Source organism: Ceratotherium simum, chromosome 32, assembly GCF_057802395.1.
Source record: "Ceratotherium simum simum isolate JZ-2026a chromosome 32, ASM5780239v1, whole genome shotgun sequence".
Classification (NCBI taxonomy): domain Eukaryota; kingdom Metazoa; phylum Chordata; class Mammalia; order Perissodactyla; family Rhinocerotidae; genus Ceratotherium; species Ceratotherium simum.
This window is the reverse complement of record NC_141931.1, coordinates 28,643,397-28,787,575: the sequence shown is the minus strand read 5'-3', so window position 1 is coordinate 28,787,575 and position 144,179 is coordinate 28,643,397. Positions and strand designations below refer to the sequence as shown.

At 37.6% G+C, this 144,179-nt stretch overlaps 2 protein-coding genes and 1 pseudogene across 3 annotated transcripts; all 3 read right to left on the bottom strand.

Annotated features, from left to right (window-relative positions):
- Positions 1–11,716: 11,716 nt before the first annotated feature.
- Positions 11,717–28,598, bottom strand: LOC101407234 (aldo-keto reductase family 1 member C15-like). Of its 2 annotated transcripts, none has more exons than XM_004425406.3 (9): positions 28,515–28,598; positions 22,374–22,541; positions 21,383–21,499; positions 20,356–20,433; positions 19,423–19,545; positions 17,759–17,868; positions 15,530–15,695; positions 13,610–13,692; positions 11,717–11,759 (listed from the first exon to the last, which is right to left on the bottom strand). In XM_004425406.3, exons 1-9 carry the CDS (start codon positions 28,596–28,598, stop codon positions 11,717–11,719), a joined length of 972 nt encoding a protein of 323 aa, XP_004425463.1. The 2 variants fall into 2 exon arrangements, with proteins under 2 accessions (XP_004425463.1, XP_087277034.1); XM_087420908.1 differs by having other exon boundaries at positions 11,717–11,768; positions 13,619–13,692.
- A 34,465-nt stretch (positions 28,599–63,063) lies between these two features.
- Positions 63,064–114,373, bottom strand: LOC101405326 (aldo-keto reductase family 1 member C15-like; annotated as a pseudogene).
- Positions 114,374–117,678: 3,305 nt separating this feature from the next.
- Positions 117,679–132,151, bottom strand: LOC147912993 (aldo-keto reductase family 1 member C23-like). The gene is made up of 9 exons (XM_087420907.1): positions 132,068–132,151; positions 129,915–130,082; positions 128,945–129,061; positions 127,573–127,650; positions 126,698–126,820; positions 123,760–123,869; positions 122,101–122,266; positions 119,406–119,488; positions 117,679–117,721 (listed from the first exon to the last, which is right to left on the bottom strand). Exons 1-9 carry the CDS (start codon positions 132,149–132,151, stop codon positions 117,679–117,681), a joined length of 972 nt encoding a protein of 323 aa, XP_087277033.1.
- Positions 132,152–144,179: the final 12,028 nt, after the last annotated feature.

Genomic DNA, 144,179 nt, shown 5'->3' with positions numbered 1-144,179 from the left:
AAACAACCAAGTCCACTGTCCAACTGTTAGCAAATGGATTTCAAGAGGAGCAAGGTTAAAGCAGTAACCCATGGAGTGAGAAGAGATTGGAAATAGTTAACTTTGTTTTTTATCAAAGAGTTATCTTAGTTAATTATTATATAGTGATAAAGAAATCATTCATTTTTTACTCAGTACAAGTAAAATTGTCACTTAGGATGCATATACATTAGCAAATTAGTACAAGAGATTTGCTGAAAAATTATTGAACATATGTTAGAATAAGACCTCCAGATACCAATCTCTGTTTTTGATTTTGCCGGGAAGAAGCCCCTTCTTGATCATACATCATTTGAAACAATTAACTATCTTACAGAACACACATACACACACACAGACACACACACACACAATTTAGAGGAATGATTAATGACAATTTTTCAAAAAGTTGACCATCAAGAAAGAAATAAAACTTCAATTGAAAGAGTGTTTGCCTTTTTACCTCTACCATCAGCAAAATTATTTTTGTTTTTCTTTTATTTGCTTTATAAGAAGAGTATCCAGTCCTAAAAATGGTGCAATCCTGAAAAAGGTGTCAAAAAAGACAACCTGGCAGGGTGATTATCAGCATATTATTTGTTAAATTTTTGAATATTATATGCTCTATGCGAAAAGAATCTTAGAATGTTTATTATATCTTTCACCTAGTTACATAACATGTAGAAAACTATCACAATGAAACTAATGAGTATTTTACATAATTTATTATCTTACTCAACAGTATTCATGAAAGACTTAATTGGAAACAACTGAAATTACAATAAACTTGGGAATAGTTAGGGAAATTGTGATGCATTAACATAATGGAATTCCGTGAAGCCTTTTAAAATTAAACACATAGAGTGACGTTGGCAAAATGGTGGGCAAGGAAACTCTGAGCTATCCCATGGAAACCTAAGGAAACAATCAGAAACTAGCTGAAATAACCTTATAGGAGCTCTGGAAAACAGTCAAACAAAGATCTACAGCAACAAAGTGAACACCGAGTTTGGAAAAATCCAGATTCAAAGTGATAGGAAATTTCATCATGTTTTTACTCACACTCATGCCTCCCCCTGCCTAGCACAGTGCAGGCTTATTAGAGGCATCAGCTCAGTTCCCATTTAACTCTTTCAAACCAGAGTGATCACAAATCTTTTTGCAACAATCTAACCTATTTGGGGGCTGCCTGAAAGATTGCTGTTGGTTCTGCTTAACTCAAGACATGAACTGAAAAGTAGGCAGAATGGCTCCTTACAGCTGCAGGGGGACTATAGATGCACAGACGCAAGGGGAAGAGATCAAGGGTGGAGATATGCGTTAGACCATAAAAATCCCTGAGGAGAAGCTGGGGTGTGAATTTTGGGGATATCAAGGCGTTCAAAAGCAGCCATGTTTTTCAGGAGAGTTAAAACAGTCACACATAGACTGGGCAAGATGCGTGCTCAGAAAAGAACTGAATAGACCTTCAACTTTCATGTTGGGTTGATCTCAAGATTATGAGCACGCCAAGCTAATAAGTGAAGGACTGTCAGGGCATGAAAAGATCTGCAAAGAGTGGGAGAGATGGCTGTTTTTTCAAATGCCCAATCAAACACACAAACAAACATACACACACACAAACACACACAAAAAAGGAAAAGATGACCCATTCAAGAGAAGAAAATAAATTGGCAGAAACTGTTCCTGAACAACCACTGTCATTGGACTCAGGAGACAAAGAGTTTTACAACAATTGTCTTATATATGCTGATATAGCTAATGCAAAATTTGACAAAGAACTAAAGGAAATCAGGTAAATCACATACGAGTAAAATGATAATATCAAAAAAGATATAGAAATTATAGAGCCTAAGGTACAAAAAGAAAATAATAAAGAAATGTGAACAGTCACTAAAGGACTTATAGGACACCCTCAAGTGGACTAATATACACCTTATTGGAGTCTCAGAAAGAGAAAAGAAAGAGAATGACACAGATAGATTATCTGAAGAAATAATGAACAAAAACTCCCCAAACTGGGTGTAAGAAATGAATAACCAATAAATCCAAGAACCTCAAAGAATTACTGGTAAGGTAAACTCAAAGATATCCACAACCACATACATTATATTCAAGCTTTTGAAAAAGTTTGAGACTTTTCAACCTCAAACACTCAGTCTCAAAGACAAGAGACTATCTTGAAGCAGCAAGGGAAACATGACTCATTGGGAACTAGGGATCCTGGATAAGATTATCAACATATTTCTCATCAGAAACCTTGGAGGACATAAGACAGTGTAATGGTATATTTAAAGTGCCAAAAGAAAAAACAAACCTGTCAACCAAGAATTCTATATCAGATAAAAATGTCCTTCAAAATGAGGGAGTAATTAAGACAATCTCAGATAAACAAAAGATTTTTGAGTTTATTACTATTTGATCTGCCCTACAAGAAATGTAAACAGATTCATTCAGGTTCAATGAAAGGATACTAGACAGTAAATCAAAGCCAGATGAAGATACAAAGACCTCCAGTAAAGGTAAATATATGCACAAATATAAAATCATGTACTTTCAAATCTTTAGTTTCTATTTCTACTTGTTCATTCCAAAAAGATTTAAAAGATGAATGCATAAAATTAATTATGAATTTATGTTAATATATACACAATGTATAAAAATGAAAAGAATGACATCAATAACATAAATTGCAAGAGGGGAACAGAGCAGTAAAAATGTACAGTTTTTTATAGCATTACAGTTAAATTAATATCAATTGAAAATAGATTATTATAACTTTGCAGTGTTATCTGTAATCCCCAAGGTAACCACAAAGAAAATAACAATAAAATATATACAACTGATAATGAGACAAGAGTCAAAACATGTCACTACCAAAATTCATTAAACACTAAGGAAGGCAGTAACAGAGGAAATAAGGGAAATAAGTCAAATAGAAAAAAACAAAAAATGTAAGTCTTTATCAGTAGTTACTTTACACGTAAATAAACATCCTCATACAAAATGTATAGTTTTACAAAGTGGAAAAAAAACAGGATCAAGTATCTCCTCTATAAGAGACTCACTTTGAATAAAAGGACACAAATAGTTCGAACGGGAAAGATGGTAAAAGATTTTCCATGTATAGACAACCAAAAGAGAACTGGCATGGCTATATCAGTAACAGACAAAAAAAAATATTTAAGAGAAAAATTGTGACAAGAGACAAACGTTCTATTATATATTAATGAAAGAGTCGATCCACCAAGAATATAGAACAATTATAAACATATGTGTGCCAAACATCGGAGTTCCACAATATATGAAAACCACGTTGACAGGATTGAAGGGAGAAATAGACACCACTAGAAAACTAGTTGGAAACTTCAATACTTCACTTTCCATAATGGATACAACCTCCAGACAGAAGATCAATAAGGAAATAGAAGAGAATACTATGAACAACTGTATGCCAATAAATTGAGAAATCCTCACGATATGGAAAATTCCTAGAAACACACAAACTACAAAGGCTGATACATGAAGGAATATAAAACCTGAGTAGACATATAACTATTAAGGAGGTGGATTCAGTAATTAAAAATATCCCAACAAAGAAAAGCCTAGGACCAGAATGCTTCATCAGTGAATTCCACCAAGTGTTTAAAGTAGTGTTAACAATCATTCTTAAGTCTTGCAAATAACTGAAACGGAGGGGAACTTTCTAACACGTTCATTGAGGCCAGCATTACCCTGATACAAAGCCAGACAAATACATTAAGAGAAAACAAACTCTAGATACGTATTCCATCTGATTTGAGAATTAAAAATTCTCAAAAACATATTAGAAAACTGAATTCAGCAGCATACGCAAAATTTTATACCATAACCAAGTGGCATTCATTCCTGGAATGCAAGGATTGTTCAACACACAAAAATTTGTAAGTGCAATACACCGCATCAATAGGATGAAGGAAAAACCACATGATCCTCTAAGTTGATGTGGTAAAAGCATTTGGTGAACTCAACCCTCTTTCATGATAAAAGACATTCAGCAAACTAGAAAGAGAAAGAATCTTCCTCAACGTAATGAGGCCCATGTATGAAAAACCTACAACTAATATCATACTCGATGGTGAAAGAATGAAAGCATTTCTCCTTAAGATCAATGATACGAAAAATTTGCCTGCTTTTGCTTCTCATAGTCAGCATTGTTTTGTAACTTACAGTTACAGTTAAGAGAAGATAAAGAAATACCACCCATCCAAAATGGGAATGATGAAGTAAAATTACCTCTGTTCCAATATGATATAATCTTATACGAAGTAAGCTCTAAAGATCAAACAACAGACTGTAGGAACTAGTATACAAATTCGGCAAATGTGCAGGATACGTAATCAACACTGAAAAGTCAATTACATTTCTATACACTAACAAAAACAATCTGAGAAGGAAATTACAAAATGATTCCATTTAAAATAGCATGAAAACGAAAAATTACTTAAGAAAAACTTAAATAAGGAGGAAAGAGACCTGTACAACTAAAATTACAAAAGTTGCTTAAAGAAATTGAAGAAGACACAAATATATGGAAACAAAATCATGTTCCTAAATGAAAGACTTAATATTAGGATGGCAATACTTACCAAAGTAATTTACATTTTCAATGGATTCCTCATGTATATCCCAGCAGCCAGGTACAGCTCCTCCCTTCTCACAGTGGGCCTCTTGCTGCCACATGTAATGACCCTATTAAGAGCCACCAGGCTAAAACTTCCAAGAATCATTCCTTATCAGTAAGGAGGATGTGCAGAATTGGGTGGCCCCAGGGATTACCTCACATATCGCGTGATCAGGATTTCCCCAGTAAAAACTCAAATTGGAGATATTCAGGATTTGCCTCATAATCTCAATTATAGAGACCAAAAATTGATGACACTGAGATCAAGAATATACTAGTTGGAATTCCACAGCACAACCTTCCTTGTGCCCTCTCTATTTGTAGATGCTATTTGAATTTACCCTGCTGAATTATCTTCCTTATTCAGCCCTCTGATTATTCACTTCCCCTGTTATCTGTCCCACTGAAGTCACTCATTCAAATGGCAAGTGTCCTGTCAGAATGTTGCTAAATTTTAATATCCAGACACATTCAATGGGAATTATAGTGTTGCTAGTAGAAGTTTGGAGTTAACTGATTCTCCTTTTTAAGGAATTCAACATCCCCAATGCAATCGGCCATTGTCTAAATATAACCCTCTTCTAACCTTTGTTCTGATCACAGGCATTCTGAGTATTAGCTTTGGAATAAACATGGTAAGGAAGCACTGGTTGGGATGAGGTCCTAATATGATGAACACTATACTGGTTATAGTGTTGAAATATATATATTGAATGTGTCTGGTATATATTAAAATTATTTATATGTTTCTTTACACCTTCACAGACCAGAGTCATGGTCAGTTATTCATGCCTTGGAAAAGGATGGTAGTTATTCTTTTAATTAATTTGTGAAATTAAAGAAAGATCAAAGTTTCTATTCTCTTCATTTTCTGGGGTATTAGTGTGGGTAGAGCAGAATCGTTTCTAGATATTGATAAGTGGGTTTCCAACATGAAACACAGACAAGAGGATATTTAAAGATTGCCCTGTAAATAATGAATATCATTAACTATGTGCAAAAGTTAGAAAAGAGTAGTACTAGGTATAATTTCTAATAGAACAAAATAGGCAGATTTTCTGAGTACAGCTTTGATGAAGATGAAGAAGTAAGTTAAGTTTCCAAAATTACAAACTTTGAAAGAGAACAGATGTGGCTTTGGGAGAACTAGTGAGAAACTGCCCTGCCTTTCTCATTCTCGGTACCAAGGTTGGAGACACAGCCTGCACCAACTAAGCAAAGCAGCCCCACCCATCCCCTACACCTCAGTGCTAGGGAACCATGTTCTGAATTGGTAAGATTTGACCTCATCTCAACCAGTGCTTCCTTCCTATGTTTATTCAGAACCTAATACTCGGAATGCAGTGTGACTGGAGCAAAGATTAGGATAGGAAATGGTCAGACAACATCCCATTGCATCAGCGATGTTAAATTCCTTAGAAAGAAGAAGCAGAGAATGCCTTACAAAACAATCCCTACAGGCATTATTGTATGCTTCCAAACAAAAACCATAAACTACTGAAAGTCTTTTAAAAGGACTTCCCAAATACTAGTTTACAAAGTAGCCACATTCAACTCACCTCTGAAGCTTCCTTAAAAGTTCAGATTCCCAGGCCCACTGGAGGATTCAGGAGGAACAACCAGGGAGTTCACCCTGGCTACCCTTAGGTAACAAGACTCATATGTGAGGATTTACCTCCAGTGTGGACTTGGACTGGAAGAGATCTGGGTTCACACAGATACCAGGAGAACCAAGTTCACCACCACTCAACACTCTTTGAGCAAGCCAGGACCTTAGTCAGGACTACAACCTCTCATTTGCCTCCAATCTGGAAGATTTCCTCACAAACTGGAGAGCCATGGGTATCAGGCACTGAAGTCACCCCCTCCATAACAGGCTAGTGACACTTGTGCAGACAAAGAACAAGCAAGGACTGCTAGGACTTTGTAATGTTTTATGGGTTTTGGGAAGGAAAGGTATCTAGTGGAGACGGGAAACAGGAGGGAAGCTCAGGGAACTTAGCAACTTCTGCCTTCACTAGACCCGCATACTTGGAGGGAAGGTCGAAAGGGGCCTGAGCCCTGGGTTGCTGCTCCTTTTTGGAATCTAGGTGCCTCTGACTTGTAGGATAGTCTATTTATTACAGAGGGCCCAGGCTGGACATTCCCCTATTAATCCAATGACCAGTTAGAATCGTCCAGACTCCCAAGGTTCACTAGAGGAACTGGCTGGTCCACTGGGGCTTGTGCTTGACCTGTCTGGGTTAGTGGAGTGGTGGGGATTCACACTTTCCCAGTTTATACAATCAGATTGAACAAGAAAACTGTACATCAAGAGACCTCAGGTTTTCCCAGTCCTATACGAGAGGGACAAGAAGAGAACATCCTGGAATTATAAATAAGTAATGCTCAGGTGCCACCAGTAAATAATTGCTTTATTTTCTCCTCACTCACTCCCTATAAGAGAATGTTCAGTGTACAGAGAACAGCAAATATTTGCTCAGCAAAGGACATATGGACATGGTTTATAAAATAAATAAAATTTTGTTGCCAGAAGTACTTGTCCCTAGGAAGCAGTCTGCTTAGTTTAATGGATTCTCTGTGGGAGAGTGTGGTCATGGGGTGTTATGTGGAAACAAAAATAAAGTACACTTGAACTTGACACAGGCTTATGGGTGTGGTGTGTGGAGCTGAGGGGCTGTGCAGGCCAAAGTTCAGACGGCATTGCTTTAGAAAAGGCAGGAGATGGTGGAGGCTGTATGGGAGGAGGGATGGAAGGGAGGGAGGGTGGAGAGAGGATGTGAGGCACTGACGGGGCCCTGGGAGGAATTTTGAAAAGAAACCAGAGATGTTTAAAGAGATATTAATTAAGTTTGAAATATGGTGTTTGATGAAATTCATAACCCATGGAATTTGAAGTACAATCCACTACACACACTACTGTGTAATGGAGTGCGTTCTGTCTGAAAAGCAAAATGTGTCCTGAATCTGCCCTCAAGAAGAATGAAAGAAACGCTGAGGCTCTTTTGGAAATCACTCCTTCTACTGCATCATTTTTTACTTTAAAATCACCCAATACTGTTGTGAAGCCCTTAGAATCCACGGTGGCTCCTGCTCTAAGAGGATGACTCAGGAATTTCCATAGATTGTGAAACTCATGGCTGGTGCATAGTGCAGGGAGTTGTAAAGAGAAAATTAACATCAATGGCTGCTTTGTTAGGATACAGCCAGGTCAAGAAAACCTATTTCAAATTGGTTTAAACACCACAGAAATGTGTTACCTCCATAACAAGAAGTCCAGACGAAGGGCCATGTCTGTCCGGGTCAGCCACAGGAGGTCCAGATCTTCTCTAATATTCTCCTGGCTCTTCCTTATTCTATGTATTGGCATCATCCTTGGGCTGGTTGAGGACACTGCAGCAATTTCAGACATCACATCTCAACAAGATATATCCAGTCAAAACAGAGGGGCCACCAGTTTTAAGGAGTGAGGGACCCTGTCTTAGAAGCCCTTAGCACCGTTCCTCTCGTGTGTCATTGGCCAGGATTGGGTCACATTCCTTTTCCCAAGGTGATTACATGTCAAGGGCCATGGAGCGAGCATGAGTGATCTAAACAAACCATTTGGAATAGAATGGGTGTTGGGAAGGCAAACACCTTGACCACTGAACTCATAGTGAGAACCTGATGGTCTTTAGATTAGACATTTCAGACCTTGGCCACAATTAGAACTGCTTGGTGAGTTTTTAAAATAAAGGGATGCATAAATTTACCACAGTCAAACAAATAAGAATCTCCAGTGGATGTGGGTCTCAGCTTCAGATGAAAGGATCCATATTAATAAAAGCAGAGCAATTTTCTTGTTTTTAGGTGTATTTATCCTCTGTGATTGGTACAAGCACAGACTAAGAGGTGAAAAAGCCAGGAGGCCTCACCCAGAAGCAAATCTGTTAAAAGATGAAATGTAGAGAGAATGAGTGGAGTCTGATTTCACTTCAATTCAATTTATTATTTAACCTAATTTGAATGGGTAAACTTCTATGGGACTTGAAAAGATGAAAAAGGAGAAAGAGACTCAGTGACTGTATTTAATGGTGAATCAAGAACCTAATGGATTGAGCTGGAGAATATACCACAGTGTAAGAGAATTGATTGGGTGGAATGTGTCAAAGTTAAAATTTCAGAGATTAAACACTTCTAAGAAGCAAATATGGGAGCAGTTACCTCGTGTAGTGTAGCTACAAGTAGAAACTCTCAGGAGTGAGGATGTCAAAACACTGAGAAACTTGAGTTGTGTCCGTGAACAAAGACGATGTCAACATATCCTGGGAAGGAATTATAAACTAAGACCACGAACGGAGTGTACTGAGAAGTGGGTAAGATAATAGGGCTGAGATGATGTCAGTCTTAAAAGAAAAGTTACCTGCTTCTCTCTTTCTAAGGAATTTCACATCCCTGATGCAATGGGCTATTATCTAACAGATCCCTTTTTAACCTTTGCTACAATCACACTGCACTTTGATTATTAGATTCCGATCCAATGGCCAATTTTTAATCCTCATTTTACTTGTCCTATTAGTAGCATTTGACTCTTCTCCTTGAAACAGTTCCTTCATCTGCTTTCCAAGACACAAAAATCACCTGCTATCCCTTGTACCTCAGTAGCCCCTCCTTCTCCAAGTCCTCTGCTGGTTCCTCCACTTTTGTAACAACTTCTTAATGATGGGATCTTTCATTGCTCTTCTCTTCTCTGTCCACACTCACTCATCTAATCTAATCTCTGATCATCTGCCCTTGTGGCTTTAAAATGGCCACTATATTCTGACGAATCCCAAATATGTATCTTTAGTCCAGACCTCTCCTCTACTTCTAGACTTGTACGCCTTGCTGTCTACACAGCATCTTCACCTAGTTACCTAATAGGCATCTCAAACATACATGGCTAAAATTAAAGTCATCATCTTCCTGTGAAAATTTGCTCCTCCACATGGTCTCCATCTCAGCAAATGGCAAATCCTCCCTTCCAGTTCCTTATCTCCAAATGTCTTGAGTCAACTTTGACTCCTTTTTTTTCCTTTTACCATATATCCTATATGTAAGACAGCTTTGTTGTCTCTACTCTTAAAATACATCCGTATTCTAACAACTTCTGACCACATTGACTGCTCATACCATGGTCATAGCCAACATCATCTCTGAGCTGAACTTTTGTAGGACACCCTAAAGAGAGTTTATCTCCCTTTTTTCCTCTCAACATAACATCTAGACTGATCCTTTTAAAGCATGTCAGCTTATGCAGCTACTCCACAATCATTCTCAATTTCTCTCAGAAATAAAGTTCAAGTCCTTTTGAAAGCCTACATGACATAGCCCTTCCCAACAGGGCAGATCGGGACTTTATCTTCTACTAGTATCTCCCTCGCTCACTAAAGGTCACCAGCATTAGCATACTTACTGTCACTTAAATATTATAGGAACACTTTCTTCTTGGCCTTAGCATTTTCTGTTCCGTGTCCAGGAATACTCTCCCACACATCCACACAGCTCACTCTCTTGTCTCATTTCATTTTTTAGTTAAGAGCCACCTTCTCAGTGAAGTCTTCTCTGACCATGACATTTAAAATAGCCCCTAACATTCCCACTGCCCACCACTACTTCCTTTCTACTGGCATAACTTTTCTCCATATCTCTGTCAAGCGTAACAAAGGATCAAAGATTTTAAACTGACCTGTAAGCTAAAAATTAACTTCCCACATTTTCATGTAACCTGGTAGAAGTCATGATACTTGTGGGTCAGAGAAGAAGGACTATTTATTACTCACAACAATAGCTGTAGCCAAGGTAACAGCATATTTTCCAGATTTATTGAAATATAGTGGGCATATAACACTATGTATGTTTAAGGTTTACAATATGATGATTTGATACATGAATAGATTGTGAAAATGTTTCCCACAATAAGGTTTGCAGTGCTAGGTCCTTGAGCCCCCAATTCTACAGGGTGAAGTGAAGGCGCCCACATGACACCTGAACCTGCAGATTGACTTACAAGAGGGAAACCTGGGTCTCAGGAACTCAGATGGATTATAGCAGGCACTGAGCATCCCTGTCATTTCTGTGGAGGGAGATATTTTCTTCATATAACTGGACAGTAATCTTGCCTTCCATTTCTTTGGAGGGAGCCACTATCTCTACATTCCAAGGCTATTTGCTAGACAAACTTCATGAAAAAATAGTGTGGAATGCAGGGTAGTCAGTGCCTCTGATAATCAGGCATATGAAAATGTGAGACCATATGGAATTGTCTCCCAACAGGCACGTATGCATTTCTAACAGTCAGTACTCCTTATGTCCTTCATGATCTTCTTCCTCCACTAGCCTGTAAACTCAAGACACTGTTCATTTTAATTTAATCCTTGCCCATTTACTTGTTGTTAAAACAATGTCTGGCACATAAAGGATGTTCAGTAAAGTTTTTGCTGAATGAATAAATGAAACCATGGGAAAATACACAAGAACTAATCAAAACGCCAAAACATAGACAGATGATTAAGAAATTAAATGAATTAATAAGATGCACTTCTTGACAACAAGCAAAATATAATACTGGAACTTTTAATAATATTTCATAGATAGGGAAAATATTTTCATTAAGTTAAAAAATAGGATACAGTTGGTTTATTGAAGATTATTTCAATTTTGTAAATAAACACAGACCCCACATTTCTATAGGAAAATTATTATGGAAAATGCACCAAAATTCAAGAAATTTTAAATGAGATAATTAAAAGTTATTTTTATTATCTTTCATTTCCTTTTTATTTTCTAGTTATCTATAATTTGTATATATTATTTTAATAATCACAAAATGCAAACATCCTTATTTTGAAGTTTATTATTTCACAAAATGAAAAAAAAATGAAAATGAAAAAAAGAGAGGACAGCATCCTGAAACTAGAGATGCTGCTTTGAATCACCTCTGCAAAGTACAGAAATCCTCTCCACACCCTTAGAAGCAGTAAGCTTCTGGTGGAGCTAATGGTGGATAGCTCATGGTCAATATTCTTCAGAATATGGATAATGAGGGTGATCAACAGCACTGAAAGAGAAGGAGGGATATTAATTCATTAACTCTGTCTTCACACCATCAAGGAGGTGTTTTGACTGAGGATGCAGTTAGGATGGGATGAAAACTAAATTCACAACCATGTCCCTCCTACTACCCTGACACACATACGTGCAGGCTCCCTGTCCATGTGCAAACTCCACCTGCATGCCCAATTCCCACATCCACACATAAATAAATGCCAAAGTGGCAGAGCGTTTGATTTAAATGACAATTTATATTTTTATAAGTAAGAACTATGGCTAAAATGCTGTGGTCTTTTAAGCACCAGGTGTAACTGTTGTCCCTAGCCAATGAGAATGATCATGGTAAGGATTTTGCTGCTCTTTTTCACACATTCATTCAACTAATATGTACTGAGCACCCTCAACAATCCAGAGTCCCTCCATTAAGAAACTTCTAGTCTATTGAGGAGACAACATGTACACCTACATAACCACACCAACAAAATGTCATTACTATTTTCTGCATTGATAATTCATGAGAATACTTGTTATTCAATAATTAGTATTACTGTTGTTTTCCATTTTTTTCCATGTTCATGTTTTCCTTTTTAAATTTTTCCCTTTAAATTCAATTTCACCAAATAGTGCATTCTGAGAAATCCTAAGGGCCAAGAATTGTGCTGTTGACATAGGACCACAAAGATGAGTGAGACTAGCATACACAGCCTAATGAAGGAGATCATAGACTTACACTTAAAAGCCTTTGTAAAGAGAAAAGTTACTTTCTCAGAATCATGATATAATTTTACAAACAAGAAGGAGAATTTTGTGATCTTTCTTTTCGAACTAGATCTTTATTCTATAACTATAGTTTTATTCCTCTCATTTCTAAACTCCCTTCCAAACTTCTCAGTTCGATGAGTCTTCTTTTTCTTTATCCTGAGATGCTCCTGCAGTAACTGAACACCTGGAATACTACATTTGTGAACAAGTCAAAGTCAAAGGAGGTGGAGGCTCCCAGGGGATGGTCTCCTGATGGACAAAGACCACCATGGAGTAAGACTTGCCACAAGAAACAGAGAATCCAGATGAAGTCGTTTTGGGGTGTGCCACTGGGCACACATCAGTCACTAATGTTAGGGTCAGTTAATTCCATGATCCATTTAAAATTTACTCTAGTGAGATGACATGGCTGAGGAAATGGGAGTTGTGATGGGAAAAGAGGCCAATGAAGAGATAAATTTGGAAGAAATGGATGCTGTCTTGGAACAGGAATGCCCATTAAGAGAAATGTCACTGGACACTTTGGAGAGTTAGTGGAAGCAGGGCCGCGGTAGGACTTGCACAGAACCTATGCACATTTGCCTTCCTGGGCCCCTTCCTCCAAAAAATATTAATGTTACGTTTCACTGTTGTGTAAGGATAAAAATGAATAGAACCCAGCCTGGATTCATTCTTATGTTTGCATTATTAATATAATCATTTTTTCTCCTGATTTTAAAAGGAATTAAAGATGATACATTTTGTAGGCTCCTAAAAGTATAGTGGGCTGTAGGCATTGTGCCTTCCCTGTTGAATGGGTAAGTGGCCCTGTGTGGAAGCTCACCAGACACAGAGATTCGGGGAATAAAATTAGTGAATTCCCCGTGATGCAAACTTTGGCAATATTACCTGTGGTCTGACTTGGACCCAATCACATTTCTGTTGAGTCAGAGACTGAGCCCTGGAATCAGCTCTGGTCTGAGTCTACAGGAAGCTCCTGTTTCACTCTTACACCAAAAATAAGACCTGTCATCCTGATTTAGAGAAGTCTAGTTCCTCTGCTAACCTGCATGCTACAGAAAACAACCTGTGAAAAACAATCTACAGGTCACTTACAAGAGTATTTTAGCATATCTGAAATTTCTGTTGAGGCCGTCAATTGTTTTCATGTCTTCTGCAGTCAATTCAAAGTCAAAAACCTGAAATGAGGGAGAGTATCACATTAAACTCTCCCCCAAGGCAGCTGGCTTCTCCCTGGGAACTTGAGGACTTTCCAGCTGGATGGAGGCAAGGAGAGCGTCCAGGGAAGCCCTCCCTGTCATCAGCTTCCAGATGTAGTGGCCTGAGAAGTCTTCTGCCTGTGGTCTCCACCTCTCCTTCCCCACTCCCTCTCCTTCTCTCTCCACTTCACAAAAGAAAGGCTCACAATTCATCAATCATAAATCTTTCCAAGTGAATTGACTGTGACAGAAAAGAAAAAAACAAAGGGACAATAGGACAGTCTGGACAGAATACTTGCTGACATGATCCAACTTTAGTCAGATTTTTCCTTCCCCACCAGCTCCTAGAATTTGACAGCCTTGAACTCAGGCAAGTATTGGGAGGAAGAGCAACTCCCCATTAGGTCGTCTCCAAGTATCTGTCGCCCTTCAGAAAAAGAATTCCCTTATCAACTATCTGACTATATCCCCCGCTCATGCCAACTCCAAACACCATTCTCTCTCTTGTGGTGTTTACTCTTCTCTGTAAAAGAAAACTCTTTCTGATTGATATCTGTGACACGTCTTACATTCAGAGAGTTCTCCCTTTCAATAAAGTTTCTTTTCTTTAAGTATTGATTTTTTTTATTTTGCAATGCATAGCCCCTAATGGACATTCCATTAATAGCAAAGCAGACTGATCTTTGGTGAGAAATATGAAAGTGGGAAGCTCATTATTTAATAGCAGGGGTTACTTATGGAAAACTCAGTGCCTTACGTTTCTATCTGTCTGTCTATCTAACTATCTATCTGTCTGTCAGCTACCTGTCCACCTGTTCAGTCATCTTAAAAATATACTCCAAAAGTGATTTGGTTATCATAAGTGTATGTATTAACATGTTGAACTGAACTGAAAAATAAAATGGGAAATTTTTCTGATTTGTTTAACTATGAGATTTATATTTATGTATTTGATATTTTTATAGATTGAACTAAATCTACAGCTTCAAGGTTTTAGAGCAAATACATAATAAATAATATGCTCTGAATGTCTTCTTTTGCAAATATTAAACTTGTGATAGAATTTTTAGCTGTTACCTTAAAACGGGATAGAATTTAAGTAGTTTTTCACAATTCTCATGAGATTCACAACAAAATAAGTTGAAGACAACTGATTGATCTAAGGCACCAGGAGATGTATGAGGGAGAATTTACAGAAAAACTATACTTGTTCATTTTTCATCCATCTATAAACTTGTATATCTAGATCCTACCTCCAAAGAGCTCTTCTGGGGAAAAGGTGCGAAAAGGTGATCCAGAAGAATCACTATATTTAGAGTCTCATGGTCTAGAGAGAACAGAGACATATAAGCTAACAATTTTAGTTTAATAAAGAAAAACTATCTAACAGAGCCATGTCAAGTACCATGGTGGTCAACAACGGTGCTGGGGTGTTGTGATGGTTTAAGAAAGCAGCTAATGCTATTTGGTTTGATATTGACATACAAATAGGGGCTCTTCTGGTAGAGTTGGAGAAGGAGAGGAACCTGGGTTTTAAAGCTTCCCCTGCAATGAAGCACTCCTACAACAGATGGAAAAACAGAGAGGAAATGTGCTCTGTGTCATACAAGCAGGGGGCGGTAAAATCGGGCCTAGAAGCCATAATACTTAGGACTCTAAGGCCAGTGCTCTCCCTTCCCACCCTTCCAAGCTGCCCTCATAGAACACAGAGAGATATACATAGGATTGAATGAACATGTGTGGGGGTTGAAAGGCAAGAGAGATGGTCCCACAGCAGCACTGGTTCCTCCCTCTGGAGAGACTCTTCAGCCTGTACCTGAAAGTTCTCTTTGATTCTCTTCTCATTGAAACTCTTGGCCAGGACCACCACCCCCCGCTGCAGCTGGTAGCGCAGGGCAACCTGGCCTGGGCTTCGGTTGTGTTTCTTGGCAATGGCATTCAAGATTGGATCCTCCAAGAGATATGGACTATCCCTTTCCACCCTGAAAACAAAAATCAAAACATACATATTTGAAGGGTACTGGACTGAAAATCCAGATTAATCTTTTCTCCAAGTTCCTCAGGTAATTCAGAGAAGTAGGCGCAATGCGATATGATTAAAAAAGAGTTTCGTGAATATTGGTAGAGATTCATACATAATAGTACCAAACTGGAAACCACCAATATTTCCATTGACGGGTGAATGGAGAAGCAATTTGTGATATTTATGTCCATGCAATGGAATACTACTCAGCAATAAAGGAGATTGAAGAAGATACCTGCAACAACGTGGATAAATCTTACAGATGTTATGCTCAGCCAAAGAAGCTGGACAGAAAACAATAAATATTCTATGACTCCTTATATAAGTGAAGTACTAGCACATACCAAATAATCTAAGTTGAAAAAGAAATCAGACTGATGGTTGCCTTGGGATGGGAAGAATGGTCTGAAAAGGAACACAAAAGAACTTTGCTGGGAGAGAGAAAGTTTCTGTTTCATGACAGGGGTCGGGTTATAGAGTACATACATTTTTCAAAATTAGACAACTAAAATTTATGAATGACAAGCTGTGTAAACTTTACTTTAAAAAATGATTTATTTCACTTTGCATAATACCCTCTATGGCCATCCATGTTGTCACAAATGGCTGGATATCATCGTTTCTTATGGCTGAGTCATATTCCATTGTGTATATATACCACATCTTCTTTATCCATTCGTCCCTTGATGGGCACTTAGGTTGCTTCCAAGTCTTGGTTATTGTGAATAACGCTGCAGTGAACATTACCAGAGGGGAAGGGGGGAGGGAGGAGGGCAAAAAGGATAATTTGGCACATTTGTGTGGTGTTGGGTTGTAATTAGTATTTGGGTGGTGAACATGATGTAATAGATGCAGAAATAGAAGTATAATGATGTACACCTGAAATTTATACAATGTTATAAACGAATGTTAACTCAATAAACAAAAAATTATAAAAAAAAGTGATTTACATTGGGCCGGCCAGGTGGTGTAGCGATTAAGTGCATGCGCACGGCTGTGGCGGCCCGGGGACCGCAGGTTCAGATCCCGGGCGCGCAACAACACACCACTTTTCAAGCCATGCTGTGGCAGCGTCCCGTATAAAGTGGAGGAAGATGGGCACGGATGTTAGCCCAGCCCATCTTCCTCAGCAAAAAGGAGGAGGATTGGCATCAGATGTTGGCGCAGGGCTGATCTTCCCCATAGAAAAAAAAATGATTTACATTAAATCACTTTAAACAATAATATTTAGAGTGGGGTTGCAGTAGATGTATGTAGAGAGGAAACAGAATGAAAGAATGTTGGTGATGGTTGAAGCCTAGGGATGGTACCTGGGAACTCACTACGCTATTATTTTTTTATTTAGGTAACATTGCTTTATAACATTACATGAATTTCACGTGTACATCATTATACTTCGATTTCTGTGTAGATTACATCTTGTTCACAACCCGAAGACTAATTACCATCCATCAATACACGTGTCCTGTCACCATTTTCACCCTCCTCCCTTCCCGCTCACCCTAAGGTAACCACCTCTCTAATCTCTGTATCTGTTTGTTTGTTGTTGTTTTCATCTTTGACTTATGAGTGAGATCATATGGTATTTCTCTGTCTGAGTTATTTCACTTAGAACAGTACCCTCAAGGCCCATCCATGTTATAAAAATGTTAAGATTTCATCTTTTTTGTGGCTGAATAGTAGTTCATTATGTATAAATACCACTTCTTTTTTATCCATTCATCCATTGATCACTACAGTGTTGTGATCACAATTTATATTTGAAATTTTCCACAATAAAATGCTAAAAATTAACTTAAGAAAAGTGTTTCTTGGGGGCGTGCCCCATGGCGTAGCAGTTCAGTGCACACGCTCCGTTGCTGGTGGCCTTGTTTCGGATCCCAGGTGCACACTGATGCACCGGTTGTCAGTCCATGCTGTGGTGGCATTAGCTCAGGTCTGATCTTCCTCACAAAAAAAAAAAAAATGTGTTTCTTCATCAACAGAGTTGGTGACATAGGTTAACTCTAATATTCTCATTACCATTTTGGGTCTCTATGGGACCCCAGGGCACTGTAGGCAACTACAACAATATCCTTGGACTTGCAGAACTCCAGTAGTTTGCTCTGGTTGAGGTAAGGGTGACATTCCACCTGTAAGTTGCCAAGACGAAAAGCTATCAGAATACAGGAGCTAATAACATGTAAATGTGAAAAGATTTTGAAAGGCGATCTAACACTATATTAATATATGTACTATATTTTTCAAATTGGTGTTTTTTCCCATGCACCTTCTGAAAATAGCTTCAAATGCAGTTGGTTTCGTTTTCAGAAATGATCAAACAATGCTCATTTTATATTTTTCTTAGTGTTTAAAATGATTAAAGACTCGTACAACCAGGTTGTGGCCTCTAAATGTCATTTCCTACTGAAAGAAACTAAGATTTCTTAGAAAAAATGGCTGATTGCAGGTCTGGGAAAAAAGCTACAAATTGAGCCTAGAACAATTACACTCTAGAAAGTGAATAAGCCAGGAAAGACAATGAAGTATGTGAAAGGACTCAGAAAATCAATTGAAGAGGCAATAAAATGTTGTAATATGATGTTCAGTAAGAAAAGTAACTACGTTGGATAGGAAAACATCACATTTGTTAAAATTCATGAATTCACAATGACATATGTATGTGATCAAGTCTTTCTATGTATCCTCCAATATACAAGGGTACAAAATACAGTATTGTATCAAACTGTATCACAGGGATCAATCAGTTACATCAATTGTGTGGGAAGACTTAAAGGAAAAAAGGCTTAGTTTATTTCACAAATTAATTGGAGATAAAGTGATGAAAAAGAAAAAGAACCAGGAGGAGGAGGAAGCGGGGAAGGGAGGGACACATTTTAAGATATTTTGAATTATTTTCTAGAACTAGATTGGTAGAAATGAAATAACTAAGACAAAATGTATAAATATTTGAATGGTGTCTTGAGTAATTTTCAATCTGTTTTACAGAAAAGCTGTACAGCTTTACAATGCCACAGTGTTTAAAAATTGGCAGCCTTGGGTGTTATTCTTAGGAATTATTTCCTTTAATTATAATTTCCCATTTCCTCACTTTCGACTCCTTTGCTTTTCTCTCTGGCATTTTCTCTCACCTCTGTGTACCTGTTCCTGAGAGGTGTCACCGACTCCATGTCATTAACCCAATAGCTGTTTCCATCCCTATTTGGATTGGCTGCTCCTCAGCAGGGTCCACCCTATGGCTCACACAAACCTTTTCATGCCTCTTCTTTGGCTTTCCTGACACCGCACTCTCCTCATTTTCTCTCTCCCTGTCTGGCAATCTCCTCTTCAATCTCCTAACCAGCACCCCTTTGCCTAATCCTTAAATATTGACTTAATTACGATCCATGAAGCAATACTCAAAAATATAGCCCTGACTGCCTTCCTGAGCTCCAGACCACTATTGCCATCTGCCAACTCAGTGTTTCCACTTGGACGTCTCATAGGAACCTCAAATCCACCTCTGAAGAATTGAACCAATACTCTTCCCATGCCATTCAACCTGTTCCTTCTTTGGCATTTCCTATGGCAGTAAAAGGAGCTATCATTACACAGGTGACATCGAGACAGAAATTTGAGGACTGTTAATTAAGCAACAATGACTGAAGGGCAGAAAGCAATGAAGACCCAGCGGGCTCCAGGCTCACCTGGTTGCAGACGGGCTTGTGCTTGAGCCCTGGCTTGTTCAAGATCATCTCCAGCTGTTTGTGATTGAAATTGGACACCCCAATGGACTTGGTTAATCCTGCATCTTTACATTTCTCCAGAGCCTGGGGAGGAGGGAAATGTGTGGTAAACTTTTCGTGTACTTTGGCCCTTTCATTTGACATTTAATGTTTTAAACACAGGAAATCTGTTATCACATATGTCACGATTTGACTGAACCCATTTTATCACTTCAATACCTTGTTTCCTAATGTCCTTTATTGCTATACACACATATTTTGTCTCCTTGCTTCTATTACATGGACATCCAGGATGATAACCAGACTTGTAGATGCTTTCAATTTCCCTCCCCATCCCCCTCCATGTGCCAATTTCCACTTGGCATCTAATAGCAACTGGATTAGCTATTGCGCAATGGTGTCCCAGTCAAGGGCGAAGAAGAACTCTCCGGATTTCCTAGTAGAGGGTTTGGATGCTTATTCTTTCCTCGAAGGGTGAAACGTGTGGTGGGAAGGGCTACATAAGTGCATGCTTCACTCTCCTATAGTCCAATCTGCTGCTAAGTCAGACACAGCATTCCCTCCTTCCATGGGCTTGTTTGTCCATCTTGAGATGGAGCACTAACTCCTCTTAAGTTTGACTGAACATCACTTATAGGGCTCCTAGGCTCAGGCTGATCATTGGGCAAAGAAATCCATACTTAAAACCACAGAAGTTTAGATGAAGAATAGCCCTTAGAGGTCATCCCATTAAGCTCCCTTCCTTTACAGATGAGAACACCATGCTACAGAGAAGTGCAGCAATGTGGCCGATGACAGACAACTTATGGGGCCAGAACCCATTCTTTATGACTCTGATCCAGTGATCTCCACCTCGTCACTCAGAGTCTCTTGTACATCAGTGGAGGTACTTACCTCCCATGTGTCACAGAAGTCCACTGTATCTAAAATTATTTTCCCACTTCCGTCTTTTGGCACAAGCTCCTCCCCAGGCTGGAATATGGAGAGGAGAGAGAGGATAAAGAAGAGTTTTTTTTTTTGTTTGTTTGTTTTTTTTAAGAATTACTTTCCTGTGCCTAAGGAGCTTGGTCACAAGACCTACAAGAGGCTAATCGGAGTGTTTGTGTGTATTTTTCTGTGTGTGTGTATGTGCGTCTCTGTGTTATAAGAGAAGACATGAGAGGAAGAAAGATCAGCAGCACCTGAGAGACTGTAGCAAAGTGCCTCTCCCCCAATTACCTCTACCCTTCTCTTCACACAAACCCCTGAACTTCACTAAGAATGAATTCTCCCCCAAGGTTGGAATTGATTTCATTTCCCAGGGACACACTGGTTTGGATAACAGGACTTACCTTTACTATTGAGGAATGTGTTTTATCTCCAGCTTATGATAATGCAACTCAGAGATAGTGAGCATACCAGGTGTGCTCAGTGAACATCCACTGTCACTGATCCTTTGGATCAGCAAAGCCCAAAGGACCCCAGTGGTGTAAAATGCACCATCCCAGGGTGTCTCACTCTTGATTGTGACTGAGAGGACCATATGGGGGGGACTCTCCCCCTAAAGTGGTGGGGATTTCCCATTGTATCTCTGCAATCTGTTGTAACTCAACATTCTTGAGGAACCTAATCACTAAGAGACTACAGACAGCAGCATGTCAATCAGACATGTAAGGTGGTGTCCTCAACTCTTTGAGGTGGAGACACTGAGATCATTGAATTTCAGTGCTTCTGAAGGCTTTGGGATGAGGAAAAATAATTTTTGACAGTAAAGTGACATAACTGTCAAGGAGACTTGTAAATCATTTAGCAATTCTATCCACCACACTCAAACCTACCTCTCTGAGTAAGAACCCAGAATACCCAGCTGGAATGAGAGAAGGGAGGTGCAATAGCAGTGAGGAAATACAGTTGAGCATAACAAAGGGAAGAAGAAGCTGACCTTCATAGCAATTGGCCCATGAATGATGAAGAGATCGACATAGTCCAGTCCAAGTTTCTTCAGTGATCTTTCCAGGGCTGGTCTAACCAATTCTGGTCGAAGGCAAGTAAGCCAAAGCTGCAGTGATAAAAAGAAATAAAAAAATGGCTTATGATTTCCCACATTTGTGGACCCAAATTAAACCTCATAGTTAAAAGATTGAGAAGTGAGTAACAAACTACTGTGGTGGTCTAAAAATAAGAGCTGCTGGGGCTAAATTTATATGACTTCATATAAATGACCTCCTTATGGTGAACTGAGATCTATTTGAGTGACTCTAAGCAAAATGTAAAAATAGTTAGATTGACGAGGAAAAGCAACTTCAGTGTTTAAAGGGTTAGAAAAGTCAACTCTGGAAGGAAAGTCAAGCAATGTGAGGTAAGGGGAAATGGAACCTACTGTCCCATATAATAAATGCCTGAAAAGAGCCCTGCTGAGAGGCCCACATTCTTAGAACACGTTATCACTGATGTTGAAATACATAGGATAATTCTGTAGAGACCTCAGCTCTCTTGACATTGGAAGTAGTGTTTTCCACCTCAAAAAATTTTACGCATTTCAGTAAACTCAATGTTGACATGAGAAACGTATTTCCTAGTCTGGGTCCCTTTTCTTAATAATATGTTATTCTCACTAGGATATGTCCTGAGAGAATCTGCTGAAGGATAAAAGCAGTGGATTCACTCCACAGTGGCTCAGTCCATCCATACGACAGATGAAGAAGAAAGTATCATTATTTGTTCTTCACATATGAACACTGACAGATGATCAGAGAGGTTGAGCAACGGGGCCCCACTCTTAACTCATTTCAGGGCATAGAAAGCTTTTTCTGTTTTTCTATCATGCAATATTAGGAGATAAACAAATTAGTAAAACCAATACGGACTTTTATTTTTTTGCAAAATATTGTTTCTGTGATGACAGCAACCTCTCATCACTCCCCTCACAGCACCTTGGTGGTGTAGAATATGTCCTCTCTCTTCACAGTACCATCCGCCATCTTCTCTCTGATGGCCCTGCCGATCTCCTCCTCATTTTGATAGAGGTGTGCCGAGTCGATGTGACGGAAACCTACATCAATAGCCACTTTGGTGGCCTCTCCAGCCTTGCTTTTAGGAACCTATAAAATATTAATAAGAAGGGTTGGAAATACACCTGACTCAGAGAGAGGCAATTTATTTCCTTCATAGCAGTTTCACCAGTTGTCTCTCCGTATCTCCCATTCCCCTGCTTGATGGTGCAAGCCTTGGTAAGAAACCTTTAGTCTGTCCTGGGGGGGCACAGACTAAAACCAAACATGACGTCTAATCTGAAATGACTTAGTGAAATGGGCTTCACCATAGAACACAGAAAATCAAGTCTCTCTCAATAAAAAATTTGTTGTAAAGATGTAACTAACAGGAAAACTTCTGGCACATGGAAAAAACATCTAAACATATAGATGGGGAGAGATGTTGATCTATATGTAGATGTAGATAGAGATATAGAGATACTTATAAGTATAGATGATATAGATATATACACAAATGTAGATTCCAGTACCTATTTTGAGGCTAGAATTGGAAATGAGTCCATAATATCCATTCTCCATCCAGTTTCCACTCAACTGGGCTCTTACAGTCATTAATGTGTTTTTTTTTGTTGTTGTTATCTTTCATATCCCAGGTTCTCTCATTCAATATTTATGCAAGAAATATTTATTAAGTGCCTCCTGTGTGCCTGACATTGTGCTAGACCCTAGAGCCCTGGAAATTTAACCATTAACAAAAAAGACCTTCATAAAACTCCTAAAAGTAAACATAGTGGTAAGCTCCTTGACATTGGTCTTGACAATCATGTTTTGGATTAGACACCAAAAGCAAAGGCAATAAATGAAAAAATAAAAGGATGGGACTACATCAAAATAAAAAGCTTCTGCACAGCAAAGGAAACCACCAACAAAATTAAATGGCAATCTGTGGAATGGGAGAAAATATTTTCAAATCACATATCTGATAAGGTGTTAATACTCTAAATATACAAAGAAGACATACAGTTGAATAGCAAAACAATAAATAACCCAATTTAAAAATGGGCAAAGGATCTGAATAGACATTTTTCCGAGGAAGACATACAAATAGTCAATGGGTACCTTCGAAGGTGCTCAACATCACAAATCATCAGGGAAATGCAATACAAAACCATAATGAGATATCACCTCACACCTGTCAGGATGGCTATTATCAAAAAGATAAGAGATAACAAATGCTAGAGAAAAGGGAACCATTGTGCTCTGTTCGTGGGAATGTAAATTGGTACAACCACTGAGGAAAACAATGTGGTGGTATGTCAAGAAATTAAAGATAGAATTGCCATCTGCTCCTGCAATTCCACTTCCGCATATTTGTCTAGAGGAAACAAACTCATTATCTCAAAGGGATATCTGTACTCTCTTGTTCATTTCAGCATTATTCCTAATAGCTAAAGTATGTAAACAACCTATGTGTCCACTGATGGATGAATGGATAAAGAATATATGGTATATGTATACAATGGAATATTATTCAGCTTTGGACAAGAGGAAAGCTTGTCATTTGTAACAACATAGATGAAGCTGGAGGATATTATACTAAGTGAAATAAGGCAGACAGATAAAGACAAATACTGTAAGGTGGAATCCGAAAAAAATTCAAATTCATAGAAAGAGTAGAAAAGTGCTTGCCAGGGGCTCGATGTTGGAGGAAAATGGGAGAGGTTGGTAAAATGGTACAAACTTTCAGCAATAAGAAAAATAAGGTCAGAGGATCTAATGTGTAACATGGTAACTATATTTGATAATACTATATTGTATAACTGAAGTTTGCTAAGAGAATATAATTTAAATGTCCTCAACAAGAAAAAAAAAGGTAAATATAGGAAGTGATCCTTGCGTTAAGCTTCACGAGTAGAAACTTTTCACAAAGTGTACATGTACCACGTCATCATGTCACACATTTTACTCATCTTAGAATTCTGTCAATTTTACCTGAAAAAAAGTTGAAATAAAATTGAAAAATTAAAGCATACTGATTGGTTTAAAGGGAAAATAATAGTTAATTTTTAGAAAGGTTGTAAAGAGGATTAAATGAGACGTGTACTATATGGAGTCCATGATTGTGACAGACACAGTTGTCACTCTACCTATATCTGCTAGACACTCAACGTATCCTTGAAGACTGACCCAGACTTCTAACTGTGAGCACCTATGGCTCTGCATGGGGGATTTCTATGACCACCAGAGTCTCCAGGAGGGGCTCTCAATAATTAGGTAAAGAGGATATCTTGTCCCCTGGATACTACTTAGCCTCTATACATGACTACTCTAGTGCCTACACAATGGGCTCATGAATGGAATAGCCATAGTGGAAGAGATTAAGACTACACATGGGCCAATCACATGGCCAACACCAAAGTTGTTTGAGCTACCGCCATTTTGATATGGGTGACTGTCAGCAGCAGCAGAGACTAACACTGAGTCTTGATAAGGCATCCGTCCTCTAGGAGAAAGGCCAACCCCTCACTGGCGAGTTGACTACAGTAAATTCTCCATCTGACTGGGGATGGAAGCCACAATTCATCTTTACTGAGACTGAAAACATTTATGTATGAGTTGCCATCTCTTTCCCCAGTTCCTCAGACAGCTTACTATGTAAGGGCTACAGAGAGTTGGATTTATCCTTATAGCATCCCATGTAGCATTGCCTAGTTGTTCTATTCTCTATGGTCCTTTTCCCTATTTAACAACAGTAATAAAAAAAATTGGATATAATCTAAGTAAGACATACACTGTGCTTAAGCTATAATGGTATATGCATTGGATAATTATGTCATTGCAAACAAACTGGACCTGTCTGACAGCTATTAGCTATTGATATTTCATGTCATAGCTCCAAGACAGAGCATATTGGTTTCTGTAACTTATAGGTGCAATCCCTCCAAAACAACCAAGAAGATGCCCCTACCTCACTTTGACCAGTGTTTGACACTTTTTAAGTGTGTTGCAGTCAACCACGTGGATGTGTGAATTATACATTTGATGAGAAGCGGAATTCTGTCTCCGTTGTTACTTTATGCTGCCTATGTCTTCCTTTCTAATACCTAATACTTGGAATGAGTGGCTTTTGATACAACAAAGGTTTCAATGTTGGAAACCTCTGGCAAATTGATTGTCAAATACTTCCAGCACCAAGAAACCTACAGCAAAGCTGCTACGAACTGGTCATGTTACTTGTATATTTCTCCTGTGCCCAGTGTGCATCAGGGATTTCTAACAAAGAGAAGAGAGACTCAGAATGAGGCAGCAGACGAGTTCACGGAGAGTAGCCTGAGCTTAGATTTTTACATGTGTAAGAAATAAGAATAATAGTTTACCTAGGAGAGGTGTTGAAAAATTAAAGATAATACATGGAAAGTACTTAAAATACATAGTAAGTGTTCAATATATGTTAAGTAACCTAAATAATAATGATAACCCACCCTCAAAAGACCCAGCCCCTGAAACCCCAGAGTGAACTGCTTGTCATGCCACTTAGTGAAAGCCAGAGATGGTGAAAATGGTGCTCTCTCTTATTGACAGAGGTGAGAATTGAGATTCAAGATGGTAAGACATTCTAGTTAGTCACCAAGATTATAGGAAGCCTATAATATGATCACAGTTCTGTCTGATTCAGTAGTCAATGCTAAATCACACTGTTATGGTCTGAGGCTCAGAAAAGTAAAATGATTTTACTTTAAAATCATAAAATTTGAACAAAACGATGAAAAAACCATCATCTTTTTTGACACTAGATTTAATATATGAACATGTGTGAAAAATATTGTACCAATAAGCACAATTCACCAAACAACTACTGATCCTATCATATAATTGTCATCTCCACACAATCACGGTCACAAACGTGCACATACATGCACCACATACACAGCACATTTGAAAGGTAGAATATGTCTTCTCTCTTCACAGCGCCATCTTCAATGTTGTTTCATGGACTGTGCAACTGCCTTTTCATGATTTTACAAATGAGTGGAATCACTATGACAGAAGCCAGCATCTATAGCTAATTGGGTGACCTCCACAGCTTTGCCCTTAGGAACCCAGATGAGCAACTAAAGGTAGTAGTTGGATATACACATGACTGAGAGAGAGCTAAGGCACAAAGGTTGACCTTCCCAAGCACCAGCTTTTCCTCACGTCTTAGGTTAGCTCTGCATGTGTGGTGATGAACCCATGGAAGTTTGCCTGGGAATTTCCTGGTGAGTAATAAAAGTTCAGCATCACATGAACGGTTTCAATCCTGGGCCAACACTGGTTGATCACTGATGGTCCCCAACCCCACCCGTGGGGTCAGTGATCTGCTGAAATAATTCACAAGATTCAACATATTGATTTAGTAATGGATACGACTTATATTGTGAGAACTCACTAAGCAAAATCCATAAAATCAAAAGGTACATGGAACGAAGTCCCAAGAAACAAGGTGAAAACTTCTAAGAATGCTCTAGCAGTGTAGTCACACAGAACACATTAAATAAAAATTGTATACAAATAAAAAATTAAATATTTAATGTGCACAACATAATGTTTTTATATAAGTACACATTATGAAACGATTACCACTATTAAGCTAATTAATATATCCATCACATAAGAAAGTTAACTTTTGTGTGTGTGTGGTGAGAACACTTAAGATCTCCTCTCTTAGCAAATCTGAAGAATATAATACTTTATTATTAATGATAGTCACCATGCTGTACAACTGTACTCCAGAACTTATTCATCTTATAACTTAAAGTTTATACCCTTTGAACTATATCTCCCCATATTGCCCACAGCCTCCTCCCCCACTCCCTGGTCCCCATTCCTCTCTGCTTCTATGAGTTTGACTTTTTTAAATTTCATATATAAGTGGTATCATGCAATGTTTGTCTTTCTGTGTCTGGCTTATTTCACTTGCATAATGTGCTGCAGGTTCATCCATCTACTTGAAAATGGCAGGATTTCCTTCTGTTTTAAGGCTGAATAATATTCCATTTCTTTCTAAGTGTTTCAGAAGCTTTCTGTTTCTATGATGCTGTGAGGAACTAGTTACTTGGTAACTGCCATCAGCTGGGTATGCTCTTTCCTTAGGAGGAGGAGCATTCAAAGGTTTACCAAAGATGAGGCTTCAGTGGTGTCCTTGACTCTGCCCTCCTGTTCATACCACTTTGCACTACAAAGTAAACAAATTCTGTCATCTGTCTACACAATATTTCTCTGAACATTTACTCCTGTTTATAAATGAGAAAAGGAGACTCAAAGTTTAGGTACTAATCCCTTGTCATATAACTAAATAATCTCAAGACAAAATTGGAAGACAAACTTCTAAGATTCCAGTCTAGTGACTTGTCCTCCTTGCTCCCTTTTGTGTCCAAGCTCCAATTCTATTTGCTTCAATTGAAAGTACTTTTAAAAGGAAAATAATTGAAACCTTGCCCTGGAAGACTGTAGCTTATTCCCTCAAACGATATTATATTTTCCATTCGGGGTAAATTCCCAAGCAGTAGGAGAGGTATGAGCCAAACAACAGGTGGAGTATTTATGGCATGACACTCAGTACGCTACCCCACAGCAGAATAGCAACACTTTCTCATCATTTGTCACTCACCTCATTTCCAGAATCTTTTAGCACAAATATTTCTCTGGATCACGTCTTCTTGGTAGGAGGAAAAATGTCTTGAATTGCAGAAGTAGACAGAGAAACCACTCCCATGCAATAACCCTCTAAGCAAGAGAGCTGATTATCAGTGTTCTTGACTGCTATGTTTCGTGGTTTTTTGTCAACCTGGGAAATAGGTGGTAACTGGAGGAAAACCCGGAATAATCTGTTGATGACTGCATGATCAGACCCCAATGCAGACTGAACATTGGCTACTTTGTCTCTTTGTATGAGGAATAGTTCTAGCCTGGTTACAGGAATCAAGTGAGTCTCCCAGACTCACACAGGAACTCAATGATTTGACCACCTAGGTCAACTTCCACCACTCATGCTAGGTCTATTTTCTTTCTCATTCTCAAACCCAAGACCACCATTGTTACCTCATCAGGTGCATAGGTGCCAAATCCCAGAACAGGAATGTAGTGGCCATCATTCAGTTCCACACGCCAACATTTGGGATCCATTGTCTGTTAGGCCTCTGTCAAGCCGACTCTGTTTTATTCTTCTGCCTTCACAGGTTATGTTAATAACAGGAAAGTAACACGCAATCCACAGGACAGCTGTCAGCATATGGATTGTAGGAGGAGCAAGGTTAAAGCAGGAAGCCATGGAGTGAGAAGAGAATTGAAACTAGTTAATTTGTTTGTTTGTTCTCAAAGAGTAATCTCAGAGTATAATTATCTGGTGATAAAGAAATCATTAATTTTTTGCAATGAGTAAAATTTTTTCCTCAGGATTTGCATATATGAGTAAATTATTACAAGAGATTTGCTCCACAATTATTGACCACATGTTAGACTTGAAATTTCCAAATACTAATCTATTTTTCTTCTTGCCATGATGAAGATTCTTCTTGATCATACATCATTTGAAACAATTAACTATCTTACAGAACACACACACAGACACACACGCACAATTTAAAGGAATGATTAACGAGTAATTTTTGAAAAAGTTGACCCTCAAGAATGAATTAAAATGTCAAATTGAAAGAAAATTTACCTTTTTGTCTTTCCCACCAGCAAAATTACTTTGTTTCCTTTTTCTTTGTTTATTAAAAGAATATCCAGTCCTAACAAGGGTGCAATCCTGAAAACGGTGCCAGAAAAAGACATTCTGGCAAGGTGATTATCAGAGTATTAATTATTAACAGTTTGGGGATATTATTTTCAGTATGGAAACAGAATATTTGAGTGTTTATATGTCTCACCCTGTCATATAACTTTTAGAAAATGATCATGATGTAACTACCAAAAATACCTGATGAATATTTTATATAATTTATTATCTTCCTGAAGAGATTAATGAAAAAAAAAAAGGAAACAATTTAAGTCACAATGATCTTGAGAAGATTTAGACAAATTTCAATGCATTGGTACAAGGGAAAGTTATGAAGCTGTTTAAAAATTGAACACATAGAGTAATATTAGCAAAATGATGAACTAGGAAGCTCTAAGTTCTCCCATGGAGACATAAGGAAACAAGCAGAAATTAGCTGAAATAACCTTACAGGAGCTCTGGAGAACAGCCAAACTAAGATCTACAGCAACAAAGTCAACACCCAGTTAGGAAAAAGCTAGATTCAAAGTGGTAAGAAATTTCATCATGTTCTTACTCCCCCTTGCCCCTCCTCCTGCCTGACACAGTGAAGGCTTGGTCTGTAAGAGGCATCAGCCGAGTTCACAGTTACCTCTCTCAGACCAGAGTGATCACAGACCTTATTTGCAATGTTCCAACGTATTTGTGGGCTTCCTGAATGACTGCTGTCTGTTTCACCTAACTCTAAGCTTGAGCTGAAAAGCAGCTGGAATGACTCATTACAGCTGCAGGGGGAATATAGATGCACAGATACCAGTGGCAAGAGACAAAGTGTGGAGACATAAAATAGACCACATAAAGTCCAGAGGAGATGCTGGGATGTGAATTTGGGGAATATTAAGACACTCGGAAACATCCATGTATTGAGGGGAATTAAAAAAGCCACACACAGGCCAAACAAGATGATCCTCAGAAAAGGATAGAATAGACCTTCAGCTTTCAATGACGAGCTGATCTCAAGACTAGGAGCATATCAAGCTAGTAGTGAAGGATTGTCAAGATAGAAAAAATCTGCAAAGAGTGGGAGACATGGCTATTTTTTCAAATGCCAAATGAAACACACACAAAACATACAAAAAAAAAAAAAAACACAAAATATGACCGATTAAGGAGAGGAAAATAAATTGGCAGAAACTGTTCCTGAACAAGCACAGGCATTGGACTTAATAGAAAAAAAGTTGTAAAACATCCATCTTATACATGCTGAAATTGCTAAAGGAAAATTTTGAGAGAGAAGTAAGGGAAACCAGGTAAATCATATGTGAATAAAATGACAATATCAAAAATGGTATAGAAATTTGGAGCCCAAGGAACAGAAAGAACAGAATGAAGAAATGTCAACAGACTGTACGGACATATGTGACACCATCATGTGGACTAATATATACATTATTGGAGTCCCTGAAGGAGAAGAGGAAGAGAATGGGACAGAGAGATTATTTGAAGAAATAATGAACAAAAACACCTCAAACTTGATATAAGACCTGAATAATCAATGAATCCAAGAGACTCAAAGAATTTCATGCAGGATAAACTCAAAGATGTCTACACCCACATATGTCATAATCAAAATGTTAAAAAACAAAGACAAGAGACCATCTTGAAGCAGCAAAGGAAACATAACTCATCAGGCACAAAGGATCCTCGGCAGAACTATCAACAGTTTTCATATCAGAAACTTTGGAAGACATAAAGCAGTAGGATGACATATTTAAAGTACTGAAAGAAAAAGAAAACCTGTAAACCAAGAAATCTATATCAGGTAAAAATGTCTTTCAAAAATGAGGGAGAAATTAAGATAATCTCAGATAAACAATACCTGAAAGAATTCATTACTATTATTACAGCCTGACAAGAAATGTAAAGGGAGTCATTCAAGTTGAATGAAGGGACACCAGACAGTAAATTTAAGCCATCTGAATATAGAAAGAGTTCTGGTAAAGGTAAATATATGGGCAAATATAAAATAAGGTACTTTTATAAATTTATTTTGTAACTCTACTTTATCATTTCTCCAACATTTAAAAGATGAATGTTTAAAAATAATTATGCATATATGTTAATATGTAAACAATGTATAAAGATGAAATTTGTGACATCAATAACATTGATTTGTATAAGACTAGAGCTTTTATATGATATTTCAGCTAAATTGGCATCAATTCAATATAGATTGTTATAACATTATAATGTTATCTGTAATCCCATGGTAACCACAAAGAATATAAACATAGAATATACACAACTGAAAATAAGAAGAGCATCAAAACAAGTTGTTTAAGAAAAAATCATCTAAACACAAAGAAAGGTATCAATGGAGAAAAGAAGGGACATAAGTCATATAGAAAAAAATAAAAATATAACTCTTTCCATATCAGTAATTAGTTTTAATGTAAATAAAATCCTCAATCAAAAGATACAGATTGATAGAATGGATTAGAAAAACAGGATCAAGACTATATTCTCTATAATTGACTTACTTTGGATCTAAGGACAAAAATAATTTGAAAGGGAAAAATGGTAAAAGATATTCCATGTACAACTGAGAGAGAGTTAGCATGTCTATACAAGTAACAAATGAACAAAATTTGAAGACAAAAATTGTGACAGGAGACAAAAACAATATTGTATATTGATAAAAGTGTCAATCCACCATAATTAGAAGAATTGTAAACATATGTGTACGAAACATCAAAGATCCAAGATATATGAAACACACATTGAAAAAACTGAAGGGAGAAATGAATACCACTACAAAACTAGTTGGAAACATAAATAACTCACTTTCGCTAATGGATAAAACTAGCAGACAGAAGATCAATAAAGAAATGGAAAAGAGAATACTATGAACAATTTTACGCCAACAAATTTAGAAATCCTGATGAAATGGAAAATTTCCAGAAAAACATGACCTAAACGACACAATTATGAATGAATATGAAACCTGAGTAGACGTACAACTATTAAGGAAATTGGATCAGTAATTAAAAATCTCCCAACAAAGAAAAGCCCAAGACCTCATTGCTTCACTAGTGAATTCCACCAAGGCTTTAAAGCAGAATTAACAACAATTGTTCTTAACTCTTGCAAAAATTTGAAGAGGACTGTACACTGTCTAACTCATTCTATGAGGCCAGCATTACCCTTATAAAAAGCCAGACGAGGATACTATGAGAAAATAAATTAAGTCAAATATTTCATATGGTTTGAGAATTAAAAGTTCTCAAAAAAATAAGACAAAACTGAAGTCAGCAGCATACTAAAAATTTTACCCATGCCCAAGGGGGATTCATTACTTCCATGCAAGGATGTTCAACATACAAAAATAAGTAAATGCAATACACCACTTTAACAGGATGCAGTAAAAACTACATGATCCTCTCAGTTGATATGAAAAAAACACTTGAAGAAACTCAACATCTTTCCATGAGAAAAAACACTCAACAAACTAGAAAGAGAAAGAATCTTCCTCAGCACAATGAAGTCCATACATGAAAACCCCACAACTGACATTGTGCTCCATGCTGAAAGACTGAAAGCTTTTCCCCTGAAGATCAATAATAGGAAATATTTGCCTGTTTTTGCCACTCATAGTCAACATGGAATTGGAAGTTCCATATACAAATAAGACAAAGAAAAGAAATAATAGTCATCCAAAATGGGAAGGAAGAATCAAAATGGTCTCTGTTCCAAGATGACATCATCTTACATGTAGACAACCTTAAAGATCAAACAGCGAGCCGTTGGAACTAATAGACAGTCACAGTAAAGGCACCAGATACAAAATCAACACAGAAAAATCAATTACATTTCTTTACACTAACTATGAACAATCTTAGAAAGAAATTGAAAAAAAAAAACAATTCCATTTACTGGAGCATGAAAACGAATAAAATAATTAGCAATAACTCAACCAAGGAGGCAAAAGACTTGTATAATTAAAATTACAAAGTTACTTAAAGAAATTAAAGAAGGTGCACATATATGGAAAGACAATCATGTTCATAGCTAAAAGAGTTAATATTAGGATAGCAATAATATCCAAAGTGATTTACATATTCAATGGAGTTTTTTACAAATCCCAACAGCCAGGTGCAGAGCTTCTCTTTTCTCAGTGGATCCTGCACTCACACGTAATGACTCTAGTAGAGCCACCAGCTTAGAAGTTCCAAGGATCATTTACGATCATTGCAGAGGTTGTCCAGAATAGGGTGGCCCCATTGACTACTTTGTTTTGGGGATGTTTGAGATTTGATCCATGACCTCAATTATAGAGAACACAAATTGATGGCACTGGGATCAAGAATATACTAGTTGCTATTCCACTGCCTGACCCTCCTTTGTTCCCTCTCTGATTATGGATATTATTTGAATTTCACCTGCTGAATTTTCTTCCTTATTCAGCCCTCTGATTATTCAACTCCCACTGCCATCTGTCCCACTGAGGTCACACATTCAATAGCAGGTGATCTGTCATAATGTTATTAAATTTTAATATCCAGGTGCACTCAAGGGGAATTATAGTGTTTTTCGTAGTTGGTTGGAGTTACCTTTTCTCTTTTTTAAGGAATTCAACATCCCCAAATGAAATGGGTTGTTGTCTAATCATAACTCTGTTCTAACCTTTGCTTTGGTCACATTACATTCTGAGTATTAGCTTCTGAAGAAACAAAGGAAGGATGCAATGATCTGACAAGCACTGTATTTATTGCAGTGTTGATTTAAATATATAGGTATGTATATATAATGTATCTAGATTAGTACTGAAATTCTTCCTATTTTACTCCACTCCTTCACAGACCTGAGTCATGGTGAGTTTTCCATGCTTTGGGAAGGGATGGTGGTTGTTCTCTTAATTAATTTCTGAAAAGTATGAAAAATCAAAGTTTCAATTCTCTTTATTTTCTGTGGAAATATAGTGTGGGTTGAGCAAATTTGCTCCAAGTTAGGAATATTGATAAATGGGTTTCCAACATTAAATATGGACGCTAGGATATGGTAGGACTGCCTTATACATAATGAATTTTAGTTAGCTATTTGCAAGGGTTAGAACACAATAGCATTAAGTATAATTTCTAACAAAATGGAATGGATATAATTTCTGATTACAGCTTTTATGAAGGGGAAGATCAGTTCAGTTTTCTGAACTGCAAATCTGAAGGAGAATAAATGTGGCTTTGAGGGAATTAGTCGAAGCTGCTCTGCCATTCTTGTCATCAGTGCCAAGGTTGGAGACACACAGCCTGCATCAACTAAGCAAAACACGCCCAATCACCACCTACACCTCAGTGCCTTGGAACCATGCTCCTAATTGGCAATATTAATACTTCAACCCAATCACTGGTTCCTTCCTATATTTATTCAGAATCCAATAGTCAGAATGCAATGTGTCTGGAGCAAATGTTAGAATAAGGAATGATCAGACAATAGCCCATTGCATTGGGGATGTTAAATTCCTTAGATAGAAGAACCAGACTGTTCTTTCAATGCTGACATCATCTTGACCCCTACTCTCCTACCTGCTTCTCTCTACACTCCCTTCATTGTCTTTATAATGTTTATATGTTTATAAAGTTTATAACTCCTTCCTAGGGTATTTTGACCCACCATCCTTGCTCATGCAGACAACTCCCGATTCTCAGTGTGTTGATGTTCTGAACTCCTGAGAGTTTCTACATGTACCAATGCTTAATGAGGTAACTAATCCCATGTTTAATTCTTAGAACTGCATCATTTATAAAATCTTAACTTTAACACATTTCACCTGATCAGTTCTTTTCTCTGTGGTTTCTACTACACCTCAATCCATTAAGTTATCAAATCATCAAAAATTGTCATCACTGTATCTTTTTTCTCCTTTTCATCCATTCAGTTACCAAAAAAGAATACATATTCAAATAAGGTTCAGTGATAAATTAAATTGAAGTTAAAAATGTCTTCACTCATTCCCTCTACATTTCTCCTTTAAAAAGATTTGCTTCTGGATGAGGTCTCCTGGCTCTTTCATTTCTTGGTCTGTCCTTATACCGACCATACAGGGTGAGAGCTGAGACATGGGTAACCCTAACGGGAGGAGAAAATCCACCAACACCTGCAAAATGTGGACTGCTCAAAGCTGGTTTCCCATGTAATAAAAAATTATCCTTTGTCCATTTTCCAGGCCATGTCATAGGACCGTTAGCAGCCGCCCATGAATAAGTAAAAACATGGCCCTCATGTAGGTCTCTGGTCAGGTAATCTTAAGGGGGCCAAACAGACAGCTTTTAACCCAGCCAGTCGAGAAGAGTCCTGTGTCCCATCACAGTCAGGGAATTGTTTGAGGCAGGAGGAATGCTTCCAATGGCCAGTGAGCTCCATTCTGTGTAATGGTGTGACCAAAGAGAAACCAAGATTTGTTTAGCCATCACATAAGAGGGCCAATAACTCGAATGCCAGGGTGGTGGCAAGAAAAGAGGTTTATTTTCTAAAGGCAGCCAGATGAGGAGATGGTAGTTAAAACTCAAAACCACCTCCCGCAAAGGGAAAGAGGCAGAGGTTTTTATCTGAGGTTTTAGGTAAGGGAGCCGGATCATGTGCTGTGTTGTAGGTAGGTGAGGGGAGAATGGGTTGGGGTTTTAGGTAAGAGAGGGGGAGCATGTCGCCTTGCTGGTTAGTGCATTCCTACCAGCCTGCACTGGGCCATGAAAACTGTATTTCTTTCCCTTCAGTGTCTGGACTTTCTGGTTCGTTTTGTTTTGTTTTGTTTTTTGTGTTTTTTATGTGAGGAAGAATAACCCTGAGCTAACATCTGTTTCCAATCCTCCTCTTTTTGCTGAGGAAGCTTGGCCCTGAGCAAACATCCATGCCCATCTTCCTGTATTTTATGTGGGACACCACCACAGCATGGCTTGATAAGTGATGTGTCTGTCTGCACTCAGGATCCAATTCCATGCACCCGGTCCACTGAATCAGAGTGAGCGAACTTAACCTCTATGCCACCAGCCCAGCCCTTCTATTTAGTTTTCATCTTCAGCCTGTAATTGGCCTCGCGAGGCTTAACCTTGACATCTGGACCTTGACTTCCTGAGCAAAAGACCTCACTCATATATTAAGGAGAGACAGAAATAATCAGTTTTAAACAACAGTTTATTAGGCTGAGCATGCATGGCTACAGTTGGTAAAGGTTATCTCAAAGTTTTTGCTCTAGGGAAGATTTTATCTCCGTCATTCTCAGTTTCAATGACCACAGTCATATGATCATTCCTCAATCTTAGGGAATTGGGGTGAAGACCTACCAACCTGCTGCTATAAGAGGGTAAAGGTCAGAGTCAGAGGTATGAAACTGTTTTACCTTGTTTCAAAAAAATATTTGGGGTACCAAGTGGGGAGAGTGAGATATTCTTTGCATGACTATTATTTTTGAACTCTGATCAATGGCATTGGAAGAACACTTAAGTACACATTTTATAATTACATAGGCAACCACACAGATTGTAAAATATACTGCCCAAATTTTAGTATCCCCTTCATAATAGACCTCTGTCCTTGGGGAATCCAAGAGAAGAGTCTTGTAAACCAATCAAGGTTGGTGCCGAGAACCTCAGGTGAAATCTCTTGTAGCCAAGTAGCCTGCTGTCTAATAGTCCAACAAGTCAAGTAAGAACCTGGGAGTCATTCATTACTGATCATTAGGAGACCATCTTCTGAATGCAACTTGTGGTCTCTTGGGGCTTTATTCGTCCATTCAGAGTTCCCTCTGGGTCTTTTGGATTATCTTAGAACATACAAAGGGTCTCCCAAATTTAGGCTTATCCTGTGTCAGCAAGCAACCAGGAATTTAATAAGAAGCATTTATAGCAACAGGCATGAAGATTGTCCAAATATGGGCTATTGTGGTGCTCTCTCTGAGGTTTACACCAAGCTGTCCAGCTTCAGTTTGCAGGGCTTCAGGAATAAGAAAGGTCTCAGTTTACAATGAATGCAAATTAAAAGGAGGGAAAATTTGAAAATGTTAGTTTCGACCAGTTATTTGAGGAAACGAGAAGAATTCAGGGTCCAATCCAGTGGATAGAGATTTAACTAACACCTCAAAGAGAATTAAGAGAACCAGCATCCAACATCTACAAATGTGTAGTACAGTTTCGATGCAAACATATTTTTTCTATCTAAAATCATCCTATTTTTGCCAATGATAGCCAAATTAAGATTCATGGATTTGCAAAATCAGTTTAGTTTCAAGAACCTTGGCCCAATTATTTACATAAGTACAGCAAGAATAGCAATTCATCATATGCTCTTTTAAATCTGCTTGCTGAGACTTTTTATAAGGAATTTAATTAAACTTTAAATTCCTCTCGAGGCTAGAGAAACCAAGCCAAGAACTTGTCCTCAGACTCTGCCTGCAACACTCAATAGATTTGGATGAATTCCTCTCCTCTCAAGTACCCCCAAATACTTGAGGTTCTTGCACCTGCCAGGGAAGTGACCTTCTTTATTCACCTGGTAACATTGCTGGGAACCCTACAAGCAAGGGACCAGGCCAATATTTCCAAGTGGCATAAATTGTTACATAAAGTCAATCCATGTTCCTTAAACCTGTGTGGTCATATCTGAGTCTATGCATGTTTCTCTCATATGACATTCTAGTCAAAGCCTTGGTAATATAACCAATTTTTCCAATTGTGTCTTGCTATAAGTTGAAAAGACTCTTATTGAACTTATGCAAATAACTATACGGCTATGAAAATAAGAATACTCACTCATCAAGGATTTTCAAATTCAGGAGGAATCAGGTAGGGAGAAAAAGATAAATGTTTCAATTCTGCTTAAAAATTGCTGTAAGTCATGGATAGATTAAGAAAAAAGATAAAAAGATTTCCTTAAATCTGAAAAAACAAAACATCCAAATAATCAGGATATTTTAAACAAAAAGTCGTGAAACTTATAATCATCCTCATCAACTTATTTAATCCCATCTAATCAATATTTGATCTTTTGTTAACAGTTTTAGAGGCCATCAATTTCTCATTTAGAGTTCTGTAATTTCTCACCCAGCTCAGATTCATAATTTGAAAGTTTATCACAAACCTCTATTTTAGAGTGTGTGTCAGAATCTTTTCCATGAATCTCTCCGAAGAAGAATCATGTTTGCAAAAACATCAGAGTAAAACAACTATCTGCAAATAACAAAACATACAAAAATGCCAATTGACGATGACAGCTGTCTATTTCCGTGACATACACTTTGAGATAATAACTAGAATTATGACTGACAATCAGGACAGATAAGAATTTTTGGAAGGTCATATAAATGTTTAATAAAAAAATTTATATTAGTAGCATTTACCCACACAATAAAACCTAAGAGGGTTTATCATCGTGTATTTGACAATGCGTCTCATGTAATTTAACATACTGAATAAGCCTAATTACTTCAATATTTTTCTCTTTAAAGAATGAGAGAACAAACTCTTTGAGAAGTTCCATGGCCGATTGGAAATTCTCAAAGATCCTTTTTAAGTCTAAGGAAAGATTTTAAGTTGAGGGAAAGTTTATCAAAAACATCAAGAGATTTTAAAACACTTGGCCAAATAGGAAACAATGCTTAGTTATCTATTCTATCAAAGTGACAACAGAAATAATAATAATAATGAAAAAACCCAAAGAGAAATCTCAACTTTTTGAACATATGAATTTTTCTTAGCTAAATAACTTTTCTCTCTTTTAGGTAGACTAACACAAAGATAAAGAAAAACTTTTTATATCTTCTTTATCAAGAGCAGACCAAAAGTTCAGTAAAATTATCTTGTTAAGAAAGAGAAAGCCAAATGCTAATTTTGCACCAGTTTACTTTTGATATTGAAACTTATTTACTTGATTAAATTCATTTCATTCATTGTAGCCAACTTGACCATGCATAAAACTTCTCAGGTTTTTACTTCCACAACCCATCTGTACCTTACTTTTAACATTCAAAATTTGCGCCATGCTTTCTTTCCTAGTACTTGAGGAAAATTTATCTTTATTAACAAAACAAACAAAATTATCTCTAATTTTTATCCCTTCTTTACTGAAAACATACTTTATACTTTCCTTGTATATAGACTTTCTGGAAATATATGTTCTATCATGGAAAATTTCTCAGCATGCACAAAACACGTTTATCAATAAACCCAAGCATTTTTCAGTCTCTCTAAAATGAGAAGCCAAAGACAGACAAATCTATGTTTAGTAATCAATTATCAATATTTTATCTAATTTGGAAAGTGATCCAGATAGTCAAAGAAATTTCAACGTTTAATTTAACAAAACTATAAAGTTTTAAGTTGCCAAAAAGATTATGGAAGCTATTTTTTAAGCATACATGCCATAAAACATTATTATTGCATCCAAATGCTCTTACACATTTTTATCTGTTTAAATTATTTGTTCCCAACAATTATGTTTAGATAATTCACAAAACTTCACATGTCGTTAAAGCATTTAGCCATTATCTTGTTTTAAGTACATATACTATAACACATAATTAATGTTAAAAATTTCCCCAAAAGGTCTTTATCCTTTTCTCATCTATTTAACTTATTTGTTCCCAACAATTATATTTACATTGCCTACAAAAGCCTTATGAGACATCAAATAAAATATGCTGTTAGTTTATTTTTTTTACTGATAAGTTTTATAGAAGAGCTAACATGTCTGTATCATATCCAATGTTGATAACTCTAAAAACATGTTTATTTTAATCAAACAAACATAAATAAGGTTTCATTTACCAAAGATCATTTTATATCATGTTAGCTTGAAAGACATTTGTGTTTGTTTTTATTACATTTAAAAATAAATTGTATAAGCATTTACTTCAAGCCAATTAAATAGAGTTCCTTTAGAAATAATGACATTCAGAGGAAGACAAATACATATAAAGACAGATAGACACAAACAGATATCTTCAAAATTTTAAACAGTTCTCTGGTACAAAACTCAAAAGAATAATTTGGTCCAAACTGTTCTTCTACGAGATAGACCTGTTTGGATGGCCAAATATTTTTATGAAAGAATCTTTTCTTTTTGCTGTAAGGCTCCTTTTTAGAGCTGTTTTGGAAATCATTTTGTCTTTTAGAAGCTTCTGCATATTAATCAAATACTGCATTCCATTGTCTCTGAGTGGTTTGAATCCTCTCTTTTAAGGGCGATACATAAGTGGACTCATCTGAAAAAGAAGTTCCCCAGATTGTCCATTATAATTTCAAATTATCTCAAAATTTTACTTATTTTCATTTGCTTAATTTTAGGTCAGCAATTTCAGGGGAGTTGAAGTGAGGGAGCTCAGCCAGAGAGGAGAGAGGAGCAGCAGGTTTCATACTGTTTCAGTAGCAAGTCCTTGGTACAACTGACACCCTCCAATCTGGCATGTTTTTTATTTCATGATTGATGTCTATAAGTTCTTAGACTGCCCAGGAGGGAAAGATTCCTCAGTGAGACACAATGTTTACCCCTACAACACACTCAATAATACAATCAGGCAAAAGAGACGCCATGATTTCACATAAAGTCTGTTTAAGTATACTAAATTTTTCTTGCAAAATTTTATCTCAATTTTATCAACACTAATGCCTCTAATCATAGTTTCTATTTGGATTCCATCAACAAGTCTCAGTTTTATAATACTGTGTAGCGGAAGCATTCCCAGCCGGACATATCATCCATTCCCAAAAACCTTTCAGGGAAAGTTGACATGACCTCTTCATAAAGTATTATCTCAAACATCTTGATCTTTTTTTTTTTTTTAAAGAAGGTTGCTTTCTTTTTTAATTATTTTATTTATTTATTTATTTTTCTGAGGAAGATCAGCCCTGAGCTGAGATCCATGCTAATCCTCCTCTTTTTGCTGAGAAATATTGGCTCTGAGCTAACATCTATTGCCAATCCTCCTCCTTTTATCTCCCCAAAACCCCAGTACATAGTTGTATGTCATAATTGCACATCCTTCTAGTTGCTGTATGTGGGACACAGCCTCAGCATGGCCGGCGAAGCGGTGTGTCGGTGCATGCCCGGGATCTGAACTCGGGCCACCAGGAGCAGAGCATGCGCACTTAACCACTAAGCGATGTGGCCGGCCCTCAAACATCTTAATCTTTATAATCTTATCAACCTTAAAAGCCTAACTGTTGCCCTAAGCAATTGTTGGTCAGCTTTCTCATTGTGATTTTTGCCTTCAGGCTTTTTAAAAAAAATTTTTCCAAAGTGGGGTGAATAGATGGGCTTGTTTGAATTTCTTTAATATTGGGGAACAAGTAGGGGGTCCCTTTCCTCTGCCACCTAATTTCCCTCTCTGATTCCTCTTTGTTTTTCCCCTTCAGTATATATTTTCTTTACCCTACTGTCTTTAAACCCCTTTAAAATTTTTCACCTGGTTGAAGAGTCATTTTATTTTTTTCTCAGCTTCTTTTTATTTTTTTTAATCAATATTTTCATAAGGATTTCTAAGACCATGAGAGGAAACTAAGATCTCAAATTTGATTGTTTCTTATTTTTCTTTTTCATAAGTTTTTACCTGAAAACATTCCAATTTTGCAATATATAACACAGAGGGCCGACGCTGGAAATTGAATCTGTGTTTTCCATCATGACATCACTCACAGACATCCAATATACACATTCAGCTACACACACACAAGTATCAAAACAAATGGCATCAAGAGTTCCTTTATGAGAAAAAACTCTGGCAACCTGAAACAAAACCCCTGAAACAGAGGCAAACAAATGAAACCAAAAGAAACGAGGACTGCAGTTTTCTCTCTGAGCAAGATCCCTAGTCCTTTCAACTAAATCAGAGCCACCCCAGACGATATTCCCACAACCTGGAGCAAAACCCCTGAAGCAGAGAGAAACAAACAAAAGGAAAAATAACACTCAGTCAGATTTAATGAAGCAACTCACCAAAAGTATGTCTGTTCCAGACCAGAAGCAAAAACAACCAAACAAAAAATCTAAAGCCTGTTTCCTCGGCAGACGAAAAATGTTCCTATGGCCAGTGGTACACAGTCACATGTAAAGTATCTGGCAGAATCTATAAGGCAAATTGCCTAGGCAGCTGCTAGACTGCTTCCCAGAAAATGACAGTCAGCCCAGGGCCACAGAGCCAGGGGAAAAGAGCCTCCTGGATGGCTCCCCAAATTGTTACTGAACACAAATGCTGGTTTGTTTACCCACCACACAGGAGGGCCAACAACTGGAATGCCAGGCTTGTCACAAGGAAAGAGGTTTATTATGGAATGGCAGCCAAATGAGGAGAAGGAACTTAAAACTCAAAACTGGCGCCTTGAAGGGAAAAAAGGTAAAAGTATTTATCTGGGGTTTTATGTAGGGGTGAAGGAGCCTGTGTTGGTATTTTAGGTAGGAGAGAGAGAGCATCTTCCAGGGATTTAGGTAGGGGAAGGGGAGAATGTGGCTTTGTTGGTTGGCACCTTCCCACTAGCCTGTGTTTGGCCTTAAAGACTTAATTTCTTTTCCTTGGACTGTCTGGGCTTTTCTGGTTCGTTTTCATCATCAGCCTGTGTTTGGCTTTATGAGGCTGAATCTTGATGTCTGAACCTTGAGTTCCTGGGAAAGACAGCTCACTCTTATACTAAAGAGAAACAGAAAGCCCTGATTAGTTTTAAGCAACAATTGATTATGCTGAGTATGCAAATCTGGAGTTAGAAAAGCTTATCTCAAAGTTTTTGCTCTAGGGAATATTTTAACTACTTTTTTCTCAGTTTCAAAGTGTCACTGTGATCCCCAAGGGGCTCCTCACTTTGCTATAGTATTAGGCAGAGTGGGCACCTGCACCTCCCCCATGGTTGCTGTTGAGGGGCTGAGCATAGCGGAAGTCATATTCCTGGAGTTTGGCCGTGTTCTGAAGGAGCTATTGTCATGTAACCAAGGACACTTTGTGTCTGGCCCAAACTGCCACATGAAAGGTCTCCTAGGCATGGAGAGAAGAATATGAGTCCTTAGGCAACTGATTGACGTCCAGGACCTCGGGATCTAAGACAACCCAGTAGGCTCAAGTATCTGTTTTTCTAAGGTGTCTCCAGCAAAGTGTCTTGTGACTCACTTGACCTCAAACCCATGGGTGGCATTAAGGCCATGCTTGGGTCATAAACTCAAAGAGGCATAGTGTGTGGTAGCCAGGGCCTTACCAGAAATTCAGAACCAGAGACCAGGGACAATTCTCACTGGAAAGCTTGTGCGCTAATCCCAAGACCCTATGTTGTAGTCATCCCACCAGAAGGAAGCAGTTTTTCTAGTAATTTGAGAAATTTGTGTGGTAAAATTGACAAGAAAGATATGTGTTATCTCGGAAGGTGTACAAAGCCAGGAGGTGTTATGCCTGTTTTCAGGTTCAAGGGGGCCTAAAAAACAAAACTTGCTTTGTGGTCTCAGGAATCATTTGTCAGTCAGAGGACCACATGAAATAAACCAGGAATCTGACCAATATGGTAGACCCTTGAATCTTATGGGAGGCAATGACCCAGCCTCTATGTTATAAACCACTTGTGAGAGACTTAAAATTTTGGGTCACCTATTCTAAAGCAAGCCCCACAGAAAGATATTATCCACATAATGCCAAAATGTGATGTATTTAGCTGTTTCGTTCCTAGTAGTAGAGGTCGTGTGACATGGCCAGCCTACTGAGGTAACAAGGGAGGCTGGGAGAACATCGGTTGAGTGCCCACATACATGAAGGCAAACCAGATATAGGTATCGAGTAAAACATGGTAGCCCAATCAGTGCCAGCAAGGTAATCACCGGGAGTCATTTGTATGTCCTGGATGACTTCAATAATGTTTGACAGGACAATCACATTTAAGTTACAATAGTCAACCATTGAGTCTTCACTCAATTTTGTCTGCCTTTAAAACTGGCCATAGGGGGCTATTAAATGGAGAATTATTGTTTGAATTATAACATTTCCAGAAAAGATATCTTTAATAGAGGAACATTATTCCTCCATATCTTGTCTCAAATGACACTGGAGAGTATTAACAATCTTTCTGGTGGACGCCATTCCACGGGCTCCCATTTTGTGAGTCCCAACGAGAATGCCAGTGATTTGAGCTTATTCTAGGTGAGAACATGACATATGAAAGATTCCATGGGTTCTGAGGGGAACACAAAAGTGACTTGTGGAAAAAAAAACAGAGCCTGTGGACTGTCATTATCTTACGGTTAGAATAAGAGATCCAGAAATACAGGGAGTGAGAGAACATGTAGTAGTCTTCACATATATTTCTGTGAATGGGATAGTTTCTGTGAAAAAGTTTAAGCCTGAAGGGATGGAATCATTGAATTTTCTGGTTAAATCTGAATTGGACTGATTCAGCTTTCCACTATGCAGCAGAAGTGGAGGCTCATGAAGGAGGGTCAGAAAGAAGAAGGGGCCAAGAGCAATAGCTATGCATACAAGGAGTTGGATTGAAACTTGAAAGCAGTTATATAAAGAGTGAAGCCTAAGTAAAATGTGGCTTAACAATTGAGTGCAAATACCAAAAAGTTTTAGAGGCAAAATAATTTTTACTGGGAAAATAACACTGATTAATCTCTTTCACATTGAAGTCGTCAGAATGTACTCTTGTCATTGGCTTTGGTAAATAAAGAGAAAACAAGTAGGTTGTAAAAGCAATCAGTAATTTCAATAAAATTCAAAGCTATTGTGTCTAACCTCCTGTTTATTGCATATATTTAGGTTTTCCTCTTTTTATTCACATAATGTATTTTTCATAAACTAATATTTTCCAATTAGCTCTTTCTCCCACCTGTCCTACATGGTTTCCTTGTCCTTTCATAAATGTTTGTCCCTTCTTACAACTTTTGAGAATGCTAAACCAAATTATTTTCCTGTCATGCTAAATGACTCCATCATTTTTGTTCCTTCTTGCGTGAAGTTTCTTGCTATTTGTTGGGTCTGCTAGGTTTTTTTCATGGTGGTAGCATTCCTTAGATGTTTCAATATTGTTGATTTGAGAAACATTGTATTGTTCTTGCGTGCCACAGGGTTGTGTGGCAATTCTCAAATTTCCAGGCCTTATGTCAGAAGTCAGGGTGATTGCACTCTTCCTTCTGAACATCTAGTTCCCTGACATTGATGCCAAATAGACTAATATCGGTAAAATTATTTGGCCTTTTACTTGGACTATCTTAGCTGAATCTCTTTAAGGAATTCCATGATTACTCAACCGTTTTGTGTTTGGGACTGCAATTTCCATGAGGATGACGTTTGACAGCTTTAATTCCACAGAATACAATGAAGAAATTGTTCATACGCTGAGGAATTTGCCCAATTAGCACAGTTCTACAAGCACAAGGCTTTTCTTAGACATAGGTGCCATTCCCAGACCACACTGTATCAGGTTTCATTCCTGAACCTAACTATCATCCCAGGGAAGATCGGCTCTCTAACTTCGTGCTACTGAAAGCAACTGTGGAATGAAGTGCTTAAATTGCAGGGCAAGTTATGAAAGAATTCTGATATCTCTAAATGTTCTGTGGGCAGAAAATGCCTAGCCTAAGAGAGCTGCCACAAACCTGCAGACATAAGCAAGTCAACTCATAGAGGGGTGTGGTCCCTTGTGGTCTGATTCCACTTTTCTTGTGAAGGAAATACCCCCTTGGAAACCAATTCCCCCAAAGCGATTCCACATGATCTCATGTGATTAAGCTTGGAAATCTGCTAACCTAGTTCACCAAGATGTAGGTGATTACCAGAGAATGATCTCATCTGCTGTTCCAATGTACCTTCACAGCTCTCATAATTATCAGAAAGACGGACATCTTGACTACGTGAGTATCAGAGCCTTTAAAAGTTATGTCATGAGACAGTCACAAAATCTGACTCTTAGCAGTTGCTCAAAAACTTTTTATAATTAATGGGAATAAACTGTTAGAAAGACTAAAAACTGAACCATATATTTTTTTATTTTTATTAATAGACTTTATTTTTAGAGTACTTTTGGATTTACATGAAAATTGCACATAATGTACAGAGAGTTCCCTTACCGTCCATTACCACACACCCCGCACCCCTTGTTTTCCCTATTATTAGCATCTTGTGTTACTCTGGGATATGTCCGAGCCAATATAGATACTTTATTTTTAACTAAGGTCCATGGTTAACATGTACTCTGTTGTAAAGCTCTTTGAATACTGAAAAATATTTATGGATATGTATCCACCATTACTGTCTGCATACAGAACAACTTCATCATCCTGAAAATCCTCTGTGCACCTCTCATCCATTCTTCTCTGTCTCTCTTCCTTTTAACTCCTGGCAACCTTGACCTTTTAACTGTCTCTATAGTTTTTTATTTCCCAAGAATGTGCTACAGTTGGAAGCATACAGTATGTAACCTTTTGCAACTGTCTTTTTTCACTTAGTAATATGCATTGAAGGTTCCTCCACGTCTTTTCATGGCTTGATAGTTCATTTCTTCTTATCACTGAAAAAGATTATCCTGTATGGATACAGTTATGTATCCATATCCAATGAACCTCTATATAATTTGGCAATTATTAAAAGTCATTATAAACATCTATGTGAAGATTTCTGTGTGGACACAAGATTTCAACTCCCTTGGGTAAATACCAGGGTGCACAACTGCTGGACCATGTAGGAAAAGTACATTTAGTTTTGTAAGAAACTGCCAACCTATCTTCCAAATTGGTGTACCATTTTGCATTCCCACTAGCAATGAAAGTGAGTTCCTGTTGCTCGACATCCTTGCCAGAATTTGGTGCTGTCACTGTACTGGATTTTGGCCATTTTAATAGATGTGTAGTGGTGTCTCATTTTTTTTATTTGCAATTCCATAATGAGAAATGATGTTAAACAACTTTTCATATGTTCATTTGCCATCTGTATATCTTCTTTGGTGAAGGGTCTGTTCAGATATTTTTCTCATTTTTTTTTTTTTTGGGAGGAAGATCAGCTCTGAGCTAACATCTGCCAATACTCCTCCTTTTGCTGAAGAAGACTGGCCCTGGGCTAAATCCATGCCCAACTTCCTCCACTTTATATGGGACGCCGCCACAGCATGGCTCAACAAGCCGTGCGTCTGTGTTTGCCCTGGGTCCGAACCTGCGAACCCCAGGCCACTGTAGCAGAGCACATGCACTTAACAGCTTATGCCACCAGACTAGCCCCTATTTTGTTCATTTTTAAAATGGATTGACCATTTTCTTAGTATGAAGTTTTAAGTGTTCTTTGTATATTTTGGATACTAATCCTTCATTAAACAAAACTATGGAAACATTCTCTCATAGACTGTAGCTTGTTTCTTCATTATCTTTACAGTGTCTTTCACAGAGCAGAAGTTTTTTATTTTAATGAAGTCTAACAATTCTTTTCTTACATGGATTGGGCATTAGGTGTTGTGTCTAAATAATCATCACTGTGCCCAAGGTCATCCACATTTTCACCTCCATGATCTTGTAGAGTTTTATACTTTTGCATTTTACATTTAGTTCTATAAGTGATCTTGAGTTAACTTTTGTGAAAGGTATAAGGTCTGAGTCTAGATTCATTTTTTGTATGTGGATGTCTTGTTGTTCTAGCACCATTTGTTGAAAAGACTTTCCTTCTCCATGGGGTTGCCTTTGGTATTCTGTCAAAGATCAGGTAACTCTATTTGTGTATGTCAATTTCTGTGCTCAGTATTCTGTTCCATTGGTTGGTTTTTCTGTACTTTCACCAGTACCACACTGTCTTGATTGCTGTAGCTTTATGACAAGTCTTGAGACTGAATAATGCCAGTCCAACCCATTTGTTATTCTTCTGCTCCCATAAAGTCAGGATTCTCTCCATCCATCTGTCTTTCCGATTTGGGGGTCTGTAATTTGCTTAGTGACTTCAATTTTCTGATGGATCTAAGGAGAGCTGTAGATTTTTAGTTTGTTTGTCTTTTTTCCTGTTATGAAGGTGGAATTGTTGACATTAGAGATATGTACCTATTAAACTGGAAACCAGAAGTTTAGCTTTTTCAATATTATTAAAATTTGGCCCTCTTTTGCGATCCGTTCTGAATTAAGCAAGATATTTTCTTGAGCCTTTCCCACTTTTCCTTATCATTTTCCTGCTTGAAGCACACCTAGGAAGTTTACCATTGTCATATACACTGATCTTCCTAGGGGAGCAAAATACATATTTCAATATATTGACTAAAAAATGTCCAAGGAGATACTATAAAAAATAAAAGGGATACCACTGCAGCCTATCTGAAGGATTCAATCCCAATAATTATACACGAGGTCTTAACAACATTAAGGTTCTGCAGTGATACAAATGTGAACTAAATTCTGAGAATATATATGGTTAAATAGTATAAGTTGTGTTGGATTAATACTTCAATCAGCTTTGTTTTCCTTGTTTCACTGAATAATCAGACATTTTTCTACTGGTTGGAAACTGACAGCCACAGAAGAAAAATATGTTTTTATTTCTTGGGTTCCATTTTGAACTGACTTACCCATAGAAACTTTATTATTTGTTTGAATTTATCATTGGTACATCTACTAACAGTGGAAGGAAATGACTCAAGACATAAAAAGTGTTATCAAACAATAACTATGCCCGTTATCAAAATTCTGTTTGATGAAGTTTACAAAGCAGTTAACAAACTAAGTCTAATTCTATCAAATGGTCAATCTTATAGGGAATAATTAGTATCCCTTTTGTTTAGGTAACTGTAGTGAAAAAGAGATTTGAACATATTAATATTGCTGGACACAATTCAAGACACTCAAGCTATATCTTGTTTAATACACAAAATGCCTCTTTTATTGCTCTCTCTTACTTATGGTGATAAGAATCAAGATTCATAATGTTAAAAAATTGGATTAAGTCATCCAGACGATAAGGTAAACTATAATCTGATCACAGTTCTGTCTGATTCCATAGTCCATGCTAAATCACACTAATATTGTTTGAGGCTTAGAAAAGTAAAGTGACTTTATTCTAAAGTCATCAATTTGAACAAAGCAAGGATGAGAAAGCCATCATCCTGTTGACACTATTGTTAATACATGAATATGTGTCAAAAAAGTTGTACCAATAAGCAAAATTCACCAAACAAGTACTGGTCCTATCATATAATCGTCATCTCCACACAATCACGTTCACTCATATGCACACACACCACATACACAGAACCTTTGCAGTGTAGAACATGTCTTCTCTCTTCACAGTGCCATCTTCAATTCTGCTTTGGATGACCCATCCAATCTACTTTTCATTAGTATTCAAAAAAGCAGAATCAAAATGGCAGAACCCAGTATCTATAGCTACTTTGATGACCTCCACAGCTTTGCTCTTAGGAACCTAGACGAAGAACCAAAGGTATTTGTTAGACATCCACATGATCGAGAGAGAGCTAAGGCACAATCCTTGACTTTCCCAAGAATCTTCTTTTCCTCATGTCTTAGATTAGTTCTGCATGTATAGTGATGGACCCATGGCAGTTTGCCTGAATCTTTCCTATTAAGTAATAAAAGTTGGGCAGCCCAGGAACTTATTCAACCTTGGGCAAACACTGGTTGATCACAAGCATTGATGGCCCGCATGGCCACTCTGGGTTCAATGATTTGCTGAAAGAATTCACAGGATTCAGCATAGAATTGTAGTCATGGGTAACATTTGTATTGTGAGAGGTTACTAAGCAGAATCACCAAAGGGAAAAGGCACATTGAACGAAGTCTCAAGAAACATGGTGACAGCTTCTCATAGTCCTCTACCAATGTAGTCACACAAAACACATTAAATAAAATTGTATATAAATGTTAAAAGTACATGTTTAAGGTGTAAATTGTGATGTTTTCATATATGTATGCATTGTGAAATTATTACCACAATTAAACAAATTAACATATCCATCACCTCACATAGTTAATTTTTTTGTATGTGGGGTGAGATCACTTAAGATCTGCTCTGTTGGACAATCTCAAGAAAATAACACATTATTATTAGCTATACTCATCACGCAGTACATTAGTTTTCCAGAACTTATTCATTTTATAGCTGATAGTTTGTACACTTTGAACAACATCTTCCCATTTTTAAGGCCAAATAATAGTCCATTGCTTACCAAGTATTTCAGAAGTTTTCTTTTTCCAATGATATTGCAAGGAACTAGATACTTGGTCTAACTGCCCTCAGCTGATCATGTTGTTTCCTTATTTTTAGGGGCTTTCAAAAGATTACCGAAACTGAAGATTCAGTGGTGTCCTTGACTATTCCCTGATGCATTCCACTTTGCACTACAAAGTAAAGAATTTCTGTCATCTGTCTCAAAAATATGTCTTTGACTGTTTCCTTCGGTCTATAGATGAGAAAGTGAGACTCATAGTTTAAGTACTAGTTCCTTGTCACACAACTAAATAGTCTAAAGACAAAATTGAAAGACAAACTTCTGCCTTCCATTCTAATGACTTGTCCACTTTGCTCCCTCTTATGTCCAAGGTCCAACCTTATGCATTTGCTTCAATCAAGAGTACACTAACAAGGAGCAAGAAACCTTGCCCTGGAAGACAGTAGCTTATTCCCAGAAATGATGTTGTATTTTTCATTCCGAATGAAGGAGAAGTTAAAGGGTAACTACAGGTGAAATATTTATGGCCTCACACTCAGCAGGCTACCCCACAGCAGAACAGCAACTTTCTCCCATAATTTCTCATTCACCTCATCTCCAGGGCCTTTTACCACAAATATTTCTCTGGATTATGTCTTCGTGGTAGGAGTAAAGACTTCTTGAATTCCAGAAGTAGTCAGAGAAACTACTCCCATGCAATCACCCTCAAAGCAAAACAGCTGATAACATTCTTGTCAACTGAGTTCATGTTTTTTTGTCAAACTGGGAAATAGATTGAAACTGAAGGAAAACACAAAATAATCCATAGGTGACTACACGGTCAGACCCCAATGCGGAGTGAACATTGCCTACTTTGCCTCTTTCTATATGGAATGGTTCCAGCCTGGTTACAAGTACCAGATGAGCCTCCCAGAGTAACAAAGGACCTCAATGACCTGACAATTCAGGTTGGCGTCCCCTCATACTAGGTCTATTTTCTTTTGAATCCTCAACCCAATGACCACTATCGTTACCACTTTAGGTTCATAGGTAGCAAATCCCAGGACAAGAATGAAGTGACCATCATTTAATTCCACATGCCAACATTTCGGATCCATTGCCTGTTGCTCTTCTGTCTAAGCAGGTTATATGAATAACAAGGAGAAAACACCCAAGTCCACTGTCCTACTTTTAGCAAATGGATTTCAGAAGGAGCATGTTTAAAGCAGTAACCCATGGAGTGAGAAGAGATTGGAAATAGTTAACTAGCTTATTTTTTACCAAAGCGTTATCTTAGTGAATTATTATATAGTGATAAAGAAATCATTCATTTTTTACTCAGTACAAGTAAATTTGTCACTTAGGATGCATATACATTAGCAAATTAGTACAAGAGATTTGCTGAAAAATTATTGAACATATGTTAGACTAGAGACCTCCAGATACCAATCTCTATTTTTGATTTTGCCAGGAAGAAACCCCTTCTTGATCATACATCATTTGAAACAACTAACTATCTTACAGAACACACATACACACACACAGACGCTCACACACAATTTAGAAGAATGATTAATGACCATTTTTCAAAAAGTTGACCATCAAGAAGGAAATAAAACTTCAATTGAAAGATAATTTGCCTTTTTACATTTACCATCTGCAAAACTATTTTTGTTTTTCTTTTATTTGCTTTATAAGAAGAGTATCCAGTCCTAAAAACGATGCAATCCTGAAACGGGTGTCAAAAAAGACACTCTGGCAAGGTGATTATCAGAGTATTAATTGTTAAATTTTTGAATATTATGTGCTCTATGCAAAAGGAATCTTAGAATGTTTACTATAGCTTTCACCCAGTTACATAACATGTAGAAAACTATCACAATGCAACTACCAAAAAAACTGATGAATATTTTACATAATTTATTATCTTACTCAACAGTATTCATGAAAGACTTAGTTGCAAACAACTGAAATTACATTAAACTTAGGAATAGTTAGGGAAATTATAATGCATTGATATAATGGAATATCATGAAGCATTTCAAAATTGAACACATAGAGTGAGGTTTGCAAAATGGTGGGCAATGAAATTCTGAGCTCTCCCATGGAAACATAAGGAAACAACCAGAAACTAGCTGAAATAACCTTATAGGAGCTCTGGAAAACAGTCAAACAAAGATCTACAGCAACAAAGTGAACACCCAGTTAGGAAAAAGCCAGAGTCAAAGTGGTGGGAAGTTTCATCACGTTTTTACTCACACTCATCCCTCCTCCTGCTTGGAATAGTGCAGGCTTATTAGAGGCATCAGCTCAGTTCCCACTTAACTCTTTCAAACCAGAGTGATCACAGATCTTTTCTGCAATATTCTAATCTATTTGAGGGCTGCCTGAAAGATGGTTTCTCTTTTGCCTAACTCAAAACATGAACTGAAAAGTAGGTGGAATGGCTCCTCACAGCTGCAGGGGGAATATAGATGCACAGTTGTGAGGGGAAGATATCAAGGATGGAGATATGAGATAGACCATATAAAGCCATGAGGAGAAGCTGGGGTGTGAATTTTAGAGATAACAAGGCATTCAAAAAGCAGCCATTTTTTTCAGGAGAGTTAAAACAGTCACACATAGGCCGGGAAAGATGCATGCTCAGAAAAGAACTGAATAGACCTTGAACTTTCATGTTGGGCTGATCCGAAGACTATCAGCATGCCAAGCTACTGAGTGAAGTACTGTCAGGGCACAGAAAAGATCTGCAAAGAGTGGGAGAGATGGCTGTTTTTTCAAATGCCCAATCAAACACACACACAAACATACATACACACACGAACACACACAAAAAGGAAAACATGACCCATTCAAGAGAAGAAACTAAATTGGCAGAAAGTGTTCCTGAACAAGCACAGGCATTGGACTTCAGAGACAGAGTTTTACAACAATTGTCTTATATATGCTGATATAGCCAAAGCAAAAATTTGACAAAGAACTAAAGGGAATCAGGTAAATCATATACGAATAAAATGATAATATCAAAAAAGATATAGAAATTTTAGAGCTTAAGGAACAAAAAGAAAGTAACAAAGAAATGTGAACAGACACTAAAGGACTTTTAGGACACCATCATGTGAACTAATATACACCTTATTGGAGTCTCAGAAAGAGAAAAGAAAGAGAATGACACAGATAGATTATCTGAAGAAATAATGAACAAAAACTCCCCAAACTGGATATAAGATGTGAATAATCAACAAATCCAAGAACCTCAAAGAATTACTGGTAAGGTAAACTCAAAGATATCCACAACCACATACATTATATGCAAACCGTTGAAAAAGTTTTAGACTTTTCAGCCTCAAAAACTCAGTCTCAAAGACAAGAGACTATCTTGAAGCAGCAAGGGAAACATGACTCATTGGGTTCTAGAGATCCTGGATAAGACTATCAACATATTTCTCGTCAGAAACCTTGGAGGACATAAGACAGTGTAATGGTACATTTAAAGTGCTAAAAGAAAAAACAAACCTGTCAACCAAGTATTCTATGTCAGATAAAAATGTCCTTCAAAATGAGGGAGTAATTAAGACAATATGAGATAAACAAAAGATTTTTAGTTTATTACTATTTGATCTGTCCTACAAGAAATGTAAACAGAATCATTCAGGTTCAATGAAAGGATACTGGACAGTAAACCAAAGCCAGATGAAGATATAAAGACCTCCACTAAAGGTAAATAGATGCATAGATATAAAATCATGTACCTTCAAAACTTTAGTTTCTATCTCCACTTGTTCATTTATAAAATATTTAAAAGATTAATGCATAAAATTAATTATGAATTTATGTTAATACATACACAATGTATAAAAATTAAAAGAATGACATCAATAACATAAATTGCAAGAGGGGAACAGAGCTGTAAAAAAGTACAGTTTTTATATAGCGTTACAGTTAAGTTAATATCAATTGAAAAAAGATTGTTATAACTCTTCAGTGTATCTGAAATCCCCATGGTAACCACAAAGGAAATAACAATAGAATATATACAACTGATAATGAGACAAAAATCAAAACATGTCACTACCAAAATTCATCTAAACACTAAGGAAGGCAGTAACAGAGGAAATAAGGGAAATAAGTCAAATAGAAAAAAACAAAAATGTAAGTCTTTATCAGTAGTTACTTTACATGTAAAGAAGCTCCCTCATATAAAATGTATAGTTTTGAATAGTGGAAAAAAAAGCAGGATCAAGTATCTCTTCTCTATAAGAGTCTCACTTTGAATCAAAGGACACAAATAGTTTGAAAGGGAAAGATGGTAAAAGATATTCCATGTATATAGTAACCAAAAGAGAACTGGCATGGCTATATCAGTAACAGACAAAAAAGAATTTTTAAGAGAAAAATTGCAGCAAGAGACAAAAAAGTTCTATTATATATTAATAAAAGGGTCAATGCACCAAGAATATAGAACAATCGCAAACATATATGTGCCAAACATCGGAGTTCCACAATATATGAAAACCACGTTGACAGAATTCAAGGGAGAAATAGACACCACTAGAAAACTAGTTGGAAACTTCAATACTTCACTTTCCGTAATGGATAAAACCTCCAGATAGAAGATCAATTAGGAAATAGAAGAGACTACTACGAACAACTGTACGCCAATAAATTGAGAAATCCTCACGATATGGAAAATTCCTAGAAACACATGACCTACAAAGGCTGAATCATGAAGGAATATAGAACCTGAGTAGACCTATAAATATTAAGCAGATTGAATCAGTAATTAAAAATCTCCCAACAAAGAAAAGCCTAAGAACAGAATGCTTCACCAGTAAATTCCACCAAGTGTTTAAAATAGCTTTAACAACTATCATTCTTAACTCTTGCAAATAATTGAAGAGGGGGGGAACTTTCTAACTCATTCATTGAGGCCAGCATTACCCTGATACAAAGCCAGACAAATACATTAAGAGAAAACAAACTCTAGATACGTATTCCATCTGATTTGAGAATTAAAAATTCTCAAAAACATATTAGAAAACTGAATTCAGCAGCATACGCAAAATTTTATACCATAACCAAGTAGCATTCATTCCTGGAATGTAAGGATTGTTCAACATACAAAAATTGGTAAATGTAATACACCACCTTAACAGGATGAAGGAAAAACCACATGATCCTCTAAGTTGATGTGGTAAAAGCATCTGGTGAACTCAACCCTCTTTCATGATAAAAGACATTCAGCAAACTAGAAAGAGAAAGAATCTTCCTCAACGTAATGAGGCTCATGTATGAAAAACCTACAACTAATATCATACTCAATGGTGAAAGAATGAAAGCATTTCTCCTTAAGATCAATGATACGAAAAATTTGCCTGCTTTTGCTTCTCATAGTCAGCATTGTTTTGTAACTTCCAGTTACAGTTAAGAGAAGAAAAAGAAATACCACCCATCCAAAATGGGAATGATGAAGTAAAATTACCTCTGTTCCAAGATGATATAATCTTACACGAAGTAAGCTCTAAAGATCAAACAACAGACTGTAGGAACTAGTGTACAAATTCGGCAAATGTTCAGGATACGTAATCAACACTGAAAAGTCAATTACATTTCTATACACTAACAAAAACAATCTGAGAAGGAAATTACAAAATGATTCCATTTAAAATAGCATGAAAAAGCAAAATTATTTAAGAAAAACTTAAATAAGGAGGAAAGAGACCTGTACAACTAAAATTACAAAAGTTGCTTAAAGAAATTGAAGACGACACAAATATATGGAAATAAAATCATGTTCCTAAATGAAAGACTTAATATTAGGATGGCAATACTAACCAAAGTGATTTACATTTTCAATGGATTCCTCATGTATATCCCACCAGCCAGGTATAGCTCCTCCCTTCTCACAGTGGGCCCCTTGCTGCCACATGTAGTGAACCTATTAAGAGCCACCAGGCTAAAAGTTCCAAGAGTCATTCATTATTAGTGAGGAGGTTGTCCAGAATTGGGGGGCCCCAGGGATTACCTCAAATGGCGGGTGATCAAGATTTCCCCAATGAAAACTCAAATTGGAGATATTCAGGATTTGCCTCATAATCTCAGTTATAGAGACCAAAAATTGATGACACTGAGATCAAGAATATACTAGTTGGAATTCCACAGCACAACCTTCCTTGTGCCCTCTCTATTTGTAGATGCTATTTGAATTTACCCTGCTGAATTATCTTCCTTATTCAGCCCTCTGATTATTCACTTCCCCTGTTATCTGTCCCACTGAAGTCACTCATTCAAATGGCAAGTGTCCTGTTGGAATGTTGCTAAATTTTAATATCCAGACACAGTCAAGGGGCATTATAGTGTTGCTAGGAGCAGTTTCGAGTTACCTGTTTCTCCTTTTTAAGGAATTCAACATCTCCGATGCAATGGACTGATGTCTAACTATAACCCTCTTCTAACCTTTTTTTTTTTATCACAAGCATGCTGAGTATTAGCTTTGGAATAAACATGGGAAGGAAGCACTGGTTGGGATGAGGTCCTAATATGATGAACACGATACTGATTATAGTGTTGAAATATATATATCAAATGTGTCTGGATTAATATTAAAATTATTTATATTTTTCTGTGTGCTTTCACAGACCTGAGTCATGGTCAGTTATCAATGCTTTGGGAAGGTATGGTAGTTATTCTTTTAATTAATTTCTGAAATTAAAGAAAGATCAAAGTTTCTATTCTCTTTATTTTCTGGAGGATTAAGGTGTGTAGAGCAGAATCGCTTCTAGATATTGATAAGTGGGTTTGCAGCATGAAACACAGACAAGAGGATATTTAAAGACTGCCCTATAAATAATGAATATCATTAACTATGTGCAAGAGTTAGAAAAGAGTAGTATTTGGCATAATTTCTAACCAGAATATCTGAGTACAGCTTTAATGAAGATGAAGTAAGTTCAGTTTTCAGAATTACAACCTTTGAAAGAGAACAGATGTGGCTTTGGGAGAACTAGTGAGAAACTGCCCTGCCTTTCTCATTCTCAGTGCCAAGGTTGGAGACACAGCCTGCACCAACTAAGCAAAGCAGCCCCACCCATCCCCTACACCTCAGTGCTAGGGAACCATGTTCTGAGTTGGTAAGATTTGACCTCATCTCAACCAGTGCTTCCTTCCTATGTTTATTCAGAACCTAATACTCGGAATGCAGTGTGACTGGAGCAAAGATTAGAATAGGAAATGGTCAGACAACATCCCATTGCATCAGCGATGTTAAATTCCTTAGAAAGAAGAAGCAGAGAATGCCTTACAAAACAATCCCTATAGGCATTATTGTATGCTTCCAAACAAAAACCATAAACTACTGAAAGTCTTTTAAAAGGACTTCCCAAATACTAGTTTACAAAGTAGCCACATTCAACTCACCTCTGAAGCTTCCTTAAAAGTTCAGATTCCCAGGCCCACTGGAGGATTCAGAAGGAACAACCAGAGACTTCACCCTGGCTACCCTTAGGTAACAAGTCTCATATGTGAGGATTTACCTCCAGTGTGGACTTGGACTGGAAGAGATCTGGGTTCACACAGATACCAGGAGAACCAAGTTCACCACCACTCAACACTCTTTGAGCAAGCCAGGACCTTAGTCAGGACTACAACCTCTCATTTGCCTCCAATCTGGAAGATTTCCTCACAAACTAGAGAGCCATGGGTATCAGGCACTAAAGTCACCCCCTCCATAACAGGCTGGTGACACTTGTGCAGACAAAGAACAAGCAGGGACTGCTAGGACTTTGTAATGTTTTATGGGTTTTGGGAAGGAAAGGGATCTTGTGGAGATGGGAAGCAGGAGGGAAGCTCAGGGAACTTAGCAACTTCTGCCTTCACTGGACTTGCCTACTTGGAGGGAAGGTCGAAAGGGACCTGAGCCCTGGGTTGCTGCTCCTTTTTGGAATCTTGGGTGGCTCTGACTTGTAGGATAGTCTATTTATTACAGAGGGCCCAGGCTGGACATTCCCCTATTAATCCAATGACCAGTTAGAATCCTCCAGCCTCCCAAGGTTCACTGGAGGAACTGGCTGGTCCACTGGGGCTTGTGCTTGACCTGTCTGGGTTAGTGGAGTGGTGGTGGGGATTCACACTTTCCCCAGTTTATACAATCAGACTGAACAAGAAAACTGTACATCAAGAGACCTCAGGATTTCCCAGTCCTATAAGAGAGGGACAAGAAGAGAACATCCTGGAATTATAAATAAGTAATGCTCAGGTGCCACCAGTAAATAATTGTTTTATTTTCTCCTCACTCACTCCCTATAAGAGAGCAAATATTTACTCAGCAAAGGGCATATGGACATGGTTTATAAAATAAATAAAATTTTGTTGCCAGAAGTACTTGTCCCTTGGAAGCGGCCTGCTTAGTTTAATGGATTCTCTGTGGGAGAGTGTGGTCATGGGGTGTTATGTGGAAACAAAAATAAAGTACACTTGAACTTGACACAGGCTTATGGGTGTGGTGTGTGGGTCTGAGGGGCTGTCCAGGCCAAAGGACAGATGGCATTGCTTTGGAAAAGGCAGGAGATGGTGGAGGCTGTATGGGAGGAGGGATGGAAGGGAGGAAGGGTGGAGAGAGGATGTGAGGCACTGACGGGGCCCTGGGAGGAATTTTGAAAAGAAACCAGAGATGTTTAAAGAGATATTAATTAAGTTTGAAATATGGTGTTTGATGAAATTCATAACCCATGGAATTTGAAGTACAATCCACTACACACACTACTGTGTAATGGAGTGCGTTCTGTCTGAAAAGCAAAATGTGTCCTGAATCTGCCCTCAAGATGAGTGAAGGAAAAGCTGAAGCTCTTTTGGAAATCACTCCTTCTGCTGCATCATTTTTCACTTTAAAATCACCCAATACTGTTGTGAAACCCTTAGAATCCACAGGGGCTCCTCCTCTCAGAGGATGACTCAGCAATTTCCATAGATTGTGAAACTCATGGCTGGTACATAGTGCAGGGAGCTGTAAAGAGAAAATTAACATCAATGGCTGCTTTGTTAGGATACAGCCAGGTCAAGAAAACCTATTTCAAATTGGTTTAAACACCACAGAAATGTGTTACCTCCATAACAAGAAGTCTAGAAGAAGGGCCAGGTCCAGGTCAGCCACGGGAGATCCAGATCTTCTTGGATATTCTCTTGGCTCTTCCTTCTTCTGTGTATTGGCATCATCCTTGGGCTGAGTGAAGACAGTGCAGCAATTTCAGACATCACATCTCAACAGGATATATCCAGTCAAAAGAGAGGGACCACCAGTTTTAAGGAGTGAGGGACGCTGTCTTAGAAGCCCTCAGCACAGTTCCCCTCATGTGTCAGTGGCCAGGATTGGGTCACAGTCCTCTTCCCAAGGTGATTACATGTCAAGGGCAATGGAGTGAACATGAGTGATCTAAACAAACCATTTGGAGTACAATGGGTGTTAGGAAGGCAAACACCTTGACCACTGAAATCATAATGAGAACCTGACGATTTTTAGATTAGACATTTCAGACCTTGGCCACATTTAGAACTGCTTGGTGAGTTTTTAAAATAAAGGGATGCCTAAACTTTATCACAGTCAAACAAATAATAATCTCCAGTGGGTGTGGGTCTCAGCTTCAGATGAAAGGATCTATATTAATAAAAGGAGAGCAATTGTCTCGGTCTTAGGCGTATTTATCCTCTATGATTGGTACAAGCACAGACTAAGAGGTGAAAAAGCCAGGAGGCCTCACCCAGAAGCAAATCTGTTAAAAGATGAAATGTAGAGAGAATGAGTGGAGTCTGATTTCACTTCAATTCAATTTATTATTTAACCTAATTTGAATGGGTAAACTTCTATGGGACTTGAAAAGATGAAAAAGGAGAAAGAGACTCAGTGACTGTATTTAATGGTGAATCAAGAACCTAATGGATTGAGCTGGAGAATATACCACAGTGTAAGAGAATTGATTGGGTGGAATGTGTCAAAGTTAAAATTTCAGAGATTAAACACTTCTAAGAAGCAAATATGGGAGCAGTTACCTCGTATAGTGTAGCTACAAGTAGAAACTCTCAGGAGTGAGGATGTCAAAACACTGAGAAACTTGAGTTGTGTCCGTGAACAAAGATGATGTCAACATATCCTGGGAAGGAATTATAAACTAAGACCACGAACGGAGTGTACTGAGAAGTGGGTAAGATAATAGGGCTGAGATGATGTCAGTCTTAAAAGAAAAGTTACCTGCTTCTCTCTTTCTAAGGAATTTCACATCCCTGATGCAATGGGCTATTATCTAACAGATCCCTTTTTAACCTTTGCTACAATCACACTGCACTTTGATTATTAGATTCCGATCCAATGGCCAATTTTTAATCCTCATTTTACTTGTCCTATTAGTAGCATTTGACTCTTCTCCTTGAAACAGTTCCTTCATCTGCTTTCCAAGACACAAAAATCACCTGCTATCCCTTGTACCTCAGTAGCCCCTCCTTCTCCAACTCCTCTGCTGGTTCCTCCACTTTTGTAACAACTTCTTAATGATGGGATCTTTCATTGCTCTTCTCTTCTCTGTCCACACTCACTCATCTAATCTAATCTCTGATCATCTGCCTTTGTGGCTTTAAAATGGCAACTATATTCTGAAAAATCCCAAATATATATCTTTGGTATAGACATCTCTTTTCCCTCTTCTACCTATAGACATGAATTCTCCACAGTCTACACAGCATCTTCACCTGGATATCTAACAAGCTTCTCAAAAATACATGTCTAAAATTAAACTCATCATCTTCCCATAAAAATTTTGTCCTCCACATTGTCTCCATCTCAGCAAATGAGATCTCCTTCCTTCTAGTTCCTTATCTCAAAATGTCTGGAGTCAAATTTGACTCCTTTTTTTACCTTTTATGATATGTCCAATATGTTAGAAAGCCTTGTTGACTCTACTTTTAAATTATATACATATTCTAACAACATCTAAATACCTTGACTGCTCATACCATGGTCCATCCAACATCATCTCTCACCTGAATTTTTGTAGAGAGCCCTAAAGAGGGTTCTTTTCCCTTTTTTCTTCTCAACATAACATCTAGATTGATCCTTTTAAAACATGTCTGCTCATATAGCTACTCGGCAATCTTTCTCCATTTCTCTCAGAAAAATGTTAAAGTTTTTTGAAAGGCTACATGGCATTGTTACCCTATTGCAGATCTGGACCTTATCGTCCACTGCTATCTCCCTCGCTCACTAAAGGTCACCTGCATCAGCCTACTTGCTGCCACTTAAGTGTTATAGGAACATTCTTTCTTCTTGGCCTTAGCATTTTCTGATCCATGTCCAGGAATACTCTCCCATACATCCACTTGGCTCACTCTCTGGTCTCATTCCAGTTTTTGCTCATGTCACATTCTCAGTGAAGTCTTTTCTGACCATCCTATTTAAAATAGCACCTAACACTCCCACTGCCCACCACTATCTCTTTTCCTCCCTACTTAGTATTTTCCCATATCTCGTTCAAACGTCATGAAGGATCTAAGATTTTGACCTCACTTGTGAGCTAACAAATTAACTCGCCACAGTTTCAAGGATGCTGGTAGAAATCCTGAAACTTGTCAGTTGGAGAAGAAGGACTCTTTAGTATTCACAACAATAGTTGTAGCCAAAGTAACAGCATTTTTTTTCCAGCTATAGTTCCAAATATAGTTTGCATATAAGATTGTGCACATTTAAAGTTTAAAATGTGATCATTTGATACACAGATGTATTGCAAAAGTATTTCCCGCAATAAGGATTGCTGTGTTAGGTCCTTGAGCTCCCATTTCTACAGGGTGAAGTGAAGGGGCCCACATGACACCTGAACTTACAGGGTGACTTACAGGAGGAAAACATTTGAGTCTAGGGAACTCGGGTGGATTATAGCAGGCACTGAGCTTCCTTGCCCTTTCTCTGGAGGAAGATATTTTATTTATATTCCCGGACAGTAAACACGCCTTCCATTCCTTTGGAGGGAGCCACTATCTCTACATTCCAAGGCTCTTTGCTGGCCAAACTTCTTGAAAAAATAGTGTGAAATGCAGAGTAGTCACTGCCTCTGCTTATCAGGATACAGAAAGGTGAGACTGTGCAGAATTATCTCAGAATTATCCCCATTTCTAACAGCTCAGTGCTCCTTATTTCCTTTGTGGTCGTCTTCCTCCACTAGCCTGTAAACTCAAGACACTTCTCATTTTAATTTAATTCTTGTCTATTTTATATATGCCTAAAACTATGTCTGGCACATAAAGCATGTTCAATCAGTTTTTGATGAATGAATAAATGAGTAAATGGCAAAATACACAAGAACTAATCAAAATGCCAAACTATAGGCAGATGACTAAGAAATTAAATAAATTCATAATATGATCTGCTTTACAACAAACAAAATACAGTAGTGGAACTTTTAATAATATTTCATACCTTGGAAAAATACTTATGATAAGTAAAAAAAAGTATGCATTCTGTATGTTGAAGACTATTTCAAAATTTTAAATAAACACACAACCCCACATTTCTATAGGAAAATCATGAAGGAAAAGGTACTGTGTTTCTCATAAAATGAAAAAAAAAAAAAAAAGAAATGGTTATAATAAAAAGAAAGGCCAGCAGCATGAACCTCCAGACACTGCTTTGAATCACCCCCACCAAGTACAGAACTCCTCTCCACACGCTTAGAAGCAGTAAAGTCTGGTGGAGCTCATGGTGGATAGCTCACGGTCAATATTCTGCAGAATATGGATAATAAGGGTGACCAGCAGCACTGAAAGAGAAGGAGGGATATTGATACATTAACTCTGTCTTCACATCGGAAAAGAGAGAGTTTCTCTGAGGTTGTGGTCAGGATGAGCTGACAACTAGATTTATTATCACATTCCTCCTTCTACCCTGACACACATACATGCCGGCTCCCTGTCCATGTGCAAACTACACCTGCACGCCCAAATCCCACATTACCGTGTAATGTAAATAACAAAGTGACATATAATTTGATTTATATTACAAGTTATAATTATTTATAAGTAAGAACTATGGCTAAAATGTTGTGGTAATTTCAGCCCCAGATGTAACTTTTGTCCCTAGCCAATGAGAACCATCACAGTAACTATTTTGCTGATCTTTTTCACACATTCTTTCAACAAATTTATACTGAAAACCCACAACAATCCAGGATCCCTCATTAATGAACTTCTATTCTATTGAGGAGACAACATGTACACCTAAAAACAACACCTACAAAATGTCATTACTGTTCTCTGCATTTATAATTCGTGAGAATACTTGTTATTCAATCATTAGTATTACTGTTGTTTTCTTTTTTTTCTATATACTTATTTTCCTTTTTAAATTTGTCCTTTTCAATTCAATTTCATTGAAGAGAGCATTCTGAGCAATTCTATGGTCCAGGAGTTGTGCTGTTGACATAGGACCACAAAGAAGAGTGAGACTAGGTATTCAAAGCCGAATGAAGGAGATCATAGATTTACACTTAAAAGCTTTTAGGAACAGAAAAGTACTTTCTCAGAATGATTACGTAGTTTTACAAACATGCAGGAGAATTTTGAGATCGTTCTTTTGGAACTAAAACTTTATTCTGTAACTCAGATTTTATTCCCCTTTTCTCTAAAATCCCATTAAAACTTCTCAGTTCGATGAGTCTTCTTTCTCTTCATCCTGAGATGCTTCTGCAGGAACTGAAGAACTGGAATGCTACATTTGTGAACAAGTCATAATCAAAGGAGGTGGAGGCTCCCCAGTAGTTAGTCTCCTGATGGGCAAAAGCCACCCTGGAGTAAGCCTTGACGCAAGAAACAGAGCAATCCAGAGGATCTTATCACGGTGTGTGCCACCGGGGACACATCAGCCACTAACATCAGGGTCAATTAAATTAATGGTCCATTTATAATTGCATTTGGTGAGATGACATGGCTGAGGAAATGGGAGTTGTGATAGGGAAAAGAGCCCAATGGAGAGATAAAATTGGAAGAAATGGGTGATGTCTTGAAACAGGCATGTCCATTAAGAAGAAATGTCACTTGACACTTAGGAGAGGAAGTGGAAGCAGGGCCATGGTATGACTTTCACAGAACCTATACACATTTGCCTTCTTGGGCCCCATCCTCCATAAAAAATATTAATGTTACATTTTACTACTGTGTTAGGATAAAAATGAATAGAATCCAGTCTGGATTCTTTATCACATAGACATTATTAATATAATAATTTTTCTCCTGATTTTAAAAAGAATTAAAGATGAAACATTTTATAGGCTGTAGGCCTATAAATTTAGTGGTCTGTAGGCACTGTGCCACCCGTGTTGAATGGGTACGTCAGCCCTGCATGGAAGCTCACCAGACACAGAGACTAGGGGCATAAAATTAGTGAATTCACCATGATGCAAACTTTTGCGATTTTACTTATGGTCTGTCCTGGGCTCGCATCTTTTTTCCCTTGGGTCAGAGACTGAGCCCTGGAGTCACCTGTGGTCTGAGTCTATAGGAAGCTCCTGTTTCACTCCTACATTGGAAATCAGGCCTGTAGTCCTGATTTAGGGAAACTTAGTTCCTCTGCTAACCTGAATGCTGCAGAAAACAAACTGTGAAAGATGATCTACAGGTCACTCACAATAGTACTTTTTCATATCGGAAATTTATGTTGAGGCTGTCACTTGCTTTCATATCTTCTGGAGTCAATTCAAAGTCAAAAACCTGAAATGAGGGAGAGGATCACATTAAACTTTTCTCCAAAGCAGCTGGCTTCTACCTGGGAACTTGAGGACTTTCCAGCTGGACAGAGGCAAAGAGAGTGTCCAGGGAAGGCTTCCCTGTCATCACCTTCCTGGTGTACTCGCCTGAGAACTCTTCTGCCTGTGTTCTCCACCTCTCCTACTCCACTTCCTCTCCTTCTCTCTCCTCTTCACAAAAGAAAGGATCACAACTCATCAATCCCAAATGTTTCCAATTGATATGCTTGTGACAAAAAAGAAAAAAATACATTTTTTTCCAAACAAAGGGACAGTTGGACAATCTGGACAGAATACCTGCTGATTTGTCCAAACTTTGGTCAGGTTTTTCCTTCCCCAGCAGCCTCTAGAATTTGACAGCCTTGAACTTAAGCAAGCACTGTGAGGAAGAGCAATGCCCTGTAAGGTCCTCTCCAAGAATCTATTGCCCTCTGGAAAAGCTTTCCTTTAACAACTGTTGGACCACACCACCTGCTCATGCCAAACCCCAAACTCTATTCTCTTTCTAGGAGTGTTTACTCTTCCCTGTAAAAGAAAACTCGTTCAAATTGACCTTTGAGACACTATTCATCTTACATTCAGTGAGTTCTCCCTTTTGATTAAAGTCTCTATTATTTAAATCCAGATATGTTTTTACTAGACAATGCATAGCCCCTGATAGAGAGTCCATTAGTAGCAAAGCAGACAGATCTTTGATAAGGAATATGAAAGCAAGGAGCTCATTATTTCATACCAGGGACAAATTGATGGAAAACTCAGAGCCTTATCTTTCTTTCTACCTATGTATCTATGTATCTATGTATCTCTCTACCTACCTACCTACCTACCTATCCACCTGTCATTCATCTTAAATATATACTCCAGAAGTGTTTTGGTTGTCATGGGCATATGTACTTACATGTGAGTTGAATTGAAAAATAAAATGGGATTTTTTTCTAAATGTTTTAACAATGAGATTTAGATTTCTGTATTTGATATTTTCATAAATTGAATGAACTAAACCTACAGTTTCAATGTTTTAGAGCAAACACACTAAAAATAATATGCTCCAATCTCATCTTTTGCAAATATTAAACTCATGATCAAATTTTTATCTGTTATCTTAAAACGGGATAGAGCTTAAGTAGTTTTTCACAATTCTCATCAGCTTCACAACAAAATAAGTTGAAGATGACTGAATGATCTAAAGTTCCAGGAAATGTTATGAGGGAGAATTTAGGGAAAAACTTTACTCATTTGTTTAATTTGATCTGCCTATAACTTATGTCTAGCTTCTGATTTTCCAGGAGGTCTTCTGGGGAAAAGGTGACCCAGAAGGAATCACTACATTTAGGATCACATCATCTAGAGGGCACAGCAACATATAAATGAACAATTTTAGTTAACAAAAAACTCACTAACATAGCCGTGCCTAGATATACGGTGTTCAACAACTGTGCTGGAGTGTCCTTGTGGTTTAACAAAGCAGCTAATGCTATTTGGTTTGATATTTACATACAAATAGGGGCTCATAAGCTAGAGAAGTTGAAGAAGTGGAACTAGGCTTTTAAAAGATTTTTAGTGCATGGAAGGACTCCTATAACTGAATAAAAAAAAAAACAGATGAAATATGCTCAGTGTCATACAACTAGAAAGAGGCAAAACCAGACCTAGAAGCCACAAAATTTAGGACTCTGAGGCTAGTTCTCTCTCTTTCCACCCTTCCAAGCTTCCCCCATAGCACATAGGGAGTGATGCACAGGGTTGAATGACAATGGGTAGGTGCTGAAAGAGATGGCCCCCAATACAGAACTCATTCCTAACTCTGAAGAGACTGTCCAGCCTGTACCTGGAAGTTATTTTTGATTCTCTTCTCATTGAAGCTCTTGGCCAGGACGACTACCCAACATTGCAGCAGGTAGCATAGGGCCACCTGATTTGGGTATCGATTGTGTCTCTTGGCAATGTCATTCAAGATTGGATCCTCCAAGAGATATGGACTATCCCTTTCTACCCTGAAAACAAAAATCAAAAAACACATATTTGAAGGGTGTAGGAATGAAAATCTAAAGAGTCCTTTACCCCAAATTCCTCAAAGAATTGAGAGAAGTTCAGCCAATATAGTATGATTAAAAAAGAATTTCAAGAATATGTGTAGAGATTCGTTCATAATTGTGCCAAACTGGAAACGACTAATATTTCCATCGATGGGTGATTAGAGAAGTAACTTGTGGTATTTATGTCCACGCAATGGAATATTACTTAGCAGGAAAAGGAAATGAACTAGGTACCTCCAACAGCGTGAGTAAATCTCACAGGTGTTATGCTGAGCCAAAGAAGCTGGATGCAAAAGAGTATATACTCTATGAGTATTTTTATATGTGACATACTAGAACATACCAAACTAATCTAAGTTGGAAAAAGAATTCAGAAGGATGGTTGCCTTGTGGTAAAGAAGAATAGTCTGGAAAGGACAGCAAAGAACTTTGTTGGGAAATAGAAAATTTCTGTATCATGATAGGGGTCAGATTATACAGTACACCATTTTTCAAAATTTGACAGCTAAGATTTATGCATGACAAACTGTGTAAATTTTATCATTAAATCACTTTAAAAAAAATATTTAGAATGGGAGTTGGAGTAGGTGGGCGTCTACAGGAAATGGAATGAAGGAATGTTGTTGATGACTGAAGTCCAGGGATGGTACCTGAGAATTCACTACATTATTTTATTTTATTTAGGTAACATTGGTTTATAACATTATATAATTTCAGGTGTGCATCATTATATTTCGATTTCTGTTTAGACTACATTGTGTTCACCACTTAAAGATCAATTACCATCCATCACCATACGCATGTGCCCTGTCACCCCTTTCGCCCTGCTCTCTCCCCAGTTTCCCTCTGGTAACCACCAATCTAATGTTTTTATCTATGTGTTTGTTTGTTTTTGTCATGGTTCCTGTTATATTCTACTCATGAGTAATATTATACGGTATTTGACTTTCTCTATCTGACTTATTTTACTTAGCTTAATACCCTCAAGGTCCATAAATGTTGTCGCAAATGGCAAGATTTCACCTTTTTCAACACTGACTGGTATTACCTTGGGTATATATACCACATCTTCCTCATCCATTCATCCATTAATCACTACACTACTGTGTTCACTTGTATATGTTTGAAATCTTCCATAATAAAATGTTAAAACTTAAGAAAAGTATTTCTTCATCAATAGAGTTGCTGACATAGATTAACTCTAATATTCTCATTACCATTTTGGGTCTCTATGGGACCCCAGGGCACTGTAGGCAACTACAACAATGTCCTTGGTGTTGCAGAACTCCAACAGTTTGCTCTGGTTGAGGTAAGGATGACATTCCACCTGTAAGTTGCCAACAACAAAAGGTATCGGAATACATTAGCCAATAACATGTAAACTTGAAAAGTCCTTTGAAGGAATATCTAACACTACGTTAATATTATACTGTATTTTTCAGATTGGTACTTATCCCCATGCACCTTCTGAAATAGCTTTAAATGCTGTGGCTTTTCAGAAATGATCATACAATCGTCTCCTTATATTTTTATTAGTGTTTAAAATGACTAAAGACTCATGTAGCAGGTTGTGGCCTCTAAATGGCATTTCCTACTGAAAGAAACAAAAATTCCTTAGAAAAATGGCTGAATGCAGGTCTGGGCAAAAAAGCTACATACTGAGCCTGGAACATCTTACACTCTAGAAAGTGAAGAAGATAAGAAAGACAGGCATGTCAAAGGACTCAGGAAATTATGGGAAGAGACAATAAAATGTTGACAATGTGATCATTAATAAGAATAGTAACTACATTGGATGGGAAAACCGTATTTGTTAAAATTCATGAATTGACAAGGACATATATATGTGATGAAATCTTAGATCTAACCTCCAGTTACAGGGTTACAAAGACAGAGTACCATGTCAAACTGCATCACTGAGATCAATCAGTAACATCAATTGTGTGAGAAAAGTTAAAGGAGAAAAGGCTTTCTTTCTTTCACAGATAAACTGAAGGAGGAGGAGGAGGAGAGGGAGGAGGAGGAGAGGGAGGAGGAGGAGAGGGAGGAGGAGGAGAGGGAGGAGGAGGAGAGGGAGGAGGAGGAGAGGGAGGAGGAGGAGAGGGAGGAGGAGGAGAGGGAGGAGGAGGAGAGGGAGGAGGAGGAGAGGGAGGAGGAGGAGAGGGAGGACAAGAAGAATATGAAGAAAAAGAAAAGAAGAAGTAAGACGAGGAGCAGGAAGATGAGAGAAAAAGAGAGGGACATATTTTAACATATTTTGAATTTTTCTACAAATAGATTCCTAGAAATGAAACAACTAAGAAAAAGAGTTTAAATATTTGAATGGTCTCTTTCCAAATTTTTAAACTGTTTTACAAAAATCTATACAACTTTACAATGTCACAGTGTTTAAAAATTGGCAGCATTGAGTGTTATTTTTAGAAGTTTTTTCTTTTCATTATGATTTCTCCATTTCGTCACTCTCCATTCATTTGCTTTTCTCTCTGGCTTTTTCTCTCACCTCTCTGCAACTGCTCTTGTGAGGTTTCGATGAAGTCCATGTCATTAAACCCAATAACTGTTTCCATCCCTGTTTGGATTGGCTGCTCCTCAGCAGGATCCATTCTATGGCTCCCGCAAACATGTTCATCCCTCTTCTTTGGCTTTCCTGATACCACACTCTCCTCTTTTTTTCTCTCCCTGTCAAGCAACTCCTCTTCAGTCTCTAACCAATGTCTCTTGGCCTGATCCTTAAATTTTGACTTTTATGCCTTCTTCCTATTCCTTCGATGACCTTTCCCATGAGAACAAATCGACTTCTGTGAGTTTAATAACGATCTATAAAGCAACAACTCCAAAATCTGTACCTCTACCCCTGACTGCCTTCCTGAGCTCCAAACAAGTATTGCCATCTGCCAACTCAGCGTCTCCACTTGGATGTCTCATAGGAACCTCAAACCCATCTTTGAAGAATTGAACCAGTACTCTTCCCATGCCACTCAACCTCTTCCTTCTTTGGCATTTTCTATGGCAGTAAAAGGAACTATCATTACACAGGAGACTTCAAGACAGAAACTTGGGGACTGTTAATTAAGGAAGAGGATATGAAGAGCACAAATCAAGGAAGCCCCAGTGGACTCTGGGCTCACTTGGTTGCAGACAGTCTTGTACTTGAGCCCTGGCTTGTTCAGGATCATCTCCAGCTGTTTGTGGTTGAAATTGGACACCCCAATGGACTTGGTTAATCTTGCATCTTTACACTTCTCCAGGGCTTGTGGAGGAGGGAAATGTGTGGTAAACTTTTCGTGTACTTTGGCCCTTTCATTTGACATTGAATGTTTTAAAAACTGGAAATCTGTTATCACATATATCACGATTTGACTGAACCCATATTATCACTTTGATACATTTTTTCCTGATGTCTTTTATTGCTAGCCACAGGTACTTTGTCTCCTTGTTTCTATAACATGCTCACTCAGCATGATAAATAGACATGAAGATGCTTTTACTTCCCTTCCCTCCCCCGCTTCCATGTGCCTGTTTTGCTGTTAGGCATCTAATAGTCATTTAGCAAACAGAGTCAGAGTTAACGGCTAAGAGAAACTCACAGGTTTTCCTAGTAAATGGTTTGGCTGCTTCCACTTTCCTAGAATGGTGACAAACATGGTATGAAGGGCTAGAAAAGGGCAGGCTTCACTCTCCTACCTTCCCCCCTTCTGCTAAGTCATATACAACATTCTCTCCCTCCATGGGCCTGTTTATCTGTCCTGGGATGGAGCTCTAACTCCTCTTGAGTTTGCTCTAATCATCCCCACATAGAGCTCCGAGGCTTAACCTGATCAGTAGAGCAAAGAGACTTTTACTTAGAATCATAGAAGTTTAGATGAAAAATAGTCCGTAGAGGTCATGCCATTAAGCTCCCTTCCTTTACAGATGAGAACACCACTGTACAGAGAAGGGCAGTGACATGGCTGAGGGTAGACAACTGATGGGGCCAGAACCCATTTCCTCTGACTCCCCATCCAGTGATTTCTGCCTTGTTACCCAGCGCCTCTTGGGTGTCAGAGTCAGCACTTACCTCCCATGTGTCACGAAAGTCCACTGTATCTAAAATAATTTCCCCATTGGCATCCTTTGGCACAAGCTCCTCCCCAGGCTGGAATACAGAGAGGAGAGGTGACGAAGATGAGGGATTTTATTTAAAGAATGACCTTCCTGGTGCCTAAGGAGCTTGAAAGTGACAAAACCATCAAGAGGCTAATCCAAATGTTTGTTTGTGGATGAACATATTTGTGTGTTTTTGTTGTATAATAGAAGACATGGGGGAAAGAAGATCAGAAGCATCTGAGAGACTGTAGCAAAATCTCTCTCCCCCAATGACCTCCAGCCTCCTGTTCACACACACCAATGAACTTCAGTAAGAATGAATTCTTCCCCAAGGTTGGAATTGATTTGATTTCCCAGGGACTGGCTGGTTTGGATGACAGTATTTACCTTTGCTACTGAGCAATGTGTTTTAGCTTCAGTTTATGATAACCCAACTCAGAGGTAATGAAGATACTGAATGTGCTCAGTGAATGTCGACTATGATGAGAAGTTGGATCAGTGAAGCCCAAAGGAGCCCAGTTGTGTAATATGGACCCTCGCATGATACTTCACTCTTGATTGGAAATGAGAGATCCATATGGGAGGGAGTCTCCCCCTAAAGAGGTGGGGATTTCTTATTGTACCTCTGCAGTCTGTTGTAACTCAACTTTCTTGAAGACCCTAATCACCAAGAGACTACAGACAGAAGCATATCACTTAGAAATGTAAGGTCATGTCCTCAACTCTCTGAAGTGGAGGCAGTGAGATCATTCAATTTCAATCCTTCTGAATGCTATAAGTTAAGAATAAAAATAATCTTGATGGCGAAGTGACACAACTGTCAAGGAGGCTCACGAATCATTTATCAATTCTATCCACCACACTCAGACCTACCTCTCTCAGTAAGAACCCAGAAAACCCAGCCAGAATGAGAGAATGGAGGTGCAACAGCAGTGATAGAACACCCTTGGGCATAACAAGGAAAAGCAAAATCTAACCTTCATAGCAATTGACACATGAATGAGGAAGAGATCAACATAGTACAGTCCAAGTTTCTTCAGTGATCTTTCCAGTGCTGGTCAAACCAATTCTGGTCGAAGGAAAGTAGCCCAAAGCTGCAGTGACCAAAATAAATAAAAAATGGCTTGTAATTTCCCATATTCAGGGACGCAAACTAAACATCATCGTTAAAAGATTGAGAAGTGAGTAACAAACCATTGTGGTGGTCTAAATATATGAGGCGCTGGGTCTACATTTATGTGACTTGGTAAAAACGAGCTCCTTAATGGGAACTGAGATTTATTTGAGTGACTGTAACAAAACTGTGATTAATACTTAGATGGCCCAGGAAAAACAACCTAAGTGTTTCAAGGATTAGAAAAGTCCTCTCTGGAAGGAGAGTCAAGAAATGTCAGGTAAGGGGAAATGGAAACTACTGTCCCATATAATAACTGCCTGGAAACAATTCTGCTGAGAGGACTGCTTTTCAAGAATTCAGTATCACAGATGTCAACACACGTAGCATAATTCTGTATAAGTCTCAGCTCACTTGATATTGGAAGCAGGGTTTCCCACCTCAGAAAATTTTACACAATGCTGACTTGAAAAAAGTATTTCCTAGTCTGATTCTCTTTTCTGAATAATATGTCAGCCTCACTTGGAAATGTCCTGAGAAAAATCTCCTGAAGAATAAAAGGAGTGGAATCACTCCATAGTAGCTCAGTCAATCCATACAACAGATATAGAAGAAAAGTATCATTATTTGTGCTTCAAATATGAATGCTCATTGATGATCAGAGAGGTTGAGCAACTGGGTCCCATCTTTAACACATTTCAGGGCAAAGCAAGCCTTTTCTGTTTTCTATTTTTTTATAATGGGCCTCTACAATGTTAGGAGATATATAGCTAAGCTGACAGCAAACTCTTGTCACTCTGCCCACAACACCTTCCTGGTGTAGAATATGTCCTCTCTCTTCACAGTACCATCCACCATCATCTCTCCGAGGGCCTTGCCAATCTACTCCTCATTTTGATAGAGGTATGCAGAGTCGATGTGATGGAAACCTACATCAATAGCCACTTTGGTGGCCTCTCCAGCCTTGCTCTTAGGAACCTATAAAATACGAATATGGAGTGTTGGAAATCCACCCAACTCAGAGAGAAGCAATTTATTTCCATCATAGCATTTTCACCAGCTGTCTCCTGTTGTCTCTGGTTCCCCAGTTTGATGGTGCAAACCTTGATAACAAACCTGTCCTTGGGAGGCACAGACTAAACTCCAACATGACCTCTAATCTAAAGTGACTTAGGAAAATGGGCTTCACCGTAAAATACGGACAATCAAGTCTCTATCAATAAAGAATTCATTGTATGGAAGTAACTAACAGGAAACCTTCTGACGTGGAGAAAACTTCTAAAGATATAGATGTAGATAGATATAGATATACATATAGATATATACGGTATAGATATAGATACAGATATCAGCATGTATTTTGGGCATTGAATTGGAAATGTATCCATAATACTGGTATATTATCCATCCAGTTCTACCCAACTAAGCTCTTGAAGTCATTCATGATTGTTTTTTTAGCCTTCATTCCCCAGGTGCTCTGATTCAACATTTATGCAACAAGCATTTATCAGTGCCTCCTGTGTGCCTCGCATTACGCTACATCCTGAAGCCCTGGGGATTTAACCATTAACAATAGACACCTGCTTAAACCTCCTAAAAGAAAGTGTAGAGGTAAGCTCCTTGACTTTGGTCTTGGCAATCGTATTCTGGATTTGACACCAAAAGCAAAGGCAGTAAATGCAAAAATAAACAGGTGGCACTACATCAAAATTAAAAGTTTCTCCACAGCAATGACACCATCAACAAAGTTAAATGGAAACCTGTGAAATGGGACAAAATATTTGCAAACCACATATCCGATAAGGGGTTAATATATTAAATATACCAGAAAGCCATGCAACTCAATAACAAAAAAAATATAATTAGCCCAATTTAAAAATTGGGCAAGGGCCTGAATAGACATTTTTCCAAAGAAGACACACACATGTCCAATGGACACATAAAAAGCTGTTCAGAAATACGAATCATCAAGGAGACGCAAAGCACAGCCACAGTGAGACGCCACATCACAACTGTTAGATGCTCACAAGGATGTGAGAGAAGGGAACCCTTATGCACTGTTGGTCGAAAGGTAAATTGGTATGCTCTCTGAGGAAAACTGTGTGGAGGTGCCTCGAGAAATAAAAGATAAAGTTACCATACGGTTCAGCAATTCCACTTCTGGGTATTTCTCTAGAGGAAACAAAATCATTATCTCAAAGAAATATCTCTACTTCCTTGTGCATTTCAGCATTGTTCTCCCAGCAAAAGTATGGAAACAATCTTTGTGTCTATTGATGGGTGAATGCATAAACAGTATGTGGTATATATATATATATATATATATACACATACACAATAGAATATTATTCAACTTTGGACAAGAAGGAAAGCCTGTCATTTGCAAAAACAAGGATGATATTGGAGGGTATTATACTTAGCAAAATAAGCCAGACAGAGAAAGACAAATACTGCACGGTGAAATCTGAAAAAAATTCGAGTTCCTAGAAACAGAGAGTAGAAAAGTATTTGCCAGGGGCTAGAGTTTGGGGGAAAAGGGAAGACATTGGTAAAATGGTACAAACTTTCAGCTAAAAAACAAATAAGGCTTGAGGATCTGATTTATAACATGGTCGCATAGTTGATAATACTGTACTGTATAACCGACATTTGCTAAGAAAATAGAATTTAAATGTTCTCACCGGAAAAAAAAAAAAGGTAAATATATGAAGTGATACATGTGTTATACTTGATGAGAAGAACCTTCTCACAATGTATACATGTACCAAATCAACATGTCATATGCTTTAATCATCTTAGAATTTTATTCATCAATTTTACCTCAATAAAGCTGAAAACAATTTTAAATATAAAGTGCACCAATTGGTTTAAAGAGAGTATAACAGGTAATTTGCAGAAAGGTTGTGACGAGGATTAAATGAGAAATGTACTATATGGAGTCAGTTATTATGCCACACAGTTGTCACTCTACCTATACCTGCTTGGCACTCAAAATATCCTTGTACACCGACCCAGACTTCCAACTGAGAGCATCTATGCTATCCCAGTCTCTGCCTGGGAGACTTCTATCACCACCAGAGTCTTCAGGAGAGGATCTCAACAATTAGGTAAAGAGGAGGTCTTATCCACTGGATGCTAATTAGCCTCTACAGCTGATCACCCCAGTACTTACATGATGGGCCCATGAATGGACTAGCCATGTTGAAAGGTATTAGGACCATGCATGGACAAACTTCATGGGCTACTTCTTACCAAGGCTGTTTGAGCTCCCGCTACTTTGACATCGGTGACTGTCAGCAGAAGCAGGGACTGACACTGAATCTGGTAAAGAACCGTTCCTCCTGGAGACAAGGCAGCCCCTGGGTGGTGAGTTGATTATATTAAACTCTTGATCTATCTGGGGACAGAGCAGCAATTCATCTTTCCTGAGACTGATAACATTCTATGTATGAGTTGCCATCTCTTTTCACAGTCCCTCAGACAGCATTACTATATAAGGGCTACAGAGAGTTGGATTTATCATTATAGGATCCCATGTAACATTGCCTATTTGTTCTATTCTCTGTGGTCCTTTTCTGTCTTTAACAACAGTAATAGAAGTTGGATATTACATAGGTAAGACATACCCTGTGCTTAATCTATAATGGTGGATACAATAAACAATTATGTCATTGAAAACAAACTGGCCCTATCTGATACCCATTAGCTATTGATATTTCATGTCACAGCTCTACCAAGATGGAGCATATTGGTCTCCATCATTTATGGGAGAAATCTCTCCTGAGAAACCCCAAAGCTGCTTCTACTTCACGGTGATCATATGTTGACACTTTAAATGCATTGCAGTTGACCAGGTGGATGTGTGAAGAATACATTTGGTGAGAAGGACAATTCTGTCTCCATTGTTACTTTGTGCCTCCTAAGTCTTCCTTCCTAATAGATAACACTTAGAATAATAATGGTTTCTGATATGAAAAAATGTTTCAATGATGGAAATCTTTGGCAAATTCTTTGGCAAATACCTCCATCCCCAAGAAACCTACAGCAAAGCTGCTACTAAGTAGTCACGTTACTTTCTCTTTCTTCCTGTGCCCACTACCCATCAGGAGTTTCTAACAAAGAGAAGAGTAACTCTGACTGAGGCAGGAGATGAGTGCAGGGAGAGCAACCTGAGCTTAGATTTTACACTCGTAAGAAATAAGAATTCTAGTTTACCTAGGAGAGTTGCTGAGGAATTAAACGTAATGCATGGAAATTACTTAAAATACATGCTAAGCATACAATATATGTTAAATAATTGAATATGTTAAATCAAAATGATAACTATGATAACCCACTCTCAAAATTCCCACCTTCTGAATCCCCTGAGACAACTACTTGTCATCCTACTTAGTGAAAAGTTAGAGATGGTGAAATGGAGGCTCGCTCTTATTGACAGAGGTGAGAATTGAGATTCAGTTTCTTAGGAAATTTTAGTAAGTCACCCACATGTCAAGGAAGCTATAATCTGATCACAGTTCAGTCTGATTCATAGGCCATACTAAACACTGATATGGTCTGACCATCAGAAAAGTAACGTGACTTTACTATAAAGTCATAAAATTTGAACAAAGCAATGATGAGAAAGCCATCATCTTTTTTTTTTTTTGTCCTGAGGAAGATTCACCCTTAGCTAACATCTGTGCCAATCTTCCTCTAGTTTGTATGTGGGTTGCCGCCACAATGTGGCCACTGACGAGTGGCGTGGGTCTGCACATGGGAAGCGAAATCGGGCTGCCCAACCAGAGTGCAACAAACTTAACCACTAGGCCATGGGGCCATCCCCCAACATCATTTTTGATGCTATACTTAATTCATGAATATATGTGAAAAACTTGTACCAATAAGTACAATTTACCAAACAACTACTGGTCCTATCATATAATTGATATCTCCACACAATCACATTCACACATTTGACACACATACACCACATACACAGCACCTTTGAAGTGTAGAATATGTCTTCTCTCTTCACAGTACCATCTTCAATTTTGCTTCGGATGGCCTATTCAGCCTCCCTGTCATTAGAGCGAGAAGTGGAACCAGTTAACTTTTCTGTTTGTTTTATATCCAAGAGAAAACTTAACGAATTATTGTATGGTGCTAAATAACTCACTAACTTGTTGTACAAGTAAATTTTTTGTTTAGGATCCACATGCATTAGTAAATTATCACAAGAGATTTGCTGAACAATTATTGACCATATGTTAGACTATAAACCTCCAGATACAAATCTCTGCTTTGTTTTTGTCATGATGAAGTTTTTTCTTCATCATAAATCATTTGACATACACACACACACACAAACAAACAATTCGGAGGAATGCTTAATGAGAATTTTTCAAAAACTTGATCATCAATAATGAATTAAAACTTCAAATTGAAATAAAATTAGCCTTTTTACCTTTCCCATCATCAAAATTATTTTTGTTTTTTTAATTTACTTTATTGAAAGAATATCCAGTCATAAAAAGGGTGCAATCCTGAAAAGGGTGCCGTAAAAAGACAATCTGGCAAGGTGATTATTGGAGTATTAATTATTAACAGTTTTGGATATCATTTGCAGCATACAAACCAAACCTTAGAGTGTTTATATCTTTCACCCAGTTATATAACATTTAGAAAACTATCAAGATGTAACTAACAAAATAACTGGTGAATATTTTATATAATTTATTATCTTAGCAGTATTCATGAAAGAAAAAACTGGAAACAACTTAAATTATAATAAACTTTGGAGGAGTAAGGGAAATTAAGAGGCATTGAGACAATGGAATATTATGAAATGATTTAAAATTGCACACATAGAGTGATGTCAGCAAAATTATGGACTAGGAAGCTCTATGCTACCCCACAGGAACATAAGGAAACAACAAGAAACTAGCTGAAATAATCTTATAGGAGCTCTGGAAAACAGTCAAACAAAGATATACAGCAACAAGATGAACATCCAGTTAGGAAAAAGCTAGATTCAAAGTGGTAGGATTTTTCATCACATTTTTACTCACCCTTGCCCCTCCCCCTGCCTGACACAGTGTAGGCTTGATCTGTAAGTGACACCAGAACAGTTCTTGGTTACCTCACTCAAATCAGAGTGATCATAGAAGATATTATTTGCAATATTCTAAGCTCCTTGGGTGCTGCCTGAAAGACTGGTGCCTATTTCACCTAACTCTAAGCTTGAACTGAAAAGCACTGGAATGACTCATTACAGCTGCAGGGGGAATATAGATGCACAGATGCCAGGGGCAAGAGATAAATGGTGGGGACATAGAATAGACCATATAAAGCTCTGAGGAGAAGCTGAGATGTGTGTTTTTGGGATATTATTCCATTCTAAAAGCAGCCATCTATTCAGGAGAATAGATGCATGCTCAGAAAAGAAGTGAATAGACTTTCAGCTTTCATATTGGGCTGATCCCAAGACTAGGAGCATGCCAAGCTGGTAAGTGAAGGATTGTCAGGACACAGAACAAATCTACAAGGAGTGCGAGAGATGGCTGTTTTTCCAAATTCCCTGTTAAACAAGCATACAAAACATACAAAAAAAAACAAAAAAAAAAAAACAAGAATACGCGACTCATTGAAAAGAAGAAAATAAATCAGAAAAAACTGTTCTGGAACAAGCACAAGTATTGGACTTAGTAGAAAAAGTGTTTTAAACAAGCATATTACATATGCTGAAATTGCACAAGGAAATATTTGACAGAGAACTAAAGGAAATCAGGTAATTCATGAAAGAATAAAATCATAATATTGAAGAAGACATAGAAATCATGGTACCTAAAGAACAGAAAGAATAAAATGCAGAAATGTGAACAGAATCTAAAGCACTTATAGGACACTAACCTGTGGACAAATATACACATTATCAGAGTCTCAGAAGGAGGAGAGAGAGAGAATGAGACAGAGAGATTATCTGAAGAAATAATAAACAAAACTCCTGAACTGTAATATAAGACTTGAATAACAAATCCAAGAATGTAAAAGAATTACAGGTAAGATAAACTCAAAGATATCCACACCTACACACATTAAATTCAAAAAATTGAAAAGCAAAGACAAGAGAATATCTTCAAGCAACAAGGAAACACGACTCATCAGATACAAGGGATCCTGGATGAGATTATCAACAGATTTCTCATCAGAAGCATTGGAGGACGCAAGGCAGTGAGATGATATATCTAAAGTGCTGAAGGAAAAAAACCTGGCAACCAAGAATTTTATATCAGGTAAAACTGTCTTTCAAAAAGAAGGGATTAATTGAGACAATTTCAGATAAACAAAACCTGAAAGCATTCATTACCATTAGAACTGCTCTATAAGGAGTGTAAAGAAAGTCATTCAGATTCAAATGAAAGGACACTAGTCAGTAATTTAAAGCCATATGAAGATACGAAGACTTCCGGTAAAGATAAATATATGGGCAAATATAAAACTATGGACTGACTTACCTTTGGTTTGTAACTCTATCTTTTTAATTCTATAAGATTTTAAAGATGCGTTCATAAAAGTAATTATGCATACGTTTTAATATGTACACAATGTATAAAGATAAATGTAGTGACATTGATAACATAAATTGGGAGAGGGGACCAGAGCTGTATAGGAGTAGAGTTTTTGTATGGCACTTCAGTTAAATTGGTATCAATTCAAAATATATTGTTATAACTTTACAATGTTATTTGTAATCTGTATGGTAAGCACAAAGAAAATAACAATAGAATATACACAACTTAAAATGATAAGGACATCAAAACGTGTCACTACTAAAAATCATCTAAACAGAAAGGAAAGCAACAATCGAAGAAATACAGGACTTAAGTCACACATAAAAAAATTAAAAATGTAAATCTTTCTCCATCAATAATTACTTTAAATGTAGATAAACTCCCCTAATCAAAAGGTATAGATTGGTAGAATGGATTTAGAAAAAAAAACAGGACCGAGAGTGATGTCAACATCATGGCAGAGAGCCTCTCCCCTTAAACTCTCCCCCCTATAACACAACAAAAAGGACATTCATATACCAATATAGGATGTTCACATAACACAAACAATGTCTGAGAGATCCACTCAGCCATATGTCTGAAGGGGGAGGTGGTGGACTCTCCAGAGGAAGTAGAAGGAGGTAAGGAGAACACTCCATTCCCAACAGCAGTGACTCCAGGTCAACTTGGCTCTCATAGAAAGAGGAGGGAGGGGCAGCCCTGCATGGGAAAACCATCACTCACCAGGTTCCTTCACAGCCCATGGCTAACTCCTGCAGGGAGGTTACTGAACTGTTGTGGTGGTGCCTTCATCAAGCTAGCACCCCAGGAGAGCAGATAGTGAAGGAAGGCAAGAAGCCCTTGGTATTGGGCAGGTAAAATGAAGTGCCACTCCCCCTGCTCTGCAGTCCAACACAGCTGGTCTTCCAGAGCACCTGCAGATTGTGGTGGGCTCAGAACACACAGCTCTTGACACCAACCCAGTCGCGCCAGGTAGAAGCTGCAACCAGACGTTATCACTATGAGGAGAAATAAATCCACACCAACAAACAATATACAAAAATATATTAAATCTCCTGACTAGAAGTAAAATGACAAACACCCAGAAATGAATCCCGAAGGCACAGAAATTTATAATCCAAATGACAGAGAATTCAAAATAGCTATCATAAAAATGCAAAACTAGTTACAAGAAAATGCAGATAGTGAAATGAAATCAGGAACTTCTTCACAAATGAGATTGAAACTATAAAGAAAAACCAATCAGAAATGTTAGAGATGAAAAACACAATGGAAGAGATAAAGCAAAATCTGGAACCTTTAAAGAATAGAGCTGAAAATATGGACATAAGAATTAGCAACCTAAAAGTTAGGAAAGTAGAAATGTTCCACATGGAGGAGGAGAGAGAACTAAGACCAAAAAGAAATTAAGAAATTCTCCTAGAAACATCTGAATCAATTAGGAAATGCAACATAAGGATTACAGTTATTCCGGTGGGAGAACAGAGGGAAAAAGGAGCAGAGAGCTTGTTTAAAGTAATAATACCTGGGAACTTTCCAAACCTGAGGAAAGAGCTGGAATTACAAGTGAATGAAGTCAATAGATCTCCTAACTATATCAACATACAAAGATGCTCTCCAAGGCATATAGCAGTAAAGCTGGCAAAGGTCAGTGACAAAGGAAAAATATTAAGGTCAGCAAGACAAAAAAAAAATAATAATAATGTATAAAGGAACTCCTATGAGGCTTTCAGCAGAAAACTTACAGGCTAGAAGAGAGTGGAATGATGTATTCAAAATTCTGAATGACACAAACTTTCAGCCAAGAATACTCTGTTCAGTGAAAATATCCTTCAGATATGATGGAAAAATAAAAACTTGTCCAAATAAACAAAAGCTCAAGAAGGCCCTCATACCTGAAAAAAAAAAAAAAAAGAGAAACAGGATACAAAGTCTTGAGCAAGGATAAAAATAGGTAGACAAAATCTGCTTTGGATCAGAACAGGTTAGCAAACACTTAATTATAACATCAAAGATAAAGGAAGGAAAACACCAAAAATGAATATAACATTGTCACTTTAACCACAAACTCACAACACAAGTTGGAATAAGTTGTGACAATAATAATTTAGAAGGTTAAGAGGAAAGGGACGGAATCAACTTAGTCTAAGGAAATAAGAGGCTATCAGAACATAGACTATCTCATCTAGAATATATTTTTTATAAACCTCATGGTAACCACTAAACAAACAATCAGAACAGAGATGCATATGATAAATAAAGAAAAAACTAAGAAAATCATCATAGAGAACTACCAAACTGAATTGGTAGTCTGTGACACATGGGATGAGAAACAAAGGAAATGCAGAAGAACCAGAAAATGACTGATAAAATAGTTGCATTAAACCCTGATATATCAATAATCACTCTAAATGTAAATGGATTGAATTCCCCAATCAAAAGACACAGAGTGGCAGGATGGATTAAAAACAAGAACAGCAGATGGCCCAGTGGTGCAGCAGTTAAGTGCATGCAGTCAGCTTTTGTGGCCCAGGGTTTGCTGTGGTGGTGTCTCATATAAAGTAGAGAAAGATGGGCATTGATGTTAGCCCAAGGCCAATCTTCCTTGGCAAAAATAGGAGGATTGGCATCAGATGTTATGTCAGGGTTTTCTATATATAAAATATATCATCTGCAAATAATGAAAGTTTCACTTCTTCATTGCCTATTTGGATTCCTTTTATTCCTTTTTCTTGCCTAATTGTTCTGGCCAAAACCTCCAGCACTATGTTGAATAAGAGTGGTTAAAGTGGGCACCCTTGTCTTGTTTCTGTTCTCAGAGGAATGGCTTTTAGACTTTCCCTGTTAAGTATGATGTTGGCTGTGGGTTTCTCATAAATGGCCTTTATTATGTTGAGGTACCTTCCTTCTATACCCATTTTATAGAGAGTTTTTATCATAAATGGATGTTGGATCTTGTCAAATGCCTTCTCTGCATCTATTGGGATGATCATGTGGTTTTTATTCCTCGTTTTGTTAATGTGGTGTATCACGTTGATTGATTTGCAGATGTTGAACCATCCCTGTGTCCCTGGTATAAATCCCACTTGGTCATGGTGTATGATCTTTTTAACATATTGCTGTACTCAGTTTTCCAATATTTTGTTGAGGGTTTTTGCATCTATGTTCATCAGCTATATTAGCTTCTAATTTTCCTTCTTTGTATTGTCCTTGTCTGGCTTTGGTATCAGGGTGATGTTGGCCTTATGGAATGTGTTAGGAAGTGTTCCATCTTCCTCTATTTTTTGGAATAGTTTGAGAAAGATGGATATTATATCTTCTTTGAATGTTTGGTAAAATTCACCGGAGAAGCCATCTGGTCCTGGACTTTTATTTTTTGGGAGGTTTTTGATCACTGTTCCAATCTCTTTGCTTGTTATTGGTCTATTCAGATTCTCTATTTCTTCTTGATTCAGTTTTGGCAGGTTGTATGAGTCTAGGAATTCATCCAGTTTGTTAGCATATAGTTTTTCATACTATTCTCTTATAATTCTTTGTATTTATGTGACATTTATTGTAATTTCTCCTCTTTCATTTCTAATTTTATTTATTTGAGCCTTTTCTCTTTTTTTCTTAGTGAGTCTGCCTAAGGGTTTGTCAATTTTGCTTATCTTCTCAAAGAACCAACTCTTTGTTTCATTAATCCTTTCTACTGTTTTTTTTTTTTTTTTTTGGTCTTAATTTCATTTATTTCTGCTCCAATTTTTATTATTTCTCTCCTTCTGCTGACCTTGGACTTTGTTTGTTCTTCTGTATCTGGGTCTGTTAGGAGTAATTTAAGGTTGCTTATTTGGGCTTTTTCTTGTTTGTTAATGTGGGCCTGTATTGTTATGTGTTTCCCTCTCCTGACCTCTTTTGCTGCATTCCATATGAGTTGGTATGGGAATCACTTGTTTTAAGAAGTGACAGAAACTCTCTTAGAGACACCTCAGCACAGCTCCTCTCATGTGTCATTGGCCAGGATTGGGTCACAGTTATCTTCCCAAGGTGATTACATGTCAAGAGCAATGGAGTGATCATGAGTGATCTAATAAAACCATTTGGGGTTCATTGAGTATTGGTAAAGCAAATACCTTGACCACTGAAATCATAGTCAAAATCTGATACAATTTAGATTGGATATTTCGGAACTTGGCCACACTTAGAACTATTTGGTGAGCTTTTAAAACACAGGAATACTTAGGCTTTACTAAAGTCAAACAAGTAAGAATCTCCAGGTGAGGTGTGACTCAGCTACAGATAAATGTATCCACATAAATAAAAGCCAAACAGTTGTCTTGGTTTTAGACACCTTTATCCTGTATGATTTGTACAAGGACAGACTAAGAGGTAAAAAAGCCAGGAGGTCTCACCCTGCGCCAACATGTTTAAAGGAGAAATGTAGATAGAATAAGTGGAATCTGTTTAAACTTCAATTTATTTTCTTACTTAACCTAATTTGAATATGTAAACTTTTATGCAAAGCAAAAGGATGAAAATGAGAGAAAAAGACTCAGTGATTACAATTCTTGATGAATCAATAACTTGATGGATTGAGGTGTAGTAGAAAACATAGAGAGAATTGATCCAGGTGGAATGTGTTACAGTTACGATTTCAGAGATGAAGCAGTTCTAAGAAATAAACATGGGAGTAGTTACTTCATGTAGTGTAGGTATAAGCAGAAACTCTCAGGAGTTGAGTACGTCAAAACACTGAATAGCTTGAGTTGTCTGTGTGAACAAGGATGATGTCAACATACCCTGTGAAGGAATTACAAACTAAGACCATGAGGAGTGTTTACTGAGAAGTGGGTAAGATGGTATGGTCAAAACAATATCAGCCTTAAAAGGACAGTTTTTTTATTAATGTGGCTTTCCACTTTATATCTGAGATGAAATCTAGAGTTTCAATACTTATGACCTTGTTATACAATTATTCTTACTAGAAAGTTCTGGAAACTGAGGTTTAGTTTCCCCAAATTAACCACAGAGCTAGTGCAGTAGACTGAACAGTGGACCCAAAGATGTCCATGCCCTAATCCCTGAAAACTGTGAATATGTCACCTTGCATGGTATAAAATACTTTATAGAAGTCATTAAGAATCAAGAGATGGGAGGATTCCCCTAGGTTATCCAGGGAGGCCTAATGTAATCACAAAGTACTTGTAAGTAGGGCCAAGGAAGTTTTCAGTCAAAGAGGACATGTGAGGATAGAACCATAGATAAGACATTCGAAGATGCTGTGCAGCTAGCTTTGGAGATGGAGGAAGAGTCCATGAGACAAAGGATGAAAGTGTCCTCTTGAAGCTGTAAAAGGCAAGGAAATGGATTTTCCCATAGAGGTTCAAGGAATGCAGGCCTGCTGATGCTTTGGTTTCAGCCATTTGAACCTGAGTTTGAACTTCTCTGAACTCCAGAAGTGTAAGATAATAAATTTGTGTTGTTTCAAGCCACAAAGTTAGTGTAACCTGTTATAACAGCAATAGGAAACTAGTACAGACATGATTCCAGCAATTTTCCCCTCTGTCTCCTGTACCAGCAATTTTCCTCTCTCTACTAGAACATTCTAAGAGCACAGGAGCATGCTGTTGTTTTTCCCATCGCTGACAATCTTCATTTGACTTCATTTTCTTCTTCTGCAACTGCTCAATTCTGTGGTCCTCTTTATATCAACTTCTTTGAGAACTGTCTGTGCTCTTTCTCTAATTGCTCTCTTCCTACACTTTTTTGAACCCACTCTATCCAGGCTTTTGTCTCCACAATTATCTCAGAACTGCTCTTGACTTTGTTAAGGTCAGTTGCCAAACGCAATGGTCCATTTCAATCCTCATCTTACTCGTCCTGTTAGTAGCATTTGACTCTTCTCCTTGAAACAGCTCCTTCATTTGCCCTCCAAGACAAAACAATGTCCCACTTTCCCTCCTACCTCACTAGCCTCTCCTTCTCAGCCTCCTTTGCTGGGTCCTCCACTTCTTAATGAGGGGATCCCTCACAGCTCTTCTCTCTCCACACTCACTCATCTATCTAATCTCTGATAGCTGCCTTTGTGGCTTTAAAATGACAATTATATTCTGACAAATCCCAATTACATATCTTTGGTCTAGACTTCTCCTCTCTCACTAGACTTGTATGCCCCGCTGTCTACAGAGTATCTTCACCTGGATACCTAACAAGCTTCTCAAACATACATGTCTAAAATTAAACTAATAATCTTCCCACAAAAAATTTGCTCCTCCCACATCATCTCCATCTCAATACATGGAAACACATTCTTTACAATTCCTTACCCCAAAATGTCTGGTATCAATTTTGACTTGTCTTTTTCCTTTTACCATGTATCCAGTATGTAATACAGCCTTGTTGACTCTACTTTTAAAATAGATCCGTGTTGTAACAACTTCTGACCATGTTGCCTGCCCATATGATTGCTCAAGACAACGTCATCTCTCATTTGAATTTCTGTAGAAAGCCCTAACAGAGAGGTTTTCTCCCCTTTTCCTTCTCCACATAAAATCCAGAGTTATCCTTTTAAAACATGTCAGCTCACGTAGCTACTCTGCAATCATTCTCCATTTCTCTCAGAAAAAAATTTCAAGTCCTTTTGAAAGCCTACATGACATTGACCCCTATTGCAAATCTGGAATTTATCTTTTACTATTATCTCCCTTGCTCACTAAACATCACCAGCATCAGCCTACTTGCTGTCACTTACATATTATAGGAACACTTCTTCTTCTTGGCCTTATGTTTTTCTGTTCCATGTCCAGGAATACTATCCCACACATCCACATACTTCACACTCTTGTCTCGTTCAAATTTTTGCTCAAGAGCCACCTTCTCAGTGAATTCTTTTCTGACCACCCTACTTGCAACAGCACCTAACACTCCCACTGCCCACCACTACTTCTTTTCCTACCGGCTTAATTTTTCTCCATACCTCTGTCAAGCATCATGAAGGATCGAAGATTTTAACTTGAATTGCAAGCTAACAAATTAACTTGCCACAGTTTCATGGATGCTGGCAGAAGTCATGAAACTTGTCGATGATCGAAGGACCCGTTAGTACTCACAACAATAACTGTAGCCAAAGTAACAACATTATTTCCAGCTTTACTGAAATATATTTAGCATATAACATTGTGTAAGTTTAAGGTTTACAATCTGATGATTTGATACATGGATGTATTGTGAAAATATTTCCAACAATAAAGTTTGCTGTGCTAGGCCTCTGAGCTCCCACTTCTATAGGGTGGAGTGAAGGGGCCCACATGACCCCTGAACTTGCAGGTTGACTCACAGGAGGAAAACTTGAGTCTAGGGAACTCGGATGGATTATAGAAGGCACTGAACATCCCTGTTGTTTCTCTGGAGGAAGACATTATCTTCATATTACTAGACAGTAGGCTTGCCTTCCATTTCTTTGAAGGGAGCCACTATCTCCACATTCCAAGGCTGTTTGCTGGGCAAACTTCTTGAGCCAATAGTGTGGAATGCAGGATAGTCAGTGCCTCTGCTTATTAGCTGTACAGAAAGGTGAGACTGTGTAGAATTACCTCAGAACAGGCACGTATCCATTTCTAACAGCTACATACTCCTTATTTCCTTTGTGGTCTTCTTCCTTCACTAGCTTGTAAACTCAAGACATTTCTCATCTTAATTTAATTCTTATCTAATTTATTTATTGATAAAACAATGTCTGGCACACAAAGGGTGTACCATAAAGTTTTTGCTGAATGAATAAATGAATCAATAGGAAAATATACAAGAACTAATAAAAATGCCAAAACATAGGCAGATTATTAAGATATTAAATAAACTAATAAGATGCACTGCCTTGCAACAAGCCAAATACATTACTGGAATTTTTAATATTTGATAGCTTGGGGTAATACTTACGTTAAGTAAAAAAAATGTATACAATCTGTATATTGAAGAATATTACTAAATTTTAAATAAACACACCTCCCCATGTTTCTATAGGAAAATGCACTGAGAGTTTAAGAATTTTTAAACGTACTAATTACTGGTTATCATTATTCTCTATCTTTGTCCTTTTATTTTCCAAGCTTTCTATAATTTGTATGTATTATTTAAAAAATAAGGAAAAGCAAATATTCTTACTTTGAAGTCTTTATTATTTCATTAAATGAAAAAAAAAAAAAAAGTAAAGAAAGGTCAGCAGTCTGAAACAGATGCTGCTTCGAATCACCTCCACCAAGTTCAGAAATCCACTCCACACCCTCAGAAGCAGGGAATTCTGGTGGAGCTCATGGTGGATAGCTCATGGTCAATATTCTTCAGAAAATGGGTAATAAATCAACAGCACTGAAAGAGAAGGAGGGATATTAATGCATTAACTCTGTCTTCACACCATCAAAGAGAGGGTTTCTCTGAGAATGTGGTCAGGATGGGCTGAAAACTGAATTTACTACCATGTCTCTCCCTCTACACCAACACACATGCATACAGGCTCCCTCTCCATGTGCAAACCCCAAGCGCATGCCCAGTTCCCACATCCCCACATAAATAAATGCCAAACTGACATGTAGGTTAATTTATATTACAATTTACATTTACTTATAAGTAAGAACTGTGGTTAAAGTGTTGTGGTCAACAGCCTCAGGTGTTACTTTTGTCCCTAGCCAATGAGAATGACCACAGTAAGGATTTTGCTGTTCTTTTTCACACGTTTGTTTAACAAATGTATACTGAGCACCCTCAACAATCCAGGATCCCTCCACTAAGGAACTTGTAATCTACTGAGGAGACAACATGTACAGCTACAAAATGTCATGCTGTTTTTTGAATTTATAAATTATGAGAATACTTGTTGTTCAATCATTAGTATTACCGTTGTTTTCCATTTTTTTCCATGTTCTTACTTTACTTTTTAAATCTGTTCTTTTCAATTTAGTTTCCAGTGCATTCTGAGTAATTTTATGAGACAGGATCTGTGCTGTTGACATAGGACCACAAAGATGAGTGAGACTAGGCATTCACAGCCTAATGAAGGAGATCATAGGATTACATTCAATGGCATTTGGGCATAGAAAACTTACTTTCTCAGAATCATGCCATAGTTTTACAAAAAAGCAGGAGAATTTTGAGATCATTCTTTTGGAACTAAATCTTTATTCTATAACTAAAATTTTATTCTCCATATCTCTAACTCGCTTCCAAAATTCTCAGTTTGATGAGTCTTCTTTCTCTTCATCCTGAGATCCTCCTGCAGGAACTGAATAACTGGAATGCTATGTTTGTGAACATGTCAAGGTCAAAGGAGGTGGAGGCTCCCAGGGGATAGTCTCCTGAGGGACAAAGGCCACCCTGAAGTCAGACGACACAAGAAACAGCAATCCAGATGAATTCATTTCAGGGCGCGCTGCTGGGGACACATCAGCCACTAACTATAGGGTATTGGCAACTCACAGGTGGAGTGTCACCCTTACCTCAACCAGAGGAAACTACTGGAGTTCTGCAAGTCCAAGGACATTGTTGTAGTTTCCTACAGTACCCTCGGGTCCCAGAGAAACCCAAGCTGGTAATGAGAGTATTAGAGTTAACCTATGTCACCAACTCTATTGATGAAGAAACACTTTTTTCAAGTTAAATTTTAACATTTTATTATGGAAAGTTTCAAACATAGAAAAGTGAACACAATAAAGTAGAGATCAACAGATCATCTGGATGTCTCCTGAGAGAAACTCCTGAAGGATAAAAGGAGTGGAGTCACTCCATTCGTGGCTCAGTCAATCCATACAACAGTTAAAGAAGAAAAGCATCATTATTCGTCATTCACATATGAATGCTGACTGATGATAAGAGAGGTTGAGCAACTGGAGCCCACCCTTAATACATTTCAGGGCAAACCAAGCCCTTCTTGTTTTCCGCTTTTCTATAATGGGCCTCTGCAATGTTAGGAAATGAATAAATTATTCAAATCAATACCAAAGTTGTTTTTTTTTCAAGATAACATATCTGATCTGACAGCAACCTCTCACCCCTCCCTCCACAGAACCTTGGTGTTGTAGAATATGTTCTCTGTCTTCACAGTACCATCTGCCATCTTCTCTCAGAGGGCCTTGCTGATCTCCTCCTCATTTTGATAGAAGCATGCCAAGTCAATAAGATGGAAACCTACGTCAATAACCACTTTGGTGGACCCTCCAGCCTTGCTCTTAGAAACCTATAAAATATGAATAAAGAGGGTTGGAAATCCACCCCACTCAGAAAGAAACAATTTATTTCCTTCAGAGTATTGTGACCAGCTTTTTATCCATGTCCCCTGTTCCCCTGTTTGATGGTACAAATCTTGGTAACAAACATGTCCTCAGGGAGCACAGACTAAATCCAATATGACCTTTAATCTGAAATGACTTAGTGAAATGGGTTTCACCATAGAACATGGAAAATCAAGTCTCTGTCAATAAAGAATTCATTTTAAGGAAATAACTAAGAGGGGAACTTTCGACACTTGGAGAAAACATCTAAAGATATAGATCAAGAGAGATATAGATGTAGATATAAGTATAGATATATATATAGATGATAGATATAGATTACAGCACCTTTTTATTGGTTAGAATTGGAAATGAGTCCAAAATACCCATCCTCCAACCAGTTTCCCCCCAACTGCACTCTTAAAGTCATTCATGATTGTTTTTTTACCTTTCATTCCCCAGCTTCTCTCATTCAACATTTATGCAGCAAGTATTCATTAAGTGCCTCCTCTATGCCTGGTATTGTGCTAGACCCTGACACTCTAGAGATCTAACCATTAACACAAGTGACTTGCATAAAACTCCTGAGATTAAACATAGGGGTAAGATCCTTGACATTGGTCTTGATGATCATATTTTGGATTTGACACCAAAAGCAAAGGCAATAAATGCAAAAATAAATAGATGGGACTATATCAAAATAGAAAGCTTCTGCATGGCAGAGGAAACCATCAACAAAATGAAATGACAACCTATGGTATCGGAGAAAATATTTGCAAATCACATATCTGATAAGGGGTTAATATTGTAAAAATGCAAAGAACACACACAACTGAATAGCAAAACAATAAATAACCCAATTTAAAAATGGGCAAAGGATCTGAATAGACATTTTTCCGAAGAAACATACAAATGGCCAATGGGTACCTGAGAAGATGCTCAATATCTCTAATCATTAGGGAAATGCAAAGCAAAACCATAATGAGACATCACCTCCCACCTGTGAGGATGGCTATTTACAAAAAGACAAGAGATAACAAATGCTAGCAAGGATGTGGAAAAAAGGGAACATTTGTGCACTGTTGGTGTAGCTACCTGATGTTGTAAAAGGGCAAAGATCAGGGTCAGAGAAGTGAAACGGTTTTACTTGTTTTTTTAAATATTTGAGGCTACTAGGTGGGAGAGAGTGAGATAAGCTTTGCATGAATATTATTTTAGTACTGTCATCAATGGCTTTAGAACAACACTTAAGTCCACATTTTATAATTACATAGATGACCAAACAGGTTAGCAAAATAGACCACCCAAGTTTTTGTACTCTCTTCATGATGGACCTCAATTCTTGGGGAACCTAGGAGAAGAGGCCTGTAAATCAATCAAGGTTAGTACTAAGAATGGCAGATGGAATCTGATGTGCACAGCTAGACTGCCGTCTAAGAGGCCAACAGGTAAGCTAAGACCCTGGGAGTCAGTCATTACTTATTTTTAGGAGACAACCTTCTGAACAGAACTTGTTGTCTCTCAGGGCTTTATTCGTCCCATTCAGAGTTGCCTCTGGGTCTTTTGGGTCATCTTTAGAATATACGAAGGGTCTCCCATAGTTAGGCATATACTGTGTAAGCAAGTAACCAGGTATTGAATGAGAAGCATTTACAGGAACAGGCATGAAGATTGTCCAAGCATGGGCTATCGTGGTGCTCTTTAAGTTTACACCAAGTTGTCCAGCTTCAGTTCACAGGGCTTCAGGAAAAAGAGAGGTCCCAGTTCTCAATGAATCCAAATTAAAGGGATACAAAAAATTGAAAATGTTAGTTTGGACCAGATATTTGAGGAAACTAGAAGAATTTACAATCCAGTCCAGTTGATAGAAAACCAACACCTCAAAGATAATTAACAGAACCAGAATCCAATATCCACAAATATGTAGTATAGTTTCTATGGAAGCATAATTTTTGTCTCTAAAATCACCCTATTTTTGCCAACAATAGCCAAATTAGGATTTATTGGTTTGCAAAATCAGTCTAGTTTCAAAAAATGTGTCCGAATTATTTATATAAGTACAACAAGAAGAGCAATTCATTGTATAGCCTCTTTTATTTTATTTTTTTCAGTTATGATTGATATTATTTTTGTGTGTGCAAATTTTTTTTAATTTTTTGTTTATTGTAGTAACATTGGTTAATAACATTGTATAAATTTCAGGTGTACATCATTATACTTCTATTTCTGTGTAGATTACATCATGTTCACCACCAAAATACTAATTACAACCCATCACCACACACATGTGCAGAATTATCCCTTTCGCCCTCCTCCTTACCTACTTGCCCTCTGGTAACCACCAATCCAATCTCTGTCTCTAAGTGGTTGTTTCTTGTTGTTATTATCTACTACTTAATGAGGGAAATCATACAGTATTTGACCTTCTCCATTTGACTTATTTCACTTTGCATAATACCCTCAATGTCCATCCATGTTGTCACAAATGGCTGGATTTCATCGTTTCTTATGACTGAGTAGTATTCCATTGTGTATATATACTACATCTTCTATATCCATTCATCCCTTGATGGGCACTTAGGTTGCTTCCAAGTCTTGGCTATTGTGAATAACGCTGCAATGAACACAGTGGTGCATGTATCTTTATGCATTGGTGTTTTCAAGTTTTTTGGATAAATACCCAGCAGTGGAATAGCTGGATCATATGGTAGTTCTATCTCTAATTTTTTGAGGAATCTCTATACCACCTTCTATAGGGGATGCACCAGTTTTCACTCCCAGCAGCAGTGTATGAGAGTTCCCTTCTCTCCACATCTTCTCCAACACATGTTGTTTCCTGTCTTGTTAATTATAGCCATTCTGACAGGTGTGAGGTGATATCTCATTGCAGTTTTGATTTGCTTTTCCCTGATAGTTAATGATGTTGAACATCTTTTCATGTGTCTGTTGGCCATCTGTATATCTTCTTTGGAGAAATGTCTGTTCAGGTCTTTTGCCCATTTTTTAATCGGGTTGTTAGATTTTTTTTTGTTAAGATGCATCAGTTATTTATATATTTTGGAGATTAGGCCCTTATCAGATGTATGGTTTGAAAATATCTTCTCACAATTGTAAGATTGTCTTTACGTTTTGTTGATGGTTTCCTTTGCTGTGCAAAAGCTGTTTAGTTTAGTTTAGTTTAGTTTAGTTTAGTTTAGTTTTTCTATTGTTTCTCTTGCCCGGTCAGACATGTTGCTTGAAAATGTGTTGCTAAGACCATTGTCAAAGAGCGTACTGCCTGTGTTTTCTTCTAGAAGTTTCATAGTTTCAGAACTTACATTCAAGTCTTTAATCCATTTTGAGTTAATTTTTGTGTATGGTGTAAGGTAAGGGTCTATTTTCATTCTTTTGCATGTGGCTGTCTTGTTTTCCCAACACCATTTGTTGAAGAGACTGTCTTTTCTCCATTGTATGTTCTTGGCTCCTTTGTCAAAGATTAGCTGTCCATACATGTGTGGCTTTATTTCTGGGCTTTTGATTCTATTCCATTGATCTGTGTGTCTGTTTTTGTGCCAATACCATGCTGTTTTAGTTATTATAGCTTTGTAGTATATTTTGAAATCAGGGAGTGTGATACCTCCAGCTTCGTTCTTTTTTCTCAGGATTCCTTTAGCTATTCGGGGTCTTTTGTTGTTCCATAGAAATTTTAGGATTCTTTGTTCTATTTCTGTGAAAAATGTTGTTGGAACTTTGATAGGGATTGCGTTGAATCTATAGATTGCTTTAGGAAGTATGGACATCTTAACTATGTTAATTCTTCCAATCCAAGAGCACAGAATATCTTTCCATTTCTTTGTGTCTTCTTCAGTTTCTTTCAGCAATGTTTTATAGTTTTCCGTGTACAGCTCTTTCACCTCTTTGGTTAAGTTTATTCCTAGGTATTTTCTTCTTTTTGTTGCAATTGTAAATGGGATTGTACTCTTAATTTCTCATTCTGCTACTTCGTTGTTATTGTATAGAAATGCAACTGATTTTTTATGTTGATTTTTTATCCTGCAACTTTACCATATTCGTTTATTACTTCTAAAAGTTTTCTGGTGGATTCTTTAGTGTTTTCTATATACAAAATCATGTCATCTGCAAATAGTGACAGTTTCACTTCTTCCTTTCCAATTTGGATCCCTTTTATTTCTTTTTCTTGCCTGATTGCTTTGGCTAGGACTTCCAGTTCTATGTTAAATAGGAGTGGTGACAGTGGGAATCCTTGTCTGGTTCCTGTTCTTAGAGGGATAGCTTTCAGTTTTTCACCATTGAGAATGATATTAGCTGTGGGTTTGTCATATATGGCCTTTCTTATGTTGAGATACTTTCCTTCTATACCCATTTTATTCAGAATTTTTATCATAATTGGATGCTGTATCTTGTCAAATGCTTTCTCTGCATCTATTGAGATGATCATGTGATTTTTATTCTTCATTTTATTAATGTGGTGTATCACATTGATTGATTTGCAAATGTTAAACCATCCCTGCATACCTGGAATAAATCCCACTTGATTGTGGTATATAATCTTTTTAACGTATTGTTGTATGCAATTTGCTAGTGTTTTGTTGAGGATTTTTGCATCGATGTTCATCAGTGATATTGGCCTGTTTTTTGTGTTGTCCTGGTCTGGTTTTGCTATCAGTGTAATGTTGGCTTTGTAGAATCAGTTAGGGAGTTTCCCTCGCTCCTCAATTTTTTGGAAGAATTTGAGAAAGATAGGTATTAAGTCTTCTTTGAATGTTTGAATTCACCAGGGAAACCTTCTGGTCCTGGACTTTTATTTTTGGGGAGGATTTTGATTACTGTTTTGATCTCCTTACTGGTGATGGTCTATTCAAATTCTCTACTTCTTCTTGATCCAGTTTTGGAAGGTTGTATGATTCTGAGAATTTATCCATTTCTTCCAGATTTTCGAATTGGTGGCATATACCTTTTCATAGTATTCTCTTATAATCTTTTGTATTTCTGAGGTGTCTCTTGTAATTTCTCCTCTTTCATTTCTGATTTTACTTATTTGAGACTTTTCTCTTTTTTCCTTCGTGAGACTAGCTAAAGGTTTGTCAATTTGGTTTACTTTTTCAAGAAATCAGCTCTTGGTGTTATTAATTTTTTCTATTGCTTTTTTAGTCTCTATTTCATTTATATCTGCTCTGATTTTTATTATTTCCCTTCTTCTACTGATTTTGGTCTTTTTTTGTTCTTCTTTTTCCAGTTCTTTTAGGTGCATTGTTAGACTGTTTTTTGAGATTTTTATTGTTTGTTGAGATAGGACTGCATTGCTATAAACTTCCCTCTTAGAACTTCTTGTGCTGTTTCCCATAAATTCTGGCATGTCGTATTTTCATTTTCATTTGTTTCCAGGTATTTTTTTATTTCTCTTTTGATTTCTTTATTGACCTAATCATTGTTCGGTAGTAGCATTTTGTTTAATCTCCATGTATTTGTGGCTTTTCTGATTTTCTTCCTATAGTTGATTTCTAGTTCCATACCATTGTGTTCAGAAAAGATGCTTGGTATTATCTCAATTTTCTTAAATTTATGTTGATTTGTTTTGTGGCCTAATATGTGATCAGTCCTGGAGAATGTTCCATGTGCATTTGAAAAGAAGATGTATTCTTCGGTTTTTGGATAGAATGCTCTGTATATATCTACTAGGACCATCTGTTCAAGTGTGTTACTTCAGGCCACTGTTTCCTTATTGATCTTATGTTTGGATGATCTATCCGTTGGTATAAGTGGAGTGTTAAAGTCCCCTACTATTATTGTGGTACTGTCTATTTCTCTTTTTATGTCTGTTAATAATTGATTTATATATTTAGGTGCTCCTACGTTGGGTGCATAGATATTTACAAGTGTTATATCCTCTTGTTGCATTGTTCCTTTGATCATTATGTAACGCCCTTCTTTGTCTCTTTTTACAGTTTTTGTTTTAAAGTCTGTTTTGTGTTATATGAGTATTGCTACCCCAGCTTTCTTTTAATTGCCATTTGCGTGGAGGATCTTTTTCTATCCCTTCACTTGCAGTTTGTGAGTGTCTTTAGGTCTGAAGTGTGTCTCTTGTATGCAGCATATATATGGGTCTTTTTGTTTTATCCAATCAGTCACCCTATGCCTTTTAATTGGAGCATTTTGTTCATTGAAATTTAAAGTAGCTATTAAGTATGTTGTTACTGCCATTTTTTAACTTTTTTGTTTTCTCAGTGTATTAGTAGTCCTCTATACAGAATTGATGGTCTCTTTATTTTGACTTCTGTCTGAAAGCTCTACTCTTTAACTCCCTTCTTCCCTCATTTTATGTTTTTGATATCACATCTAACCTCTTTTGTGTGCATTTGTATCCATTACCCTCTTTTCATGGAAATAGATCATTTTTCCTATTGGTGGTCTTCTCTTTTCCCCTTAAATCAGTCCCTTTAACATTTCTTGTAGCACTGGTTTCTTGGTGACAAACTTCTTTCATTTTTGCTTGTCTGGGAAACTTTTGATCTCTCCTTCCATTTTGAATGATAACCTTGCTGTGTAGCGTATTCTTGGCTGTAATTTTTTTCCTTTTAGCACTTTAAATATATCATGCCACTCTCTTCTATCCAGTAAGGTTTCTGCTGAGAAGTCAGCTGATAGCCTCATGGGGTTTCCTTTGTATGTAACTTGTCTTTCTCTTGCGGGTTTTAGGATTCTCTCTTTATCTTTAATTCTGGACATTTTGATTATGATGTGTCTTGGTGTGGGCCTCTTTGGGTTTATCTTGTTTGGGGCTCTCTGTGATTCCTGTACCTGGATGTCTGTTTCCTTACTTACGTTGGGAATTTTTCATCTATTATTTCTTGAAACAGATTCTCTGCCCCTTTGTCTCACTCTTCTCCTTCTAGGACACATATAACACGGATGTTAGTGCACTTGATGTTGTCCCAGAAGTCCCTTATACTGTCCTCTCTCTTTTTAATTCTTTTTTCATTTACCTTTTCAGCTTGGGTAATTTCTTCTAGTCTTTCATCCAACTCGTAGATCATTTCTTCTGTATCCTCTACTCTGCTTTCGAGTCCCTCTAGTGAATTTTTCATTTCCAGTATTGTATTCTTCATTTCTGATTGGTTCTTTTTTGTATCTTCCATTTCTTTGTTGATGTTCTCATTGAGTTCATCCATTCTTCTCCCCAGATCAGTGAGCATCCTTAACACTCTTTGTTTGAACTCTGTCAGGTAGCTTGCTCATTTCTGTTTCACTTAGTTCCTTTTCTGGGGTTTTGTCCTGCTACCTTATTTGTAATGTTTTCCTTTGCCTTATCATTTTGCCTCATTCCTTGTGCTTGTGTCTGTGTATTAGGTAGGTCAACTACATCTCCTGCTCTTGGATACGTGACTATATATAAGTGATGCCTTGGGAGGCCTGCAGTGTGCTTCCCTCAATTCTCAATGTTCCAGGAGTGACCCCTATGTGGGCTATGTGTCCTTCTTTTGGGCGTGTTTGCTCTCCCTGTAGGTGCCCTGGGAGGCTGAGTTATGTTCCTGGCCAGCTGTTGTAGTGCTCAGCTTCTTGTAGTTGTTGTGGGCCCTCAGTCTCTTTATCAGGTGTGGGAAGCCCCAGCACAGTTGGCTGCAAGTTCTAATACCACATTTGTGTTGCAGTATTTCTTTTAAGTGAGTAGGCCCCCAGCGTGGCAGGTTGTTAGGCTCAGGGGCTTACAGTTGTTATAAGCGTCCAGCCTATAGGTCTCTTGTCAGTTCTCTGAGGATTACAGCTGGGTGGGGCTGGCCTCAGTCACGGGAGCATCTAATTGTTTCAGGCTTTGGAAGGTGGGGCAAACCCCCATGTGGTCTTTGAGAAGCACAAGTCTTCTGCAAGTGACAAGCTCCACCACCCACAGGTCCACACACACAGTCAACACAGTCCTGCCCTGTGTGCACACCCCAACCTCCTGAAGTGGACCCAGTCTCTCCATGGCAGGAGCCCCACATACTCCACCACCACCCCACACTCTCCACCCACTCCTTGTGCACACCTAGCCCCACTGAAGTCGTCTCAGGTGCCAGGCTGCAGAGAATCCAGTCACCAATCTATGCAGGCCCACAAGTTACCTGAGGGTTTGTTGTTGGGTGGGGCCAGTCTCTAGTATGGACTGCCTGCCCTGGCTGAGCTGGATTCAATCGGTGCTCTAGCGGGTGGGGCAGACCCTGGGCTAGCAGGCCTCAGGGAGAACTCCAATGGTGTCTGTGTCAGTACACCCACACCAGGCCACAACAATGGCCACCGCCAATGTCCTAGTCCCTGGAGATGTCTCACCTCTCACTGCAATGCACTCAGAGCCTCTCAGGTGAGTCTCTTTTCACCACAGCACTGTGCACCTTTCTTTCTGGTGATTTTAGCTTGCTTTCTGAAATGGATGAGTTTGCGTGTGGGGTCTTTAAGTGCCGGTTTTAATATCTTTGTGAACCAGTTTTTCTGGGGGTACTCCTCAATTTTTTAGTAGCATGCAAAGTCAGATATTATGCCACTCATCTCTATTGTACTGGGTCCACAAAATGCATACAGTGGGAGCGTGCCCTGGCTCAGGGACCAGCTCCTCCAGGGAGGGCTGTGTACCTTTAGGCTGCTCCCAGGCAGCCATGATGCTGGCACCTTGTGAGGGCGGTGTTTTCTCTCCCCAGAAGGGAGTGTCTGCCTCTTCCACCTCAATTAGGATTGTCCTTTGCAAGAGTTCCTCTTATCCAGTTTTCAGTTCTTTCTCAGGGGTAACTTTTCCACGAGTGTTGTAAATTGGCTGTGTCTGCTGGAGGAGGTGAGTTCTGAGTCTGCTTATGCTGCCATCTTGAATTCTCTCTGTATAGTCTCTTTTAAATCTGCTTTGCTGGAACTTCACATAAGGAATCTCAGATTGAATTTTAAAGGCCTCTTGAGGCCAGGAAAGCCAAACCAAAGACTTTTCATCAGAGTCTGCCTGCAGTACCTACAGATTTGGGTGATTCCTCTTTTCTCGAATTCCCCAAAATACTTGAGATTCTGGCACCTGCATTGGAAGTCTCCTTCTTTATTCATCTGGTAAGCTTGCTGGGAACCTTAGAAGCAAGGTGCCAGGCCAATATTTCCAAGTGTCATTATTTGTTACATAAGGTCAATCCTTTTTCCTTAAACCTATATGGTCATATCTGAGTCTATGTATGTTTCTCTCATACAACATTCCAGTCAAAGCTTTGGTAATAAAACCAGTGTTTCCAGTTGTGGTCTACTGTAAGTTGAACAGATTCTTATTGAATTTATGGAAAGAACTATAGTGCCAAGAAAATAAGAATACTAAGTAATCAAGAGTTTTCAAATTCTGGAGGGATCAAGAAGGGAGAAAAAGATAAATGCTTCAATTCTGCTTACAAATTGCTATAAGTCAAAGTTTAAGAGACAAGAGAAAAAGGTTTTCTTAAATCTGGAAAAACAAAGTATTAAAATAATCAGCAATATTTTAAATGAAAAGCATAAAAATTATAATCATCTCCATTAGCTTATCTGTACCATATAATCAATTTTTGATCTTTTTTTAGGAGTTTTATGAGGTGATTAGTTTCTCCATTAGAGTTCTGTAATTTCTTACAGAGCTCAGTTTTTTTTTTAATTGATGTTTTAATGATTTCTAACATTGTGAAATTTTGGGTTGTACATTTTTGTTTGTCCATCACCATATATATGACTCCCTTCACCCCTTGTGCCCACCCCCCACCCCCACTGCCCCTGGTAACCACAGTCCAGTTTTCTCTGTCCATGTGTTGGTTTATATTCCACATATGAGCGAGATCATACAGTGTTTGTCTTTCTCTTTCTGGCTTATTTCACTTAACATAATACGCTCCAGGCCCATCCATGTTGTTGCAAATGGGACGAATTTGTCTTTTCTTATGGCTGAGTAGTATTCTATTGTATATATATACCACATTTTCTTAATCCAGTCGTCAGTCGAGGGACACTTAGGTTGCTTCCACTTCTTGGCTATGGTGAATAATGCTGCAATGAACATAGGGCTGCATAAGCCTCTTTGGATTGTTGATTTCAGGTTCGTTGGATAGATTCCCAGTAGTGGGATGGTTGGATCATAGAGCATATCTATTTTTAATTCTTTCAGGAATCTCCATAGTGTTTTCCTTAGAAGCTGCACCAGTTTGCAGTCCCATCAGCTGTGTATGAGGGTTCCTGTTTCTCCACATCCTCTCCAACATTTGTTGTTTTTTGTCTTGGTGATTATAGCCATTCTAACGGGCGTGATGTGGTATCTTACTATTGTTTTGATTTGCATTTCCGTGATGATTAGTGATGTTGAGCATCTTTTCATGTGCCTATTGGCCATCTGTATATCTTCATTGGAGAAGTTTCTCTTCATTTCCTCTGCCCATTTTTTGATCAGGTTGTTTGTTTTTTTGTCGTTTAGTTGTGTGGGTTCTTTATATATTATGGAGATCAACCCCTTGTCAGATGTATGTTTTGCAAATATTTTCTCCCAGCTGGTTGGTTGTCTGTTCATCTTGATTCTGGTTTCATTTGTCTTATAAAAGCTCCTTAATCTGATAAAGTCCCACTTGTTTATTTTTTCTTTAGTTTCCCTAGTCTGGGTAGGCATGTCATCTGAAAAGATCCCTTTAAAACCAATGTCAAATAGTGTGTTGCCTATATTTTCTTCTATGAGTTTTATAGTTTCAGGTCTCAACTTCAGGTCTTTGATCCATTTTGAGTTAATTTTTGTGAATGGCGATAGCACACGGTCCACTTTCATTCTTTTGCATGTGGCTGTCCAGTTTTCCCAACACCATTTATTGAAGAGACTTTCCTTTCTCCATTGCATGTTCTTAGCACCTTTGTCGAAAATTAGCTGTCCGTATATGTGTGGTTTTATTTCTGGGCTTTCAATTCTGTTCCATTGATCTGTGTGTCTGTTTTTGTACGAGTACCATGCTGTTTTGATTACTATTGCTTTATAGCATGTTTTGAAGACAGGAATTGTGATGCCTCCTGCTTTGTTTTTTTTTCTTAGGATTTCTTTAGCTATTCGGGGTCTTTTGTTGCCCCATATAAATTTTAGTGTTCTTTTTTCTATTTCTGTGAAGAATGTCTTTGGGATTCTGATTGGGATTGCATTGAATCTGTAGATTGCTTTAGGTAATATAGACATTTTAACTGTGTTTATTCTTCCAATCCACGTGCATGGGATATCTTTCCATTTCTTTATGTTATCATGGATTTCTTTCAATAATGTCTTGTAGTTCTCATTGTATAGGTACTTCACCTCCTTAGTAAGATTTATTCCTAGGTATTTTATTCTTTTTGATACAATTGTAAATGGTATTATCTTTTTGAGCTCTCTTTCTGTTAGTTCATTATTAGCATACAGAAATGCAACTGACTTTTGTAGATTGATTTTGTACCCTGCAACTTTGCTGTAGTTGTTGATTGTTTCTAATAGTTTTCCAAAAGATTCTTTAGGGTTTTCTATATATACAATCATGTCATCTGCAAATAGTGAGAGTTTCACTTCTTCGTTACCTATTTGGATTCCTTTTATTCCTTTATCTTGCCTAATTGCTCTGGCCAAAACCTCCAGTACTATGTTGAACAGGAGTGGTGAGAGTGGGCAGCCCTGCCTCGTTCCTGTTCTCAGAGGAATGGCTTTCAGTCTTTCCCCGTTGAGTATGATGTTGGCTGTGGGTTTGTCATATATGGCCTTTATTATGTTGAGGTACATTCTTTCTATTCCCATTTTACTGAGAGTTTTTATCATAAATGGATGTTGTATCTTGTCAAATGTCTTCTCTGCATCTATTGAGATGATCATGTGGTTTTTATTCTTTGTTTTGTTGATGTGATGTATCACTTTGATTGATTTGCGGATGTTGAACCATCCCTGTGTCCCTGGTATAAATCCCACTTGATCATGGTGTATGATCTTTTTAATGTATTGTTGTATCCGGTTTGCCAATATTTTGTTGAGGATTTTTGCATCAATGATCATCAGCGATATTGGCCTGTAATTTTCTTTCCTTGTATTGTCCTTGTCTAGTTTTGGTATCAGGGTGCCGTTGGCCTCGTAGAATGATTTAGGAAGTGTTCCATCTTCCTCTATTTTTTGGAATAGTTTGAGAAGGATGCGTATTAAATCTTCTTTGAGTGTTTGGGAAAAATTCACTGGAGAAGCCATCTGGTCCTGGACTGTTACTTTTTGGGAGGTTTTTGATTACTATTTCAATCTCTTTACTTGTTATTGGTCTATTCAGATTCTCCATTTGTTCTTGGTTCAATTTTGGGAGGTTGTATAAGTCTAAGAATTTATCCATTTCTTCTAGATTGTCCAATTTGTTGGCATATAATTTCTCATAGTATTCTCTTATAATCCTCTGTATTTCCGTGGTATCCGTTGTAATTTCTCCTCTTTCATTTCTAATTTTATTTACTTGAGCCTTTTCTCTTTTTTTCCTAGTAAGCCTGGCTAAGGGTTTGTTGATTTTGTTTATCTTCTCGAAGAACCAACTGTTTGTTTCCTTAATCCTTTCTAATGTTTTTTTTTTGTCTCAATTTCATTTATTTCTGCCCTGATTTTTATTATTTCTCTCCTTCTGCTGGCTTTGGGCTTTGTTTGTTCTTCTTTTTCTAGTTCTGTTAGGTGTAGCTTAAGGTTTCCTATTTGGGCTTTTTCTTGTTTGTTAAGGTGGGCTTGTATCGCTTCGTGTTTCCCTCTCAGGACCGCTTTTGCTGCATCCTATATGGTTTGATATGGCATATTATCATTTTCGTTTGTTTCCAAATGTTGTTTAATCTCCACATTTTTGTCACTTTCCCAGTTTTTTTTTTCATGGTTCATTTCCAGTTTCATAGCCTTATGGTCTGAAAAGATGCTTGTTATTATTTCAATCTTCTTAAATTTATTGAGGCTTGCTTTGTTTCCCAACATATGGTCTATCCTAGAGAATGTTCCATGCGTGCTTGAGAAGAATGTGTAGTCAGCTGTTTTTGGATGGAGTGCTCTGTATATGACTACTAGGTCCATCTCGTCCAGTTTTTCATTTAAGTCAAATATTTCTTTATTGACTTTTTGTCTGGATGATCTATCCATTGTTGTAAGTGGGGTGTTAAGATCCCCTACTATTATTGTGTTGTTGTTGATGTCTCCTTTTAGGTTTGTTAATAATTGCTTTATGTACATTGGTGCTCCTATGTTGGGTGCATATATATTTATAAGTGATATGTCTTCTTGATGGAGTGTCCCTTTTATCGTTATATATTTCCCTTCTTTGTCTTTCTTAACCTGTTTTATCTTGAAGTCTACTTTGTCTGATATGAGTATGGCAACACTTGCTTTCTTTTATTTGCCTTTAGCTTGGAGTATTGTCTTCCATCCTTTCACTCTGAGCCTGTGCTTGTCTTTAGTGCTAAGATGTGTTTCCTGAAGGCAGCATATTGTTGGGTCTTGCTTTTTAATCCAAACTGCCACTCTGTATCTTTTGATTGGAGAGTTCAATCCATTTACATTTAGGGTAATTATTGATATATGAGGGCTTAATGTTGCTGTTTTGTCACTTATTTTCTGGTTCTTTTGCATTTCCTTTGTTTTTTGTCCCATTTGTTTCGGACTGCCAATTCAGTTTGGTTGTTCTCTCTTATGATTCTTCTAGTTTTCTCTTTGTTTATCATATGTGGTTTTGTTTTGATTATTTGTTTAGTGGTTACCTTGAGGTTTTGGCAAAAAATCTTGTGTATGAGATAGTCCATTATCTGATAGCCTCCTATTTCCTTATACTAAGTCAATTCAATCACTTTCCTCTTCCCCTTCTAAGTTGTTCTTGTTATACCTTATTCTATCTTGTGTTGTGGCTGTGTGTTTACAGTGATGAGGTTAAATTTATTTTTGGTGAGTTTCTTCCTTTGATCTTTGAGTTTAGTATTTAAGTGGTTGCTAACCTATTCCGGTAAAGATCTACTATTTTTCTGAGTTTGTCTACCTACTTTTCTCCTTCCTCCAAGCTTTGTGTTCCCTTTCTCTTCTTTTTTTCAGGCCTGAGGGCCTTCTTGAGTATTTCTTATAGTGGGAGTCTCGTGGCCATGAACTCCCTTAACTTTTGTTCATCTGGGAGAGTTACTATTTCTCCATCATATTTGAAGGATATTTTTGCTGGAGTATTCTTGGCTGAAAGTTTTTATCTTTCAGTATTTTGAATATATCATTTCAGTCCCTTCTAGCATGTAAAGTTTCTGTTGAGAAATCCGCTGAGAGCCTGATGGGAGTTCCTTTGTATGTTATTTTTTGTTTTTGTCTAGCTGCCCTTAATATTGTTTCTTTGTCATTGACCCTGGCTAGCCTTACCACTAGGTGTCGTGGTGAAGGCCTTTGTCTGTTAATATATATAGGTGTCCTGTTGGCTTCGCTTACTGGTATTTCCTGCTCCTTGCCCAGATTTAGGAAATTCTCAGCTATTATTTCCTTGAATAGGCTCTCTGTTCCTCTTTCCCTCTCCTCTCCCTCAGGAATACCTATAATTCTTATGTTGCATTTTCTAATACAGTCAGATATTTCTCGGAGTCTTTCTTCATTTCCTTTTAGTCTTAGTTCTCTCTCCTCTTCCATCTGGAGTATATCTGTATTCCTATCCTCTAAAGTGCTAATTCTTTCCTCCATATTGTCAGCTCTGTTCTTTAGAGATTCCAGATTCTCCTTTATCTCCTCCATTGTGTTCTTCATCTCCATCAGCACTGATTGGTTTTTCTTTATGATTTCAATCTCTTTTGTGAAGAAACTCCTAATCTCATTGAATTGTTTGTCTGTGTTGTCTCGTATTTCGTTGAGTGCTTTTATGATAGTTATTTTGAAATCTCTGTCATTTAGATTATGGATTTCTTTGTCTTTGGGGTTGATTTCTGGGTGCTTGTCATTTTGTTTCTGGTCTGGTGATTTCATATATTCTTGCATTGTGGTTCCTGCGTTGGTTTTGTTTTTCCTCATCCTGGAAATCTCTGGTTGCAATTTCCACCTGCCGCCACTGTCTGGTGGTAAAGGGCTATGTAGTTTAAGCCCCCTGCACTCTGCCCGGTTTTTCTGCTGCGATCTGCAGTTTGTTTTTTTGTTTTTTTTTCCCGCTGCGATCCATGGGTACTGTCGTTTGGTCAGGTCTGCCGCGGATCGCTTGGTCTGGTCTGTCGTGGATCTCTTGGTCTGGTCTGCTGCGGATCGCTAGCTCTGGTCTGGTTGGTTGAGTTGCAGGGTCCGGTTTGCGGGGAGGGGAGAGCTCTCTCTTTTGCCCTCTGGGTCCCTGATGTGGGAGGCTTCTCATTTGCCCCTCTTTATCCGCTCTCTGGGGTGCTCAGATGTTGATGGTTGCCCTGTGGCTCTTCTGAGTCCTCTGTGCGGCAGTTTCCCACTGGCTAAGAGATTCTGAAGAGCTATGGTTTCCCCGCCGAGGGCCGCCCCTCCCCCCTCTCTGGGAGCCCCGAGGACCGGGATCGCTGATCTGATGGGGAGGGAGAGGAGTTCTCCTTACATCTCCCCGCTTCCTCCGGGGGCCCAGCATGTTCCGCTCTCAGATGTGCGGCAGTGTGGATCTTCCCGCTCTAGCTTTTCACCGTCTGGGATTCTGTTGTTGGTCTGTGACTGTTCCTTTTGGTGTATCTTGTCCGGGGAAGAGTTCACGGGAAAGCTCACTCTGCCATGATGCTGACGTCACTCCTCCCGAGCTCAGTTTTATATTCTGAAAGTTTATCACAAAGCTGTATTTTAGAGCTAGTGTCAGAGTCCTTTCCATGTATCACTCTGAAAATGAGAAATAATTGCAAAAACAGAACAGTAAAACAACTGCTTGCAAATAACAAAACACCCAGTAATTGCAATTGACAAAGACACACGGCTGTTTTTGTGACATACAACATTGGGAGATAATAACTAGAATTTTGACTGACAACCAGAACAGATAAGAATTTTTGGAATGTTATATAATTTTACTTTTAAAAAAAGTTTATATTGGTAACATTTACCAACAGAACATAATTTAGGAAGGTTTATCATCATTTATTTGACAATTCTTCCTATGAAATTTAAGATACCAAGTAAGCTTGAATAATTTAACATCTTTCCTTTATAGAATGAGAGAAAAAATTCTTTGAGAAGTCCCAGGGCTGATTGGACATTCTCAAAGTTCCTTTTTAAGTCAAAAGAAAGACTTTAATTTGTGTGTGGGGGGGAGTTTGTGGAAACTATCAAAAGGTCTTGAAACACTTAGTCAAATGTGAAACAATGCTTAATTACCCATTCAATTAAAGTGACAACAGAAACAGTCAAAAAAGCCTTAATAGAGATACTTCAGTCTTTTTGAACACACTTATTTGTTTTAACTAAATAGATTTTTGGTCTTTTAGGTAGACTTACTCAAAGGTAAAGAAAAACCTTTTATAACCTTGTTACCAAGAGCAGTCAAAGTTCAAGAAAATTATCTTTTTAATAGAAAAAAAGCCAAATTCTAACTTTGCAACACCTTAATTTTGATATTGAAACTTATTTAGTTAATTAATTTCATTTCAATCTTAGCCAAATTAACCATGCATAAAAATCCTCAAGACTTTACTTCCACAAACCTTCTGTCACTAACTTTTCACATTCAGAAGTTGTCCTATGGTTTCTTTCCTTTTCTCTTTCCTAGTACTTTAGAATAAATTTATCTTTTTTAACAAAACAAATGAAAATATCTCTAATTTTTATACCTTTTTTACTGAAAATATATCTTTTACTTTCCTTGTATAGAGTCTTTCTAGAAATATATGCTTTCTAATAGAAAATTTCTCAGCATGCACAAAACATGTTTGTCAGCAAACAAGTATTTTTCAGGTTCTCTGAAGCAAGAAGGCAAAGACAGACAAATCTATGCTTAGTAATCAATTTTTAATGTTTTTTCTCATTTGGAAAGTGATCCAGATAGTCAATGAAATTTTATCATTTAACTTAGCAAAACTCTAAAGTTTTAAGATACCAAAAAGATTTTGGAAGCTATTTTTTAAGCATATATATCATAAAATTTAATTACTGCTCCCAAAATCTCTTACCCATTGTTACCTATCTAAGTTATTTCTTCCTGACAATTATGTTTAGATCACTCACAAAAGCTTCATGTGATATTAAAGCAATTTAAATCATCTTAACTTGTTTTAAGTGCATATACCGTAACATATAATTATTGTTAAAAAAAGTTCCCCAAAAGGCCTTTATCCTTTTCTCCTCTATTTAGTTTACTTGCTCCCAATAATTATATTTAGATTGCTTACAAAAACCTCATGAGAAATCAACCAAAATCTGCTATTATTCTAAGTTATTTTTTTTACTGACAAGTTTTGTAACAGAGATAACATGTCTGTATCATGCCCAATGTTGATAACTCTGAAAACATGTTTATTTTAATCAAACAAATTTAAATAAGCTTTCATTTACCGATGATCATTTTATATCACGTTAACTTGCAAGACATTTGAATTAGTTTTTATTACATTTAAAAATAATTTATATAGGCATTTACTGCAAGTCAATTAAATAGAGTTCCTTTAGAAATTATACCATCCGGAAGCAGACAAATACATATAGAGACAGATAGACACAAAAAGAGATCTTCAACATTTTAACTAGGACTCAGGTACAAAACTCACAAAAATAGTTGGGTCCAAACTGTTCTTGTGCTAGATAGACCTGTTCAGATTGCCAAAGATTGTTATTAAAGATTCTTTTCTTTGTGCAGTTAAAGATCATTTTAGAGCTGTTTTGGAAATCATTTTGTCTTTTAGAGGTTTTTGCATATTGATCAAAGACTGCATTCCATTGTCTCCAAGAGATTTTGAATCCTCTCTTTTGAGGGTGACACTTTAGGTGGACTCATGTGAAACAGAGGTTGCCCAGAATGGCCATTATAATTTCAAATTATCTCAAAAGTTTACTTAATTTTATTTGCTTAATTTTAGATCAGGAATTTTGGAGGACTTGAAGTGGGGGAGTTCAAACAGAGAGGAGAGAAGAGCAGCAGACTGGATTTTGTTTTGGTAGCAAGGTCCCTGGTGCAGCTGACACTCTCCAATCTGGCATGTTTTTATTTGATTATTTTCTTTTAAAGAGACAGTAAGATACTCCTGATTTCATTCAGAAGCCTCAAAAGATTAAAATAGGCTTCCCATTAGTTGTTTAATTTTATAGCCAGCTTTTTCCAATTGCACATGAAAATACACCAGTTGTGGTGAATTGAAATTGTCTGCTTATGGCCATTTTAAAATGAGGTCTCCTTTAGCATGTTTAACCAATACTGCCTGAAGAGTGGATTTATATGCTCTTACAATGTCAGATAGGGGAAATGGTCCCCAGTGAGACACAATGTTTATCCTTACAACATAATTTATAAAACATTCAGGTGGAAGAAATGCCATCGTTTCACATAAAGTCCATTTAAATATACCACTTTTCTGACAAAATTTTATCTTAATTTTATCAACTCTTACATCTCTAATCATAGTTTGCAATATGATTCCATCAAGATATCTCAGTTTTATAATACTGGATAGGAGATGCATTCCCAGCCGGACATAAAATCCATTCCCCAAAAACATGCAAGCAAGGTTGTCATGACGTCTTCATATAATATTAGCTCAAACATTTTAATCTTTATAATATATCAACTTTAGCAGCCTAAGTATTGTCCCAAGAATTTTTTGGTCAGGTTTATCATCGTGATTTCTGCCTTCTGGCATTAATTTTTTTTTTTCCAAGCTGAGTTAAATATAATGAGCTTTTTTGAGGTCCTTTAATGTTGGGGGACCAGAAGGGGCTCTCTTTAGTCTGTCCAACCTTAGGTAGTGTTTTATTAAAAGATTTGTTTTATCCCCATTAATGTCCATTTTATTTACCCCATTTTTCCTTTTAATAACTAGCTAAAGATTTCCATCCTGCTGGGATGAGTACTGTGACTCTTCCCTTTCTGATTCCTCTTTTTTCTTTATTCCTTTCAGGATGTGTTTTCTCTACCCCACTGTCTTATTTCCTAAAAATCCCTTTAAAATTTTTCAACTTGTTGAGGAGTCCCTTTGTTTTTTTCTCGACTTCTTTTTATTTTTTGCTAACTTAATGTTTTCATTAGGATCTGTAAGACCATGAGAGGAAGCAGAGACCCCAAAATTGATTGTTTCATCTTTTCCTTTTCCATAGATTTGTAACTGAAAACATTCTAATTTTGCAATACATAACCCAGAGGGCTGCCACTGGGAACTGAATCTGAGTTTCCTATCATAGCATCACCCACACACATTGTAAACATTCACAAACACACACTCAAGTATCAAAACAAGTGGAGCCAAGATTTAGTCCCCTCTGAGTGAGGTCTCTAGTCCTTTCAACAAAGTCAGGCCCCCCCAACCTTGACTAAACTCCAGCAACTGGGAACAAAACGCCTAATGCAGAAGCAAACAAATGAAAGGAAAAAGAAGACTTCAGTCACTTTTAAAAAGGCAACTAACCAAAACAAATGGGGCCCAGAGATTTCTCTGAGTGAGATCTCTAGTTATTTCAACAAAATTGGAGTGCCCCCAGCCAAACTCCAGCAACCTGGAAGAAAACCCCTGCAGCAGAGGCAAACAGACAAAAGGAAAAATAATATTTGGTCAGTTTTAATGCAGAAACTCACCAAAAGGACCTCTGTTCCAGACCAGAAGAAAAACATACAAACGAACAAACAAAAAATCTAAAGCCTGTTTCGTTGCCAGAAGAAAAATGCATTTAGGGCCAGCAGTGCAGATCAGATGGAAAGTACCGGGCCCAGTGCCTAAGGCAAATTGCCTAGGCAGCTGCTGGACTGCTTCCCAGGAATTAACAGTCATCCAGCGCCAAGGAGCCCTGGGCAAAGGACCTCCTGTCTGGTTCACCAAATTCTTACTGAACACAAACACAGGTTCCTTTACCTGCCACACAGGAGGGCCAATAAGTGGAACTCCAGGCTTTTCACAAGGAAAGAGGATTATTTAAAGGCAGCCAGATGATGACATGGTCGTTAAAACTCAAAACCACCTCCTTGAGGGGAAAAAGGTAAGGGTTTTTATCTGACGTTTTAGGTAGGGGAGGTGGAGCATGTACTGTTGTTTAGGTAGAGCCCAGGGAGCACATGCTGGGGTTTTAGGTAGGGGAGGGGGAGCATGTGGCATTGCTGGTTGGTGCCTTCCCATGAGCCTGCATTTGGCCTTGAAGACTGAATTTCTTTCCCTTGACTGTCTGGACTTTTCTGGGAAAGTTTTCATCTCCAGCCAGTGTTTGGCCTTGTGAGGTTGAATCTTGACATCTGGACCTTGACTTCTTGAGAAAAACAGCTCAGTCGTATACTAAGGAGGAACAGAAACAACTGGTTAGTTTTGAACAACAATTGATTATGCTGAGTATGCACAGCTGCAGTTAGCAAAGCTTATTTCAAAGTTTGGGCTCTAGGGAATAATATAAATCCTTCATTCTCAGTTTCAGTGGTCTCACTGCCATCATCCCAAGGGGCTCCTCATTTTGTCAAGAAGGCAAGCAGAAGGGGGACCTCCACCTCCACCATGGTTGTATGTGAGGGGCTGATCATGGGGGAGTCGTCCTCCTGGAGTTTGCCCCTGTCTTGAAGGAGGTATTACCATTTAACCAAGGAGGCTGTGTGTCTGGGCCCAGCTGCCCACATGTGAAGGGACTCTTCTCCATGGCAGAGAGGAGTCTGAGGCTTCAGGCCATTGACTTGGGCCCAGGATCTCAGTCTCAAAGACAGCCCAGTAGGCTCAAGTATCTGTTTTTCTGAAGTATCTCCTTCAGGCACCTTGTGGAAGTCATTTGGTCCCAAAATCCATTGATGGCCCTTTGGGCCATGCTTGGTCCATAAACTCCAGGAGGCACTGTGGTGGTAGCCAGGGCCTCTCTGAAAGTCAGAACCCAGGACCAGAGACCAGGCCTGCTGGACAGCTTGTGTGTTAGACCCAAGGCCCACTGTGGCAGTCCCTCCACTGGAAGGAAACAGATTCTCTAGTAATTTGAGAAATTGGTGTGGTAAAATGGACAAGAATGGTGTTTGTTGTCTCTGAAGATGAAAAAGCCTGGGAGGTTTTTCTTTATGCCTGTTTTCAGGTTCAAGGTGGTTTGAGCAACAAAAGTTGTTTTGTGTCTCAAGAATTGTTCACCCTTCAGAGGACCACATAAAGTTGACCAAGGGATCTGACCGATTTGGCAAGCCCTTCACTCTTGTGAGGGGCAATGATCCAGCCACTATTTTGTAAATAACTTGTGAGAGACTTAAGATATTGAGTCCCCTGATGTAAAGCAAGGCCCCACAAAAGGATACCATCCATGTAACGCCAAAATGTGGTATTATTTAACTGTTTCAGTCTTAGTGGCAGAGGATGCGTGACATGGCATGGCTACCAAGGTACACACAGGATGCTGGGAGAATGTCAGTTGAGTGCCTTCATACATGAAAGTAGAACAGATATAGGTATAAAGCAAAACATAATAGCCAAATTGATACCAGCAAAGTAGTCACCTGGAGTCTTGTGGAGGTCCTGGATGACTTCAATAATATTTGGCAGGACAATCATAGTTAAGTTATAATAATCAGCTATGAGTCCGCACTCTATGTAGTCTGCCCTTAAAACTGGCCATAGAGGCTATTAGATGGAGAATTATTGTTGGAATTATGACATTTCCAGCAAAGAGATCTTTAATAATGGGACATAGCTCCTCCATACCTTGTCTCAGATGTCATTGGCGAGTTTAACGATTTCCACTGTTGATGCAATTCCACAGGCTCCCATTTTCTGCGTCCGAGCAGCAATGACAGCAATCTGATCTTCTTCCAGGTGAGAATATGAAGTGTGAAAGCTTCCATGGGTTCTGAGGGGAACAAAAAAGTGACCTGTGGGAAAAAATTAGAGCCCATGGACTGCCATTATCTTCTAGTCAGAACAAAAGAACCAGCAAAGCAAAGAGTGAGGGGTCGTGAAGTTGCCTTTCCATATATTTCTGTGGATGGAAAAGTTTCTGAGGGAGACTAATTTTAAGCCAGAAGCGACTGAATCACTGAATTTGCTGGTTAAATCTGAATTGGCCTGATTCAGCTTCCCACATGGAGCAGATGAGAATGCTCATGAAGGAGAGTCAGGAAGAAGAAGGAGCCGAGAGCTGTAGCCATGCAAAAAAGAGTGTGATTGAAGCTTGAATGAAGTTATGTAAAGAGTGAAGCCTAAATATTTGCAAACGTGGCTTAACAATTGAATGCAGAAAGCTTTACAGGCAAAATAATTTTTACTGGGAAAATAACACTGATTAATCTCTTTTACGTGGAAGTTGTCAGAGTATAATCTTGCCATTTGGCTTTGGTAGAAAAAGAGAAATCAAGTAGGTTCTAAAAGCAACCACTAATTTAAATAAAAACTCATAGCTATTGTGTCTGGTCTCCTGTTTATTGCATCTATTGAGATTTTCCTCTTTTTATTCAAATCTTTTTCATAAACTAATACTTTCCAGTTAGTTCTTTCTCTCATCTGTCATTTCTTACTTACTTAATTTCCTTCTCCTTTCATGTATGTTTGGCCCTCCTTAATTCCTTTGAGAGTGCTAAACCAAATTATTTTCATGTTATGCTCAAATTGCTCCATTATATTTATTTCTTCTTGTGTGATTTTTTTGCTATTTGTTGGGTCTGTTAGTTCTTTTTCATGGCAGGGGAAATCTTTGTTTGCTTCGTTATTTTTGATTTGAGAAAAATCTTGTTCCTGGATGTCATGGGGTTTTCTGGTAACTCTCATGATTCCATGTCTTATGTTAGGTTTCAGGATGATTGCATTCTTTCTTCTGAATGTCAAGTTTCCTGACATTGATGCCACATAATCCAATATTGGTATAACTCTTTGTCCTATTACTTGGAGTATCTTAGCTGAATCTCTGTAAGAGATTCCATGATTTCTCAACCTCTTTCTGCTTCGAACTGCAATTTCCATGGGGTCCTGCTAGCTAGAACTAATTTTGACAGCTTCAATTCCTCAGAATACAATGCAAAAATTATTGCCAAGCTAGGAGTTTTGCCCAGTTGGTTCAGTTCTACAACTACAAGGCTGTTCTTGCAGCCTACTCTGGGCATAGATGTCATTCACAGACAATGCCATCTTGGGCTTCATGTCTTAACCTTCCTATAGGCTCGAGGAATATCTGATATTTACCTTTGTGCTACTGCAAGCAAGTATGGAATGAAATTATTACATTGTTCTACAGATTATGAAGGAATTTGGGTATCTCTAAATTCTGTGCAGGCAGAAAAAGTCTAGCCTAGGAGAGTTGTCACAAACCTGCAGAGATAAGTTGGTCAAATCCCAGAGGTGAATGGTTCCTTGAGGTCTGATTCCGCTTTCCTTATGAAGGAAATACGCCCATGGAAACCAGTTTCTCCAAAATGACTCGACATGATCTCATGTGATTAAGCCTGGCAACCTGCTAACCTAGTTCACTAAGATGTAGGCCATTACCAGAGAATGACCTCATCTCCTGTTCCTCTTCACCTTCACAGACCTCAGAACTATCAGAAACACTGATATCTTGACTACCATGAGTATCTGAATCTTTAACAGTTGTGTCATGAGACAGTCACAAAATCGGACTCTTAGCATGTACTCAAAAGCTTTTATTTCTCTGAGGAAAATTTACCCTGAGCTAACATCTATGCCATTGTTCCTCCACTTTATCTGTGGGTTACTGCCACAGCATGGCTGACGAGTGGTGTAGGTTTGTGCCTGGGATCCAAACCTATGAAACCAGACTGCCAAATTGGAGCACAGTGAAGTTAACCACTATACAATGGGGCCAGCCTCTCAAAAAATTATTTTAATTAACAGAAGTAAACTGTTAGTAGGAATAAACAAGTGGACCATAGGTTTTTGTTTTTATAATAGACTTTATTTTTTACAGTTGTTTTGGATTTATAGAAAATTGCAAATATACAGAGAGTTCCCATATAGTCTCCCCACTCCAATTTCCCTATTATTACCACTTGCATTATGGTGAGACATTTGTGACAATTGATGAGCCAATATAGACACATTATTGTTAACTGAGTTCCATGGTTTACATTAACATTCCTCTGTGTTGTACAGCTCTATGAATTTTGAAAAATACTTGTTGACGTGTATCCGTCATTACTGTCTGTATACAGAATAGTTTCGTTATCCTGAAAATCTTCTGTGCTCCTCTTGTCCATCATTCCCTTTCTCTCTTCCTCGACACCACTGGCAACCTTGATATTTTTACTGTCTCCATAGTTTTGCTTTTCCAGAATGTCACATAGTTGGAATCTTACAGGATGTAGCCTCTTAAGACTGGCATTTTTCACTTAGTAATATGCATTGAAGGTTCCTCCATGCCTTTTCACACCTTGATAGTTCATTTCCTCTTATCACTGAATAAGGTTCTACTCTATGGATACAATTATGTATCCATATCCAATGAACCTCTGTACATAATTAGACAATTACGAAAAGCCGCTATAAACATCTCTGTAAAGGTTTTTGTGTGGACACATGTTTTAAACTCCTTTGGGTAAATAGCAGGGAGCACAATTGCTGGACCAGAAAGTAAAAGTAGGTTTAGTTTTGTAAGAAACTGCCAAACTATATTCTAAAGTGGCTGAACTATTTTGCATTCCCACCAGCAATGAAAAAAAGTTCCTGTTGCTCCACATCCTCACCAGCATTTGGTGTTGTCTCTGTTTTGGATTTTGGCCATTCTAATAGATGTGTAGTGGTACCTCATATTTTTTTTAATTTGAAATTCCATAATGACAATGATGTTGAGCAAATTTTCATATGCTTATTTGCCATCTGTATATCTTCTTTGGTGAAGTATCTGTTCAGATCTTTTGCTCATTTTAAAATTGTTTTTTTTTTCTTACCATGCATATTTAAGGGTTCTTTATATATTTTGGATGCTGATTCTTTATAAGATATAGTTTTGCAAGAATTTTCTCATACTGTGTGGCTTTTCTTTTCATTCTGTTTATGGTGTCTTTCATAAAGTAGAATTTTTTTTTTATTTTAATGAAGTCTAACAATGTTTTTCCTGCTTGGCATTAGGCATTGTGTCTAAAAAGTCATCACCATGCCCAAGGTCTTCTAGATTTTCACCTATGTTATGTTGTAAGATTTTATACTTTTGCATCTTACATTTTAGGTCTATAATTCATTTTGAGTTAAATTTTGTGAAAGATTTAAGGTCTGAAGCTACATTCATTTTCTGCATGCAGATGTCTAGTTGTTCCAGCACCGTTTGTTGAAAAGAATATTCTTTCCCCATTGGATTGTCTTTGTTCTTTTCTCAAAGATCAGTTAATTCTTCTTGTGTGGGTCTGTTTCTGGGCTCCATATTCTGTTCCATTGATTGATTTCTCTGTGTTGTCACCATTAGCACACAATCTTGATTGATGTAGCTTTGTAGTAAACTTTGAAATTGAGTAATGTCCGTCCAATCACTTTGTTGTTCTCCTGCTCCCAGTAAGTCATGATTCTCTGTATCCATCTGTCTCTCCAATTTTTGAGTCTGCAATTTGCCCTGTGACTTCAATTTTCTGATAAATCTAAAGAGAGTTGTCGATTTTTAGTTTATCTTTTTTCTTGTTATGTGGATGGAAGTCTTGACTTCCAAGGTCTTTACCTGTGAAACTAGAAACCAGGTTTCTAGCTTTTTCAATATTATTAAAATTTGGCCATCTTTTGTGAACCGTTCTGAATTAGTTAGACAATATAGTTTCTTGAGCTTTTGCATCTTTTCCTTATCTTTTTCATGCCTGAAGCAGACATAGGGAGTTTACATGGCTACCTTCGTCATATACACTGATCTTCCCAGAGGAGCAACTCTTTAACATGAATTTTAATAAATTGACTAAAAAAGTGTCCAAGGAGACAACATGAAAAATAAAATGAGTACAACTGAAGCCTACTTAAAAGAGTCAATCCCAATAATTATGTACTAGGTCTTAAAAATATAAAGTTATGTGACATTCCTACAAATGTGAACTGAAATCTGAGAACATATATGGCCTCTGCTAATTTAAAAAATGAATTATTTAGGAAAGACTCTGGGTTGCATTGCTTATTGGTTAGGTCCAAGCTGAAGAGCATGTCTTTAGAAAGCCCAGTGGTTATGACAGATGAATGTGGTCATGAGAGGAAGCAATAGTTGCAGGTAAAGGTGTTAGAATGTGTACCCAGGTTCTGAACAACTATCAGCCTCAAAGTTCTTTGATTGTCCCTGTTGGGTCCATGATTGTCCGAAATTTTAACAAAGTGGTCTGAGATACAAATTTTGTTTCTTACAATAACAGGATTAATTTTGTACCCTTAAAAATTGTAGAAAATAAAGATATATATTTTATAAAAGATGTTCCTAAAAGTTAACAAATGTTGTAAGCATTGGGCTATTTTTGCAAGCATGTATTATCAAATAGTGTTTGAAAATAGAGGAGAATTGGAATTACTAAATGTATTTGCCATATTAATATTGGTTTATAGAAGATATTTAACAGCTTAGGAATATTTTGTATTTTGTATTTGTAAGTGTGCCTTACTTTGAGTTTGAAACATTTAAAAGGATCAAGTATATCAAATTAATATGTTTTTCAACCTGAGAAAATTTGATAAATATGGAGTTAATGTTCAGGGTAATTTGATCAGTCAGTTGTTTCTTTGAATTCCTGCCCAATTACAACCCAGCAAGCTCATTACTGTTACCTAGGCACACATGGCAGTCTAGTCCTGACTCTCAGCACTAGTTCTTTGGTAAAATACCATGGAAATTTTCTTTTCATGTGCAGGAGAGAAGTAACAAAAGAGGCATTTTGCAAAGTTTCCCAAACAGATAAGTGCTCAACTCCCTCCTCCTAAACCTTCTGTGTGTCTCAGTCCTGATCATCCTTCCAGGCTGCTTCCCCTCCCACCTCCTGGGCCAACCCCACCACGGGGATGCCTCACTCTGGGATTTCCTGAAGCTCTGATGGAAGGGAGCCTTTGCATTGCTGCTCATCCTTGCAATAGGTGCCTCTGTTTGCAAACAAATGCAATGTGTCCTCTTGTTCCTTGAAGGGTGGAAGGAACACTGACTGATAAATACCTGCTAACTAGCACATCCCCAGAGGCTGAAAACTCTACACATCTCACTCCAGAAATGTCTATAAAATTGCTGTTATTGTATCCCATCTCACCCACCCCTCACCGCAAATTCTAGGCAAATCACTTTTTAACTCTAATGAGACCGAATAAAAGGAAATATACAAAACAGAGACTGGAGAAGGTCAGAGTCTTTAGAGAAAAAAATCTTTAATTTTTACAGAAAGTGACAAAATTGGAGTGCCTTTCATCCTGACCTGTGGACTCAAGTCAAGCTGTGTATGAGTTTTTAAGCAGCATGGATGGAACCCATGCTGACTTGTCTGATCCTCAACTTCTGAGATTTTTCCCGCCTCACTATCCACATGCAGGGCTTCTGGTAGAATTCAGGACAAAGGCCCCTGTGTTAATATTCATCAGAAAATGGATACTCAGGGTGGTCATCAACACTAAAATGACAAAGAGCAATGCACATATGGGTTCAATGACTCTGTTTATAAGGTGGTAGAGAAGTGATTTCTATGAAGCTGTCATTAAGATAAAGTTAAACATTTTATTTCCTCACTGGTTGTGAATTCTGCCTTTCTCTCTTTCACAAACATGACTTTATAATAATTAAAAATAACAGTTATTATGAAACTATTCTAATCACATGTCCTACCCAAAACTTAATGTACAGAACATGCAGAGTCAAATATTCCAATATATTCCTCTCCCTAGCTATATTTGTCAATAAAGTAGTAAGATAGCCTGTCCTTTCTTATTTCAAGTCCTCAGTAGAAGAAGATACTGGTTCTTCCTTGTTTTGAACAGGACATGTCCAACCACATGCTTAGCACTAATCAATACTTTAGGTGATACCAGTTACTGAATTCAATTTACTTCCATTTTTAAAATTTGTTAATTATTTAGGAACTGCCCACCACATACAGCCTATCCAGTTAGATTCAGAAATGGAAACAATGTCACATAAAAATTGGGTCCCATCTCTGAGGAGTTTACTGTACAATAGAGAGATTTCTATTCAGTAATAACCCAAAATCTAAAGTGGTAGAAAATTTTTATTGCTTATTAAAATATCTAATGTATTGGAAGAATGACTGATTGATTACCACTCTCTGTCTCTCTGCATTATTTTAATATCTTATTCTTCATTTGTCTCTTTATTAATAAAGATATTAACAAGGATAAAAATATTCTACCAACTTTTGAGATTTTCCAACTTGCCAGTATGGAATTCGTTTCCATACATTATCACATGTAGTCATATTTTGAATTAAAATTCTCACAGACAGAAGGAACGTGCACTCCTCCCTTTCCCTCATTTATGATGAAGGTGTTTTTCTCAAAATACTGGATCCTTAGAGCTTGAAAGAACAGCAAAGGTCTTTTGGTGGGTATAAGTTCTCTCCCACAGTAGTGCTTTTGCCTCCACACTGTTACTTAGTTTAAATCTCTCTTCTTGAAAACATTGTCCTCTGTATTGAGATTTCCATATTTAAGAAAATTTGAACCAAAAATTCTCATCGATCCCACAAGGCCAGCCTTCTTGGAGGGAACTGTAGTATTTGGGTCTTAAACAAATATGCGGTGAAAAGGATGGGAGAGATTTATAAGCTTATGAAGGACATAAACTTGACAGGATCTCACGAAGATTCCACATGGGCTGATGGGCATTTCTGGCATGGACCACAAGCTTGATGGAGAAGCCTTTAAGCTGATAAAGAATTGAGAAGTTGGGAGAAGAAGATAAACACAGTTTTGGAAACACTGAATGAGGCTACACTGGTGACATCCACAGTGTACGTCCACTAGGTTGTTGTAGAAACGGGAGGCCTGCGTGGATGACGTAGACTCAGCAATGATATTGTGGTTCTTAGAAAGTTACATGGTGTGACGAGTGCAGGATGTACGTGTTTTTAACTCCAAACTGACACTGGTTCAATCACCCTGTCATTGTGTCACTGAACAAAGCTCTGCAGTGAGTCTGGAATGAGATTCCAGAAAGTTCCTGTCTCATCCCTGACTCGAACTGGCCTCTGTCTTCCTGGTATTGCAGTAAGTTTTAACAGTCATCATACACTCATTATCAGAAAATAAATTGAGGCAAACATAATTACCAAAGTCACTTACATGTGAAAACGTGCATATCGAAAATTTCGGTTTAGGCCATCTAGGAGTTGCATATCCTCTGAAGACAACTGGAATTCAAAAACCTATCACAGAAGTAGAAAGATTTTTATGATTTTTAGATTGCATGATTGTCTGCCTGGAAAATCTAAGCAAATCAGACTGAATGGTTCAGAGGCAACACTCAAAATGTCTTAGAAGTTTCCAAAAGTTTTTAAAGACATCAAGCAAAATACTCAAGTGGTAAAAGACATCAGGCAAAAATTAAGTGGAAATCCATCCCTGGATATAATATATTGAAACTGCATGAGACTACAGACAAAAAGGAGATCTTTTAGAAAGTGAGGGATCAAAGCTGACATTATTCAAAGAGATAGGGTCATGTACTTAGCAGATACAGAAGACTCTAGTAATAAATTTTAAAAATGCAACACATAATTTAGTAATTTTGATGAAAACAGATAGATTAATATATCTCATCAATGAAATGTTACAATGTGCAAAAAAATTTTTTCAAGATAATTTAAACTAACAATTGTCTAAATAGTAATAATGTCATGATCAAAGGATACAGTAATTGGCTTGAAGAGGATATCATTGTCTGAATGTGGGACACTTTAAGCATCAAAAAGAATGTCAGTAATGGCTAATATCTTGAACCAAATAAATCCATCAATCCATAATAATACTCAAAGATTGTGAAAAAGAATTTGGAGAAATAGATAACAGATAGATGGCAAAATTTCAACAACATAATAATTGATGAATCCAAGAAACACATTTCTTTCATTACTCTTTCACCTTTTTTGTATATTTGAAAACTTTCAAAATAAAAAGTTAGTAAAAGTTATCAAAAGGATCTCTAATTTACCAGTTATTTATGAATAAATTTAACAAAATTACTATGTAAATGCATTTGTAGAGAAAGTTATGACATTTTTAAAAAATACATAAAGATCACCAAAGTAAAAATTCATATTATAATCATGTATTGGAAATATCAATATTGTAAAAAAGTGATTTTTCTCCAAATTGAATTACAGTTTTAACTCAATATGAACCAAAGATTTATACTCTTATTTATCATGACAGTTGATAAGTGATACTATATTTTACAGAAAGCAACAACTAATCAAGAAAAGTCAAGATATTCTTAAAGAAGAAAAAAGAATGAAGAAAAAAACTTATTATTCTGAAAAGGACTATTTTTCCACTATAATTAGACAGTACAGAAAAGTAAGTAGTTGAAAAGAAGAGAGAGGCCAGAAATAGACTGAGGAACATTTGATATATGACAAGGAGACAAAGAAAATCTGTGGGAAGATATGGACTTTTGCATTTCCATTTAAACATTTACATATTTGAGTCCATTTTCATATCATATTAAAAACCATATTCCAGGTGTATTAGAGACTCAACTTTGAATAAGACAAAAACCCTTTTGCAAGATTCTCGACTCTTTGAATCTGGTCTGGCCTGTAACATGCACTGGCTAGTAAAATTTGCCAGAAGCTGTGGTGAGTCCATCCTGAGCCTAGACATGAAAAGGTTTTGCAAGTACCCACTCCCTGCCTTGGGATCATGCCAGTGTGATGAGATGAAGAACAGACTGGTAGGGATAGTATAGACAACTATGTGAAAAATTATATGGAACAGAATTTACACATCTCTGACAACAGCCAAATCAACTCCTAAAGCAGAGCTGCCTGGTTGCTGTGCATTTAGAAGCAAATACATGAGAGAGCCCAGCCAAGAGGAGAACTGCTTAGTTGAGCCCAGGCTAATTGTCAAACCAGAGAATCACGAGATAAATAAATGGCTTTGGTAGTAAAACTCTAAATTGGGGATAGTGTTACGCAGCTGTACTTAATGGTATACTAACATTCTCTCTAGATATAAATAAAAAGACAAACAACTTAATAAAAATAGACAAAGCCTTGAACAGGCACTTCACAAAAGCAGAAACTCAAGGAGAGTAAATACATGAAAATAAAACTCCATTAGTATTCAAGGAAATGCAAACTAAAACCACAGTGATTTGGAGACTGAAGATCACTGCTACAGTCAGATGTTCGCGTGTCTCCAAATCACGTGTTGGAAACCTAACCCTCACTGTGATGGCATTAGAAAGGGGGGTCTTTGAGCGGTGATTAGGTCATGTTGACTGAGCCTTCTTGAGTGAGATTCATGCCCTGAAAGAGGTCTCTTGCTCCTCCTACCATGTTAAGATCCAACGAGAAGTCTGCGCCCGGAAGAGAGCCCTCAATCGACCATGCTGGCACCTTGATCTCAGACTTCCCACCTCTAGAACTGTGAGAAATAAATGTCTGTTGTTCATAAGATGCCCATTCTGGTATTTTGTTATAGCAGCCCAAACAGACTAAGAAAATCACGTAACCCAATTCCCTCATTTTAGAATGTAGAAAATGAGATTGACTTTCATGGTGCTACAGAGTACATTGCAGAGTTAACGCTGGAACTAAAATCTCTGTCTTCTGTCCAATCTGAATTCCATCCAGACGCACTTCCTCTCCTGTTGCCACAGTAGGAGAAATGTGGTGGGATACACATAAGGCATACAAGCATGGGACATAAAAGGTAAGTCATCTGGGATCAAAATGTCTTGACAGCCTTACAAAGAAGAATGCACGTGAAGGATATTCTTTAGAAGCCCTATGCCCACAGCGTCACTCATCACCTGCATATTCTCTTTCATCTGCTTCTCATTGTCACACTTGGCGAGGACCACCACCCCACGCTGCAGCTGGTAACGAAGGGCAATCTGTGCTGGAGTTCGCTTGTTCTTTTTTGCCACGGCACAAAGAACTGGATCTTCCAAAAGAACCAGGGCACTCTCTTCTACCCTGAAAAGAAATGCAGAAATGCTCAAGACGTGAGAAAGAGTATTCAGTTTGCTAGGAGGCTTCCCAACCAGACCATGTAGGTCCACTATAGATCAGTGCTTCTCAAAATGTGGTCCCTGGACCAGAAGCTTCGCTATCATCTGGGACTTGTTAGGAAGATAAATTCCATGGCATCACCCAAGACCACCTGATTCAGCAACTCAGGTGTGGCACCTAGCAATATCTGTGTTTAGAAACCCTCCAGGTTATTTTGATGCATGCTTGAGTTCAGACTAATGCTTCCAAACTCATGAATTTTTCTCTCTTTTACTTCTCAGTGGCTGTTTTTCTTCTCTGATCATAGCCCTCAAATTAGGAACAAGAGAAGGAAAGAAGAAAGAGAAAGGAAAAGAATGGCATAGTTTTTATTTTAACTTTCCTAAGATATTGATAAAAAATGGGTTCTCCCAAAATTAGAACTGTTCATTTTGTCATTTCGTACAGTGTGCAATATTTCTATAGAAGTTTACAAAAATGTTTCAGGTTGTAATTTTTTCTACCATGATAAACCCGGAAGTTACATATTATTATACCAATTTTATTACCATAAAGCATGAGAGGCTTAGAGAGTGTATTACTAGAAATGTGTTAATTAGTTAATAAATATCTAAATCATGATGTAAGCTTATGTCTTTTGTGTTATTGTTTGGATTATATATAGATTTTAATGCAGGCATTTGTTATTGATTAATCCACAACCAGACACATATAATGTAAAAGCACTGGCTGGGTGATGAAATGATAAAGGAGAAGGATTTCTTCCGTCCCTCTCCTCTCTCCCCAAGCCAGATGAGAGTTAATTCCAGAAAATTAAGTTTGGTATCATTAAAAATATCATCTACAGTGTTTGTCTTTCTCTTTCTGGCTTACTTCCCTTAACATAATACCCTCCAGGCCCATCCATGTTGTTGCAAATGGGACGAATTTGTCTTTTTTTATGGCTGAGTAGTATTCCATTTTATATATATACCACATTTTCTTGATCCAATTGTCAGTCGAGGGACACTTAGGTTGCTTCCACTTCTTGGCTATAGTGAATAATGCTGCAATGAACATAGGGGTGCATAAGCCTCTTTGGATTGTTGATTTCAGATTCATTGGATAGATTCCCAGCAGTGGGATGGCTGGATCATAGGGCATCTCTATTTTTTATTCCTTGAGGAATCTCCATACCGTTTTCCATAGAGGCTGAACCAGTTTGCATTCCCACCAGCTATGAATGAGGGTTCCTGTTTCTCCACATCCTCTCCAGCGTTTGTTGTTTTTGTCTTGTTGTTACCAGGGGCAATGGGTGTAGGGGGTGGGCACAAGGGGTGAAGGGAGACATATATATGGTGATGGAAAAACAAAAATGTACAACCCCAAATTTCACAATGTTAAAAGCTATTAAAACATCAATAAAAAAATATCATCTAAAATGGTGTTTTAGGTAAACTCCCTGTTGATTTTATTACCATTCTTTTGGACGTTGGGATCCCAAAGCACTATAGGCAACTAGGACAATTTCTTTTGACTTGCAGAAATCCAACAGTTTGCTCTGGTTGAGATAAGGATGACATTCCACCTGTAGAATGCCAAGATGGAAGAATGTCAGACTGTATGAAATGTCAATATTAATATGAAAGAGAAAGGTTAAAAAGAAAAAAAAAGCTGAATAAAAACTGTGTAATATTAAATTTAATTTGGAAATATCAACCTCAAGTAATGACTTAAAAAAATAAATATTATATGTTTGTTCCTTGAAAGTGTAAAAAAAGAAAAAGAAAATGACATTCCTGAGAACAAGTGACTCTACAGATCAGATTTTGATTACTCACTACCATTGTTCACTACAAAGAGACACGGCTAATACCAGATCTGGGACAGGAAGAGAACTGTTGGAGCCTTGGACACCAAATTGTGCCAGAAAGCAAGAAATTACTCAAAGACTCTGGAAGGGATGTGTAGAGGACAAAAGAACCCGTGTGATGGGGATCCCACTGGTGACATTTGGGTACATTTGAGCATCAAAGGGATTAATGAATAAAAGCAATTATAAGATACAGAGTAAGTAAAAATCCACAAGTTCATAGTGATTAGAGAGTGAGAAAGAGACAGAGACAGAGAAGAAAATCTTTGTTCCTCTGATGGTGATTATTACAGTAATCACCTTTCTCAGGATTACAGTAACATCTTTCTCAGAACATTGATAATTAAAGGGAAGAAATTAAGCTTTTACCCTGCCTTATAGGAATAATTGTAGTTTATCCTGACTTGATGAGGGAATTTTCTGTTAACAATAAAATGTCAGGTAAAATAATATCAAAGAGTGCTTACAATTGAAAATAATTATTTCCAAACCCCAATGAAATAACTAATTCAGGGTACGATCATTGATGGATACTCAACCATTGCATGAAAACATGGGGCCAATGTGACTACTCATGATGACAATTACCACGCAACAGATTGCTGGATAATTTCAAAGGGGAAAATACGACTTAACAAAGAAAAGATCTGGCTACTATTAGCTTAACCAAGAGAACAAAACTAGCATCTTTCCTAGTGGGACAGGTTGTCATGACAGGCTTCCTACTGGAGTGCAAGTTGAGGGACAGAGCATGCAAAGGGCATTTCTTGTCAAAAATGTTTAACAGTAATTTAATAAGGCATTTCGATCTAACTTATTAATAGAAACTGAGAATAGAGAAACAAGTTAATTAACAGCACAAGATAACACTTGGAGAAATCCAGAATATTCAACAGAAAATGGTCAGGATGTCATGGTAAAAAAAGGTTTCAATGACCATTCTAGTTTAACAGAGCTTAAGAAACACGGTTGAAAGAAACAATTGGCTCCTAATTGGAAAAGACGATCCTATGAAAGACATTGGGAAATCCATACGGAAGATTGAATATGGATTGGATACTAGACCATAAGCTCTCTGAGGTCTGTGAGGGTGAAGCGTCATGTCTACAGCTTACTTCGAAGAGGGTCAGCAGAATAGTACATATATGTATTCAGATATATCCACACATATATAGACATATATTTGGCAACATGGAAGTATGTGAAAAACTTTGAATATAGAAGGAAAACATGGATGTTCTCTATCATACACTTAACTTCTCTGAATGTCTGAAAGTTTCCATAATAAAAATTGAGAGTAAAACTAATGCTAGAAGCAGATAAATGTTTTAACATTTATAATTGACAATCAATAGTGCTATGACACTACATGTCAAATTCTTGAATTTTTGTAAACCACATTTTCCAATCAAAGATGCTTACTCCTTGACTCTAAATTATACCTTGAGGACATTACGGTAAACGAAATAAGACATTCACAGAAGGACAAGTACTACATGATACCAGTTATATGAGGAATCTAAAATAGTCACACTCAGAATCAGAGAGCAGAATGGCAATCGCCAGGGGCTAGGAGGAGAGAAGAACTGGGAGTTGCTATTTATGGGCATCAAGTCTCCATTATGCAAGATCAATAAATTCTAGAGATCTGCTGTGTAACATTGTGCCTATAGTTAATAATGTTGTATTTTTTGTATTGCATACTTAAGAGTTTGTTAAGAGGGTAGATCTCATGTTAAGTATTCTTACCATAATAAAATAAAAATAGAACAAAAAAAGTAAGAGTGTGGAACCAGACACAGAATAAGGTGTCTAAACAGTTAATTTAAGGGTAGAAATCAATGAGGAGAATCAGACTAAGATTGAATAAATCACAAGGTCTGCTCTATGTTCCTCCTAAGTATCCCTGAGTGTTGATTTCGTCCACCATTAGTATCACCATAAACCATCCCTCTAAACTAGATGACTTTTATAGTCTCCAGTTAATTTATCTTGTATCTGTGCTTCCTTCTCAAAAACTCCTGAATGCAGAGGTACCAACATGAAGGATTCAGGCATACAAACCCTACATAAATGCATAACACCTACCTCATCTTATTTTCTCTCTTTCCTTATTTACTGTCCATTCCATGTTTTCATGACCTTCCTTCCTGTACACAATTTCCTCCAAATCACTTTCACCCATCCCATCTCTGGACATCCTTTACAGCACAGGGAAATGTCTCTTTCCATCCAAGGTCTGAACAACTATTCCAGACCTCTGTCACCTCATTTACCTTCTCTATATTCTTATGGGCAATTTAGAACTAAAGTCTCACCACTGTTTTTTTTGTTTTGTTTTGTTTTGTTTTCACTAAGACTTTACAAAACAGAGATACAATTATGGGTTCTATTCACACCCATCTAGACAGAGGCTCTGATCTCTAGAATCTTCTGTTCCATAAAAGTAGGATGAATAGGAGGGGAGGCCAAATAGGCATCTGGCAGTAGTGCAAGAAGAAGGAGATGAATAACAGAAAGGAGAGGAGGCCAAGGGTGCTCACCTGGTTGCAGACGGGCTTGTACTTGAGCCCTGGCTTGTTCAGGATCTTCTCCAGCTGCCTGCGGTTAAAGTTGGACACCCCAATGGACTTGGTAAGTCCTGCATCCTTACACTTCTCCATGGCCTGGGGAGGAAGGGGTGCCAAAGAATCATTTGTGCAAATGGCTATAGGTCAATAATAAATACAAGAAAATCTGTGAAAAGGAACAAGTGTCAAAACAAAAATGGAGCCAGCCCCAATGACCTAGTGGTTAAAGTTCAATGCTCTTACCATTTTGGGAGCTGAGTTTGGTTCCCGGTCACAGAACAACACCACTTGTCTATCAGTAGCTGTGCTGTGGTGGCAGCTCACAGAGAAGAACTAGAAGTACTTACAACTATGACATACAACCATGTAATGAGGCTTTGAGGAGGAAAAAGGAAGAAAAAAGAAGAGAGACAATGGATGCTAGCCCAGAGGGAATTTTTCTCTGCAAAAAAAAAAAAAAAAGCAAACAAAGAAAATAAAGAAAAAATAAATGACAATGAAGCCAATTGACATGATTATGAAGAAGAGAATAAGTAGTAAGTTATACAGGGAAAGAATGTAGTGACAGCAAGAATAAGAATTACTGTCTTCTCCTTAGAAAAATGTGAGAGAGTGTTACACATTCAAGGAAAGAGATTCCTATCCTTGCAGCCCCCAATTCTCATCTGTTTCTTTCTATGAACATTTCAGTAATGTTTTCCTCCACACCACTACAGCATACTCGTTCTTTTAAAGTTTATGAATTACTGAATCTGAAGATGCATAGATCATTCTCATAAGTGAAAGAAATGCGCCAGATTCTCCTTTTTCTGTCTTTCTCCTCTGTGCTCTCTCCTTCAGGCACTCACCTCCCATGTGGCACAGAGATCCACTGTGTCAACTATTACTTTTCCATGTTCATCTTTTGGAAAAAGTTCCTCCCCTGGCTGGAATAGAAGCAATCATTTTAGTGATGTCACAAAATAATTTCTCCACATTTAGCCAGACTCTCGGGTACATCTAGGGCCAGGACACTAAATCTCCACGAGGTGGGTGGTGCAACATTCTAGATGCTAATATTTGCAAAATGAATTGCATATGGAGTTGTAAAGAACATCTTTAGGAGACAGGCTATCTCTAGTTACATCTCTAATCGGTTACATCTATTATATGTTTTAATAAACACCATTTTTCTTGGTCCGAAAGAGGACTCATAGTTACTTATGTTACCCTTGTCTGCTGCCTATACTTTCCTCTTGCAAAAGGCCTCCCTTGCACTGGGAATGACAGTAAATTACAAGGCGTATACCCAGAATGACTATTACAGTCTTCACCAGGCTGGGCAGAGTTCCTTATCCCTGTGAACATTCAATGGTCCAAGGGCAGGCATATGAACCAAACAGGGTCATTTGAATTTCCCTTAAGGATTAAAATGGATGCCGAATGATCCAGAGGCATGCTCAAATGTCAAAGATGATGAGCCTTCAAATATCCCAAGGTCATATTTGCCATCAATGGAAACTGTTGTGACAAAAATAAAGTAAACTAATAGTAATGTAAAGTTAAGGGATAGAGAAAAGGAGACATTTCTAAAGACTATTCCAAATCCTTAGTTGTATCCATTGCTTGGACTTCTCATTTACGTAGTCTAATAAACTCTTTCACATAGGATAGCTTGAGCAGCTTTCTATAATTTAAAATCAAGAATTCTACATAACACAATCATTAATGTCTAAGTGCAGTCTACAAAATAGCATTGTGAAGATAGCCAACGGCGTAGCCAAGGTCTTGCAAGTCCCTCTGAAGGCTGCTAGTTTTAGACCAACCTAGAGGGAGCACCAACATATCTGCTTTCAACATGAAATGGTGAGACTCATTATGCTCAAGTGTAAGGCAAGTTTCACTGCTCACTACAGCTGCATGAAATTCTGTGTTTCTCAAATCCCAAGAGACTCAAAGTCATAATCAGGATTGTGTGCTGCACATGCCTATTTTTATTTCCTCAAGTTTTTGAGGTGGAGGGTTTGAGATTGTTGAACTCTTTTCTTTTGGAGGCATGGAAAGGAAATTAAGGATTCAAAAAAATGTATATAACAAGCTAATGAGGGATTATTATTTTGGAGAGTCTTCTCCAGTGTAATAATTGCTACATCCTTCTAAGGAAAATCTTAACCATCCGTACAAGTTGATCGACACACTGACACAGGAAATAAAATAGGTGTGATCATGCAAACTGCTAACCTTCATAGCCACTGGAAAGTGAATAATATAGAGATCAACATAGTCCAGTTGAAGATTTTTCAGAGTCTTTTCTAAGGCTGGTCGAACCAACTCTGGTCGAAGACAAGTGGCCCAAAGCTGCAGGGGTTGAAGAATGGAAGTTGTGTTGGATAAATACTTCAGTCAGGTTAGTTTTCGTTGTTTCACCTAAGAATTAGACATTCTTCTACTGGTTGAAACTGATGACCACAGAGGAAAAATACTTTTTTCCTTCTTGGGTTCCCCTTTGATCTGACTTACCCATAAAATCTCTATTATTTGTTTGGATTCATCATCAGTACATCTACTAACATTGGAAGGAAATGACCCGAATGATAAAAAGTGTTATCAAATAATAACCATGCCCATTATTTGAATTATGTTTGATGAAGTTTACAAGGCAGTTCAAAAATGTGGCCTAATTATATCAAACATTCAAACATTCAATCCTGTGGTGAATAATTAGTATCCCATTTGTTTAAATACCTGTAGGGAAAAAAGTGCTTCAAACACATTAATATGGGCTGGACACAATTCAAGTCACTTTAGATATATGTTCTTTCATACAGAAAGCAACTCTTATGTTACTCTCTCCTTGATAGATGTGAGAAGTGAGATTCAGAATGTTAAGAAATTGTAGTAAGTCACTCAGATTATAAGGAAAGCTATGATCTGATCACAGTTCCGTCTGATTCGTAGTCCATTCTAAATCACACTGATATTGTCTGAGGGTCAGAAAAGTAAAGTGATTTTACTTTAAAATCACAAAATTTGAACAAAACAATGATGGGAAAGCCATCATCTTTTTTTGACACTAGATTTAATACATGAATATGTGTGAAGACGGTTGTACCAATAAGCACTATTCACCAAACAACTCGTCCTACCATTTAATTGTCATCTCCACATCACGTTCGCACGTGGGAACACACACACACAACATACACAGCACCTTTGAATTGCAGAATAGGTCTTCTCTCTTCACAGTGCCATCTTCAACTTTGCTTCGGATAGCCAGTCCAACCTCCCTTTCATTACTGTATGCGTAAGCACAATCGATATGACGGAACCCAGCATCTAGACTTAATTTGGTGGTCTCGAAAGCTTTGCTCTTAGGAACCTAGATGATCAAAGATAGTAGTTGGATATACATGATGAAGAGATAGCTAAGGCACAACTTTGACTTCCCCAAGACTGAACTTTTCCTCATGTCTTTGGTTACTTCCACATGTCTGGTGATGAACCCATGGCAGTTTGCCTGGATCTTTCCTGGTAAGTGATAAAAGTTGGATATCCCAGGAACTCCTTCAATCCTGGGTAATCACTGGTTGATCAATAACATTGAAGGTCCCCAAGACCACCCCAGGTTCAGTGATTTTCTGAAATAACTCATGGACATCAGCTTGTGGTTATAATCATGGATATGATTTATACTGTGAGAGGAAACTAAGCAAAATCAACAAAGGAAAAAGTACATAGTACAAAGTCTCAAGAAAAAAGATGATAGCTTCTATGAGTCCTCTACCAGTATACTCATATAGAACAGAATAAATAAAAACTGTATATAAATGTAAACAGTATATATATGTTGTATAACATGATGTTTTCATAAAGCTATACATTGTGAAATGATTACCACAATTAAGCTAATTAAAATACTCATCACATCACGTAGTTAACTTCTTTGTGAAGTGCTTCGAGTGTGTGGTGAGAATACTTAAGAGCTCCTCACTTAGCAAATTTCAAGAATATAATACATTATATTAACCATAGTCACCATGCTGTACATTTGTTCTCCAGAATTCATTCATCTTATAACTGAAAGTTTGTATCTTTTGACCAACATCTCTCCATTTTTCCCACTGATGCGTGCCCCAAACCATGGTCACCACTCTTCTTCTGTCTGGGTCTATGAGTTTGACATTTTTGATTTCATACATAAGTGAGATCATGCAGTATATTTCTTTCTGTGTCTGGCTTATTTCACCTGGAACAATGTCCTCCAGGTTCATCCATGTGGTTGCAAATAGAATAATATCCTTCTGTTTTAAGGCTGAATAATATTCCATTTCTTTTTAAGTATGTCTGAAGATTTCTTTATTCATAAATGTTTCTGGGAACTAGAAACTTAGTCTATCTGCCCTCTGCTGGTCATGCTCTTTCCTTAGGTGTATGTGCATTCAGGGGTTTACCAAAGCTGAAGTTTCAGTGGTATCTTGGACGCTCCCCTCCCATTCATCCCACTTAGCACTACAAAGTAAACAAGTCCTGTCATCCATGTCCAAAACATCTATTTGAATATTTCCTTCTGCTTCATAGATGAGAAAGTGAGACTCAAATTTTAAGTACTAATCCCTTGTCATAAAACTAGTCTAAAGAAAAAATTGAAAGGCAAAGTTCTGGCTTCCAGTCTAGTGACTTTTCCACTTTGCTCCCTCTTCTGTCCAAGGTCCAACTCTACCTATTTGCTTCAATCAAAAGTAATAACAAAGACAAAGAATTGAAACCTTGCACTGGAGATTGTAGCTTATTCCCTCAAATGATATTATTTTTTCCATTCAGGACAAATTCCCAAGCAATAGGAGAAGCATGAGGGAAACTATAGGTGCAGTATTTATTGCCTGGCACTCTGCAGGCTACCCTGCAGCAGAACAGCAACTTTCTCCCATCATTTACCATTCACCTACTTTCCAGGACATTTTACCACAAATAATTCCCTTGATCTTCTTGGTGGGAGGAAAGATTTTTTAATTTCCAGAAATATACATAGAACAGACTCCCATGCAATCATGCTCAAAGCAAGGCAGCTGATAGTCAGTATTCATGACTGCTGAGTTTCATCTCTTTTGCCCCCCTGGGAAATAGATGGAACCTGGAAGAAAACCCACAATAATCTGTAGGTGACCAAATAGTCAGACCCCGATGCAGAGTGAACGCTGACTACTTTGTCTCTCTGTATAAGGAATGGTTCTAGCCTCTTTACAAGAACAAAGTGAGCCTTCAAGAATCACACAGGAACTCCATGTCTTGACAACCCAAGTCAGACTCCACTCATGCTATGTCTATTTTCTTTTGAATCCTCAACCCCAAAACCACAATTGTTACCTTGTCGGGTGCATAGGTACCAAATCCCAGTGCAGGAATGAAGTGGCCATCATTTAGCTTCACACGCCAGACTTTGGGATCCATTACCTTTTGCTCCTCTGTCTAAGCCGACTATTTTATTCTTCTGCTCTCACAGGTTATATGAATAACAGGAGGATAACACCCAAGTCCACTGTCCAACTGTTATCAAATGGATTGTAGGAGGAAAAAGGTTAAAGCAGGAAGCCATGGAGTGAGAAGAGAGCTGGAACCAGTTTAACTTGTTTGCCATCAAAGAGGTATCTTTATGAACTATTACATAGCAATAAAGAAATCATTACTTTCTTGCACAAGTAAATTTTTCATTGATTCACATACATTAGTGAATTATTACTAGAGGTTTGTTGAATAATTATTGACCATATATTAGACTAGAAACCTCCACATACTAATCTCTTTTTTTTTTCCATGATGAAGGCCTTTCTTGATCATACATCTGAAATCATTAACTATCTTACACCAAACACACACACACATACAAAGACAAACACACCACACACACATACACATACACAATTTAGGGGAATGATTAATGAACATTTTTCAAAAAGTTGACACTTAAGAAAGAATTAAAATTTCAAGTTGGAAGAAAATTTGTCTGTCTTTCCCATCAGCAAAATTATTATAGTTTCTTTTTTCATTGCTTTATAAAAAGAATAGCTATTGATAACAAGGCTGCAATCCTAAAAAGACTGCTCAGAAAAGACATTCTGGCAAGGTAATTATTCAAGTTAATTATTAACAACTTTTAGAAATCATTTGCAATATCCAAACAGAATTTTATTGTGTTTATATCTTTAACCTAGTTATATAACCTTTATAAAATTCTGCTGATGTAACTACCAAAAAAACTGATGAATATTTTATATAATTTTTTATCTTGCTCAACAGTTTTCATGAAAGAAAAAACTGGAAACAACTTAAATTACAATAAACTTGGAAGGAGTTAGGGAAATTATGATGCATTGATACAGTGAAATATTATGAAGCCATTTAAAATTGAACACATAGAGTGATGTCAGCAAAATGGTGGACTAGGAAGCTCTGAGTTCTCCCATGGCATCATAAGGAAAGAACCAGAAACTAGCTGAAATAATCTTATAGGAGCCATGGAAAACAGTCAAACAAAGATCTACAGAAAGAAAGTGAACACCCAGTTAGGAAAAAGCCAGATTCAAAGTGGAAGGAAATTTCATCATGTTTTCACTCACCCTTACCCTTCTCCCTGGCTGGCACAATGCAGGCTTGGTCTATAAGGGGCATCAGACCAGTTTCCAGTTGCCTCGCTCAAACAAGAGTTATCAGAGATATTATTTGCAATGTTCTAACCTATTTGGAGGCTGCCTGAAATACTGCTGTCTGTTTCACTTAACTCTAAGCTTGAATTGAAATGTAGCTGGAATGGCTCATTACAGCTCCATCAGCACCGTAGACGCATAGACGCCAGGGGCAAGCGATTAACGGTGGTGACATAGAATGGACTACATAAAGCACTGAGGAGAAGCTGGCTCTGAATTTTTGGGAGCCATATCTTCAGCCTTCTATTCAGAGGAACTAAAAAGCCACACACAGGCCAGGCAGGATGCATGCTCAGAAAAGAACTGAACAGACCTCAGCTTTCATGTCGCACTGATCCCAAGACCAAGAACAAGCCAAGCTAAACAGTGGAGGACTGTCAGGACACAGAACAAATCTGTGAAGAGTGGGAGAGACAGCTGTTTTTTCAAATGCCCAATGAAACACATACATAAACATACAAAAAAACAAAAACTAAAACAAAAACCCTTAGCCAATGGAAAGGAAAAAAATGGCAGAAACTGTTCCTGAACAAGCATACAAATTGGATTTAGCAGACAAAGAGTTTTAAAACAACTGTCTTATATATGTTGAAATTGCTAAAGCAAAAATTTGACACAGAAGTAAAGGAAATTAGGTAACTCATATAGGAATAAAATGATAATATCAAAAAAGATATAGAAATTATGGAGCCTAAGGAAGAGAAAGGAAAAAAAATGAAGAAATGTGAACAGACCCTAAAGGACTTATAGGACACCATCAAGTGGGCTAATATACATATTATTGGAGCCCCAGAAAGAGAAGAGAGAGAGAATGGGACAGAGAGATTATATGAAGAAATAATGAATAAAATTTCCCCAAGCTGAATGTGAGACATGAATAATCAACAAATCCAAGAGGCTCAAAGAATTACAGATAAACTCAAAGATATGCACACCCATAAACATTATCTTCCAACCTTTGAAAAAAAAAGGCAAGAAACTATGTTGAAAACAGCAAAGGACACATGAGCCATCAGGTACAAGGCATCCAGGATAAGATCTTCAACAGATTTCTCCTCAGAAACCTTGAAGGAGATAAGACAGTGAGATGATGTATTTAACGTCCTAAAAGAAAAAAAACTTCTCAATCGAGAATTCTATATCAGGCAAAAATGTGCTTCAAAAATGAGGGAGTAATTAAGACAATATCAGATTTTAAAAAAGCTGAAAGGGTTCATTACCGTTAGAACTGACCGAGAAGAAAATATAAAGGGTGTCAGTCAGGTTCAGATGAAAGGACACTAGACAGTAACTAACAGCCATGTGAAGATATAAAGACCTACGGTAAAGGTAAATATATGGGCAAATATAAAATCATGTTCTTTCATACTTTTGATTTGAACCTCTACTTTTTAATTTCTATAAAATTTAAAAGATGAAAGTCTAAAAATATTTATGCATCTATGATAACATGTACGCAATGTATAAAGACGAAATTAGAGACATCAATACCATTAATTCAGAGTGGGGACCGCCGCTGTATAGGAGTAGAGATTTTGTATGACATTGCAGTTAAATTGGTATCAATTCACAATAGATTATCATAACTTTACAATGTTATCTGTAAGCCCCATGATAACAACAAAGAAAATAACAACAGAATACATAGATGTGAAAATGATAAGGGAATCAAAACATATCACAACCTAAAATCATCTAAATACAAAGGAAGATAGTAATGGAGGATATAAGGGATATAAGTCCTATAGAAAAAAATTAAAATGTAAGTCTTTCCACATCAGTAATTAGTTTACATAATAACATAAATAAAATTTTTTACATAAATAAATATTTATTTACATAAATAAACTCCCCCAACCAAAAGGTATAGATTGGGAGAAAGGATAAAAAAAAATCAAAAAACATGATCAAGTATATGTTCCCTATAAGAGTCTCACTTTGGATCTAAAGACAGAAATATTTTGATAGGGGAAAATGGTGAAAGATATTCCATGTATATAGTAACCAAAAGAGAAGTGATGTGGCTATACCAGTAACAGACAACAATAATTTTAGGCCAAAAATTGTGACTAGAGACAAAAAGGTTTTCATATATTGATAAAAAGTCAGTCTACCAAGAATACAGAACAATTATAAACACATATGTACCAAACATCATAGATCCAAAATATAGGAAACCCACATTGACAGAACTGAAAGGAGAAATGGATACCACTACACAAATATTCAGAAAATTAATACCCCACTTTCAATAATGTATCAAACAACCAGACAGAAGTTCAACAAGAAAATAGAAAAGAGAGTACTATGAACAATTATATGCCAACAAATTGAGAAATCCTGATGAAATGTAAACTTCTAGGAGCACATAACCTACAATGACTGAATCATGAAGGAATATGAAACCTGAGTAGACCTATAACTATTAAGGGTATTGAATCACTAATTAAAAACCTACCAACAAAGAAAATCCCAGGACTAGATTGCTTCCCTAGTGAATTTTCACCAAGCCTTTAAAACAGAATTACTAACAATCATTTTTAACTCTTGCAAAAAAAAAATGAAGAGGAGGGACCAGGATTCTAGCAGACCAGCATTACACTGATACAAGGCAGACAAAGATATTAGAAGAAAACCAAATAAAGACAAATATTCTATATGATTAGAGAATTAAAAATTCACAAAAAATACTAGAAAACTGAATCTAGCAGCATACGAAAAATTTTATACTGTGATCAAGTGGGATTCATTCCTGGAATGCAAGGATTGTTCAACATACAAAAATTAGTAAATGCAATATACCACATTAACAAGATCAAGGAAAACCCACATGATCATCTCAGTTGTTGTGGAAAATCACTTGACAAAACTCAACATCCTTTCATGATAAAAAGCACTCAACAAACTAGGAAGGAAACATTCTTCCTCAACACAATGAAACCCATATGTGAAAAACCCACAACTAACATCATACTCGATGGTGAAAGACTGAAAACATTTCCCTTTACGATCAATAGTATGAAAAATTGGCCTGCATTTGTCACTCATACTCAGCATACAGCTGGAAGTTCCAGTTACAATAATGACAAGAAAAAGAAATAACACACAACCAAGATGGTAAGGAAGAAGTAAAATTATCTCTATTCCAAGACGATATTAAACAACAAACCATTGGAACTAATAAACGATTTCAGCAAAGGTGCAGGATACAACATCAACACAGAAAAATCAATTACATTTCTATACACCAAGAGTAAACAATCTGAGAAGGAAATTTTAAAAAACGTTCCATTTATAATAGCATGAAAAAGAATAAAATACTTAGGAATAACTTAACTAACACGGCAAAAGAATTGTACAATCAAAATTACAAAAAGTTATTTAAAGACATTAAAGAAGACAAAAATATATGGAAAGACAATCATGTTCATGAATGAAGACTTAATATTAGGAAGGCAATACTAGCAACAGATATTTATACATTCAACAGATTCCTTATATATCCCAACATACAGGCATAGTTCCTCTCTTCTCGTGGTGGATCTCCTGGACCCACATGTAATGATCCTATTAAGAGCCACCAGGTTAGCAGTTCCAAGGATCATTCACAATCAGTGAGAGTGTTGTCTAGAATTTGGTGTGCCAGTGACTACTTTGAATTGGGGATGTTCAGGATTTGCTTCTTGATCTCAATTATAGAGACCACAAATTGATGACACTGAGATCAAGAATATACTAGTTGGTATTCCACAGCCTGACCTTCCCTTGTGCCCTTTCTGATTGTGGATGTTATTTGAATTTCACCTGCTGAATTTTCTTCCTTATTCATCCCTGCGGTTATTCACCTCCCCTGCCATCTGTCCCATTGATGTCACTCTCAAATGGCAGGTGTTGTCTCAGAATGTTGTTAAATTTTAATGTTCAGACACACTCCAGGGGAATTATCGTGCTTTTAGTAGCAGTTTGGAGTTACCTTTTCTCCTTTTTAAGGAATTTGACATCCCCTGTGCAATGAGGTATTGTCTGACCATTCCCTATTCTAACCTTTGCTCCAGTGACACTGCATTCTGAATACGAGCTTCTGAATAAACACGGAAAGGAAGCACTGGTGGGGATGAGATCCTAATGTGATGAACACTATACTTGTTAACATGTTGAAATATATATATTGAATATATCTGGATTAATATTAAAATTATTTCTATTTTTCTCTACACATTCACAGAACTGAGTGATGGTCAGTTTTCCATGCTTTGAGAAGGAACGGTGGTTGTTCTTTTAATTAATTTCTGAAAAGAATGAAAGAACAAAGTTTTTATTCTCTTTATTCTATGTGGAATTATGGTGTGGGTAGAGACGATTTGATCTCAGTTAGCAATATTGATAAATGGGTTTCCAATATTAAATAAAAAACATTAAATATAGATAAGAGGATATTTTAGGACTGCCTTATATGTATGAATATCAGTTAACTAAGTGCAAGAGTTAGAATAGGATAGTATTAGGAATAATTTCTAATAGAATACAATAGGCAGAATTTCTGATTATAGCTTTAATGAAGAGGAAAAAATGAGTTCATTTTCCTGAACTACAACCTCTGAAAGAGAACAGATGTGGCTTTGGGAGAACTAGTAGGAAGCTGCTCTGCCATTGTCATCGTCAGTCTTGAGGTTGGAGACACACTCAGCACCAACTAAGCAAAACACCCCCACCCACCCCTACACCCCATTGCTATGGAACTTTGTTCTGAATTTTCATGATTAGGACTTCATTCCAAGCTGTGCTTCCTGCTTGTGTTTATTCAGAATGTAATATGCAGAATGTAATGTGACTGATGCAAAGATTAAAACAGGGAATGGCCAGGCAATAGCCCATTACATTGGGGATGTAAAATTCTTTAGAGAGAGAGAAGCACGTGACTGTTCCTTTAAGGCTGACATCATCTTTCCCCTACTGTCTTATCATCTTCTCAATATACTCCCCTCACAGTCTTTATAATGTTCATACATTTATAATTCCTTCCCAGGACATGTAGACATCATCCTTCATCATGCAGACAGTGCGAGCTTCTCAGTGTTTTGATGTCCTCAACTCCTGTGAGTTTCTACTTGTACCTTCACTACATGAGGTAACTGCTCCCATGTTTACTTCTTATAACTGCTTCATCCCTGAAATCTTAACTTTACCACATTCCACTCTGATCAATTCTCTTAGTCTGTGGTTACTACTACACCTTAATCCATCAAGTTATTGATTCCTTAAGAATTGTAATCACTCAGTCTTTTTTCTTCCTTTTTGTCCTTTTGGTTCCCATAGAAATTTACTTATTCAAATCTGGTTAAGTAATAAATTAAATTAAAGTGAAATCAGACTCCACTCATTCTCTCTATATTTCTCCTTTAAACAGAGTTGCTGCTAGGTGTGGCCTCCTGGCTCTTTCACCTCTTAGTCTGTCTTTGTACCAATCATACAGGGTGGGAGCCGAGATATGAGTAACCCAAGTGGAGAAGAAAATCCACCAATGCCTGCCAAATGTGGACTGCTCAAAGCTGGTTTCCCTTGTAATAAAAATTATGCTTTTCCATTTTCCAGGCCATGCAAGACTGTTAGAAGCCAGATGGATAGGATAAAACTCTGACCTCAGGTAGATCTTTCTTCAAGGCATCCTGGAAGGGCCAAATGGACAACATTCAACCCTGCAAACTGAGCAGAACCCTCTGTCCCATCCCAGTCAGGTATGTGCTAGAGGTGAGTTCAATGTTATCATTTGCCTGTGAGATCCATTCTCTATAATGGTGTATGGCCATCATCCCAATGGGTTCCTCATTTTGTCAAGGGGGCAGGTAGAGGGGGCACCTCCACATCCCCCCGTGGTTGCAGGTGAGGGGTTGAGTGTAGGGGAAGTCCTCCTCCTCGAATTTGGCCCTGTCCTTAAGGAGCTATGGCCATTTAACCAAGTGTCACCAACTAATTGCACTTCTTCAGTTATGGTAAGAGATGCAATCACCAACCATCCTCAACCAGTCCAAACCCCACCACAAGAGCGACACCTGTGCAGATGGGCCAAGAAGTGCCAAAGGGTTAACTTTGCTTCATTTTAATGTGAAGATCTCTGCCACAGAAGCAGCTTAGGCCTTATTACCATAACATGCATTGTATGTGGAAGCGTGTTTTCAAGATGGGCCTGCGAGAGCGAATACCCACCTCTACATCTGATAATCAAACCTGCCTTTTGAATATTCATTCACCTTCCAAAATAAAAGGTACCTGTTTGCCCTCACTTGTGAGCCATGGTTTTGCAGATGATTTATTATTTTATTGTGATTTTGTTCTTTTATCTATAATAGCCAATTTTTAAGATTTCTAAATGAAAATGTATTATTTTTGAAGAAACAGATTAAAATTTATTTTTAAACTCCACGGATGTGCAGTTGTTTTTGGACATTGGCCACTATAGAAATGGATAACTTTTCCCTTCTTCTCTTCTAGGTTCTTTGGTTGGTCTAACAATAAAATTGACATAAGACAGATTAACAGCAGAAAAACAAATTTAATTTCATACATATAGGAGCCCATTATGATATAAGACTCAGAGAAATGACCAAACAAGGTAGGTTTTTTAACTTTTAGACATAAAACAACAAATTTGTGAAGAATTGACAAGACAAAGGCATTTGGGCTTGGGTAGCAAATTAGTGAGGAAGTAACAAGGTTTGTTTATACAGCCTTCTCAGCCCTGCATTCCCTATCTCTGGAGATAAGGATGCCTTCTACCCTCCTGGTGTAGGGAGGGTAATTTCACATGGGAGATTTATCTCCTGCTTTCAGAGTGTCAAAGAAAGTTCAGAGTGTCCTTCTTGGACTGGCTTTTTCTTAAGTAACTGGTTCAAAATACTCCATATGCCAACATGGCATATTTTTTGGTGGCATATTCCACTCCCCTTCATCACAATGAACTTCCCAGCCTCAATATACTTAGAGTCCTAAAATGGCTCCTTCTCAACCTGATGGCTACCGACCTCCTCTGTTCAGATCGCTCCCTGTTCTTACACTTTAACTTCTGATCTTGGCCCACTACCTAGAACTGCTTCCATTTCTGTCTCGCTGAGTGTAGAAATTCTTCCGAGACCTTTAAGCTGGTGAAACGAGCTCAGCTACTGGCACATTCCCTTGTTCCCCTGGTCACACCACGGACTGTATGATTATTAAATACTTGTTGATATTTTGTGGTCTTTGATGCAGATTACCTCTTTGGCTCAGCCTCCCTCTCTGCAATTCCCCGTCAGTACTTATTCTCAATATTCTTCAAAGCTGAGTTTCCATTTGCCTGCTCATTCCTCCATTTTATTTTAGTTCCCTTTAAACAATTTCCTTAGTAAAGTAACTGTCGACACAGTAGAAAATATTAGTGGTTGATGATACCTCACACTTTAAGAAACATAATATATTAAATTGGAAAATTTATGTGAACTCATACCTTTAAAATAATGTTTCCAGATCTGTTTCTCTTAAAGGAGGCGAAGAGTATCCAGTAGCACATTTACTCAGCACAAATTTCATCTGCAATGCTAATGATCAGAGTTTGCTCCCTAATTCTATTTCCCTCTGAAAACATCTGCCTTCTCAGTGAGTTGCTATTTTTATCTTGCATCAGGAAAATTCAGGACAGAACAGAATATTGTGTTGTTGCCAGAAATCAAGGCTGGTTACCATGAGCTCTGGTTACCAGAGCAACAACTCTGAAAAAACAAAAGTGTCCACGAAGGAATTCCTGCTAGACCAGTTGTGACAACTTGAACATGAAAATAATGTTGGCATTGTCATTTGAAAAAAGTTGAGTCTATGAAAAGCCATGAGTTTCTAATTATATAGAAAAACAGAAAACTAAGATTAAGTTTAGGAAGGTCAGCTGAAATTTAAAAAAAGGATGAACAGAAATAAAATATGTGTAATTTCTCATTGATTTTAATAAGTTAGGGAAGGTAAAGGTATATGAGTAATTTTTCTTCTTCTATGTTAATGTCAGGTTCTAAAAAAGAGCTATGTACTTCTCTGTTTTTGTAAGCAGGAAATTGAGAGCAAGCCAAGCATTTCTGAAAATGTGACAAGTAGAAGAAGGACAATTGATTCCATCTGGGCCACACCAAAGGAATGTTAAGCACTCCCATGGTGAGCACTGTTATCCAAGTTCAAGCAGAGTTCAACAGTGTGGAAAAGAGCTAATTAAAGACTATGCTTTATATAATGCTGACAAATGGAAACTCTAAAATGTATGTCAATTCAGGACACACCATGTTGTAAAAATACTAAAACCTACGCAAAAGGCAAAAGGCATAGACGTTTAAAAAAGTGTGTAGACAACATGGATGGACATTGAGGGTATTATGCAAAGTGAAATAAGTCAGAGGGAGAAGGTCAAATACCCCGTATGATTTCCTTCATTAAGTAGTAGATAATAACAACAATAAACAAACACATAGAGACAGAGATTAGATTGGTGGTTACCAGAGGGGAAGGGGGCAGGGAGGAGGGCGAAAGGGATAATTCTGCACATGTGTGTGGTGATGGGTTGTAATTAGTATTTGGGTGGAGAACATGATGTAATCTGAATACTTCTGAATAGAAGTATAATGATGTACACCTGAAATTTATACAATGTTATAAACCAATGTTACTGCAATAAAAAAAAAATTAAAAAAAAAAAGAAAAAAGTGTGTAGAAAGTAAACTTTTGCCATAAAAAGAGAAGTCAGTTTGATGATCAATGTCTTGGATTTGAATCATTCTAGGAGAGGCAGCCATACCAGAGTCCTACTAAGAATAAATCAATCATCCAAATTCAGCAATTGTGTCTATCTTTAAAACTGGCCATAGGAGGCTATTAGATGGAGAATTATTGTTTGAATTATAATATTTCCAGCAAAGAGTGGTTTAATAATGGGACATAATTCCTCCATACCTTGTCTCAGATATTGATAGTGTGGGAGATCAAGATTTGGCCACTCTGAAATATATCTCTTTACCTTGATTGTTTTCTCTGAGGGACATTTGACCTCCCCCACTAACTGCCTAAAGAATTTGACATGGTGGCTCCTTCCTGGAACAGATCTTCTATCATGATGGTTGTAAAGATAATGTAGGATAGAGGTTACAATAGAAAAGGCACCAAGCCTCTTTCATCAAAAACTCTGTCTCTCCCTGACCACGTTATCTATAGATGACCCTGAAAAGAATTGTCCTCCTGCCCTCTGAAGTCCCAGACCACTACCCACCCCCAACACGTTCCTTGCATTTAGCTGCAATACTTAAGCAAGCAGCTTAGACAGAGGGACGAGTTGCTCATTTCTGAGTTTCTCCCATGTATACATGTTATTAAACTTGGTATTATTTTCTCCTGCTAACCTGTCTTGTTAATTGTTTGGCCAGCCATAAGAACCTTAAGGAAAAGGGCTGAGGGAGATTCTCCCTCTTCTCCTGACAATAGAGAGTATAACGATTTTTCCTGGTAGACACAATACCACAGGCTCCCATTTTACGAGTCCCAACAGCAATGTCAGCGATTTGATCTTATTCCAGGTGAGAACATGACATGTGAATGTTTCCTTGGGTTCTGAGGGGAACACAAAAGTGACCCGTGAGGAAAAATAGAGCCTGTGGACTGTCATTATCTTTTGGTCAGAAAAAGAGAGCCAGCAAAGGAAAGAGTGAGGGAGGAAGCAGTTGACTTCACATGTATTTCTGTGGATGAGAAATTTTCTGAAAGAGACAAATTTTAAGCCTGAAGTGACTGAATCACTGAATTTGCTGGTTATATATGAATTGGCCTGCTTTTGTGTTCTGCTAAGGAGTGTAGGGGAAGAGGGAGAATCTCCCTCTGCTCATTCCCTTAAGGTTCTTATGGCTGGCCAAATAATTAACAAGACAGGTTAGCAGGAGAAAATAATACCAAGTTTAATAACATGTGTACATGGGAGAAACCAGGGACACTGCGTTTCTCAACACAATAGCAGAAATTTCTCATCTTAAATACCATCTTCAGCTAAAGACAAAGGAGGATGTTGGGGGAGGGGGAGTCAGTTACAGGAGATTACCACTAAAGCACAGTAAACAAGAGTAAGGTTATTATGCAGATTTAAGATCTCACCTTCCACACTGATAAGTTTCTAGAAACGAGGTCGTCCCCCCTCTTCCCAATACAGAGAGGGAGATACCTTTACATATGGAGATTTGCCTTATAAATATAAATGTTTTTCTGTCATCTCCTTGCAGGTCAATCTAGGGAATGTGGCCAGAGAGACAGAATTTTGGTAAGATGGGCTTGTTGGTGCCTTTCCTATTGTAATATCTATTTTACATTATATTACAGCCATCGGATAGAAGATCTGTTCCAGGAAGGAGTTACTATGTCAAATTCTTTAGGCAGTTAGTGGGGGAGGTCAAATGTCCATCAGAGAAAATAATCAAGGTAAAGAGATGTATTTCAGGGTGGCCAAATGTTGATCTCCCACAGGAGCATATATGGAGGCTCATGCAGGAGAGTCAGGAAGAAGGAGCCAAGAGCAGTAGCCAGGCATAAAAGAAGTGGGATTGAAGCTTGAAAGTTATATAAAGAGTGGAGCCTAAAGATTTGTAAATATGGCTTAAGAATTGAATGCAAATACTAAAAAGCTTTAGAGGCAATATTATTTTCACTGAGAAAATAGTGCTGATTAATGTCTTTTACATGGAAGTCATCAGAATACACTGATGTCATTGGCTTTGGTAGAAAAAGGGAAA

Bases quoted from the DNA above. Each gene is read 5' to 3' on its own strand.
- LOC147912993 (XM_087420907.1), bottom strand. From the start codon at position 132,151: ATGGATCCCAAAGTCTGGCGTGTGAAGCTAAATGATGGCCACTTCATT. The intron at 126,821-127,572 runs GTGAGTGCCTGA...CTTCCTCCCCAG, and splicing joins ATCTCTGTGCCACATGGGAG to GCCATGGAGAAGTGTAAGGA. The intron at 119,489-122,100 runs GTGATGAGTGAC...CTTCTGTGATAG, and splicing joins AGATGAAAGAGAATATGCAG to GTTTTTGAATTCCAGTTGTC.
- LOC101407234 (XM_004425406.3), bottom strand. From the start codon at position 28,598: ATGGATCCCAAATGTTGGCGTGTGGAACTGAATGATGGCCACTACATT. The intron at 20,434-21,382 runs GTCAGCTTCTTC...TCCATATTCCAG, and splicing joins ATGGGCCAATTGCTATGAAG to CCTGGGGAGGAGCTTGTGCC. The intron at 19,546-20,355 runs GTAAGTACCTCC...CCTCCTCCCCAG, and splicing joins ACTTCTGTGACACATGGGAG to GCTCTGGAGAAATGTAAAGA.